Below are 130,672 nucleotides of genomic sequence, written 5' to 3' on the forward strand. Positions count from 1 at the left end.
AGTCGTCTCTGCTTAAGCTGCTGGTTTTTAAATCCATCCTGAAACGTTAGCAGCCACATCAGCAAATCCATCATAACAAAGTCAACTACAACATTCTGACTGATCTGCAATTAATTTCAAATTCCTGTAAAAGTGTGCAGCTTTAGCTGTGTTTCAAATAAACAATACATTCAACATGTATGCAGTGCTCTCGCCAGACTGCAGCTCAGAACAGATCATCTGTTCAACTAGTTTAGCTAATTAGCCTACAAACATCTGTAAACCTTAAAAAAATGAACGAAGACATCATGGATTTCACATGTTCCAGCATCTTGGGAGGATTGGCGCTCGCAACAACCTTCAATAATTCATGAAAACCCTAAATGAGTAAACTGTAATCTTGCCAAGAGGCTCTCATTCTTTAATGCGAACAAGAAGACAAGATGTCTCCAAAAACACGCGACGCTTCCCTTTCACTTGCAGCGAGCCACATTCCCCTCTCTCTGCTAAGTTGTTATGCAACTCTGCAGCTCATGTGCTCGCTCATTCACAATTCATGCTCCCTGCTTGTACACTCACATACCAAAAATCTCTCCATGAGCTTTCTCTCATTTTTCTTCCACACTTCCCATAAAAAAACTGTAATTTTTTTGTCCCACATCATAAAAACGTGTCTATAGCTCCGTGTCTCTCTCTGCTGATGCCTCCTGGTGTGTGTGAAGCTTCATGTCACTTCCAGAGCAGGTCGTGATTTGTTTCACAGAGGAAGTTTTGCATGCTCTATTCAGCATTTTTACTTATCCTTTCCTGAACAGGGAAAGCTGCAAGCGAGCTCGTCTGATATCTGTCAGTTATAAGAAATACTCAAAGATTAATAAACTGTGAGTTAAACAGATTACAGCAATGCAAAAGGTGGGATCTAACACTGCGGAGGTGATTATTTCTAGCGGCAGCAGCTATCTGTTTATAATACTGCTCTGTTGTCACTTTGTGTTCACGTCACCTCGGTCTCCAGCTAAGTGTTGTGCAGAACACAGCAGGTACAATTTGAACGCCATTATCTAGATGTGGGCGCCATGCATGGCAGGACAGATATTGTTATTAATGTCCCCACCCAATGTCAGCATTTCAGACTCTGGCAGTAAACAACCTTAAAAAAAAAAGGAAATAAGTGAAAAACGTTTCGCACAGCGAGAAGCAAATTAACGCACAGTGTGAGCGGTAGCCGGTCGTCCTAATTAGCATGTTTTTTTTACAGCTTCCCTGAAAACAATGCTCGTATTTCATTTCTGTTGCGTAAATCAAACATTTCTGAAGCAGAAAATCCAGAATAATTCAACACCTGGCGAGTCATGCTGGGTCAAAGCTGCTGTTACATAAGGGAGGATTGCGGTCTTTTTAGACACGGTTACAATACTGGGAAAAGGAAGCGCAGAGATCAAGAGATGTTCCTCTGAGAATAGGAGTCATCTTTTGATGTCAGAGTTAAAATGCGTGGGGATAATAATCCACTTTGGGGCCGGGGAGAAAGCTATGCATTTTTTCCAATGCCATTATGATAATATAGGTGCTAGGTGACGGGCAGAGCAGGAGGTAAGAAAAACATGTTGTTTATGCACCGTGGCTGTGCAGCACACCAAAAAGATAACAAAAGTAGTGATTTATCTGCGCGTAGATGAGGGGACGTTTGAGCAGAGGAACATTTCTGATAAGAAAGGGAGAACCATTTAGAGATGATGACTTTGGTAAGTTACCATAATTATTTCTAAGTCAGAATCATGTATAAATAAATCTAAATTGCTCTTTTGCAAAGCCCCTTTTTACTGTTCTTTATACAGAATAGAGTTTCAGAAAGTATTCAAAGATCCCTTCTTCCTTTTTGGAGGATTTGGCTTAAAGCTGGAATGATTTAAATTCATTTTAAAGAGTCTTTTTTTAATCATGGTGTCAATTTACTTAAAAAAAACATTAAATATATATATATATATAAGTTGAGGCAAGGCTGGCAACAATTACAGCTTTGAGCCTTTTTGGGTATAGGCAACAAGGTTTTCCCACCTGGATTTAAGGATTTTCCACAATTCCTTTTTGCAAATCCTCTTAGGCTCAGTCAGATTGAATGGGGACCGTTCGGTCGGTGAGCCATCATTTTTAAGTCCCCTCAGAGAACTGAAGGCTCAAAACATTCATTTTACTATCTTGACATACTGTCTTGAAAACAAATCCTCCATTGCTTCTTCCAAAAATCAATTAAAGGTGTGGTTCCCTGAAGAAGTATTTTTTAAATGTCTGAGTTTTTCATGCAGGCTGAACATGAAAATAGTCTCCTACACCTATCTCCTGCATTCTGATAGAAAATAGACTCTAAACTCTAAGATTTGAAAACCCTCACAGATCTATAGCACACTGTGACTTAGCGTTCATGGACTCTTCCATCTTGACTCACAACGCTACGCTAGGCTGTTGTTGTTTTGCGTCCAGGAAACAGTAGAGAAAGTCTCGGCTAGTTTAAGCTAACTGTTAGCATTAGCAACTTTGCACGGCAGAACTCCTCCAGGCTTGTGTTGTTTGTGGAAATAAAACATCCGCGTTGCAAGTCAGTGGCAGAGTCGTGTTGCAGTTATCCAATCCGAGGCGAGATGTTCAAATACGGGACAAAACCTGCCATCTGAAGCTCAGTTGTTGTGATGTGGGTCACTACTCGTTTCTGGAAATGGTGCATCAGTATGTCAATGTGCTTCGAATTACTTGATTAAACAAGTCGACCACTCCATTAACACAGCCTTTATTATAGATAAATCACTTGTTTAGTGCTAAACTGATTTTTTTATTGACACTGCCACTGCAGAAACATGAGCTTGATCCTGCGTCCTGTTCCTGCTCACCAAACACAACTAGGGCAGGCGGAGACTTAAGGACATGACGCATATGTCGAGTAGTGATGAGTCATTCACGAAGAAATTGGCTCTATGTTCCTGCTCTTATGAGTCAGCAATGAGAGCATCCATCTCAAAGATGCTTAGTTTGTTTTTCTTTATTGAAGCAGTCTGGTGGAATAAATACAAAGATTATAGCATTATGTAGAAGTTAGGGGGCTGATTGGTTGAAAACAATGTGGCATCAGCACAGTTTAGACAAGCACTGTATAGGAAAAAGTCCTCTCCCTCTACACAGAGTCCATGAGCCATTTAGCTTCTTCTTTTATTTGTTTTTATTTTATTTTTTTAATTATGAGCACAACACCGACACACACTGACACAACAAGGTAAACAGAAAAGTAGAATGGCATGTGCTTCTTGTTGGATCATTTGAATATTCTCTGACTGCTCGGCTTTCTATCAGACCGCGTGGAACAGTCAATGAGTGCGTTTACATGCAGCCAGTAACCCTTTTAAAACCCGAATATTCACAATAACCCGGTTCCGCAGGTCCTTGTAAACACTGCCAGAAACCCGGATATGCTCATAACCGGGTTTTTCCCGGTTACTACACCTGGGGTAACCCTTTTCTAACCCGAATGTTTGGTCGTGTAAACGCATATCGTGATATCCCCATCAAAGCGTGTGTTCTGCACATGCTCTGTTCGCAAGGAATCTTGGTCTTTTGAGTAGCGAGGCGTCTTGTATGCGCCAGAACACCGGAAGTAAACAACAAGTTGGGAGCAACATGGCGAGTCGCGGCACAGCACCACACTTTGAGTGACGAGGAAACTAAAGCGCAAACAAACGCGGTCGCTATCTCTTCCGAACTGGGAAAAAAGTTGTTGTTTTCACGGATACCGGAATGAGAAGAACCGGAAATGACGCATGTTGCGTCTGGACGTAGTCCATACGTCCTGACACTACCCCAACGTCCGCATTTAAATCGGGTTATGCAAGTTAGGGGTAACTCTTTCTGTTTATGCTTGTAAACGGGTTATTCTGATCAACTCAGAAACCCGCATACCGACCTTAACCCGATCATAACCCGGATATTGGCTGCATGTAAACGTACTGATTGTTTGCTCTTTCACTTCAGATTAGCAGCTGACTGATGACCACAGGGGGTGGCTTCAGGTTGAGGAGTGTTATTTGTTCCATTTTCAATCATTTTTCTATGTAAACCAAGTTACACTTACCTAGTGAATCGTGATCATTTTTGGAGTGTGTCCGAAACAGAATTATGGGTGTTTTCCAACAGCACGGTTCGGTGTTTCCTCCCGGCATTCTAGCATGCTGACCCAGTCCAGAAACATGATTTCAGCAACTGTCAGCCACTGTTAGGCTAGTGGGTGGAGTCACTATTTGCTTCGTGGCTGCTGCTTTGCTGGCTGCAGCTGCCAGAGACTGAGCAGAAGTTTAAGATCACCACCCTTTTCATGCTGTGCTGTGTTTCTGTGTACCATACAGACCATTGATTAAAGATTGTGAGTGCCGTAGAACCATGAAAATGAGGTCAGCTAGCTGGAGGTGATCTAGAAAAGTAAGGGCCTTTCTACAGACCTTAAACAATAGCAGTCTTATGTCTCAGGTAATTACAATGAAGGTTCAAAACAGCTGTGGTAGAAAAGATGGAGGAGGGCAGGACATGAATCAGTTCTATAAAGTCAATCGGGAAGCAAGCAGAAATGTTTGAAACTTATTAACGAGATGGAAAAAAAACCATAAATCAGAACGCCACAGAACGAATCCCAAACCCAAGCTTAGTCCATGGATCAAAGGAACACTATTGAAACCAGTAGACCTTGGTTGAAGTTATTAGACACAAATCCAGAGATGTCATTTTTGAAGTGAGAAAAATCTGCAGAAATAAAAAAATTATGTTCTTTGAATTCTTTATTTAGATATTTTATTCATTAGCAATCATTTTAAGAGGAATAAGCATCTGCTTTTTCACACACACACACACACACACACACACACACACACACACACACACACACACACACCCTTCTTTCTATCATAGTGAGGACCCTCCATTGAGTTCCATTCATTATATGCCTCACCCATACCTTGACCATAACCAATGCTATTCTATTCCTAACCCTAACCAACACAAAAGTTAATTCACACCATATCTCTAAAACCACGGTTTACAGTATTTTGTCATTGTGTGGACCAGCCAAATGTCTCCACAATGTGAAAATGTCCACACACTACAGGTTAAAAGTTCTAATTTGTCCACATAAACCTATAAATACAAGCACACACACACAGGTTCTGCCCGCGTTAGGACGGTAAATGCATTTATACCAAGCCCCCACAATGCGGGACAGAAATTGAAGCCAATGCGGAAGTGAAATTAATTGCAGTTCCACCCTCATCCACTGGGGGCTGGTGTCAGAAGCGAGCAAATCCTCATTGACTCCCATGTTAAAAATACCAATTTCACAGCAGAAATAAACATGTTTACAGCCTGGTACCAAAACATGTTTTTGGTTTAAATGATCTAGTTTACACTCATGACAACTCTGAGGGGGGTGAATGTTTTGTCACTCTTCTGTTTAAGTGTATTAAAAGCCTAAAATTCTGTATAATTAATGAGCATCAGACCCACGTGACCGCAGAGCTAGCTCCGGGGCAAGGCCTCAGTCTGAGCCTCGGCCTCGCCTGAAAACTGTTCCGTCAGTTTCAGTCTCTCAACTTACACCATTAGTTGTAGCGTTTGTGCGTTCTTTTTGGATATTATTTGTGCAATTGTTGGACAAAATGACTTGCTGTGGTATTAATTGCACTAATAGAGCGTCCAAGGAGTCTCCACTTCATTTTTTTCTGTAAGTAAAATTATATTTATGTATTTTAGGTCACTGCCGAGCTGAGCTTAGATTTTAACATGCACTGTTTAACCATGAAATTTAAATGTAATAGGGTAAAACCCAGTGCATTTAACATAATGCTGCACTTTAGAAAATGGGTTGAAATATAACATAATGGTGGAGCTGGGTTCCGACTATTGGCTTGTGTAGCTCTCAGGAGACCTCTGTTTTCCACCCGGTTCTCCCCTCCCCGCAGCTCGGCGCATCTCTGATCGCCGCGGCTCCTGACTGCTGCGCGGGCTGCCAGCTTGTGGAGCTCTGGGATGGAAACCTTCCCACCCGATTCTCCCCAGCGGCAGCTCTGCGCATCTCAGATCGCAGCAGCGCTTGTCTGCTGCGCGGGCTGCCGGCTCATGGAGATCTCGGGAGACCTCTGTTTTCCACCCGGTTTTAGCGGTCAGCCCCGCTTCTGACTCAGAAGCTCTGGTGTTGTGCACAGTTAACTCCGGTTGTAGCTAGGTTGCTACCTCCGTTAGCTTAGCTCTCACCTCCGTATTAGCTTTGGGTTAGCTTGTAGCTAGTTCGACCGGGTGTCAATTCAATTCAAATTCAAAAATACTTTATCAATCCCAGAGGGAAATTGATTGTCGTCAGTTGATCCCAGCCTTACAGCCCCACCCTCAGCTCCACCTCTCTTCCCTTTTTTGTGTAAATGTCTGGGCTTGACGGAACCAGTGACACGGTCAAAATGGCGGTTGTGGCCACCTCCCATTTATCTTCTAAAATGTGTTATTGGAGTCTATGGAAACCCATTGTCCATATATGTATGTCGATGATTTATACCTAACCCTAAACCTTACCCTCAAGCTTAAAAGAGGGGGTCCTAAATAGAATAAACACACACAAACACACATGTCAGTTGCTTCTCTCTCTTCTATTCACCCCACACATATTCCTTTTACACGTCTCGCAGTGTCCCAGAGCAGCAAAGGCCCTGTTGACTGATCCCCAGGCTGTGACCTTTAAGTCTTCCTGCTTCACTAAATAATGCAAAACATTCAGAGATTGAACCAACGCGTTCCACATGCGAAAAGCGCTAGACTCTGTCTCTTAGCAGACAAATGCATTTCCCTAAGACAGGGCACACTGAAACCCTGTGTACATACTCCAACGGCAGACGCATGAACGCAACACTCCTGAGCTAAGAGCTTTAAGGAGAGGTTGAACTGATAATAAAGATTTGAGAAAATGTCGAGGAGAACCTGTGCTACGTCTCGGGGACATAATATCTTCGGGAAGACTTGGCAGAGAAATTCATGAGACAAATATTTGCACCAAAAGATAAAAGTAAAGAGCCGGGGATTTGATTCCCACACCTCGCTGAGCACTGCTGGTTTGGTATTCATTTCCCAGCAGGATGAAGGCAGAATTTAGTAGACACATAGATTATTCATCTGCAGATCTAGTGTGAGCACTTAAAGCGTTATATCTCAACAACAGACCAGAATGCAAAAAGTGACAAGCTTGGTGACTGAAGGAGAGTGAGGGGTGTTTATGAAGCAACGGCTCTGTCCTAAAATATGACAACCAGAGAACGAAGGTTTTGTCCTCCTCCAACTGCAATCGATAAACACGAACGCTGTCTTTTCTTTCAGACTTGAAGAGGTCAGAGATGCGTTTGGAATTAATACATCTTGAAGGCCTGACGTGATCTCTTCATTTTTATTTTTATTTTTTTGGTCTTTCGTTTTAATCTGTGGATTAAAATGGGCAGGAAAAACAACATCCATCCGATTCCACGGTTGATGTGATCTGGGGATTCTTAAGTGAGTCTGAGTTATAGACCTTAAACATGGATGAATAAGTGATGGAAAATTGCTGAAAATGAAATGAAAAGCCCAGAGTCTAGCTCCCCCCATAACCCCCCACCCCCCGACTCTGCTCCCACTCGTTGTCTCTGCTTCGAACGCAGCAAACCGTTCTCGGTGAGTTACCATAGAGATGATTATTGCTGGCGGTGAATGAAAATGTTTGGCCCACCACCTTGGGGAATGCTCCAACGTGGCACATATGCACGGCAAAGGAGATTCATAAATAAACAGAAGTGCTCGAGAGTGTGGAGAGTTTTATTATTTTTTTCAGGGATCAAGAACTTCGACACCGTTGAGTCCGTCTCTGCATGAATTTAACATTTTATTAATATGGCTTTCGTTCTTAGAGGTGGGGAATACTATTGCTCCCTCCCTCTGGTATTCAAGTTACTTTTTTATTTTTTAACAAGAGTAAACAGATAAAGGGCTTGTCATCAATTTCAACCAAGCGCCCTTGGGTGAGACGACTTAACCTAGGCTGCTCCTCTGGAGCTGCTGAGTGGTCGGCAGTCGGCGACCGCGGCTGTTCTGAGGGGCTCCCAGGCGTGAATGTCTCCAACTGTACTGTGACTGTTAAGCAGGGCATGGCTGCAAAGAACAAGCATGCTTGGCTCCCTTTTTCTAAGGCAAATAGAACTGAAAAGAGAGAAAAACAAATTCTAAAGGTGTGTTGTTTTGAGCTACAGGAGGAGATGAAGGTTGGAACAAACACGGTCCATGTGAATATCAAGGAGATAGGGCAGAAAGAAAAGGTCACCATTGGCTGGTGTTTGACTCAAGTAATATTAAAACCTTGTTCAAATGTAAACAGTTTTCACAAAATATATTTTTCCCTTGTTTCTTTGTTACGTTCATACTGTGTTTGTTTTCTGATTTCGTTTTCTTTAGTACTTCGTTGTGCACTGTGTGATGAGTCTGATCTGCTGTCTTTGTCAGGGTAACTGCTAGATGTTTGTGGTGTCACTTCATTTTATCCGCGAGGAGCAGAGGACAATATCGCCCTCTGTTGCCCGCACCCTCTTTGCTGATCACAGTGTCCCATGAATGGTCCAACTTTTCACTTTTTATTTCTAAATAATGATCAGTCACTCTGAGTTTCACATGCAGCCTAAACGTGAGAATCGTCCTCTAACCACTACAGGGAGCTTAAGTCTCCTCCCTTTCCGGTCGGCTCACAGGTCCCCGGAAGAACGAAAAAATGAATGCAAGTCAACGGGGCTAAAAGCGTTATTTTCTAACCTGCTTTGCCTTACGCCCTGGATCGCACGTCTGCTGTACTGCAATTTAAATGAAAACTAAGGATGTGTGTTTTCGACCACACCAGTCACGTAATTTGAGATTTATTAGCTTGTAAAAGTTCGTAATTAGCACGACTACAAATTAGATATCGGCCTGTTGCATATATGATGTCACCACAGAATCTCCTCCCCCCCTAGCGTAGCTGCTACTTACCACATGGCCAGATTTATGGTGGTTCTTTCCTCCTGGAAGAAGGATTTGAAGTTTGCTGAACTTACAGCCATTTTTGCTCTGATTTTCTCCGTGTCTGCTTTGATGACGTAACTTTCATTTGTAGTCCTGGACTTGTATTCACACAAAACCTAAAATAACGTCTCCCCTCATTCAAAAATAAGCACGTTCTTGGAATCCAAATGTGTCTTTAAAACTCACGGACATCGGATGTGAAATCCATGGCACAGAACAAGCGGATTAGAAAATCACAAGTGCTTTGTCTCTTTTTTTATTTTTTTCATCAAATTAAGAGCAGCCACAGTCACAACGAAGTAAGTTTGAAATTTGCTTCCCAACTTTTAACTCAACTCCCCAGCTGGCTCCTGCCAGAGGCTTGTTTTTAAAAGAAAAACCAAGTCAAGCCGAATATTTTTTTCAAAAAGGAGAAAAAAATAATAAAAATCTAAAGAGCTGAGTGATCAGGATCTAGACCAAGAACATCTGTCTGTGTTCCTGGTACCAGGAAAAAGGAATTGGATAATTAGGCCTTGTGTTTATTTTCTTTTGGCTTTTTTAAAGAAACAATTTGTGTTGTTTTCCTGAAGCATTTTGTATTTTGGGGGAAGGCAAACAGGTGTCCTCTGAGAGAGATGCAATTATTCACCCAGCCCTGAAGTGGTAAAAGTTACACTGAGCTCTAGTTTGTGTATTCAGAGGTAAGTTATCACTGGGTTTGTGTATTTTTTAGTGTTGCACTTTATTTCTTTGTTCCACCTCCAGATCTACTCAGCTCTTTTGAAATGAATGACTTCCAATTGATTGAAATGGAGTTTTGAAGATTATTAACAATATTTATTTCACTTGATGCAAAGAGATTACGTCCAAGTAATCAGCAAGTCCAAGAGGACCAAGGTCAACGTTGATCTCAACCTTCTTTTTACGGTTAATCTCTGGAAATATCCATTGAAATGTTGAAAATTAATTAAATGATGCCCAGTTGTTGAAAAATATTGGCACCTTCATAACATATAACCATAAAAATTGGGTCTAAAATACATGAGAGCGGGTCCAAGTCTTTGAGCGACACTATATGAGACGTTTCCTTCTACAGGAGCCCGTGAGGACAAAATGCATTTGATGATTTGTAAAAAGCAGTTAAAAAACTTTCACCATTCATAAATGTTGTTTTACACATTTACCTCTTCACTCGTTGCCAGTGGTGAAAGGGAGTCTGATGTGCTTGCCACTTTGCTGGAGGTTGCCCTCCCAGGGATTTTTTTAGCCTAACGGCCAACTGTTGCTACGGTCTTACTCTAACACAAAAATACTGCTTGATTTAGGTATGTACTACCCCCTATCACCAGGGAAAATACACATTGTCAATTTGAAGCTCTCATTCATTTGTTATTTTAATACATTTATTGTGGTCTCTTGTGAGTCTTTGTGGGGGGGAAAGCTCTGCTGTGGGGGGTTGGGAAACAGTAGGCATGAGCAGAAGCACTTTTTGGAAATTCTCGCCTGATGTGAACAAAGGAGCAATGGGTAGCACACGAATTTCGTGAGCAATCCGCTTCGCAGCTGGTGTGTGCAGCGCCAGGTACCTCAGCTCAATTTTTTACCTCAGCATATCAGACAAGTGAGATATTCTGGCCACAGGGGAGCGATAGGGGCTGGGTGGCCTTTCATTAACCCTGTAAAGAGTCCCTTTAGCACATACTGGCTCAAGAAAATAATATATGAAAAAGTTGCAAATTGTCCCTTTAAGAAACAAAACTACAACTCTGAGTCAGACCAATAGGCACCCATGCAAAATACACGCTTGATTGTTGTTACGTCCCCGACAGGAGATGTTAAAATGTGAAGGAGGGGGTAACATAAGAAATACGACAGTGGAGTTAAATGGTTTTAATTGTTGAAAAAGGTTCTACAACAAGAGCAAACAGATGGCGAGCATTATAAAGAGAATGCAAAACAAAACAAAAAAACTCAAAAAGGTTAACATTACACCATTTACCAAATATAAAATCACCTGGTTAAAACTTATTAAAAGTTTCACCAAAACAGAAGGTGTTTCAAAATCTACAGAGTTGATAAAAGTTCTAAAACAATCAATTGACATAAAACACCTGGTTAAAACTTATGTTAAAAGTTCTACCAAACAGAAGGTGTTTAAAAAAATAACAGAGTCAATCAAATTGTCACCAAGTTAACCTTCAAAACGAACAACATTAAAAGATCCCTCTGGATCCTCTAAGAGCTTCACCATTTAAAAGCTCATAACTCTGAGCCAAAACCTTAAAGTTAACTCTTCTCAAACAAAGGGGTTGAACCCAAACTGAGGCCTGGAGGACAGCAGAGCCCCTGCACTGCTGCCTCTCAGACATAGACTGTACATACGCTCTCAGACTGCTGAAGGCACAGCCTTTTTATCCAGGTGTTGGGAATCAACAGGATTCAGCTCAGCTGTGCTCCTCAGCAGCCTGGAAGAGAGGAGGGGGAGGGGCGGTGTCAGGCTTGATCACCAGGGCTGGGTGATCTTGGCTCATGCATCCCACTGGCCAGGCTGGCAGTCATAACACTTTAGGTGTGTTCTTGCTGTGCATTATTTCTAATTCCATGTTGTCGTTCTTCTTTAAAACACAGAAACGGTTTTGTTACCTGTTTTTGACGCTACGTTTCGCCGACGGCTGCCGGCTTCTTCAGGCTGAAGCTGATGTCACTTCCTTCTCCGTTTATCTGCGGGCAGCAGAGGACGTTGTCACCCTCTACTGCCCGCTCTCCCCTCTCCGACAATGCAGTCCCATGCGTGGTCCAGCGTGTAAAATAAAAACAGAAGAAAAAGACCAAAAACAAGAAGACAAACACATACAACACGCTTTAAAGACCTGCAGATACCCGACATGGGCAATAAACAAAGGAAAACGACAAACAAAAACAGAAAGCAAAGAACAACCCAAAAAAAGCACCAGAAACCCAGAAAGACAAGAACCAAAACCAGTGATGACCCTACCATACATCAGAGGCATAACGGAAAAAATAAGAGCAACAATGAAAAAACACAACATAAACACACCAACAAAGCCATACACAACAGTTAGAAACAGACTAGTGCACCCAAAAGACAAAATATCAGCTGGACTTAAATGTGGAGTCGTTTACGAAATCCCATGCAAAATATGCAATAAAACACACATGAGAGAAACCGGACGCCAACTCAATACACGAACAATAGAACACAGAAAGGAGTGCGAGAAAGAGGCAAATCGAAAACACACAAGAGCAGCAAAAGAAGAAGCAGAAAGTACAATAAAGAAGTCAGCCGTAACAGATCATTGCTTAAGAGAAAACCATGTAATGGACTGGGACAACACACGGATCATAACCACCGAACAACAAAAATACAAAAGATGGATCAAAGAAGCAATCGAGATAAGGAGACGTGGATGTGGGACCATGAACAGGGACGACGGAGTTTACACGCTGGACCACGCATGGGACTGCATCGTCGGAGAGGGGAGAGCGGGCAGTAGAGGGCGACAACGTGCTCTGCTGCCTGCAGATAAACGGAGAAGGAAGTGACGCGCCACCATCAGCGTCAGCCTGAAGAAGCCGGCAGCCGGCGGCGAAACGTAGCGTCAAAAACAGGTAACAAAACCGTTTCTGTGTTTTAAAAAAGAATGACAACATGTCATAACATGTCATAACACTTGTCTAGGGCTACATCCCACAATGCATTGTAACGTTATGTCACAGTCTATTCTAGCTACTCTTACGCTATTACCCACGAAATTCCATGAAAGAACCATGCTGTGCAAAATTGTTGGACACAAATGAGTTTTAACTGTATATAAATTAGTGTTTTGTCCAGGTAGCCCCATTAAAGTAATGCATTAATTTGACTTGCTATTAGCTTGTGAAACCCATTAGAGCTAATATGTTTCTCCCAACTGAGGCTGTTTAAATAGCTAACCCTAACCGATATCTATACCCTTCCATTCTAATCTATCTGAAGTATCACATAAACACCATGGGGCACACGTTTTCAGTGGAACTGATTTACCAAACAATGAAAATGAGCAGTGAAACTTAATGATACATTTTTATTTGTATCATAAATCTCTAATATTGTGATAAACTTTGCCTCTCTTACGTGAATGTTTTTTAAAAATTCAAGAAAGTGTGCTTGCTGTGTTTGTAAAACACCCCAGCTGTTGTTCCATAGGAGTGTGTATTCCTGTACTCCTTAACGTGGTTACGGGTTTTCAAATGACCACAAAGAAATTCTCACCCTGTGAGTCGAAGACTGTTGAGACACCTGGACCTGTATATATTCTTACTTTTGTTATTGCAAAATAGTAAAAAGGTTTCCGAAGTGGTGAGGTCCGCTTGATCTAATGATTGAATAATTGGTTTCAAGAACTTGAAGAAATCAGTCAGTTTCGTCTCCGGCTTACTTCGGCAGCTTTGGTGTTTATAAGACTCCCAACGGATTTAAGTTCGACAAACATGTTCCCCCTTTTCTTCATTTTGCAGGCATCAAATGTGTAACCTTTAAATCACAAGAGATTCAGTCTTTTTTCCACAGTAGTGATATACCGGCGCTTTCTTCTCCTTGGATTTTTTTTTCCCTCCAGTCTAGCTATAAACCTGTCCATGGAGACTCACCACCATACCTGCACTGGCACTAAATTTAATAAAGCCACAACACAGAGAAAAGCTTAAACTGTGTTAAGTCTAACATTACTGGATCTGTTGTGTTCACCCGGGGTATGATGGATCGGCAGCGGGGGGAGGTACGCCGCAGCACTCTGCAATAAGAGACTAAATGAACTGCCTGAGGAGATCACCGCCTGTCTGATGAGACTCCAGGCTGTTAGCGAGCCATTATGCGGCAAAAATGCAGCATTCCTCAATCTCCTTCTTATCAGGGGTGCAGGTAGAGACCTACCTGTGTGCAGCAAGGAGCTCTGCGATCAATGCATCAATCTGAAGAAGCTTCAGCTTAAGACAGCTCTTACCAGTTAAAGTCTCCCCAGTAATCCCTCGGGTAAGAAAGAGATTAGAACATCTTTATTATCAGTGAGGCACTTTTTTCCCTCTTCTTTTTTTACGAGGGGTCAGCGGCTGAAATGCCCACGCTCACCTGTAACTGTCAGCCAAACAACAAAAGGTCAGTCAATAAACTCCTGGCACAGTCGAACAGGATTTCAACAGAGCTTCATTGGATTCTTTTGATGTTGCTTATATTCCATTCATCTTTTCAAAGCCTAAAGGATGAATGCACTCTCATATGTCTTGCCTTGTCCTATGTTATCATTGATGGGCTCCATTATAAGAAAAAATACCTCCAACTTGTAGCTGCAAACTGGAGTTTAAATGTTTCAGGATTAGATGAGTTTTCATTTTGTTGGTCATCTGAATGGATTTTTGGGTCCACTTTACCACTGAACAATGGAGATGGCTGCAGAGCAGCTTCTTATGCCATTTGAAGGAAATTTAACAAATCTTTCAATTATTTGAAGGTGCATGAAGTACGAATGACATCCTGTGGTCAAATGTGGATACTGCAGACCATGTGCCAAAACAAATGAGTCCTGCCTGAGCAGCTGTTGCCAGTTAGGGATCAGCACTCGAAGATTCAAGCTAAGACAAGTCATAAGTTCATGAGTAGATCAATACATGTCGCTGTAATGTCGAGTTGTTGGTCATTTTAAAAGTAGCTAAAGTTGTTTTTAGAGCTGACTGTTGTTTTCTTGTTCACTGTTAGCATTATTAGGTCAATGTTAGCCTCTTTCTTCACCTGATGTTAGAGAAAAACACAAAGATGCCATGGGCTTCTGTGCTTGTCACAGTTTTGCTGGTTTTTGCCAGCAGTGTTAAATTACAAATACCAGAACAGACTTGGCAACCCTGCGGGCTCAAATTGGCTCTGGAACCAGGAAACGTGGAGGTGGGACAGATTCCATTTTTATCCAAAGTCCTTGAGAAAATTGTGGCCATCCAAGTGTGTGAGCATTTAAACAGTAATGATCTGTTTGAGGAATTTTAGTCTGGTTTTAGATAGTATCAGCACTGAAACTGCGTTAGTGAAAGTTACAAATGATATTCTCATGGCCTCAGATAAGAATCTTGTGTCTGTTCTAGTCTTGTTAGATCTCAGTGCTGCTTTTGACACAGTAGATCACAATGTTCTTTTAGAAAGGCTCTAAGATGTTGTAGGGATGAAAGGAACAGCACTAGGCTGGTTTAAATCCTACCTGTCTGATAGGTATCATTTTGTGAATGTACATGACAAATCTTCTTCATACTCCAGGGTTACTTGTGGAGTACCACAGGGTTCAGTGCTTGGGCCAATTCTTTTTACTATATACATGTCCCCAATTAGTAAAATCATTAGACAGCATGGAATAAACTTCCACTGTTATGCTGACGATACTCCGTTATATCTATCCATTAACCCTGATTAACCCAATCGGTTAGTTAGATTACAGGCTTGTCTTGAAGACATAAAAAATTGGATGACTCAAAACTTTTTGCTTTTAAATCAAGACAAGACAGAAGTTCTCATCTTTGGACCTGAAATTCAGAAAAGGAAATTGCTTAGTCAGTCACCTGACCTGAATGGCATTAAATTAATCTCCGAGAACACAGTAAGGAACCTTGGTGTTATCTTTGACGAGGGCATGTCATTCAAATCCCACGTTAAACAGGTTTGTAGGATTTCCTTTTTCCACCTTTGGGATATTGCAAAAATTAGCAAGTGTTTTTCTCCCATGTTCAGACATAAAGGTGTCCATATGGGCTCTTGGCACCAGGATACCTTAGGCCGCAGCTTGATGATTGACTTTGTTGTTGTTTCATTTGACCTGCGGCCGCATGTCTTGGACACTCGGGTGAAGAGAGGCGCGGAGCTGTCAACTGACCACTACCTGGTGGTGAGTTGGCTCAGATGGTGGGGGAGGATGCCGGTCAGACCAGGCAGGCCCAAAGGTATCGCAAGGGTCTGCTGGGAGCGTCTAGCAGAGTCTCCTGTCAGAAGGAGCTTCAATTCCCACCTCCGACAGAACTTCCAAAATGTTCCGGGGGAGGTGGGGGACATTGAGTCTGAATGGACCCTGTTCCATGCCTCCATTGTTGAGGCGGCCGACCGGAGCTGTGGTCGCAGGATCATCGATGCCTGTCATGGTGGCAATCCCCGAACCCGCTGGTGGACACCGGTGGTTAGGGATGCTGTCAAGCTGAAGAAAGAGTCCTGTCAGGTCTTTTTGGCCTGTGGGACTCCAGAGACAGCTGACGGGTTCCGGCAGTCCAAGCGGAACGCAGCTCAGGTGGTCGCCAAGGCAAAAACCCAGGCATGGGAGGAGTTCGGTGAGACCATGGAGCAAGACTTCCGTATGGCTTCGAGGAGATTCTGGTCCACCATCTGGCGCCTCGGGAGGGAAAGCAGTGCGCTACCAACACTATCTTTAGTGGGAACGGTGTGCTGCTGACCTCTACTCAGGACATTGTGAATTGGTGGACAGAATACTTCGAAGACCTCCTCAATCCCACCGACACATCTTCCAGTGAGGATGCAGAGTCTGGGGACTTTGGGTTGGCCTCTCAAATCTCTGGTGCTGAGGTCACTGAGGTGGTTAAAAAGTTCCTCTGTGGCAAGGCTCCAGGGGTGGATGAGATCCGCCCAGAGTTCCTTAAGGCTCTGGATGTTGTGGGGTTGTGTTGGCTGACGTGGCTCTGCAATATTGAGTGGACATCGGGAGCAGTCCTACTGGACTGGCAGACTGGGGTGGTGGTCCCCTTATTTAAAAAGGGTGACTGCAGGGTTTGTTCCAAATACAGGGGGATCACACTTCTGAGCCTTCCTGGTAAGGTCTATTCAGGGGTTCTGGAGAGGAGGGTCTGTCGGATTGTTGAGCCTCAGATTCTGGAGGAGCAATGTGGTTTTCGTCCGGGCCGTGGAACATTGGACTAGCTCTACACCCTTAGGGGGATCCTGGAGGGTGCGTGGAAATTTGCCCAACCAGTCTACATGTGTTTTGTGGATTTGGAGAAGGTGTTTGACCACGTCCCTCGGGGGGGCCCTGTGGGGGGTACTCCGGGAGTATGGGGTACCAGGCCCTCTGATACGGGCTGTTAGGTCCCTGTATGACCGGTGTCAGAGCTTGGTCCGCATTGCCGGCAGTAAGTTGGGCTCGTTCCCAGTGAGAGTTGGAGCGGTTTGCAGCCGAGCGTGAAGCAGCTGGGATGAGAATCAGCTCCTCTAAATCTGAGACCATGGTCTTGATTTGGAAAAGGGTAGAATGCCTTCTCTGGGTCAGGGATGAGGTCCTGCCCCAAGTGGAGGAGTTTAAGTATCTCGGGGTCTTGTTCACGAGTGAGGGAAAACTGGAGTGTGAGATCGATAGGCGGATTGGTGCTGCATCTGCAGTGATGCGGGCGTTGTACCGGTCTGTTGTGGTGAAGAGAGAGCTGAGTCAGAAGGCAAAGCTTTCGATTTACCAGTCGATCTACGTTTCTACCCTCACCTATGGTCATGAGCTTTGGGTAGTGACCGAAAGAACGAGATCTACAAGCAGCCGAAATGAGTTTTCTCCGAAGAGTGGCTGGGCTCTCCCTTAGAGATAGGGTGAGAAGCTCGGTCATTTGAGAGGGGCTCGGAGTAGACCTGCTGCTTCTCCACATCGAGAGGAGCCAGTTGAGGTGGCTCGGGCATCTGGTCAGGATGACTTCTGGGCGCCTCCCTGGTGAGGTTTTCCGGGCACGACCAACCGGGAGGAGACCTAAAGGTAGACCCAGGACACGGTGGAGGGACCATGTCTCTCACCTGGCCAGGGAACGCCTTGGGATTCCCCCGAAGGACCTGGCCCAAGTGGCTGGGGAGAGGGAAGTCTGGGCCTCTTGCCTTCAGCTACTGCCCCCGCGACCCGACTCTGGACAAGCGGATGAAAATGGATGGATGGATGGATGGATGGATGGATGGATGGTGTTTTCTCCCCAGAAGAAGCTACAATAATGTTCTGCTGAGCTGTGGTAGCCTCATGGAGGGGGCCATCATCTTGAACACTGTTGCTAATCATTTAGTCATTCTCCCTCTCCTGATAATAGCTTTTTGCTTTCCTTGACATTGAATGTGCTACTACTAGTTTACCCGTTTAATTATAGATTCACTAGGATAAATATGATTAAGTTTATCTCTCACCAAGTAGAATATTTACTAAGAAATCACAATGTAACCATAGACACATTGTGTGTGTGTGTGTGTGTGTGTGTGTGTGTGTGTGTGTGTGTGTGTGTGTGTGTGTGTGTGTGTGTGTGTGTGTGTGTGTGTGTGTGTGTGCGCGCGCGTGTGCGTGCGCGCTCTGTCTTCTTGATCCCCAATGAGTCGTGGTTGATGGCTGCTTATACTGAGCTAGGATCCTTTGGAGGTCCTCTGGAGGTTTCTTCCTGTTAAAAGGGAGTGTTCCTCTCCACTGTCACTAAATGCTTGCTTAGTATGAGGATTGCTGTTAAGTCACTGACACTAGTCAATGCAATTTACTGGGTTCCTTATATAGGAAAACTTTTTTCTGATTGGCTTAATGAATTGACCTGTATTGGAATGTTTATTATGTGACGTGCCATGAGACGACTCTTGTCGTGATTTGGCGCTATATAAATGAACTTGAAATGAATTTAATTTAATTGATTGTAAACAAAAACTATGTCCCTCTTCTGCCTTTTTAAAAGGAGAAAAACTGGCAACCCCCAGCCAGCTGAGAAGGAAATGTGTTTCAATGAAACCGTCCTTCCAGCATGACTGAAACATCAGACTATTTTGTTTTCTTAGTTATTACATCTTTAAGAAAATAACACAAACCTTTCAGTTCAATACTATTTCTTGCCTGTTTTAATGCTACCAAACATTCCTCCACAATTTCAATCCATTTCTTTTCAGGAGTAGATGCTTTGCCCACCCAAATAAAGTGCCAGAACACGGACTGGTCTGACATGGCAACCCAACGTGTGAACTCAGATTGCATGGTCATTAAATGTCCACCAATAGAGATGATTATAAACTCAGTTTTGTCCACAAAGTCTTCTTTTTGCTTTGAGTTTAAATCAATGCAGCTTTCACAAAGAAACTTGTAAAATGTGTCTAATGCTTTTCTCTCATTTACCAATGCTTAATCGTGAGTTATAAGCCATTAATAAGCCATTAGAGGGGGTAATTAACCTGGCATTTCCAATGGTTCATTGGTCTGTGCTTTATCTAGAAAATATAAAGGAATTAGGAGAACAAGCAATAAAAGAAACACCAATATGAAAATCCAAAGTAGATTCTGGACTGTGTATCAGCATTGATCTCCTATTTTTATAGCATTTTAAACAAAATGAGGCAGAATCTCCTGACTTGCAAATTGTGAATTTCATGCGTTAGCCATCAACCCCATTTTTCCATCCCAACATAAGCGCAGAGAGCATGCAGGGGCAGAGGCACCGTTCAGATGTAGATGTTAATTTTGTCAGTCCGACCCATTAATTACGTTATTTGTCTAAGATTTGTGCCAGTTGGCATCAACGGGTGCATCTTCAAACATCAGAGGCTTGACTGTGCTGTGTATTGGCACGTATTTGGCACAAGTTGTGGTTCTTATGATGTAGAAGGTTTTGAATCCCATTTTTTACTCTCAGATCTTATCCTCTTTTGGGTCTGTCTGTACCAGTTATTGCTCTAATCATTGAAGGATGCTAGGTTTTGAAGTATCTTTCTGGAGTTTTCTCCTTTCAGAAATTATGTATGATTTGTCAGAAATCCGTAAAAGTGATTTTCTTATCATGTACTGTGATATAATGTGAGCAATACGTCTTTTTTTTTTTTGCTAAGCACGCCCCTGCCCCGCAGAGCTCCGTGCAATAGGAAACTGAGCGCCGACCAGAACTAACCAATGGCATTAGACTACCGCTTAGATGCTTCAAATTTAAGGAATACCTCGGCTGATGCAGAGTTGATGAACTTTTCACGGACAAGTAAGTCTCTAAAATATAAATGTATGAGAACACAACATGACATGAGAATAATACTCGTAAAACAGCGTGTTTTAGCTCCGTTTGTCGGCTACAGAAGCACATTTATAAACAGAAACGTGAAGTCGCCATCTTAAAAAAAACGGAAGGAGTGTGACATGCCACTAGATGGTCCCATTGGATAAGGCAAATACTCTGGAAAGAAGCTTTAAATTGAGAAGAAAAAAAATCACTTTGAGAATATTTTATGATGTTGCAGCAACAAGTGACGTCAGGCATCACTACAGCTAGAATTCATTTGCAAAGAAAAACAATGCTTGTTTATCTAGAGTTAAATAAAATATAGAACATAATTGATAATATCATGATGTAATGAGTTTTTATTTATTTATTTATTTATTTATTTATTTTTCACAAAATGAACCACATTCAACTCTTAAAGCCGTGCCAAAAAATGAAACGTACCATCTAGGGATGCACAATATATTGGCATCAGTATCAGCCGATGTTAGTCATTTTTTAACATATCAGTATCTGTCTGTTAAGTAAAACTGGGCCGATACTAGCAACCGATATTTTTTCCATTGTGTTTCCATTTGTGTATCTGTTTCAGAGGGTAAGGGGTGTGATGATGCGTAATTGTTTAGTCATGTGACAGTGTATATAATAACACACACACACACACACACGAGGACATTCCTCCAGTTTAAGACACATTGTCTTGTTTTTTTTTATGAATCAGACAGAATGAAGAACACCCCTATCCTTTAGCAGAGGAAACCAATAAACAGCTGATTACAAGAAGAACAGAGCAGAATGGAGCTCTGTTCTGAGATCCCTGTGCATCTGCTTCTCTGTCCTCATTTCTACCCTCAATTCCCAAAGCAATCTCAAGTCAGTGGTTCTATTAAAACAATATCGCCTCATGCAAATTGATACTGTCAAGCCCCATGGTTTCATTTCTTGTCCTTACACTGCTTTGCAATGTTTTAATGGAGACTATGTGCCAGCATCGGACTGGATCGATGGTGTCAATAAAACAATTTGACAACGATCGCTCTCACTTTCAGGCTAAAAGGATCCATGTGTGGCGTTGAATGGATGAGCGCTTCAGTTAGGGATGCTGCTGGCTTTCTGACTTGTATTCCTTCCAAACTGGTATTTGGGTTCAGACTGAAGTGTTGCGCTGACAGGCGGCAGTTCGACCCACAGTAACACTTCAATGTTAATGGCCCACAAAACACAGCAGGTTGGTGTCTGCTCGTCCCTGAGCACAGTGTGAACTATTTAGAAACGGAGGGAACACAAAATCTGTCTCACCTCTTAACACAAGATTTATTTTTATTGGTTTCATTAGCAACTCTTCAATTAAATAGATAATTTGCATGCTGAGCACCTTGGCGCTGTTTAACCTGTGCTCAGATATTCATCATAAGGTGTTGCAGCGTGTGCAAGGCCGCTGTTGAGTTCATTAAGGTCAACGTCTGTTTCAAGGAGTTTTTTTAATGTGTTCAACTCTTGAAATTGATTTAGCTGAGGTTTGCACTTGCTTAACGAGCCTGTTGCTGCAGAGTGCTGCACATCCTTTCAAGGTTTTGTGAATAAAGTTAAAGGCTTGATTGATAACACGTGCTATTGGGTTGATCTGGATTGGTTTACACGTTTTCTCTTAAACTGAACAAACCGTAATTTCCGGACTATAGAGCGCGCCTCCATATAAGTCGCACCAACAACAAAAAAAAAGGTTTTCTACACACGCCGCACTCAAATACAAGCCGAGGCGCAGCAGCCACATGCAGGTCTCCGGCGCACAGCGCATGTATGGCCATGACATAAGATAATTAGACAGAAAGACGCTACATTGAGGTTTTTCGTTGTTGTTTTCATTCAACAAAATGAATTTAAACACGGGTGAACGTGCCTGCAAGTTTAGAAAAGAAAACAGCACTGATAGCATTCATATTTCTGGATGGTTATAAAATAAAAACAGAACTGACACGTTATTACCGGTAATTTACGTGCATGTTTAGAAGAAAAGAACAGCGCTGACACAGCATTAATAAGCCCTGGATGATTAGAAAATAAAAGCTGCACACAAAACTTGCCTGGTTAGTAAATAACACACACTTGCCTACCAGAAGAAGTCATTCGCTCGCATCTTCCTCTTGTGCACTAAAGCCATTAAAGTCCTCTTCTTCAGAGTCGGAGTTGAACAGCCGCAGAAGAGCTTCGTCACATACCTTTTCTGTGGCGATGTCAGTGTCGCTGTCCGTGTTGCTGTCATCCTCCCCGGGTGAAGCTGGCTTGAATGAGTTCTTCCCGCTGCCGTCTCCAGCGCCGAACCATGGATTCATTCATGCCAAGCTTACATGCGGCAGCACTGTTTCCCTCCTTTACTGGCAGATCGATGGCCTTCAACTTAAATGCGGCATCATATGAACTCATACATGTAGTTACCATGATGAGGGGGTATGGATTTGAAAAAAATTCTTCGGCGTGCCGGCTGCTTGCATGCGCTAAATTAGCACTTTCTTCGATTTCCACTTTTGACTTCCACCTGTTTCACTTTCTGCTAAAGCGCCCCCTAGTGGCAGGTGAAGGAAAATCTTCAGTGAAGCCACACCTCATTATTAGCCCCATGGTTCAAAGCGTGGGAAAAAAGTAGCGGCTTATAGTCTGGAAATTACGGTATATGAATTGATAGAAAGCTAGGCTGTGAAGGGATTATTGAAGAATTGCAACACTTGCTGTACCTGTGAAGAATAACTGTTTTCACTTCACTGTTCCTGTTGTCTTTTGTCTATGTAATTTGAATTAAATCAAGTAAATTAAAAACATGTAAGGCACATTTGTGCACTGCAAAAAGTTTTAAAAAGCCCAAGTTTAAGACATTTGATCTTCTTTCTAGTCTAAAATTCAAAATAAAGTGAATATTCTTAAATCTGAATGGCCTGTATTTGATATAGCGCCTTCTAGAGTCCTGGAACCCCTCAAGGCGCTTTACAACACAATCAGTCATTCACCCATTCACACACACATTCACACACTGGTGGGGATGAGCTACGATGTAGCCACAGCTGCCCTGAGGCGCACTGACAGAGGCGAGGCTGCCGAGCACTGGCGCCACCGGTCCCTCCGACCACCACCAGCAGGCAACGTGGGTTAAGTGTCTTGCCCAAGGACACAACGACAGCGACAGACTGAGCGGGGCTCGAACCTGCAACCTTCCGATTACGGGGCGAGCACTTAACTCCTGTGCCACCGTCGCTGTTCTTAAATCTGATTCAAATGTTCCTGTTTTGAGTAAAACTATCTGCCAGTAGGTAAGCAAGTGTTGGGCTAGAAATCATAAAATTAGCTAACATTAGATTATTTTGCTAGTTTTAAGTATTCACATGCCACCAAAATACAAATAAGTGAATTACATAAAATCTTTATCATTTGATGACTCAAAAATGACAATATGGTGCAAAAGTCCATTTATTTCATAAAGTCAACTTAAATGGTGAAACTAAAACATGAGATAGACTCATTAAGTGTAAAGCATCTTTCATCAAGCCTCCTTTTTGTTATAGTTGTGGTGATTATGTCTTACAGCTTATGAAAACCTCAGACAATTAGAATACTGTAAACAGGTTCAATGTTCTAGACTCAGCTAATAAACCCAAAAAAACTTGAAAAGGTTCCTGAGCCTTTAGATCGGGGTATTCAATTCTGGGTCTGGAGGACCAAAATCCAGCAGGATTTAGTTTTAACGCCGTTTCACCAGACCTGATTTTAATCAGCAGGTGATCAACAGGCTTCTGCAGAGCCGGATGAGCTGCTGCACAGGTGATTCAGCCACTGAATTGAGTGTGTTGGAGCAGAGAAACCTCTAAAGCGTGCTGGATACTGGCCTCCAGGCACAGAATTGAATACCCCTGCTTTAGATGGTCTCTCAGTCTAAACGTGAATTATTGAAATAAATGAATTTTGCAGCATGCTCTCATTTTTGGAGTTCCCCGTGTACTTTAAATACAACCATACCATAATATACCAATTAATTTCAAACAGCGCATTTCAACACGGCGTGAGAGCTGACCTTACAGAAGGTCATAATGGTGGCGCAGTGGTTAACACTGTTGCCTCGCAGCACGAAGGCTGCAGGTTTGAAACTCGGCTGCGGCCTTTCTGCGTGGAGTTGCGTGTTCTCCCCATGCATGCGTGCGTGGGTTTCCTCCGGGTACTCTGGTTTCCTCCACAGATCACAACATGCCCTATAGGTTATGAATTGTAAGTCGCGTTGGATAAAAGTGTCTGCTAAATGAATAAACATGAACATAATAAAACAGAATACTGCATAAATAATGTACTGCTTCTGTTGACATCACACTGTAATATAAAATATTCATGTTCAATAGAAAAAATCTCTGCAGACCATTGCATACAAAAATGTAGCAAACTGATTTTTAAAGGGAGTTTTCATTGTTGGAGTGCAGCCCAGTACCAAACATTTAGACTGCTGCAGATCCTTGGTCCAGTGCTTCGGAAACCCTGTTGTTGATGGATCCTAACCACTTATCCTTCTGTTGGCTGCAAAAGAATATCAGAGGCTCAAATTATGAGTTGTTTTGTTTCACATTATAATGTCAAATTCACCTGCTGTTAAAAAAAAGGTAGGAGATGGATATTACGTCTGAACTAAGTCACTTACCCACATCCAACACAAAACTCCTTATGCTGCTTTTGCAGGCTGCAGGACCAACAGATGATGGCACTTACTGATGTTAGACTACTTTACTTATTAGTGTACCATCAGGAATACTGATTGTCTTTAAACTGTGTGTTCATTAAAACCTGTCTCATTATTTTCCTCATTACAACATCAAGTTGGTTGGAAAATCCCTTCATTTTATTATTTGAACTCTACACATCACCTGAAATGCACGATCGTGCTTTAAATATAAAGAATAGCTTTTGCTACATGTAGTCTATGCAGTGTAACACGTTTGCATTGGAGTAGTAATAGAAAAAAGTCGGCCACTGGATGTGATTTTGCACTCATTACAAACTACCCTCGTTGTGACAGTAAGAACCACCTCCAGAGCCGACTTAGCATACAAATTGCTGCCCATTTCAAAGGCATGGCTCGAATCTGGACTGCTGCAGCAGGCTGGATTGGCTGCTTCTGTCAATGTTTGTAACAGCTGACCTTTTTTCACTTTACACCATCGTGACTCTCTCTTCTGTGTCCATGGCAACCATAGAAACTACATCCAGCAGCAGGGTAAGTTACCCATGAGGTTTGCTTTCTAGGTGCCTGGGTGATCGACCTCTTCACCAAACCAGAACCGGATCAATGCAGGGAGACAACAATCGACCCATGTTATTTCCAACGGTCATTGCAACTTGCTTTAATTTGTTGAGTTGGATGTCAAAAGACAAAAGCAAGCGTTGAAGCTTGAGTGACAGTAGCTGTTAGATATGTAAATTGTATTTGTGATGATTAATCAGCGACATGAAAAGCAGAACTTTGGTTTTTATTTTGAGTCAAAACAAAAAAGTGAACCCAGCGTGACAACTTCAGAGCCTATAAACTAATAATCTCTCTGTTCCAGTCAGTCACTATGTCAGTTCACTAATGCAGATTAAAAAGTAATTGTTAACAGTGTGTACACAGAATAATCGGCCTTGGCTGACAGCTGCAGAGAAGATAAAGAATAATAATATAAAAGACTGCAGAGATGTCCAGTGCAGAGCATTAAGTGCTTCATTACACTCTTTTGTTCCTTGTGTGTTAATTTAAACAGGTCGTGTGAGGGCAGATCCAGCTGTTACCTTATCTGCTGCTTTCCTTTTCCTTCCACTCGAGCTAATTTCACCCTGTGTACAGTAATAAAGTGGGAATTTAGGTCCTGTTGAACTAGGGTCATCCTGGTGAAAGGTTACCCTGAAACATCGCCTAGAGAGATCACAGCTGTCTCCACGGAGATAAAGGTGCAAAACTGCACCGGAGGAACTAAGACAACCAAAGATAAACAAAGCAAAGAAGCCCAACTAAATCAAACGCTCCCAAACACATTCTGCATGTTTTGATTAAGCAATTATGTTTGAAAATGACAAGCAGGCCCCAGTTGCTTCTGATTTTTTTCACAAAATCACAGAAAGGGGCGTCGCCGCTGAAGCTCAGACAGCGACATATTAAACTGCTCAAAGGACGTTTGAATATGAGCAGTGAAATGTACAGAAAAGACATCAATTAGCAGTTGTGCTGCAGACTGTGAACATTTGATGACATTTGAAGAGCAGCTCTTTTCACAGGTGACTGAGGATGTCGGCGTACGACTTGTCAGAGTGAACAAGCTGTGAACAATTATATAAAAAGGGATCCCTGCAGGACAGAGCCCCTGGCTGATGACACATTTCAGAGTTTAGTGAAGCTAACGCCATGGCTGTTAGCAGATGAGCGCTGTGCTTCAGCAACACATCAGTGAGGATGGCTCCCTTCACTCGGCTCTTTCACTAAAGATCAGTTTAAGGATGGTTTGATGTCGGTCTGTTGTTAAACCTTTTGTAACTAGAACTTGAAACGTTCAGTTCGTAAACATTTGTTTTCAGAAGCTTCGGGCTTCCTGCACAGAGAAAGCTGGAGCGGAGTCTGAATTGTTCCCAGCGTGGCTGGACTCTGTTAGGCTGATGGATTGGGAAGAGGAGGGTCTAATCATCTCTGCATTTTGCAGATGATGTTCTGTTGGTGTCTTCACTGGAACAGTTCACAGCTGATTGTGAAGCAGCCCCTTCAAGGCCGATGCCAAACTGGAGGAATTCAGGTATCTTGGTGTCAGAAGTGATAGATTACAGCTCCAAGTGACAATATGATCCAACCATCTCTGATAAGATCTTGACTCTTGATTGAAAGGACAACTTTTACTCAAGCGCGATTAGTTAACTCTGTTGGGATTCATTTTTCTCAATATTTTCATGTGTGATAATGCCTAGCATGGGCAAGCACCATCAAACATTAGTGATCTTCTCAGTCCCTACACCTCCAGCAGGTCCCTGAGGTCCAGTGATCGAAGCCTACTGGTTGTGCAGCGCACCAGACTAAAGACCAAAGGTGACCCCAGACTCTGGAACTCTCTCCCCCTGAGATCAGTGGGCTCGGTGGTCTCCTTTAAAAAGAAGCTGAAAACTCACCTGTTCGGGCTGGCTTTTGTGTGGCCTTCATCACTACCCTCTCCATTCTGCTCTTTCTACCAACTTCTCCTTTCCCAGGATCCACTGATTTCCCTTTCCTTACATTTTTTGATCACAACTATTTTTGAATCATTCAAAATAAATAAATAAATAAATAAATCGTTTTTATATTTTAGTTTTTATTCTTGTGAAGCGCCTCATGATTTTTATCCTGAGGCGCTTTGTAAAAGAAACATTGTTTATTGTCTCTTTTATTATCATCAGTGCTATTGTCTTTTACCTTATTACTTATGCGATATAAAAACCTCTGCCTTAGGAATAAGGGAAGGAGCAAAGTCATATTGGGGTGCTCAGAGTAGAGCTGGAGTTAACGAGGTGGTTTGGGAATCAGGAATAGGACACTTCCCGCTAGGAGATCCAGACGACTCTGAACCTGCTGGAGATACATACACCGACCAGGCAAAGAAAGTCGACACCTGGATTTAATAAGCAAATAGAGATGCAGTTACAAGCCTCCTATTGGATAATTACTGCATGGGCGATTGTCTTTCAGCTGCAACAATTTATGAGTAAACTAGTTAAGACCAAAATTGGGTTAGGAACTGTACAACGCATTATTCAAAACTGGTCTGATGAGTCCAGATGGACCCTGTTCCAGAGTGATGGTGCATCAGGGTAAGAAGAGAGGCAGATGAAGTGACTACTGTACAAGCCTGTGGGGGCAGTACTATGATCTGGGGTTGCTGCAGTTGGTCAGGTCTAGGTTCAGCAACAGGATGTGCTCCAAGAATGAGGTCAGCTGACTACCTGAATATCCTGAATGAGCAGGTTATTCCATCTTCCCTGATGGCACGGGCATATTTCAAGATGACAATTGGGCTCAAATAGTGAAAGAGTGGTTCAGGGAGCATGAGACGTCATTTTCACACGATTGGCCACCACAGAGTCCAGACCTTAACCCCATTAAGAATCTTTGGGATGCGACGGAGAAGATCTTGTGCTGCGGTTAGACTCTACCATCATCAATGCAAGATCTTGGTGAGAAATGAATGCAACACTGGATGGAAATAAATCTGATGACACTGCACAAGCGTATAGAAACAACACCACAGCAAATGTGTGTTGTGATCAAAGTGATTAATCGCTAATTAAAAGCGGTCCAACATAATATTAAGAATGTGTGACCTTTTTTGGAGAGTGATTTATTTCTTTGGCCAGTGTATGCACCCTCTGGCCTGGAAACGCTGTGTGATCCTTGCTGGAGAAAGGGATGTCTGAGCTTCAACCCTGGATTAGTTACCTGTACCCCCACAACCAGATCTAAAATAAACAACGAAATATCAACGAGACAATCACCAAGTCTTTTAGGCATGTCTGCTCTGGACAAAAGCAGGACTACACCAAAATGCGATTTTTCTGCTTACAGGAAGAAAATATGTGGGTGGCTTCGACAATAAAACACAGAGAAAAGCCATCTTCATCCTGAGTGCTCAGCTAATTCATTCACACACACACAAGGTGCTGGGATGATTCGACACCTTTTGTATTCTCATCTGTGCAAAACCTTCACACCAAAAAGATGAAATAACAATCTGAAGATAGCCGAGCTCGTTGTGTGAAAGTACAGACAACACAGCTGGAAAATGATATATGAGAAGTGTTTCTTATTCAAGTGGACAGCCAGTAAAATGGGTGATGAAACACATCTTACAGCATTACAGAATGAAACTTTGGCATCCAACTTTCAGCTGGTGCCCACGTGGGAAGGAAAAGGAAAACCGCTCTTAGAACGAGTACAACCGAGATCGTATCGGTACCTTTAAGACACTAACGTTTTATTCTTTAATCATGTGCAAGGTACAAGTCGACGGCAGAAATTACAATAGAAATACTGGGTGTGCGCTTTGTCGATGAAATAACCAGAGTTTAATGATTCTGTAGGACGTGTCCACCTTCGGTTTCGGGAGGCCGGTCGTCTTCGAGCACACTTTACAACATCTTCCTCTTCTCAAACTCCTGCAATAACAGACAACAAAGAGAAAGAAAAGGCACAGCGAGAGATGAAGTGAGACAGACGTGAATGATTTATTCATGTAGAATTCACACAGACGTGTTTTGATCCCGTGTATCAGATCTGCTATCGGGGGGTGAGGGAGTTTGTTGAGCAGCTCTGGAGCTTTCTGGCTCTGGGGAGTGTAAATCATGTGGCACATACTTATCAGCGAGCTCCAACATTAAAACAACTCACTTCCTGTGATCGATGGGGGTGATGCATCTGTGAAGAAATGTGTATTCTGATTTATGTGAGGTTATGGGTGCTGCATTTATCTGCACACTCCGAACATGTGACTATAAATGAGAAGGCATTATGCTCGCCATTAAAAAGGATGTTGCTATTTACATATTCAATTTGCAGAATATCACACAAATCGCAGGATGATAGAATACGTCGTTCCCTGAGTTTTCCATTCCGTGGGGGAGAGTAACTTAATGCAAATGTCATTTATCAGGTCTAGAGAACACACAAGCACACGCCGGCCTGTTCCTCTGCGGGTTGTGTATACGTGATGCTCCACTGCCACCTGGAGGAGGAAAACGGTCGGATGAATCTGAAGAGCTTTGTGATGCAGCCTCATCCTCTCATCCTGACTTTCTTCAAGGGCAATGGTAATTTGGATACATTTACAGTAAGTCTGCGGCGTTTAGGCCCGCCCAACTAGAGTTCTGCTTTGACTTGAGTTATAAAGAGGACGGATCGGAGTTTAGGGAGGAAGCTGTAAATTCGGACAAACAAAGAAAGGTTAATGGGATGGAAAGAGTGGCGAGAGGAAAAAAAAGAGAAGGCATTGTTTGGGAACAGGAGCAGGCACTAACTCACGACACACAGCAGGAGGAGTCGCTGTGAGGTAAGACAGCAGGATGGAGATGGACGGCGGAAGAAAATTTGTTTTTGTCAGTCAGATGCTTGACAAGTGGCGAGGATGAGAAGTAAAATAAATAAAGTAGAGGTTGCCACTCAAAAGCGACAAGTGTGGAGGGAAAAAAAGCCTCTGGATGGAGGAGAGTAGAGAAGGCAACATGAAAGAAAAGCAAGACACTTACAAGCTAGCAATGACAACGGCTTTGACACACCTGGGCTCAGGTATACGAGGCTGGCAGGCGTCGTAAACATGGTCTGTGAACCTCCTTGGACTTAGGGATTTATTACACAAACACAACCTAAAGGTTTTGTCTGCACTCAGTCTGGGTAAAATGGAATTAAAGCCACTTTTCACTGAATGTTTCCACAAATTGATCTGGTTGAAATGACCTGAATGACAAGGTTCCCTAAAGGCACCATATGTAAGAATTTGACTGTGAGATAATCACACATCAGTCTCAGTCATGTTGGAAGGATGTTGCATTCAAACAGATTTCCTCCTTGACCGGCTTGGGTTGGTTGTCATTTTTCTCCTTTCAAAATGGATAAAGAGGTATGTTGTCATTGTTTACATTGCGGGGTTGTCAAGTCTGCACTGAGCTAATGCTGCTGCATCTGCATTTGTAAAACACTGCAGCGTTTTGTAAAGAACCTAATCCAGTAACAGGAGCAGCCCACAAGTTATTTATTGTACTCCTAACAAGCCACGGCATCTTTTTGTGTTAGGGCCATGATATACTTGCTGTTTGACAGCGCAAAAGTGTGTTTTAAATGGCTGCCACGCGTTACTTCCGTTGATTTGAAGAGTAATTTGTGCGCTTCCCTTGAAATGACCGTGACGCGTCTGAACGCTGCAATATACGAATAACCAGTAGGTGAAGTCCACAAAATGAGTGAGACACACTCAACACGGTGACTCCGTCTCTGATTTAGAGGTCTTTCATACCATCTTCGACACCGCTGCTCTTTTTCTGTCATGAACTCAAAATCAACCAGTTACTGAGCTCTTCTATTGATGCCATGTTGGTTTTGTACCCACAACCACAATGCTGTCCGGTTTGAGTACTCCAGTGCGCCCCCTCGTGGAACAACCCAGTACTACGTTCAGTACAGTGTTGTGCAGCAGCAAGTATGTGAACAAAGACGTAGTCTGCTGCTTGCGCCAACGTGAGGTCAAACAGCAAGTATATCACGGCCCTTACTTTGATACGGGTAAAGAAGGCTAGAGGCTAACATTGAACTAACAATGCTAATGGTGAATTAAATACTGTAAATGTATTTATCTACAAATTAACGTACCCCTGCTGCACACTGGAAGCAGAAGCGGCGCGGAACGGTAGCGAAACGGCACCGGTCCAAATAGAAGCCATTATAGTCTATGGAGTGTAACAAACCTCCTTATGATTAACTTATATAGATCTGTTACATAAACGCGTGAGGGGAGGGGGGTTGGGGAGGTGAAAGGAAAAAAAAAAGAAAAAAAAAGGGGGGAAAGGGGGAACGGGTCTGTGTATGCATATGTGTATAGTAGGGGTGTCCAATCCCGGTCCTCGAGGGCCGGTATCCAGCAAGTTTTTGTTTTAACCTGCTTCAACACACCTGATTTCAATCAGCAGGTGATTAACAGGCTTCTGCAGAGCCTGATGAGCTGCTGCACAGGTGATTCAACCAGCTAATCAAGCGTGTTGAAGCAGAAAAACCACAAAACCTGCTGGTTACCGGCCCTCCAGGACCAGGATTGGACACCCCTGGTGTACAGCTTTGTGCTTCTTTCTGTGTAACTTGTTTTCTCTCTTTTTTCGGTTCTTGGGTTGAGGTTGTGTCGGCCAGCCAGTCTGGAAACTATACTGTTCAATTTTTTTTTAAGAATCATATGATTGTTTCATTTGTATTAATGTTATTTTTGTTAAAAGGGGCAGATAACATAAGTTTTTCTTCTTTCTGTCCCCTTTTTCATTTTGGCTTTTAGCAATTTAGTTTTGTATTTTTATTTTAATGTCAATAAATGAAAATAAAGTTGAGAAAAAAAACCTGCTGCGATGCAGAAAGGTTCAGAAGCGCCCGAGAAGCAGCAAGCCGCGCCGCTAGATAGGATCGGGTTGTATTTTTTACGCGAGCCACTTCTGGGATGCATCAATCACCGCAGTTAACGTAGGGCTAGATGGAAAATAACACACCGTTTCAGTGTAAAATCCCTAGTCATTTTCAAAATAAAAGTACTGCAGCGATGCAATTTCATATATATGAAGCTTACGTGTGACTTAACAGCTTATTTACTCATAGCTTTGTTCCAGAAGTGCAGCAGTGCGTTGTCATGGCTTTAATCCTGGCAGTGGAGAGGAACATCATCATATATGACATCAAACAGCAATATAAAACGTGATTGATTTCTTTTTGGTTTCATGGCAGATTGAGTAAACAAACCATAACCTTTGAAGTCTCGAGGGATCGTGTGATCTCGGGAGGAGTTTGGCGCAAGTTTCAAGGGATTTTGTGATCTCGTGAGTGAAGCGAGGAGCACGGCTGAGAAGCCGCTTCACATCTAAGACTCTCCTGCTGTGCACTTGAGTGCAGTGATTGTCGCGAGTAAAACTTTCAGCTGCCGTTCCGGGCCGCTTTTGCTTCCAGCGTGCAGTAGGCATTACTGTGCGACTCGTCATCTAGAACCGTCTGGTGCTGAGCCGTAGCAACAGCCATCAAACTCATGGAACAGGAGTGAGAGGGTCACTTGTTTTTTTAAAGGGCTGCAGTAACCATATTTGACCACACTATGTCATTCTTACATTATGCACCTTTAAACTTGTTAAATAAAGCTTTGAGCTGACAACCATGCAAATGTGAGAACCTCTTTATGGTACCTGATGTTGAGGCAGAAATCATGTGTTGACACCCTAGTATTAGCCAGCGAGCCATCCTGCCATCATTTGGATGGCCAGATTTTAAAAACGACAGCCTAAATAACGAGAGGCAGCTTTTAAAATGCAGTTTATCAACAATCTAAAACACTGCTTTGAATCTCTAAGAAGCATAATACTTTTTATTTTGGCTTTCATCTGTCCCAGGAACCCTGATCCAGGCCATTCTAAACCCCCTAAATCAGCCTGGCTATGAAAAGAGCTGTTTACCCCTCCCACTTGGCCAGGGCATGAATATGCTAATTAGCTGCTTGCTGATTGGTTGATTTAAACCAGAAGGCCTCAGACACTGGAGGCCGCAGATTAGAGAGGCAGGGCTCCACATTATAACGTTTTAATAAGAGGTTTCTCAGAAAAGAAGTTTTGCTCTAGCATTTCTAAACTTTCTAATATACACAAGAAGTAGGTCACACACGGCTTTGATTTTTTGGCATGCTACTTTTGACCACCCAAGCTGTCTTTATTCACAAACAAGAAGATGTTGGTTTTATTCTTTGTCTCCTTTAAATTTGATGGCAAGCCGTAATATCTAATCAAGAATTTGCATGTTGTGGGGGTAAAATTAAAATCTGGTTATTGCACAAATCCTTCGGCAAACATGTTAAAGTCTGTACTAGTGGAAATACGCAGATCCACTGTGGGAGTTACCCCAGCACGGATCCCCATTTCAGTCCACTTTGAACGCAGCAGCTGTAGCTGGAACGGGTGGATGAAGACGGGGTAGCGCCAGCTTTACAGACCTGGTTTTAGTTGAAGGAGTCTGACGTTGAACAGAAAAACATCCTCAGTCAAATATTCTGGGCGACAGTAAAGTCCCATCTGCGTTAATAGCTTATTAATGCTAATTACCTTAAATGCTGTTTGTTTATTGGCACATGATGAACACACAGGCTTCCAAACTTTATGGACATCGCCAGTGTCTCTTAGTGTCAACAAACTTCCCTCAACTGTTTCAGCTGATTGTCCCATCTAGTAATAAAACACGTCTGAAAGCAGCTTTCAGACCCAATGGTCTCATCTCAGACATAAAACATGCACGCCCCTCTTAAAATGAAAACAGGAACCAAGTCACAAAATAGGTAAAGCTGTTAAAACTCTTCATCAGATGCGAGAACAATGACTCTGCAGGTGTTACCAGGCTCGATAAATGACAGCTTATTTTATGACTTCATAAGTCTGATGAAGAGCCGTTGTTCTCAAAACGTCACCTGATGCTCCAGCACGTCTAAGGCCCGCAGAGCTGTTTCTGGGCAAACGGTGCCGATTAGTGAGAGTCTGAACAGAAACTTCTGTAACCCCCAAATTCCACTACCTCCGCTCCGGTCCGCCCCCGCCTTCCGCAGCCGCTCGCTTCCGAACTCAATTTTTACTGCTACCCCCTCTACAACGGCTCCGCTCCGGTGCGGAGACCTGAGGTGGGCAAACAGGCACGCGCGGGATTTTCGAGATCTTGCGATACAGTCCGAGCAATAAACGCGGAAGTTAGATCCAAACACCCGTTGTGTGGGAGAAGCATCGGCATGAGCTGTTTAATCTGCCCATCATTTGTGTTGAGAGATCAGCAGTGTTTGGATCAACAAAGTGTGACTACTCTGATAGTAGAAACTGTGTTTATGGCTTACTTTTGTGCATTTAAACTTCAGCCGCCATTGATAGTTGTTAAAAGTTGTTAAACCTGTGCATATGAAACAAAAAGCGCCTTTTGTTTATCGATTTATTGTGAAAAACGGAAGTTGTGCTTGCTCCTTTTCCTGTTGGGCGTTTGTGATTTCTGTCCATTTACTGCGGAGGTGCTCCGGCGTCCGGCGAAAATAGGATCGATTCTATTTTTGCCGGACGCCGGAACAGAGGGCGGCGCACGGCGCCGCACTGCCGGAGCACGGCCGCAGTAGTGGAATTGCTCTGATTGACTACAACGGGACCGATTTTGCTCCGGCGTTCGTGGCGGAGCGGAGCGGAGGTAGTGGAATTTGGGGGTAAGACCAGCTTCAAGTGTCAATTGAAGCTTTGAATAGTTTATGTTGTTAAAAACAAGATCTCATATTTTGAGTTTTTTTTAGTTTCAGAGAACACAAAAATCTGTGAACAGGAAAAGCTTAAAATAAAACAATAAAGAATACAACATAACAGAAATACTTCTTCATTGTGGCAATATTTTATACCGGAATAAAAGACGACAACAACTCATCAAAGGAGACCCAAACTACACACATTCAAGGCAATTATACCAACTGTTATAAAGACAAGAATCGAGAATAGATATTTCATAATAAAACCTTTTATCCAGACATGAAGCATTTTAAGTTACAAATCTGCTAAATAAAACTTCAAAACAGCTCATAAAATAAACATTCAAGAACTTGAGAGCCTAATAAGGATGATCATGCAGGTGAACATTATTTCATCATCTAAAAGAATTTTCATTTTGTGTCGTGATTTAAAAAAGCGAACTTCCCTTCTCCTTTTCCGAGGGGCTACACAAACTTCCTCCAGTCTAATCGAGCTTCACTTCAAACCTCTTACAGCCATGATGGTATTTCTAACTCACTTATGAGACACAAACTCGTTCCAATCTAATCTTTTTTCTCGTACCCCCTTTTTGAACTTTCTGTGTTGATAACAAGCTCTTGCTTTGCATCTCCCAGTGGCCGTGGCTCCTAAGTCCAAAGCTAAGAATATTTTTAATCATCACAGAGTTGCCAGTCAACAGGGATTTAATCACTTCTTGTTTATTAGACTCGTACCTCCCACCTGGACAGAGAATGCGGTGGAGAAAAGGAGGTCATCTTGTTTAACTTGTGTTTATTTCCAATGAAGGTGCAAAACTCAGTTTATACAACATATTAAATGAATCCAGTTTTGATATAGATCATCCAGGTTGGTGGATATAGATGTTGCACCCCTGAACCCAAACAGCTGGGACTGGAGAAGCCCCCCCCCCCCCTTTTTTTAGCCACATCTGAAGCATTATTGTCTACTTGCTTCTCTTACTTGGTTTACAGTGGTCAATGAGACTAAGAGAGATGCATGAATACAACGTTTGGCAAAATGAGCGCCAACACGGCAGGTTTTTCATCATTACACACAATGATTATGAATTAAACTCCGAGAAAAAAAATGTCATGTAAATCTATATCTGTGTGCAGTAGTGCCAGCAGTGGTAATGAAAGCACAGGATGACGAATGGGAGTAATACATGCTTTCACTTTTTATACATCTTGTTAATGACGCCTCCCTTGAGAGGAAGTTAAATAAAGACGCAGCGGCGCCGACTCAGCCGGTGTCACCATGTCATTATTAATTTCTGCACTTCTATTCTGCATTTTTTTTGTAATTGCACAAAAAAAATTCAACTCTGCCAGCAAGAGAAAACAATCTGCTTCCTTGAGCACTTCTTCACATTAGCAACAGCTCTGTGATTAAAGTTAGCACCTCTCAAAAAACTAATGTGCCACTTTGTCACAAATCAGACGAGGCATCAGCGAGCCTTTGGCTATTGGTAAGTGGTGCACCTGTGGTGGTAATGTGGTGCAATTGTGTGTTTTTCACAAAAATGACACGACGTTGGTATAAATGTGTTGTGGAGGTGGTGTCCCTGCTGAAGACATGCTTTCATTGAGATCTTTTAGCTGAAATGTGACTTGTTTTTATCCCGATTGAAGCCTAGCTAAAAGGTGGCTGACCTTCACTGGGGCGACGGTGGCACAGGAGTTAAGTGCTCGCCCCGTAATCGGAAGGTTGCAGGTTCGAGCCCCGCTCAGTCTGTCGCTGTCGTTGTGTCCTTGGGCAAGACACTTAACCCACGTTGCCTGCTGGTGGTGGTCGGAGGGACCGGTGGCGCCAGTGCTCGGCAGCCTCGCCTCTGTCAGTGCGCCCCAGGGCAGCTGTGGCTACGTTGTAGTTCATCCCCACCAGTGTGTGAATGTGTGTGTGAATGGGTGAATGACTGATTGTGTTGTAAAGCGCCTTGGGGGGTTCCAGGACTCTAGAAGGCACTATATCAAATACAGGCCATTTACCATTTCACAGTCCCTGTGATCTGTGCTTCAGCTCAAATGGCCAGAAGCTCCCAGATCTTTGCATCGCTCCAGGTTGCATCTCAGTTGATAATGTTACCAAATGTGAAAGAGACTCCCCATGTTTATTACATTTAAATATCGTTGCCAGCCGTGGTCAGCGGACATTTCACACATCTTTGTTCAGAAGTCAAGCATTGTGGTAAAATTACTATCAAGCTTGGTGGCACGAATGGTGCAATATTCTTGCCTCGCCATGCCACATTCAAAAGACACATCGTGGTGGCAGTTTTACCCCGATATGCTGCCATGGTGTGTCTTTTGAAAGTGGCTATGGTGGTCAAACCCAAGACTCAGGAGGAGCAAATGCAGGTTTTGTGCCAATCTTAGAACACTGGACCAACAATTTTCACCCTTACAAGGATTAGGGAACATGTGAGTTTTCATCAACCCTGTTCCTGGTAGTGTTCGGTAGGTGGTGCTTAGTTTAACGCGTCTTGTTAGGGGCCATTGGGTCCGAGCACAACCAGTGAGAGTTTGATTTGTATTTATGATGGTAGGGAATGGTGGGGTTGAAGATTGAATAACTGTGTTTTTCCTGTTGATGTCTCCAAGCTGGGGCCTCCAACAGCCATTTGGATGGTTTGCAGAGAAATTTGAAGCAGTTGGGGTGAAGATCAGTATAAAGTCAAGTTCCAAAAGTCAAAAGGTGTATACTGCCAGAGGTTGTTTTCTGGCCACTGTTCAAGAGAGGTCTTTCAGACATGTCCCACCAGTAGAGCACCTCAGGGTGGACCTAGGACTTCCTGGAGAGGCTATACATTAGGGTCCCTCTGAATAGGCTGGAAAAGGTAACCGGGAAGAGGGAGGGCCAGGGATCTTTCCTTAACCCTCCCACTGTCCTATTAGGTGACCCTGCCAGGAAAGTTGACCATTGAGCAGGATTGATGGTTTATCCCTTGAGGTCCACGTGGCAGGTGGTGCCCTATGAACCCAGTGATGTAATAAATGGATGGGTGGGTTGGTTGGTGAATGGGTTTGAAGAATGGATGCAATTTTAAATATTTAGATCTAAAGCTGAAAGTTACTTCCATAAAACTACAGTGAATTAGGGTAATCTAGTCATTTGTTTTATCCACCCTCACATAAAGAATACACATGTTCTTCTCTTTATTCTTTTTGTGACACCATGCAGGGATGGGCGTTAGACGATTCACCCCTAAGTGAAGACATTTTTTCCCAGTTTTGTGATTTCAATATTTGAAACTAGAATTCCTAATTCCAAAGCAAGGATCTTGTTTCTTTTAAATGTGACGGCAACAACAGAAGCAGAACCTTGCACTTCCAACTGATACTGAATCAACAGAAGCAATCCTGCAAAGGATCGAACCGATGAGATGCAGCAAAACAACAAGGGGAAACATTTCAGTCCAATAAATTCTGAATTATGTTTTCGCCACGGATAAGACGCTTTTTGCAAAATGCCACTTGGTGACTGAGAAGCTTTAAATTGCCTTTATGCAATGATGAATAGTCAAGCCACAGACGTGACGGGATTGTGGAAGTTTCATGTTAAAGTCTGATGATAGATAAAGACCACAGACAGGAATGAGACACACTCCTAACTTTATATCATCAACAGGTGATGTTTTATAAATGTCAGACAGAACTCCAAGGGGAAGGGTTAAATCTAACTTGTTTTATGGTGCCGACTCCCAGCAACCCCTCGGGAAACAAGACGCAATTCTCACCTTTACTACAGAGAGATTTAGATTTCTATTTAGCAAAATGAGATTATTTACGGTTTTATTTAATTAAGCTTTCACTTTCTGGTCAGGATATGCTGTCTGGCCATTTTGCTCAAACACAAAGGAAAATAATTACCTTATTTTGATCAGTGGTGTAAATTACATTCATGCGTTTTACCAATGTGTGGTAATGGTCAAACACTGATACTCTATTAGGGTTATGGACATGTTGATGGAGCACAGATCATGCATAAACTGCAGAATAACGTGATTAAGTAACAGTCCTAGTTAGAATTAATGACAGGTTTTCTAGCGTGTGGTATTATGTAAGCCATACTGTTACAACAACATGTACATATATTTTTCAAGCTGTAGGTGGTGGAAGCAGAGCTTATTTCAACTATTTTACACATTTTATTAATGTGACCAGCATCACTGGAGTACATTTTCTATAGAAATGTGTATTCATGTAAAATAATCCAGAACGTGTTACCTTTTTCTAGTTGTTAGACCGCTGACGTACCTTCATTTATACAGTGTTTACAACAATCCACAAACAGGAGACAAAAGGCTCACCTTAAACATGGTGCTTCCCAGCTGAGCAGGGGACATGCTGACAACAACTCCGGCTGACTGCAGGGCTGCTATCTTCTCTTTGGCTCCACCTTTTCCACCAGCAATGATGGCACCAGCGTGGCCCATCCTGCGGCCAGGAGGAGCCGTTAGCCCCGCGATGAAGGACACCACGGGCTTTGCATTAGCGCCCTGGATTATAGAAGGGTAAAGAAAAGGGTTACATTTGAGGAAAAATGGATAGAAAAACTCAATTCTCAAGTAAAAGTGCAATTCAGCTGGGTTTAACAGAACAACGCAGCAAGGGGAGAGGGGGGACTGGGCAAAAAACTGAAATCATTTGTTTTGTCCACCTGCATTTTAGTCATTCATTAGACACAAAGCACCTTGTGCTCTGGCATTAGGGAATGTAATGATAACAGGAAAGTCTAACCAGCCATCTCTGTCTAAGCCTGCATTATTAAAACAAGGGGTCAATCAAGCCATTTAATTGCATGGGCGGGTGTGTGACCAGATAGGGGCTCAGGCTCCTGCCATTTTATATCATCTCATTTCTGAAGTGGTAATTAGTCATGCAGCCAGTGATTAGCTCAGTGCTTGTCTATGCTGCTTGCTCATTGATGGATGTTACATTCAGCAGTTAAGATCATCTCCAAGGTGAAGAGAGCTAATATTTCATCTCCAGCAATATCATCATAACTAGCAAAAAAAAAGGGATGACAGCGATGTGTGTGCATACACGGCAGCTAATATTTCATACTTAGGAATAACAACGTAATTGCAGAGGACGTCTGTGTGTGTGTGTGTGTGTGTGTGTGTGTGTGTGTGTGTGTGTGTGTGTGTGTGTGTGTGTGTGTGTGTGTGTGTGTGTGTGTGTGTGTGTGTGTGTGTGTGTGTGTGTGTGTGTGTGTGTGTGTGTGTGTGTGTGTGTGTGTGTGTGTGTAGGCTGTAGCTCATCTGGCAGACAGCGCTCAGAGAGCGAATGTGGCATGTTTAACAGCCACAGCAATGCAGTGAGGTCCTTCAAAGACACTCACTTCTGCGACCATTTCAGCATCAAATTTAAAGATGACACTGGCAGGAGCAAGACGGCAGCCCCTAATGTAAGCTGAAGATGACTCCTGATAATTGAGAGCAGCAGGACATGCATCAGCCAGAGAAGCGTTGAGGGTTTTGGATCAAAACGCACCCGCTAACGAGAACATTAAGACTTGCAGAGTTAGCAGGGAGATGGGAAGAGAGGGGGAATATGATTTTAAAGTGCTCCAAATATGCTACAAGCATCTGTTCCCGCCATTGGAAAAATTGTGAGCAAAGAAAAAATAAAAAAAACAAATTAGCAGAAAACAGCCTACTTAGAAATCAAAGCACGTTGTGAATACACAAACCGCCCTCATGTGAATCCAGCCTTAAATCTACCTCAAGCAAAACAGGTTTAATTACTCTATTAAGTCCTGCCTCTCTTGGCACTAAGAAACAATGCAGAGAGGGAGTGAATTCAGATTATTCACTTCACCCATTTTCTTTATTGTCTCTCTCTCTGTTAGCGATGCAGATTTATTACCTTTATTATGGGGCCAAAAGGAGAGTTTCACTGTCTGCGTGCTAACATGACAGGAGGAGTGCTTTATTCCATCTCCCAAAACTAACCTGCTTCATGGTGAGAATTCATATTCATGAACATGCATATGAGGAGGAGGTAGGGGTAATGGACACCTAGCTGGACAACCGGTCTAGATCCAGACATCAACCCTTGTTCAGTTTGATTTCAACACAAACAATCAGCAGCTGTGTTGTTTTATCATCTCTACTTAAATCTGTTAGCTTTGAAACTTAAACCAACTGTAGCAGTGGGTCAGACTAGCCGTGTTCCTTTGTAGCCTCAGTAGGCCCGACATTGGACTGAAGTTGACCATTTTAGGTCTGGCCAATCACAGCGTTCTATCTCTGTAGAAAGGTGTCAGGCGGGTTTAGCACCAGAGCTGCGACAGAGAAAAACTACAAAGATGGCGTCGGCTCAGGCATCAACTTTGGACAATTGAGATTTGGACTTTTTCCTTTGAGACATGAGCAGATAGAGGCACTTCAGTCGCTTATTTCAATAAAGGATGTATTTGGATCACTATTTTTCCACATTTCTACCTCAGTTCCTTTTCAGCTGACGCTCCTCTAGCGAGTAAAAAGGAAACGAAGCACAAAATTGGGCATATTTACAAACTGCTGAGCAAATCGGAGGTTTTGCCTTTCCTTCATTTACAGCAGAATTATTAATGAGGCAGCAAGATTGACCACGGTGCTGACACAGAGCTGTGGAGATGCCTCTGCCTATGTGAGACTAGAGTCTCAGTGGCATGAATTCAAATGTGTTCTAACGAAGAAAAGTTTAGTTTGATTCAAACTGAAAACAATACGTTCTGACATCTTTGCACGGTGCTGGACTCTAATAAATAAGTCTAAGTGCACCGTTTTTATGAACTATTTCCTACACAGCTGACTTCCAATGGGGAATCTGCAGCTCACTCCCTGCAAGGCATTTTCACGCTTGTGTTTCATTTGAACCCTCCCTCAGTGTCAACACTCTGGGTGACTGGGTGGTGTGTGTGTGTGTGTGTGTGTGTGTGTGTGTGTGTGTGTGTGTGTGCGTGGGAGGGAGGGAGGGGTGTTTGTACTTTATTTGTTCAGAGAGAGAAGTCATTCTCCTGAGACGCCAGCAGGAGATTTGCATGCATTAGAGCAGCCGAGAGCGAGTCAAATCCATTTCTCAGCTCAAGAGCGTGATTTATCTGCGCGCGCGCGCGCACACACACACACACACACACACACACACACACATGCAGAAGAATTAATGTGGTAAAAGTAATCTGCAAGACAAGAAACGCCAAGTTCAGGCCTGGTGTAGTTAAAGATGTCAATAGCAAGTGGCTCAGATCAGATCCACCGTTCATCACTGTTGATGATTTCGTCACCATGACCTGCAGATCACACTTTTATCCCATCTGCCACCTTTTACCTCCATTACACAAATCACAGAAAAAAGAAGAGAGAACGCCCGAGGCCGTGATCAAAGAAACAAAAAGCAAGCTCACAGTTTCGCCATGTTCTCACTGTGTGAAGATCTGAGAGCTGACAGATTTCAAGGAGGTTAACGTCTAAAGTGCTAATTCAGAAACCACACATTTTTTATACAAACACTCACGCAAGCTGTCATAAATGCATGCAGGAGACATTATCACCAGGCGAGCAAGAAGAAACAAACGCTGTCAGTTTGTCTTTTGCTTACAGAGTTGTGCTCTTTCAAAAATTCAGCGGCGTTCTCCTCGGCGTTCCCTCCGATCTCTCCAATAAGAATGATGCCCTCTGTCTTGGGATCCTGCAGGAACACCTCCAGACAGTCTATGAAGTTTGTTCCATTAAATGGATCCCCACCGATACCTTGCAGGAGAAAAGACAAACCACGTTTTCACTCAAGGACTATCAGGGGATGGTTGATTTGAATATCTGAGAAAGATTGATAGTAAAATAAGAAGCAGGTGAAGAAAACTTTATGTCAGTAAACTCTGACAAGTAAAACAATTATTCGGAATGATTTCACTTAATGTTAATTAAGAATTGTCAAGATTTTGACCTCATTTGCAAACTGATTTTTCTCGTAAAATACAAAAACACAGTAGTCTAATTAGCATACAGCCATCTGTTTGCAATTCCCACAGTCGGTGTTGTGCATGAACGTATTTAAATGAGTGTTCATGATTGGTGTTCATATTTTCTAAGAACTATGAACTTAACTTGGCTGTTTAATGCTGGATGGACTTGAAGTGAGTGTAGCTCAAAATGGCAGCAGTGAGAGTTAGCTTTGATTGTTATTGAAGCCTTGTAGGACTAGGCTTGGGCGGTATTAAGGCGATGTAAAAAAATAGCAACGGTGTCAGTTCCAATACCGTTCTGAAAAAATAACCGAGCACGTAGAAGACCAGGATTAAAAATATATAACTAAATAAATAATAAAAACAAGTCATTTCATGTATAAAAAAGGTGTGTAGTTGAATTTTGTTTTATTTAAATTGTTTAAAATGTTTTATCCAAATGTTAAAGACGTTCCATAAAGTTTATGAGCGTGATGTCATCAGGTAACCGCGCCGAGAGGAAACTGGGAGCTCGTGCACCAGCTTTGTGTCTAAAAAGAACAACTTCTGCAGTTGGGAATATTTCGGCTTTGAAGCAAACTTAAAAAGACCGATGAGGTCATTTGTGTAAACAAAAGATGATCGCGAAAGATGCAGGCTCTGTCGGCACAGCAGACGAGCGAGCTGGAGCTGAAATAGCAGCCTTCTGTTTGGAGCCTGGTGTTAAATAAGAACAACACTTCTCTGGTGGAAATATGCATCCAAGTGGTGCGGCTTGCCCCAAAGTACCCGCATGTCTGTGCCATAAGCTCTTCAAAGCGGGTTTTCAGCCGTCGGTCTGATAATCTGGAACTGATAAGGGAATTGGATCGATAGACTGAATCGACAATGCCATTGATATTGATAAAAACGTATCAATTTCCACCCCTAGGAGGAGCAAATTATCGGTTCTTTTTGTTTTATAATCGTTGAAAACCTAGATCGTAACTGTGACTAAACTCTGACTGATCGTGCAGCCCCAACTGTAACTATAACTGCCTTCTGAAAACAGAGAAGTCATGGTTTCATCGTTAGAACTGGTCTGCCTGCACCCTGCTGGAGATTCTCAGCATGTGAGCCTGCTTTACGTTTCTTCTGCCTATTTGTGGAAAATCTACTGCAGTACTGCAGGTGTCAAATATCAGTTTTTATTTAACTTTCATTTATTCTTTATTAATTTATATTATTACTGTATTTTTATATAATTACATGATAATAACATAGTCATTGCTTTGTATGACAGGACAAACAAATGCTAGTTTTTCTTATCTGGCCCATACTTACATGAATGGCCTGTATTTGATATAGCGCCTTCTAGAGTCCTGGAACCCCCCAAGGCGCTTTACAACACAATCAGTCATTCACCCATTCACACACACATTCACACACTGGTGTTGATGAGCTACAATGTAGCCACAGCTGCCCTGGGGCGCACTGACAGAGGCGAGGCTGCCGAGCACTGGCGCCACCGGTCCCTCCGACCACCACCAGCAGGCAACGTGGGTTAAGTGTCTTGCCCAAGGACACAACGACAGACTGAGCGGGGCTCGAACCTGCAACCTTCCGATTACGGGGCGAGCACTTAACTCCTGTGCCACCGTCGCCCACCAAACCAACCAAAACCATATGCAGGAACACACACACACACACTTTTTTTTATTCTACCGTAGCTGATAATAAGTTTAGTCCAGTATTAGCAGGTTAACATCATTTGAATTTCCGTTAGTTTCAATCAAATGTGAAAAGGGGAAAATTGGTTTAGAAATATATTTTCAGCAGACCAGATTCAAGACATTTTTTCAGTCTTCTCCAGCTTAAAACATCTAGCTCAGCAGCAGATCCTCAACTTAGCGTGCCTCTTGTTTGGGGCTCCGGGCGGGTAGCTCACAAAACAACAAGCTGCAGGAAGCAGTAGAGCTCCACTGAGCTTAGAGAACGTTCTGAGACATTTTATCACAAATACATAAAGCTAAAGTGAACTGAGGCCTATAAAACATCTCTACTTTACTTTGACTTTCACCAACAACCTTTATCTCAGCACGGTACTTCAAAGATATTTTTTATTCTCCACATTCAAGAAACTGGACTCTCTTTATAACATGAGGGTGCTTTTCAAGAATCATTCACATCATCTAGATGGGGAGGGCTAACTTTGACAAAACACTGTTTTAGCAGCGCAAAAACTAGGGATGTAATAATAGAGCTGAGGAATATAATCAAATAGCCGATGCATCGGGATGCAGACATAAACGATTCTGCATCGTGGAAGAGTACTGCCATAATCGATTATAGTGGAATGTAGTTTTGTTTTTTTAACGGCGGCACCAGCGCAGCATCCACAACTGTCAGAGTGAGCGTCCTCCACATTTACCAAGTGGTTCCACCTTAATGTGGTACTGCAGGTCTGAGCGCTAGAGTTGTAACCTGAGACCGAACCGGATCAGCCTGACCGGTTCTGTTGGATTTGGGCTGTAAATTATGTTAATTTAGTGGGTTGTTACACTGTGCGCTCCACTCGCTCGCACAGCAACTGAGAGAGAGAGAGAGAGAGAGAGAGAGAGAGAGAGAGAGAGAGAGAGAGAGAGAGAGAGAGAGAGAGAGAGAGAGAGAGAGAGAGAGAGAGAGAGAGACTTTTGACTTTTAAATGATTTATTTTTCTTTACAGATCAACAATCAGTGTTAATGACTGAAACTTGGTTTCCACTAATAAAACCAGGGCAACTGATAAACCAGTTTAGAAGTTGATCTTTAGGGAGCCCTGTCCATCCAGCAGACAGAGCACCTGCCCGATCCCCCACACCGCTCTAAACCAGTCCAGGTTCCCAGTAAGTTCGTAAAAAGCGTGTTCGATCTTTAAGCGAGCTTCCACCAGGCCCTTCAGACTCCTCTCAGCATCAGTCCAGCTCTGTCCCAGCATCTGGTTTTTCCTGGTTTTTCAGATGTCTAGTTTCGCACATGCAAATAAAAAGTTAATTAACAGTATTGTCCGTTTTTTTCTGACACTGTACTTGGGCCCGAAAACGAATAAGTGCAGGGTAAAAGTCTCCCCCAGAGCACTAACCCACCGTTCTAAAACCTTAAACATCCCTGATAACCTAGAACATGCTACCACTAGGTGCTCTAGGGTCTCGGTTTGGTTACAGAAAGGACGTCCCTCCCCGGTGCTTGGATCAAAGCGGGCTCTGTGTCAGTTCGTAGCTAAAGCTCCATGTATGATCCTCCACTGGAGGTCTGCCATCCTTTTTTCCACTGGAGACTTATACAAACTCCTCCAGCTCCCCCCAGGGGCATTGTCCGCAGCAAACACCTGAGTCCACCTCGACTCCTTGACTCCTAACAAGGAGCGCCTATTGATAACCTTCACACAAGTTTGATAGAGCTGTTTCTTCCCACAAGACTGGAAAGAGCCCAACACTGGAGTGTTCGGGTTCAGCAGTAATCCACTCTCCTCCTGCCATCCCTCACCAGCGGCTTTAACCTCCAGAGACGGAAAAACATACTCACTGTCATCATCCCATTGGTCAGATAGAGTACAAGTCTCAATGAAGGCTCTCTGCGACACAGACAAGGACCTCCGTACCTCCTCCACCACTCTCTCCATCACTCTGGTGGACCTCACATCCAACCGCTCACCAAGGGTTCCAGCCGGGATCTTCAGTAAGTGACCAAACTTTACAATCCCAGCACTGGTGAACTTCACTTTCAACGCAGATGAACTTAAAATGCCAGCTTGAGAGAAGAAGTCATTGTCAAACAAGGGTTCTTGTAGAGAGAGAGAGAGAGAGAGAGAGAGAGAGAGAGAGAGAGAGAGAGAGAGAGAGAGAGAGAGATAGAGATAGAGAGAGAGAGAGAGAGATAGAGATAGAGATAGAGAGAGAGAGAGAGAGATAGAGAGAGATAGAGATAGATAGAGAGAGAGAGAGAGAGAGACACGCATTATTATTTTCTTAATTTAATTATTATTTCTCCTGGAAGTGCTCAGTCAGACCGAGTGCTGCGATGCGGTCTCGGGGAGGGGTCAATGACGGCGGCTGCAGCGTGATCGTCTGTCTCTTTTATTTAGGGACACGGAGAAGTTAAAAGGAGAGCGAAATAGAAGATAGAAGTTCTCTTTTCCACTTTATTCTTTTGTTTCATGATGATAAACTGATGTTAAATTCAGCTGAACGAGAAACTGGGAGGAAGCTTTGGTTCATTTTAAGTTACAGGAGATCTGTCTCCTATCTGCTCCTCCAGAGACAGCATGGGCATGAGGGTCACATGGTGAGGGTCCCACAGGACAGGTTAGTGGAAAGGTTTGTAGTTAGCTGGTTAGTGAAGGAGATCCACCAGCTGGGTAATTTAATCCTAATCCAGCCCACAGCCTTCTGCTGGGGTTATTATCAGAAAGAATAAAACACACATCTTAAATATTATTAGAAGTGTAGAATTTGTTTTATGTTTTATTATTTTCTGCATCAAACAGAACTTGATTCATTGTCCAGCATTTCAGAAACGAACCACTGAGTTCAAATAAAATAAACTAAGTCAAACATTTCATTTGGTGTTATTTCTGACACCCTTCAACTGGGGCATAAATATTGGACTCTAAAGCTGCTCAGAGACATTAAACACTCATATATGAACCCATTATGTATTTTATTATTACATTATGTGTCCTGTAGGTTTTCAGTACTTTTTTAGATTTTGTGAGTTTTTGCCAAGCGTGTTTTTCTCAGCCTGAGGCGTGGTGTTGAACCAGGAAACAGATTGTTTTGCTTTGTTAAATCTTCTTAAGTGTTTAAAATGTTTTGTCCTAACCTGTTGTGAATGGAGAGCTTTTGAGGGATGGCAGGTTGTGTCAATTAAGTTTTTGATAATAAAAAATAAAAAGCAATTATCTGACATCTTCTATTTATCGATGAAAACAAATCAATATGAAATAATCGTGATGCATCGGGATATCGAATCGAATTGAATCGTTGACCCAATAATTGTAATCGAATCGGGAGACAAGTGAAGATTCACACCTCTATGTAATAATACCTGCAAAACGCGTATGTCAAAACGGCGGCTGTTTTATTTACATGTGTAGGTTAATCCAGAATAAATGTAGGCTAAAAATCTGTATAATGTTAAATGATTCGGAAAAGGGTAGAATGCCTTCTCCGGGTCAGGGATGAGGTCCTGCCCCAAGTGGAGGACTTTAAGTATCTCGGGGTCTTGTTCACGAGTGAGGGAAAACTGGAGCGTGAGATTGATAGGCGATTGGTGCTGCATCTGCAGTGATGTGGGCGTTGTACCGGTCTGTCGTGGTGAAGAGAGAGCTGAGTCAGAAGGCGAAGCTCTCGATTTACCGGTCGGATCTACGTTCCTACCCTCACCTATGGTCATGAGCTTTGGGTACGAGATTGCGGATACAAGCGGCTGAAATGAGTTTTCTCCGCAGAGTGGCTGGGCTCTCCCTTAGAGATAGGGTGAGAAGCTCGGACATCTGGGAGGGTCTCCGAGTAGATTTGCTGCCCCTCCACATCAAGAGGAGCCAGTTGAGGTGGCTCGGGCATCTGGTCAGGACGCCTTCCTGGTGAGGTTTTCTGGGCACGTCCATTCGGGAGGAGACCTAAAGGTAGACCCAGGACACGGTGAAGGGACCATGTCTCTCACCTGGCCAGGGAACACCTTGGGATTCCCCCTGGAGGACCTGGCCCAAGTGGCTGGGGAGAGGGAAGTCTGGGCCTCTCGCCTTAGGCTACTGCCCCCGCTCCCCGACTCCGGATAAGCGGATGAAAATGGATGGATGGATGTTAAATCTCCGTTATTGTGGATAGAAAAAAAAACGAATGAAGCACAATGAGGAAAAACGTTTAAAAAAGGAAAGAATAATCACAGAAATCACTTTGCATTAATTGTGATTTTATTTAACGCTCTGTGAGGTTTTAAAAATGAAGAAGCTGCTGAACAGAATGTGTGAACATGGTCCTTTTTGCACTGGAGACAAATCTGCTTCAGTACAGCCTTTGCTCTGCCCTCAGCCGAAGCTAACGCCCCCTCCTTTCTACAATATGCTGGGCAGTTGGTGTCAGAAGGTGGAGCTCTCAGCTGCCACTTACACCCCCATCAACTTTGCTCCACGCTCACCTTCCCACCTCTCTGATCTTCTCCACATCCAAGTACGTTTGAAGTATTATCTTTAGTGCTCTCCACGTCAGCGACACGGTGCTCCGGTTCAAATTACAAAGACTAAACAGAAAGGCTCGTCTCTCAAAAAGTAGCACCCAGAAAAGGGGATTATACCACTACCCATAATACACTGCTACCCAATGGCCGCCAACTATTATCACTTATAAGAAAACATGCTGGGCTTTCATAAATTACATCTACAGTAAATTATGAATAATGATGCTAATAAAATAACAAAAATCATATTAATCTGGATTCCTTTTCATATAAAGTTGTTCCAGATAAAAAAATCCGAATTATTTAACACACATTTTGTCAGCTCCTAAAGGAAATTATTACCGACAGCCTTCTGTCTCAACCACTGACATTTATTGTATCTATGAACGGTGACTAAACATGAAACGAAACACCTTGGATCATTTTTCTAGAAATACTTCCAGACTTCTAAATAACACGTATGCAAAATCTTCTACATTCTGGAGTAAATTTTGAATATTTAAGTCAAATGAATAAAACACAAGAAAGAGAGGAACTAAGTGACAGACCTAAATGAAAGACAAACGAATGTAACATTCTGCTAATGGCAGCTCTCAGTAGCCCATGGAGTCATATAAATTTATGCTAAAAGCTTTAAAGATACACTTTAATCATACTTTTTATCATTTGCAGTTGTCTCTAGTAGGAATGAATACCTTATAATTTATTATCTGGGGAAAAATAGCTCTTATGCTCCTGTTTGAGGCGTGGAAGTGAGCCAGAAAGTGGCAGCAGACGGTCAGCTTTGGAGCCTTATTTCCTAATATTTGAACATCTCTCCTCTGATTGGATAACAGCAACATTACTCCACTCCTTTTCTGTTTGCTTTGCAATAGGGCTGGGGGTAAACGATTATTTTTAAAATGATTATTCTGACGATTATTTTATCGAATAGTCGACTATTCTAATGACTATTTAGAAAATTAATCTAATGATTATTTTTCTATTGCACAATTAACAAAAACCAGAAAATCTCAAATAAATTCCTCAAAAAAATTGATAAATTCTTACTGTAAGAGAATAAACACTACAGGCCTTCCATGCTTTTATTGTGTTGCAGTTGGTTATGTTCTGGTGACATGTAGAACTTGGGAGTGCAGGCTGCTGCCTGAGAGGTGGTAGAAGACGGAGTGTCTCCATGCAGCTTTGTTTTGGTCACTTATGTGCGTGAGGCGAGTGGTCTTACGGGTTAAACCAAACTCAGGTGATATTTTACACTAAACCGAAAACCCACAACACTCTAAATGTAATAAAAAGGGAGATCTAAACCACAAAAAAGATGAACTCTAAACCAAAACGTAACAGCTTATCCCAACGCAAGAAGCTGTTAGCGAAGATGCTAACAGTAGCTTTACCAACGTTAAGTTCAAGTTACCAAGTTTAAATAAACCAAAAATACCCAGCAGCAAACAGACCAGCACGGAGGAGAGACTGCTACCACCAAAACAGCTCTCCTAATGTCTGAAAGAAGCTCCTTAATGAAGGGAGAAGCGCTCCCGGTGATTTTCTACATCTGCGATAGACACGAAGCAGCGCGTCTGACCCCGGAAGTTGTTGTCCGTTGCCGGGAGACGAAGGGGCAAAACAGGAAAATAATCTAGTAGTGGACGGACATTGTTCCGGGTCTTCGGTATTTGGCGGAGATGTTAGTGAAGGCGGAGAAGAGGGCGAACTACAGGAAAAACAGGCAGATTCCTCCTCTATTTACAAACTCCTGGGGATGCAACAAGTGGGCGCGGTGCGTCGACTTCCAGATCTGACGTCGACAAATTTTTAGAATCGAGCCGTCGACTTCGTCGAGGCTTCGCTACAGCCCTACTTTGCAACATTGATGTTTTATCTTTACAAACGAGACAAGCCTGGAGTAGTTCTGCTGTGTGGTGGAGTTGCTAATGCTAACAGTTAGCTTCTACTAGTCGAGACGTTCTCTGCTGTTTCCTGGACGCTAAACCAGTATTTCCCAACCCTGCTCCTCAGGGAACACTGTCCTGCATGACTTCCATGTTGCCCTTTCAAACACCAGTGTCTCCCTGCTGCCACACACCCGACTTAAATGAATGAGTGATTAACAGGCATCTGCAGCACTTGACGTCCTCCTGAGGAGGTGAAGTAAATCAGGTGTGCTGAAGCAGAGACATGGAGAACATGCAGGTCAGTGTGCCCTGAGGAGCAGGGTTGGGAAACAGCGCTAAACCAACAACAGCCTTCCCTGTCGTGAGTCAAGGTGGGCGAGTCCATGAATGCACAGTGGCGGTGTGACGTAGACCTGTCAGCGTTTTCTAAACCGAGCGTTTTTTCTGCCTAATTTCTATCTGAAGCAAATGCAGGAAACGGGTAGGAGGCTGTTTTCATGTTCAGCCTTTATGTTAAATTCAGAGTGCATGATCATTTTTTTAAATAAAAAGTAAAAGAAGGTTTCTTGGTGAACTTGCTCTTTAAAAGAACTGATGGATGTTGGATTGTACATCTATTGAAAACATAGGTGGCTTACCCACGCAGAGCGACTGGCCCAGGCCAACTTGTGTGGTTTGGTGGACCGCTTCATACGTCAAGGTCCCCGATCTAGAAACAATGCCTGGAAGGTAGGTTTAAAAAAAAACTTGTTGGTACAGGCACAAGACACACAAACACACACCGCTGAAACAATTTCATCAATAAAATCACTAAAACAGCGTAGCTGCCTGTTTCTGTCCCACTTTCACTGAATCACAAGACAGATGAGAGTTATAACAGAGCTCTGTAACAGCTGCTCTCTGGAAATAAAGGCAGTCGATTTATAAAGACATTCTGTAAAGGTTCACCAGCAGGACACGGTGCTCATCAAGCTGTCAACAGAAAGAGGTTGCTTCAAGGATTTAGGCACAAATCACAGAAAAGTTTTTGACTGGGTTGAATGGCATTTCTTATCTTAAAAAAGAAGCTTTCATGAGCTTCAATTAGCTCAGCACGGATGTGGGAGGGACTAATTCTGCTGTCAAGCTGTTGTTAAGTGTTATCGAGCTGTGCTACGGCGACAGGGATGTTTTCACCATGCTGACACTCACTTATAGTTTATTACCACCCAGGCATTAATGCACCACAGATGCTCAACTGATTTCTGCCTTTTCACTCTGACGGTGTGCAGGCTAGGCAGGTGTAACAGTTTGTAACAACTGCCCAAAGAAAATTCAACACTTTTCTATTTTAAGAATTGGTGCAGACTGAGCATGAAATCAGTGACGGTCCTTTGGTTACAGATACAATCTATTTTTTGTTTTTTAAATAAACCCCTAAAGATGAGGGTGTGTTTTATTTAAGAGCGAGTAATGCATCACACACACACACACACACACACACACACACACGAGACATCTCACCAATTCTTCCTTTTTTGTGAATGTGCCCGGGCATAATGCCGATCTTGCATTCTCCAGGCTGAAAAAGACACAAACTGGTCTTTAAAATGACACAAAAACGAAACAACTAAATGTTCTCAATCACCAGAAATATAACACTTGAATTTCAACCCTGAATTGACCTTCACATTTTTTCTTCACTTAACACAAACTATAAATCTCTACAAACTGTTGCAAAAACCAACCACTGCAAAACAATCATAAAAAGAAATAATTTAATAAAAAACTTTGTGTCTTCATAAAGGAGAGACGCTGTCAGAAACTAAATGATAAATAAACCCACCCACCCAAGAATCTCTGCTTTATTTGGTATGATGTCATCATACCCTGTCATTTTCATTACCATGTCATTACCCTGTCACTGACCCCTCACACTGCCGCCCTTCTCGTCCACAGCCTCGTCACCTCCCGTATCGACTATTGCAATTCACTTCTTTATGGTCTCCCCAACAAACTCCTTCATAAACTGCAACTGGTCCAGAATTCAGCAGCCCGTATTATCACCAGAACCCCTTCCTTTCACCACATCACCCCGGTTCTCCAGCAGCTTCACTGGCTCCCAGTTAAATTCAGGTCCATCTTCAAAATTCTCCTCCATACCTTCAAAGCAATCCACAACCTCTCTCCTCCATATATCTCAGATCTTATAAGTATTCACACCCCATCCCGTTCACTCAGATCTTCTTCTTCCATCCATCTTGCGGTTCCTTCTGCCCGTCTCGCTACCATGGGGAGCAGAGCTTTCAGCCGCTCTGCTCCTCGTCTCTGGAACTCACTTCCCCCAGACATCAGGAACATCGACAGTTTTACCCTTTTCAAAACCAAACTCGGTACACATATGTTTAAATCTGCCTACGACCTCTGATTTTATTGAACTGTTTCTCTCTTTGTTTTTTTTTCTTGTTTGGGTTTTATTATTGTTTTATTGTATTTTATTAAGTGTTTTCTGTCAAGTGACCTTGGGTGTTCTGAAAGGCACTTTTAAACAAAATGTATTATTATTATTATTTTCAGAGTACAGTTTAAGTTATTGACTTTTGTATTTAAAGCACTCAACGACCTGGCACCTCCCTATCTCTCTGACCTGCTCACTCCATATGTACCCACGTGCACGTTGAGGTCGGCTGACCTTTTGCTGCTGTGTACGCCGCGGATGCGATGCAAATCGCGGGGTGAACGAGCATTTGTACATGCGGCCCCAAAGCTGTGGAACTCGTTGCCCATTGGAGTTCGGCAGGCTCCATCACTGGCGGTTTTTAAATCTCGTTTAAGGACCCACTTTTACGATTCGGCTTTTAGACAGTGACTCGTTTTAGTGTTTAATTGTGTCATTGTTTTAATGTGTTCTCAGTATTCATCATGTTTTATCTGCTTTTGATCGGTATTTTTATCTTCTCTTTTAGTTCCTTAAGCCCCCTTCAGACAGGCCATGAAAAATGGAAATGTTCAGGACTCTGTCCGTAAGACCTTTGTGTCTGAATACAAACATCCGGATAACGTTTTCTGTAATTTAACCGGACGACGCCCCTAGTAACAGGTCCGGACTTGTTACGGACAAGGTGGCTGTATCAGACTGGTGAGATCGAGTTCCGGACAGGGAGGAGGGGGAGGAGGAGGGGACCGGGGGACGCTGTGCACACCCAGATAGCCCGCTGCTGTAGCATGCGGCAAACCACGGCAGCTCGCCTCCTACGGTACCGTCTAGACGCGCGACGGAGCGCATCACACCGCTTCAGTGATTCCTTTAACCATTGAGCTTCATCATCCAGGTCTCTTATGCGTCTTCGTGTGCGCAGAAATATGCTTAACATAAGTCCGATCCCCCCGCCCCTCAGACATCTGGAACTTTTCTCTGCTGTGTGAACGCAGCCGAAAGGACAAGTTCCGGTACAAAAGTGGTGTGTCTGAAAACACAGTTCCGGTTAAAAACCGGATTGAATTGTCCACACATATTCCAGAATGTCAGTCTGAAAAGGGCTTTAGAATGGTCGCGTTTTGTTTCAGCCTGTGCAGCACTTCGGGTAGCTCCCATGCTGCATTTTAAATGTGCTATATAAATAAACTATGGTATGATATGATGTATTAAATTAAAATAAATGTTTCTGCATCAATGAAAACATAACTATATTCAGATCTCCAACACAAAAAACAAAGGGGTGGGTGTGTGTGTGTGTGTGTGTGTGTGTGTGTGTGTGTGTGTGTGTGTGTGTGTGTGTGTGTGTGTGTGCTCACGTTGATGACTCCTGGGCAGTTGGGGCCTACGAGGCGAGTGGCGCTTTGGCGCAGGAGCTTGTGTTTCACTCTCACCATGTCCTGCTGGGGGATGCCCTCAGTGATGCACACCGCCAGCGGCACCTCTGCTTCGATGGCCTCGATGATGGCTGCAGCCGCAAACGGTGGAGGGACATAAATCACTGTGGCATCTGCCCCTGTGCCCTCCTTTGCCTGAAACAACGGACAAAGGTGCCGGTGGTGCACAGAAAATGGAACGTCTGAAGTTGTGAAATAGTGCCACCTAATGTTACTTTCAAAAATAAAGATTAACAGGGGCTGGGAATCTTACTCAACTTTTGAATTCTTAAAGCGTGAAAGATTTAAGCCACACGAACCTCCTTGACTGAGTTGAAGACGGGCAGGCCAAGGTGCGTCTGACCCCCCTTCCCAGGAGAAACACCTCCAACTAACTTGGAGCCATAATCAAGAGACTGCTGACTGTGAAATGTTCCCTATATGAGAGGAGAGAACAGGAATCAATGTGAATAATGAAACAGGACAGAGCCACTTCTATCAGTGCAAACAGATTTCAGCGTATATATGTGTCCATCCTGGGGGTTTCTGGGTGAAGTGGGATGAAGCTACCAGCAAATGTGTTTAACCAGAGGGAATCGAAACGTCCTTCACAAATACATAATGATGTCATATTACTTTAATCTTCTTGCAGGGCATCTGAAAAGCAGAAAAGGGTTTAGATAATCCTGAGTGGCAATTCCTGTAAAATACTTCGAGAACGAGTTTTCACACCCTGTCACTTCCACGTGTGTCTCAGAAGAAGTCAGTGTTGCTTTAGCTGAGAAGGTTTACTGGCAGCACAGAGGAAGTAACCCCTTAAGTTTGTAGAAGCAAAGTTTAAGTTCAGTGCTAGGACTCATTAGCCAAAGATCATCAATGTCGGGGTCAAGCGAGTACCAGAAAAGAAATAAGGACGGTTTTAGGTAGTAAAAACATGCCGGAGATTCATTCTCTGATCACTCGTGCACCAAACTCACAAAACTGATTTTCTGCAGCTCGAATCCAATCAAACAAAAAGGAACATTTTAGGTAAACTGCAGCTACGTCAAGTAGGAGACAATACAAATAAATGGCCGCATACATAAAAAATAAGTTATTCACCCATTAGGTTATATTAGGAGCTGCATTCATAAGAAACTCCTTCATGCTGCTCACTTTGCTGTTTTTACCACTCATTATTTCCACAAACGTTGGGTGAAAAATGGCGGGCTTATCAAGCCAGAAGGACACGGCGGTGTGCACTCAGCAGCGCTTGTTCCATTTCTCATCTTCCTTTCATTACCCAGAGTGTTCACTGGAACTATTTTTAACAGCCTTCTATTTAAGGCTCGAGAAACAAATGTGCAAAAGGACAGAGGTGGGGTACGAACACGTTTCTGGCTTGTTGAACACACCGAGATTTTCATCTTTATTTCCGGTTTTAAAGGTCTTCTTAGCGTTTTCATGTGTAAAAATAACATGAAGGATCGACAATCCGTCAGAGTTTTACTCGACTCGTGAACATAGAGATTATGACAAAGGTCGCCACCGGAGGCTAAAAGCCTAAAACCGAGGAGGAAACATTCGTTTTCTAGAGTTTTAGACAACTCAACTATTACAATGTGACTGTGAGGATGGTTCTGTAGTTACGGCCACTTCTGCTTATGGCTAAGCCACACTGGTGACCAGGTACAAAGTTAAATCCACTTAGGATTTAGACACAAGTATACTTTTCTTACAAATATTTACAGTACTTAACAGAAATTCAGCTCTCCAAATTCTTCTTAAGACTGTAGCGGAAATCCACATTTTATGTCCTCAAGTTAACTTTGTTTGGAACTTTGTTGGGCTGGTGCCTATCTCCAGCGGTCAACGGGCAATCAGGCGGGCCGGGGTACACCCTGGACAGAGAGCCGGTCCATCGCAGGGCAACACAGAGACACACAGGACAAACAATCATGCACACACACACACACACACACACACACACACACACCTAAGGACAATTTGGACAGACCAATCAACCTAACAGTCATGTTTTTGGACGGTGGGAGGAAGCTGAGTACCCGGAGAGAACCCACGCATGCACAGGGAGAACATGCAAACTCCATGCAGAAAGATCCCAGGCCGGGAAGCGAACCAAGGACCTTCTTGCTGCAAGGCAACAGCTCTAACCACTGCTCCACTGTGCAGCCCTCTGGGTGATGCCCCAATTAACTAATATAAGATCATAAACAAGCTAAATCTATGCCACATTTGAAATATAGATATAAATCTAAATTTATTGCTACAAGACTGTAAAGGTGTTTCTACTTCATCTGCTAATGTTTCCTCTGCCTCTTAATCTTGTTTTTCTGTGGAAAGAAGCAACAACTGAATCAGCATCAAGTATCACTTCAAAAAGGAATTGCTGAGCCTGCTAGTGACTTCTATTATCTCATGTAGTAGAATAAGCTCTGTCCAAAAACTCGCACTTCCACACTTGCGTCCTTCAATTTTTCCTTCCCATCCAGTGGGTCTTTGGGTAGTGACCGAATGAACGAGATCGCGGATACAAACGGCCGAAATGAGTTTTCTCTGCAGAGTGGCTGGGATCTCCCTTAGAGATAGAGTGAGAAAGTTCAGTCATCCGGGAGGGGCTCGGAGTAGATTCACTGCTCCTCCATATCAAGAAGAGTCAGTTGAGATGGCTCAGGCAACTGGTCAGGATGCCTCCTGGATGCCTCCCTGGTGAGATTTTCCAGGCAAGTCCAAAATGGAAGAGGCCTAAAGGGAGACCCAGGACATGCTGGAGAGACTATGTCTCTCACCTGGCCAGGGAACGCCTTGGGATTCCCCCGGAAGAGCTGGTCCAAGTGGATGGGGAGAGGGAAGTCTGGGCCTCTCGACTTAGGCTACTGCCCCCGCGACCCCCTGGCCTTTTATTGTGGGCAGTCTAAGGTACACCTGGTCACTACTCATGATGTCAGATCAGCATCTTTATCTCAGCAAAGCACAGGTGCTCACTTTCACACATTTAGACTGATTTGTGAACAATGTTTGAGAGAAATGGTAATATTGTGTATCTGGAATGAATTTTAGATCTTTAAGTCCATCTAATGAAAAATGGGAGCAAAAACAAAAGTGTTGCATTTATATTTTTGTTCAGTGTAGATGGGATTCCTCCTGGACTCCTCCTTGGTGAGGTTTTCAGGGCACATCCAACTGGGAGAAGACTTAAAGGGAGACCCAGGACATGCTGGAGGTTAGGGCTGCAACTAACAACTATTTTAATAGTTGGCTAGTCACTGACTATTTAAACGATTAGTCGACTAGTCGGATAATTATTAAATTTTTCTTAAATTTAGCATGAGATTGCTTTAAGTGTGTGAAAAATGATAATAAACACAAGAAAGATGGGTACTTCAATGGAAAATGCATATTTTATTGAACTTTGCTGCTGATAGGCCAATTCATACTAAAAGTAAATAAAAAGGCCCTGTCTAACACCAATTAGGCACAGTGCTCAGTCAGTATAGACATAAATGCATGAATAAAATTAAAATACTTTTGTCAGGCACAGTCAGGCATAACTTAAAATCTCTGTTTTAAAAGCAAAAAATCGTTTGAAAAATGTACAACGTACACCCAAAACAAAACTTATTAGTTTTCGTGTTATTTAAATCTTACCGAGGTGAGTCAGACTCTGTTTCATTCAACTGTCCGATGTGCTTTTTTTAAGTGTTAGTGCATCTTCAAGGTGCTGCCGTGATACACAAGGACTGCTTTGCAAATAATGCAGGTAAAATTTTTATTCGCCGAATCCAGGCTAAAATGCTCCAAAACTTTAGATGTTTTGGTACGCGTAGCTGCTGTGTTGGACGCCTTCATTTCTGTTGGTTTATGCTCAGCAGAGAAGCTATTGCGCATGTGCGACTCTCGGCAGAGATTGTAATGAAGTGAAATAACTCACTCGGTCGGAAAAAAACACGTCTGGCGACAACATCGACAATGACAGTCATTGTTGACTATTTCTATTGTCGATATTTGTCGACAACGTCGACAAATCGTTGCAGCCCTACTGCAGGGTACCCCCCCCCCCCCCCCCCCCCCAATCAGGCTGCTGCCCCTGCAACCCAACCTCGTATAAGCGGAGGAGAATGGATGGATGGACATGAGAGTAATTCAATAACTTGTTTTATTATGTCAAGTAGCAAACTAGTACAAACAGTGACCGGCAATCCCATTTAGGAAGTCACAGAGGTACAACGCAGTAGCGCGGGTTGATGACCAATTCCTCACTGTCCCAATTCTACAGTTTTTTGCTGACCTGTTTACTATGCACTCGAAGCCTGACATGCACTTCCACCAAGTGCACGCACGCACGCACGCACGCACAGATATGTTCAGCTCAGAGGTGAAAACGTCAATGGGATAAAAAAAAACATGTGTGACAATATTCACACTCTCCTAGGAAGCTTAGTAAGAAAGAAAATGACAGAAAAAAGGGTGGAGGGAGTTTTTGAGGCAGTAGGGGAAACCAGAGTTTCACAATAGGATTACAGTAAGATAAACTGATGTGAAGTAAGATTATAGTTGAGCCGTCAATACAAACCTGCTTTCCTGTGAAACCCTGGCAGATGACCTTGGTGTTCTTATTGATGTAGAGGTTCTTTCTTGTTCCAGTATAACAGTGTCTGACTCCACTGTGCTGCACTGAGAGGATTGAAAAGGAAAGGGAAAGCAACCGGATGTTAGATAAACACACAGGTTAAGTTTCAGACTCAAATCATTCTATTTCCATTTGTCGGAAACATTCTTTGTGCTGCATAAAGAAACAATAAGCTGCTACAAAAGATTTTCTGAAATTTCTACAAAATGTGAATTCCTGCTAAGTTCCCAGAAACACCAACTCTCATTATTTTTACAGTGATTATTAAAATGTTACCAGTTTTCTTTGAGGACAGTATTCTCTGTCTACTCAAATGCTCTGTAGTGTTTTGGCAGCAGATTCTTGTACAGTTGCTGAACAACACTATCAGCTTTTTCCAGACCTGACTGCCTTTTAAAATCTATAAAACAAAAAATGCAACTATGAATTAATAATGCAATATGAACATATTGAATTTATTGCTTTTGTTAAAGGTCAAAATATCAGACATTCATGTACAGCACACACATTCACTCTAGTTTTGCTCAGAATAACAGCTGCTTCTAACTTGATTTAGGATGAAGGTCACATTTTCGAATTCCACGCTGAGCCGTATTAAATCAGAAAAATTAAATAACTTGTGATAACTAATTAGATCACGGAGTGTGTAAAACTAGCCCAAAACAGCATTCAACAGACATAAAAACTAATGAGCCACATGCTTCAAACTAAAAATCAAAACATAAGTATTCACTGACTTGAGTGCACACAAATAAAGTACAGTCCAAGAAAAGCATGCCTTGATTGCTTGTTGATCATTATGTCAATCAACAGAAACGTAATCAACAAAACAAAAGAAAATAATTTAATTGCACCAGCTGATTATTGAGCAAAAGATCCAAACAATTTGCTGTTTACAGCTTTTGAAATGTCAAGTTGAGCTCTGGGAGTGCGTGGTTTCCTTTGCCTCCCCTCGCTTTCTGACATTTTGCTAACTAATTCACTGACCAATGTTGAAAAGATTTTTGCTGGAGCCTCAAAGTTTACTTTCAGAAGCCAATGTGACCACCAAAACAGTCACCACTTTTGCAGATTGCAACTCCTTGAACAGCACGTCACCCCAAATCAACTTTTTTTGCTGATAAACTATATAAATGAGTGTCTAATCGTGCTGTAGACACGCATAGACAATAATATGTCCCTTTACTGCATTTTAATTCAATTTTAAATCTTCTGCCTAAAGCTGTCAGTGTTACACCCTCTTCAGGTAAAAACTCTGCACTGCGTTTGAATTTAAATCTGCCATCGCTATCGGGTAAGAGGTGCACAGCATTTGTTGCATTTTTCAAACAGGAAGTGGGAGTGGAGTGAGACTCTGGTAGGAGGTGAATTGCTCTTTAAGAAAGCACTTTAAAACAAATACAAACAACAACGGAAGCTAATGTCACTATGATTAAAAGAAAATTCACTTAATACAGACTACAGATTAAATTACAGAATGTTTAAATGAAAAACTGCATGTTTAATGTCCAAATCAAAACAAGCAGAAATAAGATTGGCCACAAATATTTTAAAGCCAAACGGCATTTAATTTGAAATGATTGGCATTTTTACAAGCAAATATGTTAAATCGCGCAACAAATAAAAGTCAATACTCGATGACTGAGAAACCTTATGCAGGATCACCGAACAGAAAAATGTTGTTCTAATTCAAGCAATGAGACAAAGTAACATATTAGATGAGTAATGAACGAACTAATATTACAGCCCCTGCTGCAGCTCTTGAGACTGCACTTTGATCCTCATTCTGTGTTTTACTGACACCTGCAATTACTCAGTGTAAAGTTCAATCCCTCCACGTGAATAGGGAAGTATACTACAAAACAGGAGGTGTTTGTTAATAAAAACAAATCGTAACCTATGCAGAATTATTCAGCGAAAAGCGTTTTCAAATTCGGATCCATCAAAAACATTTTCCTGCAGAGTGGATGTTTTTCTTGTGCTAAATCATTAACTCTGACAAAGTTGACCCCTTCACAGCTATTAACAGACGCTTTAAAGTCCAGATAAATTATCAAAGGGGAAGTAGATTGTTTGTGGGACCTTCCTGAAAACTTAGCCTGCTAACTTGATCGCTAATAGTCAATGAGCTTACGATTATCATCATTTCATACAGCGCCGACAAATGTAGCTAGCTAGCATGGGAGCCAAGTGGCAGTAGTTTACTCTGTGGAAGGCTGTATGAGTCTTTATCAATAATGACCAGCTAAGAACCAAAAAATGTTCATATTTTACTGAGACTATGCTTGAACTGTTCATGACAATAAAATAGCAAAATGTTAAAATACTTACAAAGCAGCTTGGCAAATAACCTGCTGTGAGACATCTTCGGTCATTCACCAATGACACAAGCGGTTGGGGGCCTACAGTGGGAAGTTAGCTAACTTAAAATTTGCCTGAACAATTTAGAGATTCGATTAAACTTCAAAAAATATCGGTCAGTTGGAAAATTAGATGGGTCCCTTCCTTTTTGGAATTTTATTGCGTAAGAAACAGATAGCAGACAGACACCGACGTTTATTTTGTTACTTGTTTCTTTTGAGGCAGGCGCTGCAGCAAGTGTCTTCAGGATACAATGCACTCTGGGTAATGAAGTCCTTCACAAATCTAGTGAACAGAACAAGTGCCAGCACTAGATGGCGTCTGTATCTCATGAGGTAAAGGGATAGAAGTTGCAAATATATTTGAATATATGCATAAAAACATATTTTACACACATTACACATTTATCAGCAACTTCTGGAAAATGAAATAAAACTGACATTTTATGTCGATTTATTTTCTGTGGCAATGTTGCTGTTTCTTGAAACAACTCACACAATTAAAACATTACCATTTCACAAAATAAAATTTTTATAACAAATTCCACACTAACCAAATGTTAAGGTTATTGTAGTTACAGTCACCCATGTAAACTTGCGTTAAAACATTGTGTTGGACTTTTTAATAGCTATAAAAATCATCAGAAAAAACTTCAGAGATAGACAAAGCCCTTGTGTAAATAGAAAAAAAATTTGTTTAAAGCTGTTTAAAATTTGACAGCAGCAGAATATTAAGAAAATATGTTGTATTATAATTAAAATCTGACTTACTTTTTATTACTATAATTAAATTATTTAGGAACATGTTTCTTCAGTGGAACGTTTCCTGTTGAGACTTAAACTAGTGCACATGCATTACTGGTTAGATATGCACTAAACTGTATGATATCTCAATAATAATAATAATAATAATTATTATTATTATTATTATTATTATTATTATTATTATTATTATTATTATTATTATTGTAATAATAGTAATAATCCTATTAAATTATTTATGAACTACTTACTGGGTCAGAATTATTTGCTTCTTCTGATTCTTGATGCTCATGCTTGTCTGCCTTTGTCAGTTCATCATCTGCTGTTAGTGTTTCTACATTCTGCATAAATAACATAACCCTTGGTTATCTAATTTTCTTTAGTTCTTTCTCGGTTTAAATGTTTTGCAGCAAACATACAAATTGTTCTGTGTGACTTTTTAAAAAACTAATCAACAGGTTTTCATTGACAGGAAGGTTATGTAAACACAGTGGTGTCCCTTTTTAAAATGAACCTCTCAAAGACCTTCCTGTCTAATTCAAGTTGTCCAATCAGGAGCCACCAACTCTTCCGACGCTGATTGGTTGTGTGAAATCATCACGTGACATCTTTACGTGTATTCACAGAAAACAACTGCGCTCCGCTTCGTCAGCTTGCACCATCTTGCACGTAGACATGTGTGTGGTTTTACGTACCGCGCGTCTACGCTGGTAAAAGAGCGCAGTGACATAAACGAACCCCAGGAACTACCCAAGTCAAACAACAAAACCCAGTCTCTGGTGAGCGACTCAAGATGGTTTTAGAAACTATTGCTAAGATTATAAAAGTTCAACTTCCAGCCTACCTCAAGAGACTACCACTTCCGGAGACGATCGGGGGGTTCGCGAGGTTAACAGGTAATTAAGTTAACCACGGCTGTGTGGCTTGTGAACTCATCGGATACAGCTCTCACAAAGAATCGATCTTCTAACTTCATCTGTCTGGAAAATTTAAAGTTCTTCAGGGCGTCGTTTTAGCGTTTCACGAAGAAAAGCTGAAGAAGGGCTGGTTGCATTATCAGACTTAAATCTACACAAGCTACCTTGCTGCTTTGCTTCAGAGCTAGCATGAAACACGTTTTCCCTTTTTCCAGAACAATGAATAAGAGAGTTTAACCCAATATGACATTCTTCTGGTTGTTGTAGGTCACACACACACACACACACACGCACGCACGCACACACACACACGCACACGCACTATGGGACTTTCCCTTCAACTTGAAAGGTCTCTAAACAAACAATTACTAATGCATTATCTTCTAAACTATAAACTCTGCCAAAAAAAGCATAAATGTGTCTAAATAATTTGAGAGTGAACTGCATTTGAATTGTTGTAATGCCACACTTTGCATTTATATTGATAACATTAAAATGGCAATAGTAAAATTCTGATTCCTGCTAATTATTTTTGAAGTGGATGCTTTGGGATCCTTCCTGGTAGTAGCTGGTGTGAACTGAGTGACATTGAGCAGTCCCCTGGTGAAATAAAACAGGATACTATTATTGCAGGTCAGACCTGATCTTGTCCTCAACATCTGCAACTTCTCAAATTTGCATACAGACATAAATAACCTAGAATCAGCCTGTTATCAGCATTGAAATGATCAATATTTACAACCCAAAGTTTTTACCATGTCTTGCATCATCACTATGCAAAGGATGTCAGGGTTGATTGGTTGCTGATACTTTCATTAGGGGAAGTTATGTGGCCAAACTGACCTAGTTGATGCAACATTTGAACATATTTAATGTCAGATTGTGTTCCACATACAGGAAAACTAATGTGTTTTTTTTTCCTAATATAAATACATAGTTTTCCACTTATACTAAGTGGAAATGCATTCCAGTTGCATGATCAGCATCTAGTCTTTTTGCTGATGTGAGTGTTTCTTTTCCGTAGTGTCAGAGTGGCTCCGGTTGCTGCCTCTCCTTGGTATCCTGGCCTTGTTGGGTTATCTGACCATCCGTCCATTCCTGCCTAAGAAGAAGAAACAAAAAGACAGCCTGATTAATCTAAAGATCCAGAAAGAGAACCCTAAAGTGATGAATGAGATCGACATAGAGGACCTGAACAGTGCAAATGTGTGTTACTGTCGCTGTTGGCGCTCCAAAACTGTAAGTTAAATTTGACGTTTGAATCTGTGTGTCTTAGTTATTGGAGATGCTCCAATCCAGTCGAGTCATGAAATCGGGCCCAATCATGTGATTTTCAAATGATTGGAAGCGGGTGGAAAAGATCGGATTTAACCAGCATAAAACGTGACATTTTAAAGCCACGCTTTGCAACCTTTTCATATTTTTTAATAATTTTCTTGAGCCAATATGTGCTAAATGACACTTTAAAGGGTTAATGAAGTCACTCAGATCCCTACCATCATCAGTGGCCAGAATAAGGCATTTGCAACTTCAGTGCGGTGGGCTGATACCTGTTTGACTTTAAAAAAAATGTACTGACATACCTGGCGCTGCAGTCTGCTTCCAGCACCTTTCGTGCATGTTTTAGATCATGAACACAGCTGATTTGTTTGATTTAGTGATGAATCGCTCCTGTAGACACTAATGAAGGCTGGGAGACATTTCAGCAGTTAGATTAAGGTGGAATATGGAACATTTTAATAAAAAGCTAGATTTTAAATAAATAATACCTCCACGGGGTGTTTAGGAGTGTGCAGAGTGAATGTACAGTTTCTCCTGTATAAGTTATATTTAAAAAAATAAATAATTGCATTTTAATGACACTGGGTTTATGTTTACATCTATCAGCCACTAGATGGCACCATTGCTCTAAAAACTCCACTCTGCAAGTGGAGGCTGGGACTGTGTAAAGTGGTGGACTTGGCAAGTCAAGCAGCTGATTCTGAGCCCAGAAGATGTTCTAATAGTAAATACTGTTGTAAAATAAACTTATTAGTAGACATTAATAATAATAATAATAATAATGCATTGAACTTATATAGCGATTTTCTAGATACCCAAAGACGCTTTCACACACTCGCACACTGCTAGTGATGGTAAGCTACTTGTAGCCACAGCCGCCCTGGGGAGGTCTGACAGAGGCGAGGCTGCCATTTGGCGCCGTCGGCCCCTCTGACCACCACTAACACAGGCAAGTTGGGTGAAGTGTCTTGCCCAAGGACACAACAGCAGGATACCCCTGGCGGGAGCTGGAATCGAACCCATGACCCTCCGATCATGAGGCAACCCGCTCTACCACCTGAGCTACTGCTGCCCCAAATTAGACCTTATTCTGTACGATTTGTCACTGGACGTTGGGCTGGCTGGTCACGTAACGTGTCAGCAGTGACCCAACACCCCGACGGCTGGAAAATGTTTTCTGCTGTTGCAGCTACCACCTCTAAACACTAGATGTCGCCAGGGCGTCCGTGTTCCACATATTCAACCTTTAACGTACAGCAAGGAAATAAGTTTCATTTTTGGTTTGACTACAGAGAATTAACAACGGACAGTAGGGGGTGCTTAAAGCAAGCAAAACTGCCAAGTGTGCCTTTAAATTTGTCCTTGGAGAATTTCGAGCGAAAATACAATGATTTAGTTTTACTTTAACAACTTCCTCTACATTAATATTCTTTGTTTCTAAGTCAACAACAAAATCATAACATTCCACAACTAATGGCTTAACATGTAGCTGTTGGTTAGCAGGCTAACACAGAGCTAACGCATCGCCTTTGGAGAGCGAAGGCGTCTGCAGTTTGGACGTACTTTAAACCGGACAGCGGAGGCAGTGGAACCGCAACTTGAGATGCATGCATACTGGGCATCACGGTGGAAAAGACGGCGCCTCATAAACAAACATCTTCCTCTTTCAGCGTCTCCCTTCAAGTGTCGCCACAGCGAATCATCTTTCTCCATTAAATCCTAGTTCACTGTGGCAGCTCTGGGAAGAACAAGGAGCCAGGCAGCTGACACTGAAAGATACTTTAATAAACAAAGAGAAATTGCTGTTGGAGAGCAAAATGTTAGTTTTCATAGTCTGCTGTAGCCGTGGTAGTTACAGGTGTTGGGCCGAGGTAAGCGAGCGTGCCGGCCATGGCGCCGCGTGCCTGCCCCATCACAGAAACGCCCATCCAGATGCAGCCACATGTTGAAAACGTAAACGATTTGAAATATGGCAGACAAGGCTATGGGTTTTAAAATGTTGGTAATATTAACATGTTTCTCATCCATGTACTTCCTGAATGAGTGATTTTTTTTTAATCTCAGATCAACTAAGGAAATAGCATAAATACAGAAAGAAAGAAAAAGAAAACTTCAAGGAAAACATGGATGTGTTCTCCTTTTTCCTTTAATGCATTGCTGAAGTATTGGATTGGGACTCTATCGGCAGATACTCAAAATCAAATGACTCAAACTCGGATCAGGAGCAAAAAGCCGTGATCGGAACATCCCTATTAGTTATGAACCACACAAGACATTGGGAATATATACGTCTACACTCTGTTTTTAAATCTGTTCACATTTTTAGATGTTTTGGGGTTCTTTGCAGCTTGCTCATCAGCTAACATGAATTTTTTCCCTCTCTTTAGTTTCCCGTTTGTGACAAGTCGCACTTAAAGCACAACGAACTAACCGGAGACAACGTGGGACCACTCATACTCAAGAAGAAGATGGTTTAGTCGACCGCTGACAGTTTATTTCTGACTAATTCAGTTATTTCTTTGTGCTATTTGGTGTCATATGTTTATTGTTAATATAAATAACACAACCCACGGTCTGAGAGTGTCATAGCTGAGTTGCGGTTTGGAGATTTGTTGGGTTTTTTTGTTTGTTTTTACGTCCCTTTGTTCTGTAGCATCATCAAAATCAAATATATTTTATTAATATTATCATTTAATTATTATCATCCTGAACTTGAAGTGTCCTTCTCCCGGGATGGAACAGCAGCCGACAGGTGATACGATATTGAGCAGACATCATGGCTCTTTGGTTAATCTGTGGGTTTAGAAGTACTGTTTGACCCAGCTTGACCCAGTTGGGTAAATGTGACCGTTGCCACTAATTAGAGAGCCTTGATGATGCTACAGTTCTTTCATTCACTTTTCAACACAACGGCCTTGAGAATGTATGAGTCAAATGCAAAAGGAAGGTGGACCACGTAAAGGAGACGACCTCAGAGATAAATGAAATCACTGTTGTCACTTCTAACGAGCTGCATTCATTTGAAGGAGACATTTTATTCCCAGAAATACTAATTAAATGTGGACCTAACATTTTGTCTTTGCTTTGGAGGACTAGTGTAATGTTTTTTTTTCTAGATTAATCACGCTTTAGTTCATCTTTGTGCCAAATTTGAACCCACACACATTTGACCCACACTTGTATAGCGCCTTTCAGAGTCTGAGGACTCCAAAGCGCTTTACACTACAGTGTATCATTCATATGTTCACACACTGGTGGCGATGAGCTACATTGTAGCCACAGCTGCCCTGGAGCGCACTGACCGAGGCGAGGCTGCCGAGCACGGGTGCCACCACCAGCGGGTGAAGCGGGTAAAGTGTCTTGTTCTCTGTCTGGGATCGAACCTGCAACCTTCCGATTACTGGACAACCCGCTCTACCTCCTGCGCTACTGCTGTCCCTTAATAGTGTGTAATATTCTCTTATGTGAGGCTACATTTCAAACCACCAAAGCTCACAAACCTCGTGGGGCTTCGAAGATTTCCACAACATATTTTTTTTATTCGCTTAATTTTTCTTCAAGGACTTTATAACTGATCAGTAATATTCCAATTAAAGATCTGTTTTTTATTGTCCGACCTGCATTTTCCAGATGTTTTTGAATGTTGTCTGACTCTTTGTTAGATTGTGGCTTGAATTTAGTCATACTAAATGTTAAATAAATAAATTCAGGTTGGAGTTGCTTAAGCAGACTTCTGCCTTTGTTAAAGGTGTGGATCACTGATAGACCTTTGTTTTTATTTATTATTTCTGATTATAATCAGTCACTCTGCATTTTTCATGCAAGCTGAACATGAAAATAATCTCCTACACCTATCTCCTACATTAGCTTCTGATGGAAAATAGACGATGAAACTAGGACAGGATTAGAAAATCCTGACACACTGTCACTGAACGTTCATGGACTCACCCATCTTGACTCGTCACGGGGAAGGCTGTTGGTTAAGCCAGGAAACAGCAGAGAACGTGTCAAGAAGAAGCTAACCGTTAGCATTAGCCACTCAACCACACAGCTGAACTTCAGGATGAAGTTATTTGTGGAGATAAAACATCTACACTCACCTAAAGGATTATCAGGAACAGCATACTAATAGGGTGTTTGACCCCCTTTCGCCTTCAGAACGGCCTTAATTCTACGTGGCATTGATTCAACAAGGTGCTGAAAGCGTTCTTTAGAAATGTTGGCCATGTTGATAGGATAGCATCTTGCAGTTAATGGAGATTTGTGGGATGCACATCCAGGGCACCAAGCTCCCGTTCCACCACATCGCAAAGATGCTCTATCTGGTTGAGATCTGGTGACTGTGGGGGCCGTAGTAGTACAGTGAACTCGTCATGTTCAAGAAACCAATTTGAAATGATTCAAGCTTTATGACATGATGCATTATCATGCTGGAATTAGCCATCAGAGGATGGGTACATGGTGGTCATGAAGGGATGGACGTGGTCAGAAACAATGCTAAGGTAGCCCGTGGCATTTAAACCTTGCACAGTTGGCACTAAGAGGCCTAAAGTGTGCAAAGAAAACATCCCCCACACCATTACACCACCACCACCAGCCTGCACAGTGGTAACAAGGCATGATGGATCGTGTTCTCATTCTGTTTACGCCAAATTCTGACTCTACCATTTGAATGTCTCAACAGAAATCGAGACTCGTCAGACCAGTCAACATTTTTCCAGTCTTCAACTGTCCAATGTTGGTGAGCTGGTACAAATTGTACCCTCTTTTTCCTGTTTGTAGTGGAGATGAGTTGAACCCGGTGGGGTCTTCTGCTGTTGTAGCCCATCCGCCTCAAGGTTGAGCGTGTTTTGGCTTCACAAATGCTTTGCTGCATTCCTCGGTTGTAACGAGTGGTTACTTCAGTCAAAGTTGCTCTTCTATCAGCTTGAGTCAGTCGGCCCATTCTCCTCTGACCTCTAGCATCAACAAGGCATTTTCGCCCACAGGACTGCCGCATACGGGATGTTTTTCCCTTTTCACACCATTCTTTGTAAACCCTAGAAATGGTTGTGGGTGAAAATCCCAGTAACTGAGCAGATTGTAAAATACTCAGACCGGCCCGTCTGGCACCAACAACCATGCCACGCTCAAAATTGCTTAAATCATCTTTCTTTCCCATTCTGACATTCATTTTGGAGTTCAGGAGATTGTCTAGACCAGGACCACACCCCTAAATGCATTGAAGCAGCTGCCATGTGATTGGTTGATTAGATAATTCCAAGGGTGTCAGTTTGTTGTCAGAATTGCTGGGGACAATAACCATACACTTGAGTGGGGTTTAAAAATTGCTGGGGACAATAAAGTAGGCTAGCACAGGGGTCGGCGGCTCTGGAGCCGCATGCAGCTCTTCCATCCATCTGATGCGGCTCTCTGTGTTTGTAAAATAATGAATGGATATTTAAATAAAATGCTTTATATTTTACTGCATTAATTTTACATCTGTATGCCAATTCTAAATGTAAAGATTGTCTGCGTAAACCTGAACAGGTCCAACCCGGTCTTACTGTGAGACCGGGTTGACGCGTCACGCTTGTGCGTAATCATAGGCGCTTTATGAGCTGAAGAGGATGTGAGATTCTGGGATTCTCCTCAGACGGCTCCTGGATGTGTCGCCACATTGGAGACAGGAACAAGCGCTATTCAGCCAAAGTTTCATCATCAGGGAACATTTTCTAAGTGACAAGTCTCTCTGAGAGACCGGGTTTGGAAAACACTCGCTTCAGTGGGAGGAACCTTCCCGCATGCGCTCTGCGTGGCTCTGGGGTTAATCAAGTTTAATTGTTTCTCTTTGCAACAATCTTCACAAGAAGGCAAAACAGTTAAACGGCAGGTTACAGATATTTCCATTTGACTGTTTATTTTGACAGATGAACTCAAGGATGTTGCTTGGTTTGAAAGAATTACCCCGACGCACACTGATGCGCATGGATGAGCTGACATTTTAATCGTTAACGCACATCGCGGAGGTAAAATATTCCCATCAGAACATCAGAGCTTTATACTGGTTAAGCGTGGCTCGGAGCGCCCATGGTGGACAGTGAGCTGAAGATCTGAGGGGTTCGCAGCGCAGAACCACGGTGCATGCGATGATTTCCTCCCACTAAAACAGTCTGGAAACCCGGTCTCTCTGAGGGATGTGTCACTTGGAAAAATGTTCTTTTTATGAAATTATGAAACTTTGGCTGAACAGCGCTTGTTCCCTTCTCTAATATGGAGACGCATGACGCGTAGAGACATTTGATCACGCACAAAGTTTATGTGGAGCAGAAGCGGTCGGACCACGGCAGGTGCAATGTTCCTAGCCTACATGAAGTGAAACTGTTTAATTGTAACATTAATATGTTACTGGACACGCTGGTCTGGTTGGTTAGACCAGTGTTTGAAGTGGAAAACACACACACACACACACACACACCAATTAAAATAATGCTGATAGCATGGACTAGAAGATGGTTTACGTATTTAATTGATGATCAGGCTGATGTAAAATGTAATCTCCATCCACATCCAGACACAATCATCCTCTATTCTGTCTCTATTTGCTCTGCTCTTGTCTGGGCTGACGTAGCTGATGGTGCGCGCGGCGCGCCTAACTAGCAGCTGATGCACATTTTACGCATTTGGAGAGGTTGGCTGGATGCTGTGCGTTTACTGGAAGATGGTCCACTTAACGCACGGGTGTAGACTACATATTAATGACAAATGAATGAAAATTAAATTGTGAGTTTTTACTTCATATTTTATAAATAAAAAATGACGAGGGAACACATTCATGACATCTTTTTTAACTAAATTTTCTAGCGCGACCTGCCTGCTTCACTTAAGTCACTGCTTATTAAGGTCCGTCCAGAATTACCGTGGGAAACGGGTAATAATGGCTCTTTGATGGGAACAGGTTGCCGACCCCTGGTATAAGATCTGAGCTGGTAAAACAAAAATCCTCATCAGCAGGCGTTTTTGAAAGTGGGGGGGACACAGCTGCCAATCACAAATTTTGCCGGGGACATGTCCCCGGCGTCCCCGGTTAAAATGACGCCTATGGATAATTCCACTATGGAGAAGTTGAACAGGTGTTCCTAATAATCCTTGAGGCGAGTGTGTGTCGCAGAGCAAACAGTCAGTGGCAAAGTTACTTGCTGTTAGCCAGTCAGAGACGAGATTTCCAAGTATCACAAAATAATACATACTCTACACACACACACATATGTGTGTGTAGAGAGAGAGAGATCTATATGCACTATAGATTTATGTATGTGTGCACATTTTTCTGTTTAGCAGTTTGATCAGTGAGCTTTTTAATGTACCTGATTAACTATGAAGTGACTAAAGAAGAGAAAAACAAATACAACACCATTTGTTGTGTCATAAGGGTATAACGTGGTCACATCTCACTTTGGTATTTCATGACTCAGGTACATCCAGACATTGCTGCTTATTAAAATAGGATGTCAGCACAAATATAACTTTGTAAACATGCTAGATTGGACCAAAACATGTCTCGATATTATTTCGATGTTGAACCTTGTGATCATAAATATTTTTGGTTTCCTCATTGAGAATTTAGGGCAGCTGATGGATTTGCAGCACAAATAAGACATGATCTTATCATTAGTAAAAGTCTTGACTCCATTTACCAGGAGCACCTTAACAAATGTGTGTCTAGATATTTAAGCATGAAGCAAAATTAAGAAATAGACATTCAGCTCAAAGAAATTTGGAATTAAAGTGGCTAGTGTCAGATATTACACTATCATTAACCCTTTGGTGCATAATGGTCACTACAGTGGACAGGTACTCAAAATTGTTATTTGTTTTTGCTATTAAGCACAGCTGTTGAAGACTTTATTGCATTTGAGCCGCTCCATTTGGACTTCAGTAAGTCAAGCCAACATATTTCATGTTCAGAATGCACGCTGTCCACTGAGGTGGACATGTAATAAATTATTTGTAAATTATAAAATTTAACAAAAGATATTTGTTGAAATTTGTTTCATTCACACCTAAAGACGAATGAAAAAAATTGTTAAAAAAAATCATGGTTGAAGATTTCATAATTCATGCATCAAAGGGTTAAAAGAAAAGGACAACTTTTGTTATTTTGAATTTTTATTTGAAAAAAAAACCCTAATGCTGTAAAGTCATCATACATAATCTCTAATACTTCATTTCAAAATAATGTAAACAAATCAAAGAAAGTTTCACTGCATATATTTCTGTAGTTAAAAACCTAATGTGTCAAAATCATATTTGAGGGATGCTGTGGACAAGATAGCGAGACTGTAAGCCTTGTAGTATATGCTGTAGTTCGTTCAGTAATGATAAAGCAGCTTCTGAGTTGTTTCTCCTGAGGTCTGTAAACTACAAATAATTCATGTAGACACATACAGCTAATACACAAGATTAAAAATTATGCAAAAACATAAATGAGCACTGCACACAAGTGAAAGTCAATCATCTATAATACTAATATTTGTCAAATTACAACAAAAGATTTAGTACATTCAGTCACGCACAAAAAAACATTGTTGATCTTTTAATCTAAGTACTTTGTGTTCCCTACATAGTCACAAAAAAGGAAAAATATTAAATAAGATAAATATTCAGCCTTTGTAAAAATGTAAACCATTCAGAAGTCTCACACTAGTACATGATATTGGATCAAATGTTCTTTTTTTTACCCCAAGCCAAACACAATCGTATAAAGTTCATTTGTTTAGAGCAGGGGAAACCACACATCTAATGGCCCTTTTCTACTAAAATCTGCTTAAGGAAGCTGGAATCGGCTCTGCGCTGTTCCAAGGTTTTCCTGCTAGTAGCAGTAACGCTGTTGCTGCTGTGGTTTTTAGAACACTCGTTAACTTCGTCAACAGCACCGAAATGTCACCTGAAATTAAAACGAGGACTGAACATAGGGACAGACTAGAGCTGGGCAATTAATCAAAAATTTTTGTCATTGAAATTTCTGACTCTTATCGAGAGAATTTTCCCCATGTAATTAAATCTGAGAACAAAAAATGAAAAGATGTGTGTAGGTTGGCAACATTGAAGCTGTACCACCTTGAGTCACGTAAAAAATGTGACTCAATGTGATACATGTGACAGCCCCATCTAGTGGACAACTTTTGCTTCTGCGCATACCTTTAATTATATTCCGTTTATCGTTATCGAGGTGAAATCCTCACTATATCCATCCATCCATTTTCTGAACCCGCTTGTCCATGTAGGGTCACGGGGGTGGGGGTGGGGGGTGGGGGGGCTGGTGCCACTGTGCAGCCTGCTCAATATGTCATGATATTGATTTCAGGCCATATCTCCCAGTTCAAGGACAGTATTGTTTTTAATCACATATATTTCACCTACATCACTTTTGGAACCCTGGGGGCTGCCCCACTAAAACAAACCATTTCTCAGTTGTAATAGAAAACCACCCTTACTGTATAGAGTAGAGCTGCACCACACTGAGTGGGCTCTAGTGGAAAAGGGCCAAGAGCGGGCGGTGTTGGTGTACACATGCCATGCTGAACTCTCAACGCCATAAGAGCTGACTTCAGAGTGCACCGCGCCTAAAAAAAAATTAAAGGCAGCAACTCAGACTTCAGCACGACACTGCAGAATGACAAGCTACTCATACGATACCGTGGACATTTGTGATGGCTTTGTGGATTTAGATAAAGAGCTACAGCTTGGGGGCCACAATATGTGGCCGGGTCCGGCCCACGGGCCGTCTGTTGCATAGCCCTTTTTAAGAGCTTTCAGCCTGAAAACTTCCCTAGACCATAAATACGTGTTAAATCAGATATGAAGAGCTGACAGGGAGCCACTCAGTGGCTAAATGACTCAGGTTTGAGGAGTTTTATTAAACCGATGTTGATGTCAGAGCGTGCTTTCAAACGTGACTGGAGTTTCAGTGTCATCTTCACCTCCTGCTGCGGTGCCTAAGGAGACAAAAAGAGGACAATTAGAGACAACAAATCCTTTAATGACAATCTAAACTAAAGCTAAGCAAAGGACAAGCATGTAAAAATAAACCAGTCTGAAATTTTCTATAACAAGCTATAAAAATAAATACATTGCATCTGAAGTGATGCAAATCCTTGTTTGTGTGAACAAAGCTATCACAAAGATAGGGAAAGATGTTCACCACTGGAGCGCGACTACAAAGCAAGGTTGTGCAGGGGTGCTGAGCTGAGATGATTGTGAATAACAAAATGTACGTACCCAAGAAAAATGTTGATAAATTGGGTTTGACTCGATCACCACAGGCCGTGTTCATTGGTTTGTGCAGCAGACGAGGTCCACAGAGCCCAATGATGAGAGCTCCCATGGGTGCCGTGAGAAGGATGGAAAGCACAGCCACAGTAAGCACGTCCATACCGTACTCCTGTAGCTGCTCGTCGTCCCTCATCCTCGCCATGTCTAAAGCCGTGGGACCTATTGCTGCCTGAAAAAGGACAAACACAGGGATCTTCAATAAAAACCTTGAATTAGCATGAGAGGGAGTCTGAAACTTGAAGGTTCCATGTCATGCTATTTTAAACCTTGAGAGCAAGGGCAGGCATAATATATGATAAAATATTACAGCTGGCACGACTGGGATGTCATTTATGGACCATTCCCATCTGTACCGGGTCGGCCCGGGCCGGGTAGCGTAGGTTGTTTACATATCTGGGTGGCCTGGTATTTTTCCGGGCCAACCAAGGCTCATTCTCAGCCCTCTTCTCGAGGGGGTCTGCTTCAGGCCGACCAGGGCCAACACACCCACTGCTGACAGCAAATTCACACCTTCCATTAGAGCAAGCCTCTGATTGGTGGGTAGAATCAGCCCACATGGGCTTAAGGCAAGGATGTGTGGAATCAACCGGGCCAGGCTGGGGCCGACTGGGGCTACCCGGCCCGGGCCGACCCGGTACAGATGGGAATGGCCCATTACTGTACTGACTGTGGTAGTCCGGTTGTAACGGTGTCTGCCAGCTGGCTCTGTTTTGCCATCTGCTGACGTAGGTTCGACTCCCGGAGAGGACGGCAGTTTTTATTTAGCAAGCTGAAGCAGATTTCATGTTTTCATATTTTAGTTTTATTTATTATTTTATGCAAAATACTTTGTGTGTCTAAAGATCTTTGAACTCGGTCATTTTAAGCAGCACTTTAACTGGTCGACTCTGCTCACCTCACATGGACTCACACTGGCTAAATAAACAAGGAAAGCAAAAAAAATTAAAAATTCACTGATTAGTCCTTATATTTTAAACTATTTACCAATAAAGTATTGAATACATACTGGCAGGTGTAGCTAAAAAAGATTTTTCAAAGTTACTACTGAAGCGGGATTTGAACCTGCGTGTCAACCAAGTACTCTTACCACTCGACTACCAAGTCTGTTATGACACTTATCGCCTATGCCATCCTGAACTGGCCAGGGAGACGAGTCACAGACCATAGACTAATGGGCCATTCCCATCTGTACCGGGTCGGCCTGGGCCGGGCAGCCCCAGTCGGCCCCAGCCTGGCCCGGTTGATTCCACACATCCTTGTCTTAAGCCCATGTGGGCTGATTCTACCCACCAATCAGAGGCTTGCTCTAATGGAAGGTGTGAATTTGCTGTCAGCAGTGGGTGTGTTGGCCCTGGTCGGCCTGAAGCAGACCCCCTCGAGAAGAGGGCTGAGAATGAGCCTTGGTTGGCCCGGAAAAATGCCAGGCCACCCAGATATGCAAACAACCTACGCTACCCGGCCCGGGCCGACCCGGTACAGATGGGAATGGCCCATACGGCTTCTGGGGGAGGAGCAGGACCTGATGTTGAGAACAGGAAGATGGAGTGACGTACAGCTTACACATCAGGCCTTTTCAGGAATTTCTAAATAAAATGCAATAATAGATGCTAAAAGCTCCCAAACATGGATTTTCCACGATATAGTAATTCAGTGTGTGAAGTTGATCAGACACTTTTATGTAAAAATGGTGGGAAAAAAATCCTTCGAATGGGTTGTTTCTGTAGGTGCATCCCTCCAGGTTGTGTTGAGTTAGCTCACTGTTCACTTCACATTTTTATTCTTTGATTTTAATTTGCATTTTAATTTTATGTTTAAATCAGTAATTTGCAAGGCATGCTCACAGCAGGATACAGTTAGCTCACAGGGAACAGCATCTGGTTTGGATCAGCATATGTAACAACTGTATCATGCAAAAAAGTTAGATGTAAAAATTAGGGCAGCGTGAAATAATCATAATTAGGCTGCATATTGTGATAAATGCACATATTTCCTCCTTTTTTAATTTATTCATCACATTTTTAAAGTTACAAATTTGGAAAACAAATGAGCTCAAAACATTTTTCCATGCCTCTTTACAACATTCTAACATAGCATATATGTAAATATGTTGTGGAGATAAAAAAATGTTTTAAAAGTTAATTCAGTGGTTCTCGCGCTTTTGTCTATAAACCGCCACTAATAACAACTTTCGGACCGAAAACAACCATTAGACCTTCCAGTTGTCGGTCTCACCGAAACAACTTCCAGGCCTTCCCTGGGTCCTCCATTCATTGCACACTCGCATATTTAGCAATAGAACACCGCTGGTGTGAGAGGTTCTCCGCCCAATAATATCAGAGAAGGAGAAACAGCCAGCTGGTACCGCTTCAACTTTAGGACCAACTATCAAGAGTCCCAAAAAGAAAAACACCATTTGAAGTCACGGACAACAAAAAGCGTTTGGACCAAGAAAGGGGCGACTGGTGTTTAGCACTATCTTGTTTCCTCTGGCATCGTGGGTTTCCAGTTAAGACAGAAGACTCTAGAGCCCCCTTCAGACAGGCCATGAAAAACTGAAATGTTCCGGAATCTGTCCGTAAGACCTTTCTGTCTGAATACAAACATCCGGATAATGTGTTCCGGAATTTATCCGGACGAAGCCCCTAGTAACAGGTCCGGACTTGTTACGGACAGGGTGGCTGATTCAGACTGGTGAGGTAAAGTTCCGGACAAGAGGGAGGGGGAGGAGGAGGGGACCGGGGGACGCTGTGCGCACCCAGATAGCCCGCTGCTGTAGCATGCGGCGAACCACGGCAGCTCGCCTCCTACGGTACCGCCTAGACGCGCGACGGAGCGCTTCACACCGCTTCAGTGATTCCTTTAATCATTGAGCTTCATCATCCAGGTCTCTTATGCGTCTTCGTGTGCGCAGAATTATGCTTAAGCGCCTCGTGATTCTTATCTTGAGAGGCGCTATAGAAATTATATTTTCTTCTTCTTCTTCTTCTTAACATAAGTCCGATCCCCCCCCACCCCCACCCCCCCACTCCCCGCCGCCGTCAGACATCTGGAACTTTTCCCTGCTGTGTGAACGCAGCCGAAAGGACAAGTTCCGGTACAAAAGTGGTGTGTCTGAAAACACAGTTCCGGTTAAAAACCGGATTGAATTGTCCGCAAATGTTCCAGAATGTCTGTCTGAAAAGGGCTTAATGGTAGCTGAGGGGAGGGGTGAGTGTTCTGTGGCTGTGTTTGCATTTAAAACCTAGCTTGTTTGCAGATTCACAATAACAGCTTTAACAGCACAGTGTGCGTTAGCATCGAAGCAGCTATCATCTAACTTTGTTTTGAACAACAAGGTGGAACATCTGATTGCTACGATCACTCCCCTCCATTCAAGATCTGTACACCTCTAGGACATTGAGGCGTGCAGGTCGGATAATAGCTGACTCGTCTCACCCTGGACACGGTCTCTTCGACTCGCTCCTATCTGGCAGAAGGCTCAGATCCATTCGGACCAGAACCTCTCGCCACAAAAACAGTTTCTTCCCCTCTGCAGTTGGACTTCTGAATGAACATCCTAGGGCAGCCCGCTCAAGTTGATTGGTCCCAGTCACGTGACCCGATGCTGTGTTTGAACCATTCAACAAATACTCAGATTAATACCTACACGGAGTAGATAGCTGCTTCTCTAATTCTTGCCACTTTTTACATTAATAATTTTATCACGAGTGTTTTATTAGTTCTTATATTTGCTTATCTCTTAATTTATTTTTTTTCTATCTTACCTTCTGCACCAAAATACCGCAGCAATAATGTTGTGACTTGGCACACATGTGGCAATAAAAACTTCTGATTCTGATTCTAAAAATATCATTGGAACAAATGAAAGTGTCTGCACTTTGAGATTAGCGTGAAGGATGTGAATTGGTGGTCCAGTGGTAGGATTCTCACCTGCCATGTGGGAGGCCGAGTTCGATTCCCGGTAAAAGCCGTCATTGTTGGACAACAGCAAATGCAGAGATTTGAGGCCACGGTAGCTTAGGAAGTACAGCGAAGTGTGCGGTAATCAGAGGGTTGTGGGTCGATCTCGGCTCCCGGAAGAGAATTCTGCTGTTGTGTCCTTGGGCAAGACACTTAAACCACCTTGATTGCTGGTGGTGGTCGGCAACCTCACCTGTCAGTATCCCTCAGGGCAGCTGTGGCTACACTGTAGCTCATGACCACCAGCGTGTGAATGTGTGTGTGTATGATACAAATCACCATAACACATGTCTACCGCGGGTTTGACACCGGCAGCCCAAAACTTCTTTAAAGAGCAAGTCACCCCCAAATCAACTTTTTTTTGCTGATAAACTAAATAAACGAGTGTCTAATCGTGCTGCAGACACGTGTCGTCAATAATTTGACACTTTAGTGCATCTTAGTTAAAATTTAAATATTCTGCTTAAAACTGTCAGTGTTGTGCCGTTGTCAGGTCAAAACTCTGCACTGTATTTGAATTTAAAACTGCCACCGCTATTGGCTAAGAAGTACATTATGATGTCACAATGCTGTCGTGAACCTGTGTGTGTGTGTATTTGTTAGCGGCTCCGCCCTCTCGGTCTGCTAGGCAACATCATTTGTTGCATTTTTCAGACATGAAGTGGGAGTGGAGTTAGACTCTGGTAGGGGGTGACTTGCTCTTTAAACAATTCCAGGAGTGCAAGTTTCCTAAAACACATCCCAGCACTGACACACCTGCACTGTTGCTTTGGGCATCCATGCAAGAGCTATGAAGACTTTTTCCCTCACGTTGAAGCCAGCGCGCAGCACGCACACAAGCGTGAAGAGGATCCTGACCAGTAGCGCAATGAGGAGAGAGGCTATGCCCAGACCTGGAAGCACACGAGGACAAGAGTCGGACTGGGTTACACTGACACTAGCTTTATCAGCATGCAGGGAAAATATACGTGCACCCAGTGAAGAATCTGAAATACCATCTTTTATCTCTAGCGTGAATCCGATTTTTTATTTTTTTACAAGCTTGTTGCGCAAATATAAAAGCAAACTGAAGAAGAGCCAACAGAGATGGTACGTTCAGTATTTACAGGACAGACCAGAACATGTCACGTCTCTTTTGTTTATGCAAATATATGTACATACATTCACCCTGTCACATTTGAATGATGCACAATGATGGCACTGTTACGGTGAAGGCTTTGTGTGGTTGTATTACCAACTGTACATCCCTCCAGCTTGGACACTCGAATCTCAGCCCCTATCAGTCCAAACAGGAGAGGCTGAAACACGTCCCACACCCAGCTCACCACTTCCTCCACACGCGCCTTCACACACACACAAAATAAAACTCAGTCTGGCTGCTTCAGGTCCTGCCACAATGATAAGGCACTTCTCGTACAGCGCTGTAGACTACCGAGTGGCAACAAGCACTTTGCTGTACAGTAAGTAAGTACATTTTGTTTATTTAGCACTGATCACAGATATAGAATCACAAAGAGCTTCACAAAGATCAAAACTAAATAAAACATCAAGTCATAAAAACAGAAATAGATTAACATCAGAAAAAATAAAGTCATAAAATTATAACATTTCGTAAAGGTAGCTTTAATTAATGTGTCTTTTAACTGATTAACTGATTTGATATACTAATGAGGCAAAATAGCAAATGGAAAGTGGAACGGCATACTTTGTGGGTTGGGCATCATTTGATTTTGAACGATTCCGATTCCAATTCCAATTCCTAGTTTCGATTCCAGTTCCTATCGATTCCCGATTCCGATTCTTTCAAGACATGACATGTTTTAAATGAGCCAGCTAACCACAGGTCCTACTTGATGATATAATCTTAACTTCAACATGAATTTTAACTCTATGAACAACAACATCACCTTCATTTAGACTAAAACGTGTTTTGGAGAAAAAAGAAAAAGACTTGCAGCACAACCAGTGTGTTTGTTTCTGACCACAACCAGTCTGGAAGCAGCCTCTGGGATGAGAGGCTAAATGTCTCCAACATGTCCAGAAACGTCCAGCTGTTTTCAGCTAAAACTCTCAGGATGATCACGTCCAGGATGGCTGAGAACTACACCTCCATGCTGCAGCAGCGATCAGTCAGAACAGGAAGTGAAACTTAAACGTAGCTGCTGTCAGTAACAACCTAACAGATTTGAAACATTAAAACTCTAAACAGAAACAGTTCAGAAAGGAAATTAAAATGTTCACAACTTTGTGTGTGATTTATTATTATTATTATTATTATTATTATTATTTATTGTGGCAGAAGCTGGTGTGGTCCACCACAGAGAAGCTTCTCTAGCATGATGACTTTAATTATTCTACAGGTTATTGTTCAGCCTTCTGACGCTCACGCTCACACGCGCACACACACACACACACGCGCACACACACACACACACACGCGAGTGTTGGTGAGCGGCTGCGTCTGACTGCTGATGCTCCGTGTGTGTTTTTATTTCTGCAGTGAGACAAACTCACCTCACACCGTCCAGAGTTTGTTCTTTAAAGCTCCTACTAAATCCACCGTGTTGACGTATTTTAACAAGTTTCCTCTACGCAGCAGGAGTCCAAGTTTACATCAAGGAGGAAAAGCTCGGCAGACGCGTTTGTTTATATTTGGCCACTACGCGCCGGGTGGGGGGGTGGGGGGGGGGGGGAGGATGGACGGTGCGGCACATAGACAGCTGGTGTGATCAGCTCTGAAAAGTGTTGATCACAATTTGCAGATCACGTTTATTTTTCACGGAGATCGGCCGCGGATTCCTCTTCCGGTCGGCATTCTAGGAATCGAAACTAGGAATCGAAATAAAAACTTTGAACGATTCCGGGAAAAACTAACAGTTGGAACCGGTTCTAACCGATGCTCGATGCCCAACCCTATAATGTGTATTGACAGTATTACCTTTTCTGGTCCCCAGCCCATGCCAGCCAGGAACGCCAACACCAAGGTGCAAAGCCCCCCAGAGCCTGGGAAGCCTGCAACACCACTGCCAAACACGGCAAAGATGGACAGACCCAACACCAAGAAGGAACGCTTCATCACGACGTGTTTCTACCAGAAAGACAAGAGAAACATTTCAAAACGATTAAATTGTAATAAAACTGAATGCTGTAGGCAGAAGTAGGTTGCTAAGAAAAGACTGGGAGTCATTTACATATAAATAAACAGCATAAGGTCGGAATAATTGTACATCAATGTGTTTTAGCTCTGTTGGCCGGGTAGAGGTGTGTGTTCACAAACGAGGGTTCTATCCTGCCATAAACAAGGATTTAAATACCAACATCACTTGTTTTTAAATACATTAGAAGTGATCTCTGGTATAAATTCATGTCTTGTGGGTCGATCTCTGTGGGGAAAAAGCTCTGGCGCTCCTGTTTCAGGAACTAGAAGTGAGACAGAACAGAGGGGAACAGAAGACAACAGGTTTTGGAGTCTTATTTCCTGATACTTGGACATCTCGCCTCTGATTGGCTAACAGCAATTTGACTCTACCACTGACTCCTTTTGTTTTATTTCCTCCTGTGTTGTGGAGTTGCTAATGCTAACGGTTAGTTTCTGGTAGCTGCGCAGTGGCGCAGTGGTTAGAGCTGCTGCCTTGCAGCAAGAAGGTCCTGGGTTCACTTCCCGTCCTGGGATCTTTCTGCGTGGAGTTTGCATGTTCTCCCTGTGCATGCGTGGGTTCTCTCCGGGTACTCCGGCTTCCTCCCACAGTCCAAAAACATGACTGTTAGGTAGATTGGTCTGTCCAAATTGTCCTTAGGTGTGTGTGTGTGTGTGTGTGTGTGTGTGTGTGTGTTTGCTGAAAATGGATGGATGGTTTCTGATAGACGACTCCACGTTTTTCAACGTAGCGTGCATCTGACTGGATTTTCTAATATCAGGGTATCTGCAGGTTTAAGGCAGCCAAATTTAAGACTTTTTAAGACCTTTTTTAAGGCCACTTTGACCAAATTTAAGCTATTTTTTTTTATTTCATTTAAGCTATAATTTCCAGCTATTGCCTGGAACCGGTGCTAGCCACGTCGCAAACGTGGGATTAGCCATCCAGTCACCATTAAACTTGCACTTCCCCATGGTGCAAGCTCCCACTAGCTTAACCAGCTAATGTGCTCATCTAAAAATAGCCCCCTTTCACAACCAACTGAATGTGTACGGTTCCGCTTACGCCAACATCGTACACAAAAACGCTGAACACCAACTACAAATTCACGAAAATTTTATAGAAATAAAAATATCTTGTTTATTGGGTCTTTGGCCATTTAAGACCTTTGGAAACTGCATTTAAGGATTATTTGTCATTTTTAAGGATTTTTAAGGCCTTATATTTGGAAAAGCAAATTTAAGACTTTTTAAGACTTTTTAAGGACCCGCGGATACCCTGAATATGAGTGTTTGCTCATCTACTTTTATATTGGTGGCTAACGCAGGAAGTAGGTGCAGAAGTTTAGGCAGCGTAATAGACTCAGAGTGGCCCATCATATTTCAAGAACAAGTAAAAACAGTTTTTCTGTGAGCTCGGCCATTAAGGTGCGATACATTTCTCAACCTCTGGTGCCATCGGAGAAAAAAATAATCCTGATTTAAGCTTTGATGGGACTGTGGGTGGAGGCAAGGTTGGATGCAAATATTTTGGGACCATGCAGGACTGACAGGAACAGACTGTGGGAGCAGAATAAACAAAAATAGTCCCACATCGGCTCTAGTAAGATGCTCAGCTTATTCCTTTTATACTAGATGATTTCAAACCGGTTCTGCTTAGCTGCACTCTGTCCACTGAACCTATTTATGCAGCGTGAGCTTTTCACCACACCGACGTGTGAAGATAAGTTACTGCAAATGACAATGCACAAAACATACATGCCAAAACCTCTGTACTGTTGGACCCTTCATTCAAGACGAACATGAGGTGTTTCCATCAGGATAAATCATTGTTCAACTCGTTTACGATGCTATTCTGTTTCACATAAAAGCTGTGATGATAAGTAGCGTAAAAATGAACATACCATAAATAAAGTCTAACTAGAAGGAGTGCTGCAAGTGATTACAAACCTGGTCGACACTAGGAAAGTACTGGATGAGGAAGCCAAGGAGGATCCCAGCAGCTGTCCCTCCTGCCACCTCCAGAACACCTCGCAGCAGGTTATACCAGGTGGAGCCTGGAAGGAAAAGTTGGGCCAGTAAATTAGGATGTAAAATACAACAAATTCAGGATGTCATTGGATAATTTCACTCGCGTTAAAAGATAATAATGACTTTCAATAAAAGGGTTAGACTCATTATTATAGTGCTGACAGAAGATAGACACAATGCACACGTATACTTGTGTACATACACCCTCTGCTGGGCTACTGACAATACACAAACTGCATCTTGAGACTAAACAACAGATGCAAAAGAGAATGACTAAACACAGTAAACACCTAAAGACAAGGGGACTTACATTTGAGGACTACAAGGTCACATTTTGGACTAAGAAGTCATGTGGTTTGAGATGAAGTTTAAGAAGCTTTGCATGTGCAAATAGAGAACACCTTCCAACAGAGGTAGAGGCTTCAGGTTAGGGCTGGGCAATAACTTGAAAACGTATCGTTGGAGATTTCTGACTCACACCGATTTCATTTTTCCATTGTCGATAAATTCAGTAATGCCAGAACTATTATTCATGTTTTCAATGATCATGTTTTATGCTTTTATTACAATTAAAGATTGTTTCCTTTACCATGTTTTATGCTCAATGATTTTATCATTTATATACTTAAACAGTTGCTGTATTGTAAAATTCCCTCATGAGTTTTTAAGGGTGTTAAAATCTGACTTAATGTGACCCAAGGACGACCTGAGAAGATCCGCTGTTCTATCAACTGCTGACTCATCGTGTGATAAGACACTGAAAGTTCTTGGTGTAATAATGAATGCTCTTTGTTTTAAACTTGCAACAATTTAGGACTGAGAGCTGTGTTTTCCCCCTCCCTTCAGAATCGGCTCTCAGGCATGTAACTAGGGAGCTCCCGATTTGTAATAAATATAGGTGCTCGGATTTCAGAGGTCAGAATGGTTTGAGGAAGCGTCAGCTCAGTGGAGACTGGGTTGGTGTGACTTTATTCCATTCTCCTCGAGCTTAAACAGAATTCTGACTTTTGTGTCTCTTTCCTGTGTGTTATGTGGTGTCTTAGGTGCTTAAACCTGACAAGTAATAAAAAGAAAAGATGTGTGTAGGTTGGCAACGTTCATGTGACTCAAGATGTAACACCTTGAGTCACATGACATCTCGACTCTACGTAATAGGGAGCCAAAGTCGCGCCCATCTATTTCCGGACCACGGGTCCCTGGAAGAATGAAAAAGTGAATGCAAGTCAAAACGTTATTTTCCAATTCTGCTTGTTATGTGCCATGGATTTCACATATGATGTCTGCGAATTTTAATGAAGCATTTTGACACAAAGAACGCGCTTATTTTCGAACAGGGGGAAACGCTACTTTAGGTTTTGTGTGAAAATAAGTCCAGGACTACAAATGGGCTTCACAAAAGTGACGTCATCGAACCAGACATGGAGAAAAACAGGGAAAACGGCTGTAAGTTCAGCGAACTTTAAATCCTTCCCTCGGGAGGAAAGAACCACCATACACCTGGCCATGTGGTAAGTAGCGGCTACGCTAGGGGGAAGGAGATCCTGTGGTGATGTCATATATGCGACGTGCTAATGTCTGGTTTGTAGTCATGCGCTAATTATGAACTTTTACAAGTTGATAAATCTCAAAGTACGTGACTGGCGTTGTCAAAACACCCATCATTACCTTTCATTTAAATTGCTGTGCAACATATGTGCGATCCAGGGTGTAAGGCAAAGCGGATTAGAAAATATCTCTTTTAGCCCCGCTGACTTGCATTCATGTTTTCGTTCTTCCAGGTACCCATGAGCCGACCGGAAAGGGATCCCCATGGACGTAATTTTTGGGGGGACAGGGGGGACATGCCCCCCCCCCCCCACTTTTCCCAAAGTCAAGTTTTGACCCCTGCACTTTTTACCATCCAAAAACAATATTACGCTATATTAAACAGACACTGGTTGAGCTCTAGGACCAAGCAGAAAGCAACCATTTGTGTTGAAGCCTGTTTCCCATTAGAACATACTGTAAAGATCTCCCCCCCCCACTTCTAAAGTGAAAATTACGTCCATGAGGATCCCTATGCATGTGACAGCCCCATCTACTGGATGACTTTTGCTTTGTGCATCGTCCATTTATCGTTTTCGAAGTGAACTCCTCAATATACCATGATATTGATTTTAGGCCACATCGCCCAGCTCTATTTCAGGTATGACCCCTCTCTTATGTTTTTTTTGGGGGGTGGGGTCGTAGAGGTAGCAGCTCTAGCAGAAAGCCCCAAACCATTCTCTCCAAGGCAACCTCCACCAGTTCCAATAGTGGGACCCCAAGACATTTCCTGGCCAGTGTGGAGACGATCCTTCCAGCTTCTCCTGGGTCGACCCTATTAACCCCCCCAACACACACACACGCACACACACATACACACATGCTACCTGTAGCAAAGGCCATGCCCAAGCATGTGGTGAACCCTGTGATGGCAAGAATATCATCAAAGCTCCCAGCAGCCATCAGCAGGGTGGGAATGCCCTTCTCTACACCGTATCCATCCTTCTGCAGCTGTAGCATGGAGGGAACCACCACCGCTGGACTCACAGCACCCAGCACAAAGCTGACACCATCAGAGGATGGAGGGTCACTCATTAACAGCTTTAATCGGAAAAGAGAATTCTGAAGCGTTAAATTTACCCAAGTATGAAGCTCCACACCCAGGGCAAGCCCATGAGGAAGTGAGAGATCACAGCTGCAGTGCAGGCTTCCATCAAGCAGGGTCCGGCCGCCACACGGACACACACGGATTTGAGTTTCCTCAAAGCCTGAAAGGAAAAACAGAATTTAATGATGTGTTACTTTCAACAACAAGTCTTTCAAAAGCTGTGAAATTTATAAGCACAGAAGTTCAGTGGCACCAGTGAATGAGATGAATAACTGAGAATCAAAATAACTTGATGACTTTTCTAATGGAAAACTGAATTATAGCCAAAAATTCCTCCTTACTTTCAGTAAACTCTTACTGGAATCTTTATTTTCCTTTGGAAAATTTGGAAATTTAATATCTGCTCCTAAAGCAACACTTTTCTTTAGCAATTTTAAAAGAATCATAAAAATCTGCAGTTTGCTTGAGAATCTAACAACAAGGGACTTTTTGTGTAGCCATACCTTGGGATCTAACCCCAGACCCGCTCTGGCCAGGATTACCGCCAGAGCGATGTTCCTCAGTGATGCGGACCATCTGAAGTTAATGTACACCCCATCAGTCACAACTGGAATATTCCTCAGCAGGAATCCCATCAGCAGCATACCTGCAAGCCAACAGAGGGTGGGAGAGAGGAAAAACGATCCTTTTATACACTGAAGCCATGTTTATACTACGAGGATGTGGTATAAACAGAACAAGACGAATGCTCATCTGTTGCTCCTAACTTTTGTTCTTAACCATTTACATCGCAAATTAAAGACCATTAAGTTTAACGGCTGAGTAGTAACCACAGACTAATCGTTCTGTGTATTTACTAAAGAGATGAAAGCCGATATATGTACCAAGGAGTGGTGGGAATGGTGGAAGCTTCGGCAGCCGGATGAAAGCAACCAGTTTGCCACCAATCAGAGCACAGAGGAAGAGAACCGTGATTCCAAACAGGTTCCCTCCTGGGAGACATTCTTCTTCTGTGACGGACCAAATAACCCCAAAGAGCACAGCTGCCAGAAGAACTGAGGAGAAAGGAGGAGACATGTGATCTTCTAATGTTACAAACAGAAACGCACAGAATGAAACGTGTAGTGATTTTAACCTTGTGAAACTTTTAAAACAAACATCCAAGAGAGAACACTAGAAAGCCCAAAGGTGGATTAATCCCTTACCTTTGGTAATGAAGGAGGCGAGAAGGCCTCTTGGTGGACACGGGCAAAATCTTCGAAGCAGCGGGCAGCAGACCACCGGAGGGTCTGTGTTAGTGCCAGCGTCCACCACGGGGTTACGAGGAATGAAATAGGTGGTCTCCTCCGTCACATTTGGAGTGGAGCAGCGCCGTACCACTACCTGGATCTGGTTCACATTTAGGTGCTTTAAAGGAAGAATTGGGATGTGGGCATAATGTCAGTGACGTGTGTCCTTCATCTATAACACCAAACATATCAGTGATGATAATGTTCACATATCCAGATCGGAAACCAGTCACTTGAGCTTCAGACTTTCTCTTAAGCCGTTACCTCGACATGGTTGCCAGCAGGCAGGGTGATTCTGTCGAGTAGAGGGCTTGGCGCTGGACTGGGTGCTGGACTAGGGGCTGGACTCGGTCCTGGGCTTGGATCTGGCTCTGCAGGTTTCTGCTGGGTGTCCTCCATCGTGAAACCTACAGTATTTCTGATCTTCTCTCTTTTCTAATGCCGGGCATCAAGCTGAACATCGAGTCTGACAATTGATTGTTTACTTCACGTCCACACATCCAGCTCTCCTCGGTGCGTTTCATGCTTTTCCAAGATCTAGACTGAAAAACAGTGGTGATGGTGTTTTAGCAGATGAAGCTGCAGGCCTTCAGAACAAACTAAACCTGCTCACAGCTGGCGGGATTTTACAGTTCCCTAAAAAACAATTTTACTCTAGCTTTGAACAAGTAGAGCCATGCCACTTTCTATTCGTTTGACTGGGTTTACTTTATGATTTTATCTTTCGGATTCCTTTTATGATCCATCTTTGATGTCCCTAACTGCTGTGTCTTGGTAATTGTATTATTACTTTCTGCTGTGCAGCACTTTGTTGTTTTTAAATTACTTCATAAATAGTGACACTGACATACTACAACAAACTCCACAGGCTTTGGGTAACAGATGAGGTACCTGCCATTCAAATCAAACTAGCTCCCAATTATAAAACTACATTTACCCAGTCCTCCAAATTATCCAGCTTCCCCTAGAAAACTAACTAACACGGTTATTACTGAATGTTATAAATAATTGCCGTTGCGAACCTTTAACTGCCAATAGTTTACAAATAAGTACAAGCGGAACAAACATTACCACAATGTTTTGATAGCCGCTAAGCTAGAGCAACAGAAGAAGAAGAAGAAAAGATCTTTTCTATAGCATCTCTCAAGATAAAAATAACGAGGCGCTTCACAAAAACGAAAAATGGAAAAATGGAAAAAAGAATTTGGAAAACGGTTAAAAATATATTTTAAATGAGCAAAAATAGACAACTGTGATTTAAAAATGTAAAGAAAGAGAGAGAGTGAACAGGAAAGAGGGAAATCAGTGGATCCTGAGGAAGGTGGAATAGGTGGGGAGAGCAGAATTAAGAGAGAGGTGAAGAAGGTCATACAAAAGCCAGCTTGAACAAGTGAGTCTTCAGCTGCTTTTTAAAGGAGACCACTGAGTCCACTGATCTCAGGCTCAGGGGGAGAGAGGTCCAGAGTCTGGGGGCCACAGCAGCAGATGATCTGTCACCTTTGGTCTTTAGCCTGGTGCTGCACAACCAGTAGGCTTTGATCACTGGACCTCAGGGACCTGCTGGGGGTGTAGGGACTAAAAAGATCACCAATGTAAGATGGTGCTTGTCCATGTAAGGCCCTATAGACCAGAACCAGGACCTTGAAATGAACCCTGAAGTTGACTGGCAGCCAGTGAAGCTGGAGGAGAAGCGGGGTGATGTGGGTGTGTTTGGAGGACTTGGTCAGAAGCCGAGCACAGGCGTTCTGAACCACCTGTAGACGGTTCAGGGAGGTTCTGCTCAGACACGTGAAAAGAGAGTTACAGTAGTCTAAGCGTGAGGAGATGAAGGTGTGGAGAACTGTCTCAAGTTCAGAGCGGGACAGAATGGGACTCAGCTTAGCAACGTTCCTGAGATGGAAGAAGGAAGAGCCAACAAGAGAACTGACATGAGAATCCAGGGTGAGCGCTGTGTCAAAGGTCACACCAAGATTCCTGACAGAAGGTTTGGTGTGAAAAGCAAGCTGACCAAGAGAGTCTCTGACCATGGGAACCAGCTTGTCTGGGGCACAGATGAGGATCTCAGTCTTATCTTCATTCAGCTGTGGAAAGCTCCCAGCCATCCAGGTTTTGATAGAGTCTAAGCAGGTGTGTAACAGCTGCAGCTTAGACATCTCATGGGGCTTAAAGGAGATGTACAGTTGGATGTCATCTGCATAAAGATGGTAGGAGATTCCTTTGAAGGAGCTCAGGATGTGCTGAAGAGGAAGCAGATAGAGGAGGAAGAGCAGATGCCCCAGCACAGAACCTTGTGGGACACCATGGGTAAGAGAGGTGGTGGAGGACCTAAACTTGGAGACGGCCACAGAAAAGGAGCGCTCAGAGAGATAAGAGGAGAACCACTCCAGAGCAGTTCCTTATAGGCCGACCCAGTCTCTCAGCCTCTCCAGTAGCAGGTGATGGTCAACAGTGTCAAAGGCTGCAGTCAGGTCCAGCAGGACCAGAACAGAACAGTCCCCTGCATCACTGTGAGTCAGAAGGTCATTAGAGACACCAAGAGCTGTTTCAGTAGAATGAGCTCTATGAAAACCTGACTGTAAGCAATCGTAGATGTTATGTTCATCAAGAGCAGCTGTAAGTTGTTTAGCCACAACCTTTTCCAAGATCTTGGAGATGAACGGAAGTTTAGAGATGGTCTGAAGCTGCAATGGAGAGAGGGGTCGAGACTCGGTTTTTTAAGACGCGGGTGGATTACAGCGTTCTTAAAGTAAGCAGGGACCTGAGCAGAAACCAGAGAAGCATTAATTATGGAGAGCACGCTGGGACCTATGGACTAGGAGACGCTGGCTAATCCAATTGTGAACAAATCGCTCTAATCAACGCTTATAGCTCCACCATATGGCACACCTAGCTAGCGTTAGCTCAAGTAGGTTAGTCGTCCAGTTAACTAGCTACCTAGTTAGTGACAGGTTGTTCTGTGGGACCGTAGAAGCAGCGTTTAGTGAAAACTGCGGACACGTCTTAACGTGGTTTAAGCTAACCCAGAGCTTCCCGCCTTCCCCTTTAAGTCCACATTCTCCTCCTCGGTGACACTGATTTAGCCACAAACAAAGCAATGCGTCTGGCACGAATATTTTAATAAGCTAACTGTCTTGGAGGAAAACGGTCATGTCACGTGACTAACATGGACAGAGTCGGGTTCATTTAACAGGGTCCACGCTGCAGGGCGACCTTTCCTCTTCCTCTAAGTTTTAAAAACACCGTAGCTGCGTACGGAGACTTCCCAACTCCACCCGCTATGACTCTTTTAAGATACGTTATATTAAATTTAATTTACTGAATAAAAGCTGCTCACCTCATGCTGTCATCTCGAGCATCGATTCCAGCCTAGAGACGGTGTGTGTGTGTGTGTGTGTGTGTGTGTGTGTGTGTGTGTGTGCGTAAATCTGGTAAAAACACCAGCTGGATAGGAGTGAGGCGGATTAGTGACAGGACAGGAGGCGATCCTCTCCTGAGAGGTGCATGTCAGTGTGAAGAACAGACACTAATAATGGTATTTACTGTATTTTATTCCAGCCTGTTGGAAAAAAATGCTCAAACATTTGTTTTATTCACCCTGATTACTATTTATGCTCTGTAAACTAACTTGTGTCATTAACCTGCTAACATTCTGTTATATTGTTGTTGTTTTTTTGCCATCCATTCAATCTCTTCCGCTTATCCGGAGTCAGGTAGCTGGGACAGCAGCCTAAGCAGGGAGGTCCAGACTTCTCTCTCCCCAGCCACTTGAGTCAGCTCCTCCGGGGGAATTTCAAGGTGGTCCCTGACCAGACAGGAAAAAGTCCTTCAAGCATGTCCTGGGTCTCCTCCTGGTTGGACGTGCCGTAAAATCACACCAGGAAGGTGTCCAGGATACCAGGTTACCAGATGCCCGAGCCACCTCAACTGGCTCCTCTCGATGTGGAGGAGCAGCGGATCTACTCCGAGCCCCTCCCAGATGACCAACCTTCTCACCCTATCTAAGGGAGAGCCCAGCCAGCCCACAAAGAAAACTAAATTCAGCTGCTTGTATCCACGATCTCATCCTTTCACCTACCTAAAGAAAGAGACCATAGGTGAGGGTAGGAACGTAGATCGACCAGTAAATTGAGAGCTTCGCCTTCCGGCTCAGCTCTCTTCACCACAACAGACCGGCACAACGCCCGCATCACTGTAGACGCAGCACCAATCCACCTGTCGATCCCGCGGTCCAGCTTTCCTTCATTCGAGGACCCCGAGATACTTAAACTCCTCCACATGGGGCAGGACTTCATCCCTGACCCGAAAAAGACATTCTACCCTTTTCCAACTCAAGAATCTTTTATGCACAAACTTGAATTCTGATCAATAGCCAATTCATCTAACATATAATGTTACATTGTATCTAAAAAGAATAATAAAAAACAATCTTCTACATTCCAGTGTCTACTTTACACATAAATACAATATTTAAGCATCTACACACCTTGACATGCAGTTCCTAATTAATGACTGGGTGTTTTGTTACTTTTCTTCATCACTCCACAGTGAAATGAATGGACACACTGCTTTATGTAAATTTATTATTACATTTGTTCATTAAAAAAATTCTTCATATTTTATTTTCTACTAAATGTACAACTCCAGATCTATTAAAAGTTATTTTTGTGTGGAGGACCAAATACAGCACATTTAATTAGAAAAAAATATGAAACTTTACTACTAAATATTGAACAATTATGAATGAAATTTGAATGACCTTACAGAATGATAAATTACAGATTTTTATGATTTTTTTGTCGTTGTTTGTTTTAATAAGAATGGGAGTTTCTTCACAGGCTCCATCCTCCATCAATGATGTGCTCTGTTCCAGTCACATAGGCTGATTGTAGAGGACAGGACAAAGACATAATCAAAACTTTATCTGCTTTAGAAGATTGGAAAAAATCACTTCTGTATACATTGCCCCACATCATTAACACATCTAAAGGTATTCACCTCATCTGAGGCCAGGTACACACACAGGTGTGCAACCTCTTCAGCTGTGCACATTCTGCCAGTTTTTTGTCTTGCCATAAAATCCTTGAAAGCCTGAAAATAAATCATAGTTGTGAAATTCACTCCATTTAAACACCCAGTTAACAACATTTGCTTTTGTGAAGTAAAATATCAAATAATAAACAACATATTGCTATCAGATTAGGACTAATCAAATATTAACAAGTGCTGGATCTACAGTACCTGTTCTGGGTCAGGCTGTGCCTGGATTCTACCCCTCAGTGATGGAGTATCAACTGTTCCTGAGGACAAATAAAATATTTCACCTTAATCAAAAGACTGGGTAAAACATTTACTTTGAACTTTGATCATGAAGATAAGATCAAGTGTAACCAAACACTAGATAGACATAAGGTTGTTCGACACCCACAGAAAGTGCACTTAAAGTGGGAGTTCATATCTTTTGGAGTTCTGTTGCACAATTTGAACAACTGATATCTTACCTGCTATAGACAACGCTTTGATTGACCTCAGTTTGTAGATGTTTAATTGTGCTAGGATTGACAAGCTAATGGCTAGTCTTGGTGGGACCATGAGTTAGGGAATCACGGCTGTCAACTCCAGTCTCAAAACCTTTATAAAAGCTCTTGAACACACACTTTATAACTATTTACACTGCAGTACAGTTAACATTCCACAGAATTTGATAGTTATTTCCAGCAGAAATTAGCAAGAGCTAGTCATAAGTAACCCTTTCAGTTTGGTAACACAAGCAAACCCAGCCAATAAATGTCATTAACAGTTAAATTCACTTTCACATAGCTTTGCTCCAATGATTTGTTTATATCTTTTGAAAGATAAGATATGCATTTGCATCTGGCTTGAAAAAGTACATAAAAATGTACAATGGTGCCAATATTCAATTATTAGAGGCCTAATAAATTCATATCTGAAAACTAAAGATGTTTTTCAGATGTAGCTAATTTATAGCCTAGAAAATCTAGACCAACCACTGAAGTAGCTTAAGATTTCAGCTGGTCTAGGCATAGGGTTGCCACCTTTCAGACATGAAAATAAGGGACGCCCACCACGGCTTCTCTGGGCCATGATCTGTACAAGGTCTGTACACGTCCAGTATCGACGTTGCTGCTTTGTGACGTCTGTTACAGTACCATGTACAAAACAAGAGTAAAGAAATGACACTTGCAGCAGTCCAAACAAGTTACATGGGGCTATCAGAGTTCATAGATCTATAAAAGTCCATGACAAGCTCGGACATCATCATCATCAAAAAAAAAAATAAATAAATACTGAATCACACTCAAAAGTCCACGTGGTTATAGGGTAGTCGGGGTATTGAAGCTAAACACCAGCTGTATCGATGACATCCTGCTACGCTTTGAAGAGTGTCACCTGATTGGGCGAAAACAGTCACATGGCCCGTCCCATGTGATTGTTACATGTCCTGGGGCGTCATTTGGTATTCTAGGATGTCCAACGAAGGTCCTACCTTTCTCGCCTGTGATTGGCTGGAAGGTCTCTCCTATGATTGGCTATGGTCGGCTAGGGCAGCAGTAGCTCAACAGGTTGAGCAGGTTGTCCAGTAATCGGAAGGTTGCAGGTTTAATCCTGGCTCCGGACAGAGAATTCTGCTGTTGTGTCCTTGGGCAAGATACTTTACCCACCTTGCCTGCTGGTGGTGGTCGGAGGGACCGGTGGCGCCTGTTCTTGGCAGCCTCGCCTCTGTCAGTGCGCCCCAGGGCAGCTGTGGCTACATTGTAGCTCATCACCACCAGTGTGCGAATGGATGAATGATACATTGTAGTGAAAAGCACTTTGGAGTCCTTACTCTGAGAGGCATTATACAAGTGCGGGTCATTTATCATTTATTTCATGTGAGAGGAAACTGTTTTCCCTTACTGCAGGTTTTTATGTTTACAGCCAGATCTTGGAGTTTTTTTTTTTTTTGTGAAGAAAATGTGAACTCATCACTATAATAGACATCCCTTCCTGTTTAGCAACAAACCAGTTTCCGTTTCTTTCATAAAAGAACCTGAAAAATGTCAAATGTGAACTATTCTACTTTAATAGGTTAAGGTTGTTTACAAGTTAGAGCACATTTCTCATCATCAGATTAAATGTGTATCATTAAAGGGACATTATGGAAGTTAGACAGCCAAAACATGTATAGAAATAATAAATGTCTTCTTCATACATTTTCCTGCAATGCCCTGGTCCTGTAGAATGAGCCCTGGCATTTTTACTGTGATTGCCTGTTTTTCTGTAAAATCACAGAAAAAGAGAGATGCTCGGGTCGAGCAGGCTGCTTCATGCGCGTTCACGCTCAGGCATCGCCCGTAGCATTTGCTATCAGTAGCTTTAGCAGCAGAGAGAGAGAGGCAGTGCTAACTCAGCGACTTTGTCGCTGTTCCTAACACCTAGTGACAAAGCTAGCTACAGTTCTGAGGACCCTTAGCTACTTTCTTCTAGATATTTCCTGCAAATTAGCAATAAAATAGCCGTTTTCGCTCCGAACCGTTCTTTGGTTTGACGTTTCAGCTGTCATTAAGGATATAAATGTTACAGATACAAAGAACATCATTGGCGCTTTAGCTCACCTAGTAAGATGTCTGACTCTCATGCAGAAGACCTGGGTTCGATTCTGGGTGTGAACATAATTTGTTATTTGGAGTTTCTTTTTTTACATTAATGATAATTTTTTTACAGTAATAAGATGCCCAAATTTTTGTTTGAGACTCACCGAACGGCATTGAATTCACGGATAAAAAAGATGTGGGTTCAACTTTCATTTTGGAACAATTTTTCAAGCAAGGGAAGGGAATGATCTGAGCATGCAGGAGGACTGACCCATCTTATACCTTTGTCGGCTGTGCTGAAGAGAAAGGTACAGAACCAAATTATTTAATTAATTAGCTGCGTGTTCTCCTGTCCTCTGTCCTCCGGGCCACAAACACACACACACACACACACACACACACACACACACACACACACACACACTGCACGTTCAGCCGGCCGACGAGAAAGTGCAGCTTCAGAGACAGGAGCACATTATTTTAATTAATTTGGTGTGTTCTTCTGTCCTCTGGGCAACACACACGGGACTGTCTCAGCTGTTATTTTCGTTAAGGAGTGTGCACGTACAGCATGCGCGCCTCGTGCACGAGCCTACTATTGAAGCTGCTGTTACGCTTTTGGCCTGAGGGGGCAATCGCGAGCATAAAAATTCAAAAGTCCGTAAAGTCCCTTTAATCAAAAATTTAATTAAAGCTGATTATGATTTAGACCTATTTTTCACCAGTTTTCATTATTCTAGTAAAGAAACAGACCTGATACACACAGCTGGGCAGAATAGGGCAGTTTTATTCAATTTCATACCCAGGTAAGGCACACGTGTTTATCCTATGTACTCTAATGCTTGTGACCCAAGAGATATATAGTCAGTCCAACTGTTTGATAAATGCAACAAGATTAGAAATTCACATTTTACGTTATTCAGTTTTTTTATGAAACACAAAACAAATAAACAAAATAAAATGTTCTGAAAAACAGGACAGAATGATTATTATAGTGCTAAGTTCACATTTTCTTAACAAAATTCCCCAAAACAGCTGTCTGCTGGTGGCAGAAGGACAGTCCGCACTTAGCGAGTCAACCGGCTTACTGCTAAATGAAATAACCAATCGTAGTAGAGCCTTTCTAGCCAATCAGAGGCGAGAAAGGCAGAATCTTCCTTGGACATCCTAGAAATCTAAATGACACCTACTGGAGTGCATTCATAAATGATAAATGACCTGCACTTGTATAGTGCCTCTCAGAGTAAGGACTCCAAAGTGCTTTACACTACAGTGTATCGTTCATCCATTCACACACTGATGGTGATGAGCTACGATGTAGCAACAGCTGCCCTGGGGCGCACTGACAAGAGGCGAGGCTGCCGAGCACAGGCGCCACTGGTCCCTCCCAACACCACCAGCAGGCAACGTGGGTTAAGTGTCTTGCCCAAGGACACAACAGCAGAATTCTCTGTCCGGAGCCAGGATCGAACCTGCAACCTTCCGATTACTGGGCAACCCGCTCAACCTGTTGAGCTACTGCTGCCCTCATGGGCAGTACTTCAATTAACTGTGTGCTGTACAAAGCAGTTCTCAAAAAGCAAATACAGGGTTTCCCAGCTAATACGGGACAGGTGGCAACCCTATCAATTATATCATCAGCAGGTTTTCATTGGCTCGAACAGTTATAGGTCCAGCCAATCACAGAGCTCTATGGTTGTGGAGAGCACCAGAGCCACGACAGAGAAAAACTACATAGATGACACTGGCTCAGGAGCCACACTTATTCAAAACGGCTTTGCATCAATGACAATTTAGATGTTGGCATTTCTTTAAGACATGAGCACAGTAGAAGTACTTCAATGTTTCTAAAAAGGGATGTATTTGCTGCTGCAGCTTCTTCTTCGATGGTGTATGGCAGACTGCTCCGTTGACTGAGCTCTGTAGCGATGAATATGTCACATATGGGGCAGCAGTAGCTCAGGTGGTAGAGCGGGTTGCCTCATGATCGGAGGGTCATGGGTTCGATTCCAGCTCCCGCCAGGGGTATCCTGCTGCTGTGTCCTTGGGCAAGACACTTCACCCAACTTGCCTGTGTTAGTGGTGGTCAGAGGGGCCGACGGCACCAAATGGCAGCCTCGTCTCTGTCAGACCTCCCCAGGGCGGCTGTGGCTACAAGTAGCTTACCATCACTAGCAGTGTGTGAATGTGAGTGTGTGAAAGCGTCTTTGGGTGTCTAGAAAAGTGCTATATAAGTTCAATGCATTATTATTATTATTATTAAGTTTATGTATTTAGCAGACGCTTTTGTCCAAAGCGACTTACAAGTTATAATCGGCATGTTGCCCTTGAGGCTAAAAGGGCATTAGCCACGTTTACATGCGCCAAATTTCTCCTATCCCATTCAAATCATGGTTGATTGAAAATCCTGAATCTCTGTTTACACGGACACCAACTGAAGTGATCTGATCATGCCGTGAGTTTATATGCACCAAGTATTAAATCAGATTAAATAGGGTGAGCATGCGCAATTTTCTTTCCCGGGATTTTTTTTTTGTCATGAAAGGAAACGAAAAATGTAAAAACAGAAAAACCAATTCTTCCTGCTTTCCATATTCATTTAATCTATTTAATATTTTTATTTTGTTCATAGAAGTAACATTTTCTTCTGTGAATAACTGCAGGTTTATGCTTTGCTGCATTTTATTATTAACAATATTAAAATAAGGGAGGGTTATTCTCGAATCTGCCTCTAGATCAGCTGGTCCGCAGGTCTGACGTAACGGCTGGGCTGCGAGGAGCAGGGGTGGGGGTTCAGACTCACGTTTTATTACTGAGCTCTGTTGTGGCTTATTATTAATAAAATGTGGCAATCAGCTGAAACGGTTGAGAAAATTTGGTTCAAACTAAATAACAGGAGATGTTCAGAAAGTTTGGAAGCATGTGTTCATCATGTGTTACTGCATCTCATCTGCGTTAATGTGCTTTTACACAGATAGTCGGCCAGAATATTTAACAGAGGATGTTTTTCTACTCAACATCAGCCTCCTTAAAACCAGGTCTGTTTAACCGCTGTTACCCTGTCTTCTTTACGAGCATGTCTACAACCACCTGCTGCAGAAACAGCTGCTGCGTTCACAGAAACGGGGATTCGTGCTGCAAACCCCAAATGAATCTGGCTGCGCATTTCCAGTACAGACGTGAACACGTTTGTTGAATGATTTGTGCAATAATCAGGTTTTTATTTCACTTCCACAAAATGCAAGTTCTGGATTAGATATTACTGAAAAGGGGACGGCTTGCCACCATATTTAAAAGCCGGCGCTCGTGAATTAGGCCCTCATTTATTTAAGTCAGGTAGTCTAAGTGAGGATGGGGAGCGCATGCACAGTGGGCATTATTTTACTCCGACAATCCGAATGGCTGTGTACATGCATGTACCGGTATATCAGAGTGATGATGGACAAAACCACTTCTCTCAATCGAATTGAAATTTCATTCCGATCGGGCCGAATCGGATCAGAACATTCCGATTGACATGTTTACATGCAAAATTTTTGATCTGATGGGGCGTTCAATCCGATTAATTTGGCACATGGAAACGTGGCTATTGTTTGTTTCTCTGATTGGTCTTAGCGCTGTCCAATTGTGCACGGAGACCGTTTGAAAGACAACCGTAGATTCCGCCCTATGACTGACAATGTTGGGAGTAACGCGGTACAAAAGTAATTAACTACTGTAATGCATTGCTTTTTGCTGTAATGTGGTAATGTAAGGCATTACAGGGAAAGAAAATGGTAATATTTACTCGGTACAATTGTCAGTAACGCTGTAATTACAATGCATTTTTAAACCCAGAATCAAGATGTGGGTTTCCTAAAAATTCAAATTGCGGGAAGCCTGAAAAAAGATCCAGTATCTACATATATGACGTCATTTATGGACTCAGCTTTGCGAGCATTCTCTGTGCAGAGAGGACGCAGCGGTAATGGCTCAAATACTCCAGCTGCGTCCTGCGCGCGGCCGCTGCCATGTTCACAAAACCGCTCCACCAAAACAAAGTAATTCGTTTGTGATCGTTTATATCCGCCCATATTCTCTGGTACTTCCTGTACTTTTCAGCTGAGTTCATAATCTGTGCGCCGGTTTCAACTCATTGCTGCTGGAGCGCAGCGCAAAGCTTTTTTATTTAATTATTTTTTTGCATTCGTTAGATCCCTTTGGCTGATTAGTTAGAAAGTAGGAAATCTAGGAAACAGTTTTTCTGGAAGACGGAGAAAACATGCAGCATGCAGGAAGGTTAGAGAGAGAAAATGCAGAAAATGATTCAAATAAAATCAAGAAAACAAAACAAAGTGCTTGAAAAGAAAAAAGTAGGTAGATGTATCCCCAATACACATTTTTACCAGTGAAAAGCAATAATATATAAGCATTTAATATTTATACATGTGATAGAATCAGATCACCCCAGAAGTCAGTCCCACATCCAGGGCCGTATCAAGGCATTTGGGGACCAAGGCAAATATGGGCTTGGAGCCCCCACCACCTCTCTCCCTGCTCAGTTAATATAAGATGGCAGCGTGCTGAGAGTACAGATTGTTGTTGCTTTCATTTAATAAACAATCCTTCTAAAGCACTGTTATTATATCTGACTGTTTTAACAGCAATCCTAGCTCAGACACCGCATCACCTTCCACATATATGTCATGAGCTCACTGAGCGTCAGATTACCAGATTCATATTGAAGTTGTTTTGGTAAAAGGTACTTCGAGTAATGCAACAGTAGTGTAATGCCTTACATTTTAAAATCAGTAATATTGTAATGTAATTAATTACTTTAAAATGAGGGTAACAAGTAATAAATAATGCATTACAGTTTTGAAGTAACTTGCCCAACACTGATGACTGAGCTCTGTCTATGGGTCATGTATTTACATTTGGAATAGCTTACAAGGCTAGCTAATTTAGCTAGCGTTTTAGTTTCAGTCTGGTTGATGTATCCACGTAAAGATTGAGCAACTTATGTACTGATCTCCAAACTGAGGCCTACTTACAACAGTTAGATCTCCATTATTTCTTTAAAAGACCAAATATTTAATGTGCAAAAGACCTGCTAATTTTCTAAAATAACATATCACTTGATTCTAAGTAAGTTATTATTCTCCACTGAAAAGACTTACCAGGGCAAACGCAATTGCAGCGTATTCCTTTCTCAATGAAATCAGCAGCTATAGATTTGGTGAGCCCAATCACAGCCGCCTTCGAGGTACTATAAACACACCGGTTCACAACACCTGTGTCCAGGAAGCACGTTAGTCACCACAGAGGTACGCACTCAAATGTAAAGCCATTATCTGAGATAAGAAGCTTATAACAAACGGTCCTTCAGTCTTTTTCATTCTGAGGGTTGTACAAGTATTCAGCTGAATCCCGAGAGGAAGATTATTTACCCTTTATGCTTGAAGCAACAGATGCCATGTTAATAATGTTTCCTGACTTCTTTGCCAACATCTGAAGAAACAAAACAAACCTGGTGACATATAAACAGAAAATAATCTAACATGCTTAGGTTTTCATTTTTTAGATAGCTAATTACAGGGTATCTGCAGGTTTAAGGCAGCCACATTTAAGACTTTTTAAGACCTTTTTTAAGGCCCCTTTGACCAAATTTAAGCTATTTTTAAAATTAAATTGAAGCTATAATTTCCAGCTATTGTCTGGAACCGGTGCTAACCACGTCGCGAATGTAGGATTAGCCATCCAGTTACCATTAAACTTGCACTTCCTCATGGCGCAAGCTCCCACTAGTTTAACCAGCTAATGTGCTCATCTAAAAATAGCCCCCTTTCACAATCAACTGAATGTGTACGGTTCCGCTTACGCCAACATCGTACACAAAAAATGCTGAAGACCAACTAGAAATTCACGAAAATTTTAATAAAAGAATCTTGTTTATTGGGTCTTTGAAAATTTAAGACCTTTGGAAACTGTATTTAAGTATTATTTGTAATTTTTAAGGATTTTTAAGGCCTTAAATTTGGAAAAGCTAATTTAAGACTTTTTAAGGACCTGCGGATACCCTGAATTATTCACAAATGCACTTTGGTATGAGCTAAAATTCTCCAAGCAGACTGTTCGCTAAGTTTGCAGCTAAAGCGGGATTAGTAGCAGTCACAGCACATCATGTCACAGGCTCTGGGTAATAACAGCTAATCCTAGCAGACAAAGGCTGAGAACACTATGAGCAGATGCATCTCAGTTTTATTAAGAAAGAATTTCTTGTGATAAAATGAAGAAAGGTCACCTTAGGCAGAAAAGCCTTGCACATGAGATACATGCTCTTCACATTCACATCCATGGTGAAGTCCCAGTCAGCCTCCTCACAGTCCAGGATGGTACCATGGTGCACAAACCTGTGTTCAAAATGTAAACTTAGAAAACAACAGAAACTGACTCGCTCAATTCCAAAAACATCCGATTAGATTCGAGTCAGGACATTCAGCTCATCTGTTAAATACTTTTTATAAAGATAACATGATAAAATACATTTTTATAACGAAGAACCACAGCTTTTCTCTTAGACTGTAGGGAAAAGTGCAGTCTGTCTCACACAATATCGCTATTCCGTGAAGATGACAATGACTCTCTGATAACGAGATTGGGAAAAGGTCAGGAGCAGATTGAACCGTATGATGCAGGGATTTAGGCAGTAGATAGATAAAGATGTTCCTCATGTTTGAGGAACAAATAACTTAGATTTCTTTCTTGCTTGTGATTAAATAAAATTACATTCAAATACCCTGCAACGTTGAACAGCACATCAACATGCTCATGTTCTTTGGCCAGAGCTTCCACTTGGTCCTTTTTAGTCACATCCACCACTTTGGTCCTGATTCCTGGTCACAAAAACACATTAAGTCAGTGTTGGGAGAAGTACTTAAGATGTACTAAGTAAAAGTACAGCTCAAAAGTTCTCAAAGCTGCTAGTCTCAAAAGTTTTTGCACACTCTGTAAAAGTGTAAAAATACAAAACTTCCAGGTTTTAAGTCAAAATAAAACAAACATTTGTGGTAGATGTGGGCTATTAAGCTTTGAAGAGTTAAACTGGATGTTTAGAGTTTAAAAATCCAAAGTTGTAATCTAACGTTCTTTTTTTTAGGCAATTTCCTCATTTGCTGGCTCACACGTTGTACTGCCTAATTTTCCCCTTCAGACCAAATAAAAGTTCGACAGAGCTTAAAAGCAGAACATCACAGGTTTTACTCTCATTATCAGCTGCACCAATAAATAAATAAATAAAATAGCAACAAATAAAATAAAACATAGCAGAGCCTATTTTCTTAGAAAAGTGTATATTCACTCCTAACACTACAAAAAATAAACATGTCAATGATTTAGGAAGGCTTTAGAATACAACACAGTTTATACAAATTTAAAGAACTTGACAGAAGAGTCCCTCAAAGAATTTGGACTGCACTACCTGTGTTTCCCAGCAGGTGGCAGCAGCAGACCAACACAATGCTAAGCCATACCTTCAATGCCATCCAACTCCTTCAGCTTCTCTCCATTTATGTCTGTTGCTGTGACCCGAGCTCCTTCTTTTGCAAACGCCTGCAATTTACAAACATGAATGATTTACTTCAAGGTTCAAAGTCTGCAATCTTTCTTCTAGCAAAGAACGAGTAATCTGCATTAAAACTCCGTCATCACAGCTAAGCTTCAGACAGCAGGTTAGGGAGTCTTATTTCCTGATATTTGGACATCTCACCTCGGATTGGATAACAGCAACCCAACGCTACCACTGACTTGCAACGTGGATGTTTATCTCCACAAATAACAAAAGCCTGGAAGGCCTTCTGCCCAGTGGTGGTTTTACCATTAGACGTAGGTCGGCGGCTGCCTTGGGCCCCCTTATGTTGAGGGGCCCCCTAGTCCTGATCTCCGTCACCCCTCTGTTAATGCCACAATGGACCATTCCTTTCAGACTCGATGCACAAACAGGAAGTGATTGGTAGTCATTCCACTCCAATCCAGTTGGTGGCAGTAATCACAAGACCACAAATAAGAAGAAGAGAAAGCAGAAGAAGAAGAGAGGCGGGAGCATTCGTAACAAACTAGAAGCGGTAGTCAAAACATTAAGCATGTAATGGAGTTATCCTAGTGGCTCCAATAAGAGGAAGAAGCAGCTTGCTTCAAAAAAAGAGTTTATCTTCACGTCCGAAAGTGACGTCGTTTTTCTACGTAAACATCAAAAGGAAGCAGAAAGACTGTGGAATTTTTTTAAAGGAAAGAAAACAAAGATCAAAATGGAAAATAGAAAAAAAATAACAAAGCAAAAGCACTGGAGCACTGACAGGAAGAAGAAAGCAGAGTAAATATAGAAAGACTCAGAGAGGGAAAGACAGGAAAAAAGAGGACTAATAAAAAGAAAAAATAACTCATGTCAGAAGAGGGGAGAGTTTTGCAAATCCAGTTAAAGGTAAGTAGGGCTGCTCGATTATGGCAAAAACAAGAATCATGATTATTGTGACTGAAATTGAGATCACGATTATTTAGGACGATTTTTCGATTTATGTTGATTTTATTTGTTTTTATTCAGTCATAAAATTGCTCAGGGCACAATCAGGACAAAAATAAATAAGAAACACGATGATCACTAATAACTCCTGATTCCCAGTATAAAAGGACCAATATACTTATAGCTCATAGTCTATGACCCAAGGGCTATAGAACTTGGTTTAACTCATGTAAGTCTAACCAGTACAGACCCAAATACCAATATCTTGCAAATACTGACAGCAAGAATTATACAGTGGCATTTATAACAAATACATGCAAATAAATTGATGTTCACAAAATGTTGCATAACATTTATTGAAGTCATGTCAAGGTGCTGTAGGTGACTGCACTAGCACCGTATCCTCAGGGAGATTAGTTATTATTTATCAGCGTGAGGAACTTATTTCTACCTTATTTATAAACTATTTATTTACGGGTCCATCAGTTAATGTAATAACTGTCCCAACCACAGCTGCACCCCCCACCCCCCGACCCGGTCTCACAGCAATCAGGGGCAAGCTGCACCTGTGTTTAGCGAGCCGCACGCGCACATTTAGCTGTTTTTAGCGGCTCAGGAATCCGCAGGTACGGTGTGTGTCACACACTCTGGTTACTCCAACAGAGCCAACTCTGAGAGCCGTTTCTTTAGTGACTGACACATCACTACATCATTCCCTTTCCTAATGTCCTGAAGAACGGTCCGGAGCGCAGACGGAGTGTTTAGCTAACCTGCAGGAAATGCCAACGACAGTTATCCAGAAAGTAGCTAAGGGTTACCAGAGATGTTTCTGAGGTGTTCGCTAGGTACTTTTAAGATTTAAAAAGTCAAGAAGGGGGTCTGAAAAGCTGTTAGAAATAGCATCAAAGTCGCTAAGTTGGCAACACTGTGGGAGGAGCAAATAATCGGCTTGTTTTGTTTGTATAATTGTTCAAAACTCAGATCGTAATTGTGATTAAAATTTGATTAATTGTGCAGCCCTAAAGGTAAGATTGTCAAAAATGTTGTGTAAGGGGGCCCCATGTCTGTGTTCGCCCTGGGCCCCCAAATAGGTAAATCCGCCACTGCTTCTGCCAGGTAGAGGTATTGCTAATGCTAACGTTTAGCTCAGACTAGCCAAGACGTTCGCTGCTGATTGCCAAACATTAAAACAACAGCCTTCCCCGTCATGAGTCAAGATCGGTGAGTTCTTGACTGTTAATTCTCAGTGTGACATAGGGTTTTCAAATTCTAGAGCTTCACCCTCTATTTTCTATCAAAACATTTAGAAAATGGTTTTTCAGTCAACCACAACTTTAAAGCTGAAATCTGAAGTTTTTCTCCAATGGTACCATCTAGAGGCAGAAAAAATGTATCGCATCACAAGCTCCTCTCCCTACTCCCGTGATAACAGCGGAAGCGATGCCTCTTGTTTGTGAACGTCTACCTCCAGCTGGCCAACAGAGTTCAAACACATTGTTTTACAAATAATATTCTCACAATGTGCTGTTTATGCTTTATGTATGTTAAAGACCGTCCATAAGAAATGTGTCCAACTCTGCAGGACTCTAATGCTCACGCATGCTCTGTGATTGACATCTGTACGTTAGCAGATGTCTAACGCTATTGGCTAATGCTGAGAAGCACTCAATTCTAATTGCTTGGGGCTTTGCGTGATTAGCAAAAAAGATAGACTTCTTGATTATTACTTTTATGCATTTTTATAAAATCATACATAATTCTTGAAACGGGGAAAACTCTGGATTGCTGCTTTAAAATACTTCCCCATGCAACAGGAGAATCCAAGCCTTTTGAAACATGGATCACTCAAAGAATGTCCTGCAGTGACAGTATCGCTTAAGAAGTAACAAAACACTTGAGTCTTTAGTGAATTTGTGTCTAGCCTGGGTTTGGCAACAAATCTATTTCTCTTCAAGTGGCTTCTTGGAGCATCATTTACAGCCCATGAGCACTAAAGCAGCCAAAGTGAAACTGTTTTTGTTTCTGGAGTGCTATAATTTAGACAGAAAAGCTCACTATTGGCAAAATTTCTGAACAGTTTTGTTCATAATATCTCAGTCTGCATGCAACAGTGTGCACATGTAATCTACAATAATATGCATTAGCAGAAAGGATTGAATTAAAGCTGTTTACTATTGCTGCAGCACGTCCAATCCCCTGCGCAGCAGCAGATAACACAATCACTTTTCCGTCCAGTCGGCCCATAGTGCACCTTTCACTGAGACAAACAAAAGAGAGAAGGTTGATCAGAAATAGGTTAATTTTAACTATATGTTCACTTTCTTTATCAACACAGCCTTCCCAAAAATCTAATTCACTCTTTATATTGGTCACTGATTACAAAGTAATACATCAAGACATTAACAGGTTTTTGTTATAGTTTCCAGGGGCGTGTCCAGGGAGTGGCCTGGGGTAGCAAATGCCACCCTTGGAATCTGATTGGCCACCCCAGGTGCCACCACACTAATTTACCTTTAAATAGGCTTTTCATTGTCCACAAAAGGCTTGGGGGTAAAACAAAAAAAGCATAACCATTGGTGCCACCGATGCACAAAGTTGTGCCTCACCTGGGCCACCCCATTTTAAAAGATCTGGACATGCCACTGATAGTTTCTTCCCCACAACAACAAAAAAAGTGGTTGAAACATTCCAGTGTTTTTTTAGCAGTTAGTTAAAAACTAACTTCTCGGTAAATACATATATAGCTAAATATAAAATGTGAGGATATTACACAAAACTCTTACTAGTGTGTCAATTCAGACTGCCATACAGAAGATGCTTACCAAAATAAAAGCGGGACCAAGATATTCTCTAAAAGACATATCAGGGTTCGTTTCGATTGTGAGTCCATTAAACCAGATAATGTTTATAGAAGTTTATGTTTGTGTTTTCTCTCAACGTCGATAAATAATACATGGTTGACCTTGTGACTAGTCCCTATAGCTAAGTGAAGTACTTACTGAATACATCTGGGAAATAAAATAGTACTAAAGAGAAAATCTCAAAAATCCACAAAGCATGTGGATTTATTCATTTGTAAGTTATTACTGCCTTATTAACATTATATCTGTACCATTATTATCCTCAATTATACTAGAACTCTGGTGCTCAAATTATTTTAAAAAATGCAAAGAAAACACCTTTTTAGGGTTGTTTCCTTGGTAAAAGACTTGTATAGATACACTAAGATCTACAAAGGGATCCTGAAATGTTATATAGGGATCTCTTAACACTTCATGATGCATGTTAGCTTAAAGGGGCATTATGGAAGTTTGACAGCCAAAACATGTGTAGAAATAATAAATGTCTTCTTCATACATTCTCCTGCAATGCCCTGGTCCTGTAGAATGAGCCCTGGCATTTTTACTGTGATTGCCTATTTTTCTTTAAAATCACAGAAAAAGAGAGATGCTCGGGTCGAGCAGGCTGCTTCATGCGCGTTCACGCTCAGGCATAGGCCTTTGAATCGTTCTTTGAACGCTGTTTCAGCTGTCATCAAGGATATAAATGTTACAGATACAGAAGACGCCACTGGCGATTTAGCTCGCCTAGTAAGATTTCAGACATATGTGCAGAAGACCCGGGTTTGATTCTGAATGTTAACATGGTTGTTTTAGAGTTTCTTTTTTACATTAATGATATATTTTTTTTACAGTAAGATGTCCAGATTTTTATTTGAGACTCGGCGAACAGCATTCAATTCACAGATAAAAAAGATGTGGGTTCAACTTTCATTTTGGAACAATTTTTCAAGCAAGGGAAGGGAATCATCTGAGCATGCAGTTCTGACCCAACTTAAACCTTTGTCAGCTGTGCTGAAGAGAAATGTACAGAACCAAATTATTTAATTAATTAGCTGTGTGTTCTCCTGTCCTCTGTCCTCCGGGCCACCCACCCACACACACACACGTGACTGTCTCAGCTGTTATTTTCGTTAAGGAGTGTGCACGTACAGCATTCGCACCTCGTGCACGAGCCTACTATTGAAGCTGCCGTTACGCTTTTGGCCTGAGGGGGCAATCGCGAGCATAAAAATTCTAAACTCCGTAGAGTCCCTTTAATATTTTGTTTAGATTTGAATAAATAGATTAGGCTATATAGGCTATATAAAAGGTAAAATGGCCAAAGCCATTGCAGTATTATATAGCGTAAAGTTTGTACTAAATAGTGAAGGATTGTTATTACTATACAATGCACTGATTCTGCCATACTTAAATTATTGTGTAGAAATCTGGGGAACTGCATATAGAACGTATACACAACCTTTGTTTGTTTTGCAGAAAAGAGCAATGAGAATTATAGACAACACTCATAGTACAGCTCCATCTAACCCATTATTTATAAAATATAAAGTAATTAAATTTCATGATTTGGTCAACTGGAGAATATTGCATATAATGTATAAAGCAAATAAAAGTACATTGCCAAAGAATATTCAGCATATATTTGAAAAGACAGATAGCAGTTATTCGTTGAAGGGATTTGAAATCTTCAAAAAACCTAGATTTAGAACAAGAATGAAGGAAATGAGCATATCTGTGAATGGTGTGAAGTTGTGGAATTGCCTGGACAGAGAATGGAAAGAGTCAAGAACTCTAAAAGTGTTCAGTCTACACATTAAATCACGTGTGTTGAGTGGATATGACAACGGACAATTGATGTGGACGTAATAATTAACAAATGTGAACAGTTACGGGACTGAAAGAACTGGTGAGGGACTGCACAAATATAAATTGATATTTAAGTTTAAAAAGGGGGCAGAAATGATAAGATTTTTCTTCTATCTGCTCCCTTTCATTCAAATATATATTGTGTTTTCATGAATATTGTTTACTATCTGTTGTGTTATTTTTTATTGAATGAAATAAAGATAATAAAAAAAACTTCATTTGCTTATATTCAACTCTAAATATGACGTTTTATTATTATAAATGTGGTAAAAAACCTGAGCTTTACAATCAGGCTGTGTGGTGGCACAGTTGGAAACAGAAAGACGGCCACAGGTTCAAATCGCAGCTTTTCTGCATGGAGTTACCATGTTTTCATGTATGAGTGGGTTAATGCAGGTAGTCTAGTTTGCTGGTGAAGGTTCTTAGTCATCCAGGTCATGGTGAACCAAAGGGGTTTGAATAAAGGCCACTGGACTTCTTTAGTTCATTGAAGACGTTTCGCTTCTCATCCGAGGAGCTTCGTAAATCCTGACTGGAATGTGGGAGGATCAAGTTTATAAACTGCAGCTGTCTATTGTTGCTTAATATGTAGAAACTACCTATGAATCCCCCCCCCCCCCCCTGAGTCCTGAGCCTCTATTATTGGGAATTAGATTCGGAACTGCATTTGCTGGAAAAAATGAAACCTGAAACCACCTCCTCTATTTAATGTAGGTGTTCCCCAGACAATAGAGGCTCATCTGGGTGTTGGGAGGAGGGGTAGTTATAGGTAGTTTCTGCTTGTTACGCAACAATAGCCAGCTACGCTTAACCCGCTCATATTCCAGTCAGAATTATCAAAGCTCATTGGCTGAGAAGCTAAATGTCTTCAAAAAACCAAAGAAGTCCAGTTGCCTTCATTCCAACCCCCTTTGTACATACAGAGAAATAAGCAGTAAATACATTGGTTGAATGGGTTGTTATCTGCAACCCATTTGTTTAATATACTATTTAATATACTATTTCATGTTTAGAGTAGACTGATGCAGCTTTTTTCTAATATAATAAGCAATAGCTGAGAGCGTGCCATCGTAAGCCTAAAATAAATGTATAATATAAAAAAGTTGTTTTATTTAAAAGCTGACTTTTAAATGTGACTCTCCTCTAATACCAAATCACAGCTATCACTCACAACTCAAGAAGTGTTTTCAGTTTCAGTAAAAGTGAAAGATTTATAGTTGAGACGTTTTTGGCGACCTACTGTCTGCCTTACGTGTAAAACAGTAACAGTTCAGCAGTGCTGCGAGAGCAGTGGTGCATTATATGATTCAAATTAGAGAAAATAACATTATTATCCGAAAGCTCATGAGACTAATTTCCTTTATAACTGAACATCTGTCTCTGTAATTACTTTTAAACAAACTACGTCACGCTTTGTTGCAGTTCATTTGTGATTCATCAAACTCTGAGAACTTTTTAATATCAATAAGTATTTGAAAGGTTTGGCAGTCACGTGGTTGAAAAATCATGCTGCAACCATCGGCTGCAACAGGCAACTCTGGTGTATATATTTTTTTGGATTGTGCGCATTTAGCTGCAAAACTACTCAAACACAATTACTTTGTTTCAGACACAAACCTTAAAGCTCAGCTTGTAGACGGTCAGAAAGTGTTCAACAGTCTTCAGTGTCAAACTGTTTGATTAAAAGTGGAAAAAGAGAAAGTTACGTTACATAAAACGAGTCTGGAAACTCACCACTCTGTCCTGCTGACGCCGAGCAGAGGCAGGCACGTGACGTTGTCCTAGTCTCGTGATTGGTTAGAGACCCGGAAAAGAAAAATTGATCCGTTAAAGAAACAGTCCACAAAAAATAAACAAATGTTTATAATTTCTGCCCCATTCTAAATATTAGAATAATTAAATCAAGTCTTTTTTGGTTTTGTTTACATCATTTAAAAAAATAAGTCTTGTCTATAAAGCTGTAGCTCAGTTTACAATAACCCTATCAATTACAGACTCATTTTGAAAATTGTCCGACACTGTTTAGGTTAAAGCCTTAAATAATTACTAATAATTGTTTTGATGCATGTCTTCATTGTTGAGTCACATGCAAAGATTAACCTTTGAGCCCTGTTGTTCACAGACCTAGTTATGACTTGTGGTTAAAGGTCTGAAAAGTCAAAGACAGACTGTGTTCATGTGTGTTTGGTATAAATGAGGAGCAGCCAGGGGACAGAAAGTCTAAAAGAAAAAAGTGGACGTAATAGAGATTTATTTTCACATTGTGTAATTGTTTTATTCTGCTGAAGTGTCCATGTTTTATTAAAAGAGCTGGTAATAAAAATGTGTCATTAAAACAACACTGGCAACGTTCTATGCAAAAGCAATTAAATGTTTTAGTATTTTTATTTCTATTTTTTCCCAAGGATTTTATGTGTGTTGAAAGACAAAGAGGAACCTGCTGATGACAAGATTGAGCAAAAATTGAGTACTCGTGTGATTTTATTCATCCACTTTATTAGTGAATACAATATACATAATCGTGAAACTGTTATTTACTCAGTCTATGTCTGTACCAACTAAAGTTATTTTTGCTGCATCCCAACAGGTCCCTCTAGTCATATGTCATAAATAAACATTTTTTGTCAGGCTACAGAAAGTTCAGCTGTCGAAGGAGGTACAGGAGGAGAGGCTGAAGGCTCACTGGTGAGTTTGAAAGAAAAAAGATATTGTTGCATGAGGGTGAGTATTATGACAAATATAAATATAAATAAGGTCTATTGACCACACATTCCCAAAACAAGAGTAGATTTTTGATCATCGACACCCTCTACCATCAAGCCATTTGTGTCACATGGCTGGAGGTGGGGTTTCATTGAATCCAAGTTGCTAAATTGAAGGAATGGCTCACAAAATAACTTATAATACATAAAAAGTGACATCTCAATAGCGCCAACTGTATTATTTGATCATAAATGTAGCTTATCTTTGCCCTAGAACGTGTAATAAAACATGACGGAAGTCCTTTAAGAAATTGTTGAGCAGAATTTCTCTGGAATATTTGCCTTCAGATAGAAGGAGAATACAAGTTGAGCTCATTTGATATACAAGAACACCATCAGAGATTTTATTTTAACCAGATAAAAGAGTAAGGCCGTACTTTTATACTCAGTATTACATATCTCCTGCACCTACATGTCACTAAATCTATTTCTTTCTCCCATCTCCTCATTGGTGTTTCACCAGCGTTTCCCTCTTTCCTGTTCATTTTCTCTCTCTCCCTTTCCTTACTTTTTTTAATTCACAATTTTTTTTCTCATTTCAAACATATTTCTAATCATTTTTTTGAAATCTTTTTTATACTGGGATTTTTATCTTGAGAGGCGCTTTATCAAAGATCATTTTCTTTCTTTCTTTCTTTCTTTCTTTCTTTCTTTCTTTCTTTCTTTCTTTCTTTCTTTCTTTCTTTCTTTCTTTCTTTCTTTCTTTCTTTCTTTCTTTCTTTCAACAATCCTTCAAGTATGTGATAGTCACTATACCAACACTTAAACCTGAAACTCTCACTCAGTAGGATGAGAGGTTTCAAGCGAATACCATAACTTGGACGACTGAGGAAATCCACTATGTCTCTTCTTGAGACAAATTCCGTCACATATCACCAGTTTTACGTAAAAATGGACAATGAGTGTGAGAGGTTAGTGATCGCTGAGTGAGTGATATTATTATATTGTATGTGCTTTTTTTATTTGTTTTTTATTTACCAGAAATGCCTCGTCAATCCTCTTCAGTCAGTGAAAAGGAACACATTTCAATTGAAATGTCCTTCTCTTGCTTTTCAACAGCCTCTGCAGAAATAAAAGAAACAACAAACACCAAAAAGCTGTGGAAATGGGTCCCATTTCCTAAAACCTTTTGAGAAATAGTGCATGCAGTGCTAATACTAATTTGAAAACCAAGAACCTCTGGGCAGTTAGAGTCTGATGACAGATTCATGGTGTGGTTTGACTAATCGAGGCCACGACAAGGACATCTAAGCCTTTGTAGAGTTTATTTAGATCAACCTTTGTGTTTCCTATGGAATGTGAGACTGAATGTGAAGCTGAGCTTTCAGAAATCAATACAGTAGCATAAAAACTGCATTAAATGGAACTTGTTGCAGACCTGTAATGGTCTATTGATTCAACCGAGCCAGAGGATAAATATAAATAACTTCCCTCCTTGGGGGTGCATCTGCATTAAAGTCAAGGTGATCTGTCAAGACATTGTTCAAGACGGACACAATTTGTCTAAACGTATTGACTGAACACGTGTTAGGACACTACAGAACGTAAACACTGGTGTAATTTGTCTTTCTCTCTGGAAAAATCATCATTAAACACCTGCAGACAACTGGGCAGTTTGATCAGATTCACCTCTTCCTGATATAAAAATACGTGTGGAAAAGGCTTCAAATACATTTTGGACTTACTGAATAGTTTACACCAAATCTAAATCTAAATTGCATCCATCCACAAAAAGGTGACACTGAAAAAAAAAGGAATCGCGATGATGTGCAAATTTTGTTGTTTCATTTAATATTGTCTTAATTGCAAAGCGCTTGTTGTATGCTCTTTCTTTGGATTTCGGGTTTTCTGCAGTTTGGTGGTTTAACCCCACAATCCAACCCTTTATAGCTGAGTGTCAAGCGAGGAAGCATTAGATCCCATCTTTGGTATGACCCGACCAGGGATTTGAACCCCGATCTGCTAGTCCCAGGGCAGACGCTCACACCGCTAGGCCACTGAGAAGGTCTTTATTCCTACAGTCTCACCTTGTACATGTATGTAAATGTGCGTGTGTGTGGATAAGGTTTTGTATTTGAGTTCCTGTGATGGATTGGCTTTCTGCCTGCTTTTATCAAGCCTAGAAATCTAGACAAACAGTGGCAGTAGCAAAAGATATATCTTTGTAGGTTGGTCTAGCCTTGCTCCTTTGTAGCCTCAGCAGGTCTACCCTTGGCTCAGCTAAGTCTAGATTGGGCCAGTCAAAGCGCTTGGGTGGGCTTAGCAGCAGAACTGTGATGGAGCAAAGCAAAAGAGATGGATTTGCTCAGGAAAGGTGCTCATTTGAATCGTCTTTGGCACCAATTTCGGAAAATTTAGACTTGGGCTTTTCTTTCAGACAGGAGCAGATGCAGGTACATCTTTTTCAATTTCTTCAATGGTGTACTGTGTATGGCAGAGGGCCCTGGTATACAGGTGAAACTCAAAATATTAGAATTCACACAAAGGGAATTTCATGCATCAAACTGTATCAATAAACCAAAGACACAGAAAAATGTTTTTCTTCCAACTCAAATTTGCAGTTCCAAACATTTTCTTTGAACATCCTGCCTTAAGACAAATCTTAAAAATCATATTTTTATTATTATATAACATTTAGTCACTCATTCATGTTCTAAGCCCACCTATCCTAGTAGTAACACAGGTAGCTGGTGCACGTCTGCAGTCATCAGGCAAAAGACGGGAAACACCATGGAAACAAAAGTGCAGCCAGCTGCGCCACCATGCAGCTCCTTGTATAACACCATGAATTGTGGTTTTATAAATGTCATGGATTTTATCAATATGTTTATCAATAACCCATTTCCTGTAGTCGAAGAGAAAAAAAGGAGACAATGAACAGACAAGTCAAACAGTTATCGCTGTGGCACAATGCACGAGGCAAAATGCCCCGAACATCTGGTCACAGAGTTTATTTATACCAAGAGATAAGAAAGGAATGAACGTGAGATCCTATGAGAGAGAGAGAGAGAGAGAGAGAGAGAGAGAGAGAGAGAGAGAGAGAGAGAGAGAGAGAGAGAGAGAGAGAGGCTTGTATGGGCGTGTCTGAATAAGTGGGCATGCAAAGAGGCATAGAACAGTGGTTCCCAACCTTTTTCCCAAGGGACCCGTTTTTTACCAGTAAAATTTTGGACGACCCCCTCCCATTCTCTCTTCCAGTACAAACAGTATTAAGAAATGATAAAACTGTTCAAGCACATTTTAATATGCTTTGATTCAATAGATAACAGTAGTAGTAGGCTCCAGTACAGAACAAAGTCATTAACAAAACCAAACAGAGCATAATGTGCTTGACAGTTTGTATTACTTTTCTGAACACATTGTTTCTTGTAAACACTGATAAATCAATCATTCCTTTCAATAAACGTTTGACACAAAAAATACACTGAGCAAAATGTACTTAAATGTGTATATTACTGTTTATACTAGATTATTTACTGTAAAGTCTGTGATTAATCAACCAGTCCTATCTTTAATGAACTTTTGACACTTGAAAATAAAACAGTGAGCTGAGTAAAATGTTCTTAAAAGTGTGTTACTCTTTCTGTACTAATTATTTCCTGTCTTAATATCAGTAAACTTTTCACTCATGAAAAAAAAAATGTGAGCAAAATGTAGGCTATGAACAAGTATTAAATGAAGTTTTAACCCTTTAAAGTGGAGAGGTCCTGGCGACCCACTGAGAGGCTTTAGCGCCCCCTTGTGGGGGTCGGGACCCCCAGGTTAGGAACCACTGGCATAGAGCAATACATATTACATTCAGTTGATTGAGTCAATGATCAAGAATTAATAAACATAAAATTTCCATAACATTCCCTCCTGTTTATCCGAATAGGATAACCAAACAAAAGAAAGCAACAGACAAGACAAAACCAAATAAGGAAAATAAAAAATAAGTAAAATAATAAGGCAATTTATCCACTTCCAGAACTTGTCATCATCATCTATGACAGAGAATTCTGCTGTTGTTTCCTTGGGCAAGACACTTAACCCCCCTTGCCTGCTGGTGGTGGTCGGAGGGACTGGTGGCACCAGTGCTCGGCAGCCTCGCCTCTGTCAGTGCGCCCCTGGGCAGCTGTGGCTACATCGTAGCTCATCACCACCAGTGTGTGAATGAGTGTGTGAATGGATGAATGATACACTGTAGTGTAAAGCGCTTTGGAGTCCTTACTCTGAGAGGTGCTATACAAGTGCGGATCATTTATCATATGAAAGCTACATCAATCACGACTGAAGGAATAGGGAAGGGTAAACCCAGGAAGGGTGATCACCTCAGTAGTCATGAGGACCAATAGGGTACAAATCAAGCAACTCAAGACAAAAATGATAAGCATCAAAACAAGAAAAATAATAAGTAAAGTAATAAACACTGCAATCAGATATGAAAGGTTCAGAATCAACACAATGAGGTGGGAACACAGCATGAGGTGCTGCATGTGTTCGTCGTTCATGGATCGTAATCTCAATCCTGTTAACTTCGTCCAAAGAATCATTCCATATAAAGTTCAATACAAAAATCAGCAAAATAAGAACAAATACGGGAATAAACACGATAAGGCAAAACACAACTGACAATAATATCTTACAGCAGTTCACAGAGAAAGAAAATAGAATCAGCTAAATCAACACAATTATAACCTTAAGAAAAGCTATTTCATACATATTGAAATGAATTTACTGTGATGCACAATTCTACAATTTATGGCAGCTCCTGTAAGGAGATTGGGAAGGATTGCAAAACCACATAATACACAGAAAACATCAACACAGTGTAATGAAACATCAGGTGAATTAAGTTTAAAGTTTGAAGTTGCAGACGAGTCTTCCTGTGAATGAGGAAAAATGAACGTGTAATATTAATTTACGCAGCTCTAACTATGGCAGAGATGAGGCAAACCAGGCGTTCTTCATGAAAGGGCTTGTCCGTGGATTGAGAGTCCCGGTTGGAGAATAGGTTAGAAAGTCAGAGTCCTCTTCCGTTGATCAGGATGGTTTCAGTCTTACGTTGAGGAGTACCTTGAAGTCCAGGTCTGGAACGTAATAATGTAGTTCGGAACATGAAGCGCACAGTTCACTCAATTAAAATTGCATGGGGCTCTCTGGGACGAGGACAGGCATAGCAAATAAAATGACGTATTGACTACATCCTATCACAGTACAGGGTAAAACATTTATGGATTTCTGGGAAATCGAACATAATCCAAAAAAGGGGGGGAAATCTGGATTTCTAGTTTAAATCATACATTTGTTTGTGTTACGATCACAGCCACAGTCGATTCAGCTCCTTCTATTAGTTTGTGTTTAAGTATGTTTATCTTTATGTTTATGTATTTAGCAGACGCTTTTGTCCAAAGCGACTTACAAGTGATAATCAGCATGTTGCCCTTGAGGCTAACAACAACAATAACAACAACAACTTGACATCAATCATGGAGAGGAGGGAACAAGGAGTGGACGGTAGAGAGGGGGGACGGGTGCAGGGAGGGTGCTAGTTTAGAAGATGCTCTCTGAAGAGCAGGGTCTTCAGGAGTTTCTTGAAAATAGAAAAGGAAGCCCCTGTTCTGGTAGTGCTTGGTAGGTCATTCCACATTTGTGGAACGATGCATCACAAGAGTCTGGATTGTCCTGAGCGTGGTGTAGGCACTGCTAGCCGACAGTCCTGTGATGACCTGAGCGGCCGGGCCGAGACGTAAGCCTTTGCAAGAGGATTCACGTAGAAGGGAGCCGTACCATCTCGGACTTTGTATGCTAGTGTTAGCAATTTGAATTTGATGCGTGCTGCTAGCGGTAGCCAGTGGAGCTCAATGAACAGAGGGGTGACGTGTGCTCTTTTTGGCTGACTGAAGACCAGACGCGCCGCTGCGTTCTGGACCATTTGAAGAGGTCTCACAGTACAGGCTGGAAGACCAGTTAGAAGGGCGTTGCAGTAATCGAGGCGGGAGATGACAGTAGATTGCACCAGGAGCTGGGTGGCATGTTGTGTTAGGTATGGTCTGATCTTTCATATGTTATACAGCACAAAGCAGCATGAACGAGCAACAGAGGCAACATGATCTTTAAAGGTCAGGTGTTCATCAATCACACCACCCAGATTTCGAACTGCCTTTCAAGGAGCCAGAGATAGGAAGTCATTTTGGATTGAGATATTGTGCTGCATGGATGGTATTGCTGGGATGAGAAGTAGATCAGTTTTAGAGAGGTTGAGTTGGAGATGGTGGGATTTCATCCATTTTGATATGTCAGAGAGACAATTTGATATTCGTGCAGAGAAAGTGTGGTCGTCCGGTGGAAATGACAGATAGAGCTGGGTGTCATCTGCATAGCAGTGGTAGGAGAAGCCATGTGATCGAGCGATCTCACCCAGTGAGGTGGTGTATATGGCAAAGAGAAGAGGTCCTAGTACAGAGCCCTGGGGGACTCCTGTGGCAAGATGGTGCACGGTAGAGGATTGTCCAAGCCAAGATACACTGAATGATCGTCCTGTGAGGTACGATTCAAACCAGGCGTGTGCTTTCTCTGTGATGCCCATGCTTGAGAGTGTGGACAAAAGGAAGCCATGGTTGACAGTGCCCGGCCGGGCTTCGGTCCAACGACTGTGTAATTACCCCAGACACGGGCCGGGCGCCTTTATTTTTAATCGAATTCATAAAAAAAAATAAATAAAATTGAAACACTTAAACGCAGCAGCGCCTGCCTGCTTCTCACGCACCGGCACCCGTTAGCTCAGTTAAGGTCTGTGTGGTTTATAAATGCGCCTATATAAACAAATTCTCCAACTGCTGATTGAAACATGTGCCCCTATTCTAATATGCCATTTTATGTCCACTTTGATATGTCAGAAACCATTTGTTTATTCTCATGAAAACGGCAGCATTCTGTTTTTCTGTGAATAAATTCGCTCTGCGGTTAAAAAAATACAGCATTCATTGCGGGTTTTTTTTCTAACTGGAGAGCGCATTTTCAGAGCAGATTAAATTTACAAACACATCCAATTGATATAGTGTTCATAAATTTAATCTGCCGCTCAAAAAATACGCTCTGTTAGAAAAACAAGCTGCATGAATGCTGTTTTTCTTTCTTTTCTTTTTCTTTTTGTTTTCTTCTGCAGAACGCTTCTCACAGATAATTAGAATGCTGAGCATTCTATCACGCTAAAACATCATGAAAGGTTAAAAAAAAAAGTCGGGCTCGGGCTCGGGTCGGGGCAGAGAATCCTGAAACCCTTTTCGGACCGGGTCGGGCTGGGGCTCCACCCCCTTGGGCCGGGCCGGACACGGGCTCAGATTTTAGGCCCGTGCAGGGCTCTATCTCATGCTACCTGAACCACCCTTTCACAGTGTGAGCCCGATGAATCCTGGCATTGTCATCTTGGAATATTCTCGTTCCATCAGGGAAGATGGAATAACCTGGTCATTGAATATATTCAGGTAGTCAGCTGACCTCATTCTTGGAGCACTTCCTGTTGCTGAACCTAGATCTTACCAACTGCAGCAACCCCAGATCATAGTACTGCCCCCGCAGGCTTGTAGAGTAGACACTAGGCATGATGGGTGTATCACTTCATCTGCCTCTCTTCCTACCCTGATGCACCATCACTCTGGAACAGGGTCCATCTGGACTCATCAGACCAGTTTTGAATAATGCCCCCACAGACTTAAATTTTAGTCTCTTTTACAATCTCCTTAGTTTTTTCTGCTTGATGCACACCAATGATTTGACCCTTCTCAAACAGACTAGCATCTTTTCAACAACCAACATGTGTCTTTCCACATGACTGATTAAGAAATGAGAAGCAACTCAATGACTACGTTTACATGCAGCTAATATCCGGGTTATGATCGGGTTAAGGTCGGTATTCGGGTTTCTGAGTTGATCAGAATAACCCGTTTACACGCATAAATAGGAAGAGTTACCTCTAACTTGCATAACCCGATTTAAATGCGGACGTTGGGGTAGCGTCACGACGTATGGACTTCGTCCAGACGCAATATGCGTCATTTCCGGTTCTTCTTGTTCCGGTATCCGTGAAAACAACATGTTTCCCAGTTCGGAAGAGATAGCGACCGCGTTTCTTTGCGCTTTAGTTTCCTCGTCACTCCAAATGTGTGGTGCTGTGCCGCGACTCGCCATTTTGCTCCCAACTTGTTGTTTACTTCCGGTGTTCTGGCGCATAGAAGACGTCTCGCTACTCAAAAGACCAAGATTCCTTGCAAACAGAGCATGCGCAGAACACACGCTTTGATGGGGATATCCTGGTATGCGTTTACACGACCAAACATTCGGGTTAGAAAAGGGTTACCCCAGGTGTAGTAACCGGGTTTTTAAAAACCCGGTTATGAGCATATCCGGGTTTTTGGCGGTGTTTACAAGGACCTGAGGAACCGGGTTATTGTGAATATTCGGGTTTTAAAAGGGTTACTGGCTGCATGTAAACTCACTGATTGCACCAACTGGGGTTAAATAACTTGTTGCATCTGAAAGATAATAACTCATGCATTAATTATTCAATAGTTACATATTTTCTCAGTTAAATCCAGATGGAGACTTATTTTTGGCAGGGCAGTGTATTTCATTACATTCGTGGAGCTGCCATTGTAAAAACAATTATGATGATTCAAACCTATTGGGGCATCTAGCTGCAGGAATGTTAAAGTCTTCTTCCTCTTATCACAACACGCCATGTGGTTCATATTTACAGCAGAGCATTGTGCTCTTGGCCATAAGTAATGGCCATCAGTCTTATACCAGATGGTTTTACTGAGTCGGAGTGCTCAGATTGTAGACTGGAGAAGCGCCTCCGGCTCAAAAAAGATGCCACAAGTGAAGGGCTGATAGCTGTCAAACCTGTTGGATAAATGTGCTCTTCAATCATGGATGTGTAGAAAAACTGGGGGTAATAATTTTTTCTCTTACCTGACTGATGCTTATTTTCAGCCATGCACAGACATCACAACACGCATACACTGATTTGTTTTATCACAGCTGAAGCATATCTCTTGGAAGAAGAAAAGCATGTGCTGCTGTGGAACAAGACTTAAAACAGAGCTTTACACGCTTCACATCATTTAGTGAACATAAGCCGATTTCACATTTTGACTTCAATGGAGGTATTCTGACAATGGCTGTATTCCGTTTAGAGCAAGTTTTGCCTCTGAGATGTTATTTTTGCATGCACAGCAGCACAAATGGAATGCAGCTCATTATTCTGGGACAGCAGTAGCTCAGGAGGTAAAGCAGGTTGCCCAGTAATCAAAAGGTTGCAGGGTTGATCCCGGCTCTGACCAGAGAATGCTGCTTTTGTGTCCTTGGGCAAGACACTTAGCCTTGCCTTGACCGCTAGTGGTGATCGGACCCAGGGCCGGAGTGGGACACATTTTCAGCCCTGGAGTTTCAGACCCCAGACCGGCCCACTTAATGAATTGTTATTAAAATCATGTTAGAACTTTATATGTATAGTCTACAAAAGCACACTACTCGGTAAAGCCTTGGAATTCAGTGCAAGAAAGAGTTGCTTTACAATGTAGGTTTATTTGAACATCAGTGCACATCTCCAACATTGTTCTTTACAACACATTCTCTAACAATATAACAATCTACCTTCTGTTCAAACAGCTGTTCTGAGATTTTCAAATCTTTAAAATGAAATGACTCAGCACTCCCTTTCACACTTTTTCCAGTTTCCCTAGACTCACCTGCACACAATTAAAATAATCATCTGGAAAGCTTTAGCAAATTTGATATGGAAAACACATTTTTTGTAACCAATTAAAATATTTTCTATGGCAAAATATGCAGGCTTATTTCATTTTACTTTCATTCTAATAGCGATCTGTTGTGGGCTTTGTGCATTTACTAATAAAAATACAACAGATCACTACTATTATTTGGACATTAAAATTATTATAATGAAACTGATGTTTGCGCATGAGTTGGCTCACCTTCTATCCCAACAGGAGCAATACCCTCACTGCTGGCTCTTCTTCTGACACTACATTGTGTGAAAATGGTCACAATTCAGCATTCATTTTCCTTTTTTACACGCTTTCTGATCAATGCTGATTCATCTAGCATTTTAGAACACTTTCATATAGAGCCAGGATAGTTTTCATCATATAAATTTTAATAATATTCAGTTCACTGACTCAATAAGTAATCCTACCTGTACATGCCTGCTCTGGAATGGTGGGTTTCTGCCTGGTGCTTATTAGGCCTACTGGATCTTGTGGGCTACAAGACAGTTTGGTGGCATCAGTCACATCATACTGTTAATTATATTACATAACGTTATGTCATGACGCCATATAATTCATTATTGATGCTTAATTAACTTGAATGGTGATTTGCAGCCGGTAAAGTTTAACATCTTGACTTGCCTTACCCGTTTTATCTTCATTTGAAGTTAAAGACCGCGAGCTTGTTTGAGAAAAAAGGTGCTCATTTTTGCACATTTAGCTGCATCTGTTTCCAGCGCTTTCCTCTTTTTAATTCTTGCCTTCTCCGCGCCACCCTTGCTCTTTCTACTTTCCATCTTTCCGTCAACGGTCACGTGGTGCGCACAGGCGCATACGGGGGAAAAAAACGAGCTGCAGCCTGCAGGTAGACACAGCCGGGAGGAGCGTATGAGATCAGCCCGGCGGCCTCAGTGCCATGACTGAACACCGGCACCAAAAAATAAAAATAAAATGATAAAAAACAAAAACGAGAGCACCGGCCCATGCGGCCCAAACATTGCGCGGCCCACTGGGAATTCTCCAGACCCTCCCGATTAGCCACTCCGGGCCTGATCGGACCGACAGCGCCAGTGTTTGGCAGGCCTCGCCTCTGTCGGTGCACCCCAGGGCAGCTGTAGCTCATCGCCACCAGCGTGTGAATGTGTGTGTGTGAATGGGACTGATTGTGTTGAGAAGCGCCTTGGGGGGTTGTAGAACCCTAAAGCCTGAGTCATGCTTCTCCATCAGCTCCAAAAGGGAGAGACACGCTTGCACAGACGGAGATCTTTTCCCCTCATACTTCTCTGTCTCCTGAGGAGTGTTGCAAAGCAATTCCCCGCCAGGACAACAGAGGGTGCAGGGCTGTTCTGTGGTATCCTGTCATGTATCTGGTCCAAGATAGAGTGTTTATATTGTGTTTTTTTTTTTTGTATATAAGAGACTTTTTAACACAGACAAATTTGTCTCTCATTCTCCTCCACCTCTTCATGCGCTCGCCACCTCTAAACACACCTTTCATGTCATTCCCGTCCACGAATAAAACACTTGCTGTGTGTCTTTTCACTCCTCCAGTCCTGGGGGAATTAAATGTTCATATTTTTAGAGTTTTTCCGCGAGGTATTCTTCAAGCTTCTCCGTGTCAGTCGCTAGTTATCCTCGGCTCTCTTTATGTTTTTGAGGGCGCGATGGCGGCGGTGTAGACGACAGCGGTGCCCTGACCGATCACAAGCTTGCGTTCTCCATCTCGATGGACGGATGTTTAGAAACGAGAGCTCGACTCCGTCCGCCCTTGCGAGTACTCTTCAGCAGGCCTGCAAGGACGGATAATGGCGTTGCGTGTCTCCGCACTGACACAGACGCAGAAGCATGACTCAGGCTTAAGAAGGTGCTATGAAAATACAGGTCATTTACGATTATTTAAATATTTAAAAGTTCTTTAAACTAACGCCACTCACAGCAAGATTGTACACTGCAAAAACTGATTTTTAAGAATGTGAAAAAGCCAAATTTTTGGAAACTTTATCTCATTTTTTGTCAAAGAAGAAAATCAATTATTCTCTAAAAAATAGATTTAAATAATGTAAATATAATCTATATTTTCTTATTTTGAGTGAAATAAAAGCTGCTTGGCTAGAAATCTTAAAACTAGCAAAATGATCTAATCTTGGGCTTTTTAGCAAGTTTTAATATTTCCATGCACGCTTTCTGCTCCACAGGTAACAACATTTACCGTTATGTTTTTTAACTAGCAACAGTATTGTTGAAAACTAAGCTAAAATGTATGTACTGCCCCTTAGTGCCAGGAAAATACACTTCAATGTCTTAAGCTTGTTGTAACACATCTATAGCTGATTTCATTTTCAAATAAACCTTTATTGTGACATGTGACTGACAGGAAAATGCATTTTGCATCCACGATTATTCAAGAGAAGCTGATGTCTCTCCAAAGTGATAACACGGAGAAAGGGACACCAGAGCATAATAACATGTGATAATGGATTGCACACCTTGTCCCAGAAGTGCCCAGAGAAGCAATGACACAATAGAACTTGTTAGGTTTGTGGACTTGAATAGGTCAGAGCTATTCTTGAAAGGCCCTGGGATGAAACATCTTAATTAACACGACTTTAAATGGTCTTAATTGTGATTTGCTGTGATAGGATCCCCTTCAGTCATAACAAACTGCACTCACACGGCCAACCAAAGATCATTCAGTGAAACAGCAATAATAGAAAAAAGCTGGTGAATGAATCAGGTTGCAGCAGAGAAAAAAGGTTAAGCAGCAAAGTAATTCAGCATTTATTCATCAGGGTGCGTAAAAGGCAGAGAAATCAAGAAGCTCATTTTTTTTTAAGGATTGCACCGAAAGATTTTTCTAAGATGTGACAATGCCTTGATTAGCCCTGCCGTCTGACTTTTACATAGTAATGGATGTTCAAAAAGAATGGTCACACCAACCTTAATAATATTAGCTGGAATTAATTATTGCAGTTTACTCAGGAATCATCAAAATATTAGCACCAAATATACAATATTTTACCACCGCTTGCCATTGGAATGAAAGCTTTTAGGGTCAGCCATGTCTTTTAGGATTTGCATTAATCATTTTAACAGGATCAACACCCCAAGGCCCCTTCACAGTGATTGAAGATCCGACTACAGCTAAAAAAAATCTGTGGAAAGTCTTTGCAATGTCTTCAGGCACACATGATAGGTCAGTGACGATTGCATTGTGCTGGTTTGGTGTGATGGGATGGTTAGTGTTGGATCGTCATGGGAACGTACTGTACAGAGATGAAGAAGAGCATCTTGGGGAACCCAACAGGAGATTTTTTAAACACAGCAGCAACATGACTGCAATTAAGGAATGACTTAACCATTTACAAACAGATTATTAGAGGAGAACAAAGGCAGGGGCATTTAAAACAAAAGAAAACCGTGTGAGCATGAATATGAATTTGGTTTTAAAGAATCTCAGTTTGCACAAAACAGCTGAAAACTAAAGCAGCCGTGTAATTACCAGTATGATAATAGTAGAAGACTGAAAACCCTCCAAGTTCAGCATGAAAGTGTAGAAACGGGAACTGCTGAGATGAGCCTCAGTGCTTCATGGTGTCGTGCTGCTTTAGTTTGAAGCCCAAAGGAACAAAAAGATTGATGGCTGCCTTTCATGACCAGTAGAACAAAATGTAAGACGGTGTCCTGCTCCATTATTCAGAGCTAAGGAGCCTTCGAGCGCCACCAGTGGCTTTTCACGACTCCTAAGAAATGGTGATCGATGTGGCGTTTGTTGTCTTGGATTTTGTATTTGAGATTTTATCCAGCATAATCTGATATTCACGTGGAGCAGTGTATCATGGAAACATTAATCTAAGAATTAGAAAATTTCCATCTCAGACGTTTAGATTGAGGCTGCCTGAGATGCGTGGTGTCAGACTAGTTCCCGAGGCGAACTGAATGTGATTCTATCTGCATAGTTCTGCTTGACGAATGAATAAAATTTTAAAAAACGTTTTTAGAAAGCTCTCCTTGTTAAATAACAAGGGTAATGAGCCCTCCTGAGATCTACTTCCATCCACAGAGTTTCAGGTGTCTCTTAGTTTGGTGAAGAGCCTCACTTTTCCCGTCTCATTTTCATGCTTCTGACTAACAGCTGCAACTGAGGGCAGCGACTGAATGAATAATAATTGCAGCAGAGCTCACGCACTTCTCGTATTCGGTTAGATTTTTAGATTCCCAGCCACCATCTCATCCACAACCAACTCATGCATCTGCCTTGAAACATCGCTGTCTATCTTCAAACACTTGAAAAATAAACTCGGGTAAACCCAGGGCTTCATTTAGCCTCATCCAACACCTCACCGCCCTCATTTCTTCTCATCTTCCCCTCCTTGAGCCCTGTCACACCATCCACCCTCTGTCTGACCTCCACCTGCTGTGTCAAGCACTAATGTGTGCCCCGGGTTCTTCTAATAATGAAGATGACAACGAGAGAAAGTAGCTTTGCTTTGTCTGGAAAAGTGAAACTGATAAGGTCAGGAAGGCCAAGTGAGTCTGCCTGGCAACCACGTGAACACGAGAGGAGATAAATTTAGTTTGAGGATAGCATCTCGGTGCAAAACGTAAACGAGTCAACTGAATGGGGACAGACTATTTTGACTAATTGTTATAAACTGAGTTAGACAAGAAAAAAAGCAACACTATTAAAAAATCTTTTAGTAAAACCATAAATGATAAAATATCTTGAATTAATTGGAGGAATAAACAGACAATTTTTCAGTTCAATCTGTTTTAATCACATTCTGCAGCAATTACCACAGATCTTGTTAGCACTTGGCATGTGAGTTGGGAAAGATTCTCAGCAAATTATGTCGGTGTTTGTGTAACTGACCGAGATGTAGCCATTTTATGTTAGCTTGTGTCAATTGGATTTGGTCAACTAAAAAAATTGACTCCAGAAGTTAAGCAGTTGCACGTCTGAGTTATTTCTTCCTTCATTTAACCAGGTGAAAAACTGGTGAGATATCCAACAAGAAAACAGTGTTTCACATGGTCACATGTCATAGTGGAAGCATTATGTTGGACAATAAAAACAATAGAATTAAAACGTTTAAAATTTAACAAATTAGCAGGAACCGATGATTGAAGCAGCTACATTTGCGCTACATTTTCTTCATTTAAAAGGGATTTATATTCTCCTGAAAACATCAGTTCTAAAATCTGCAAGTATGCGAAGAGTAATGTAGAATGATCCACACCAGTGACAAAATACAACGCACTGGATTCTGTTTTTTCTGTTGTTTTCAGGTGCACTTAAATAGAACAAATCTGTTTCACCTAACAAGGGTAAAAAGGTTGAAAGGATGGAGGGTTTTCTTGCTTCCAGAGAAAAACAATTTATTCCTTTGACAAAAAAAAAAATACTTTGCTTCAGTTTCAGCTTCTTGACAAAGTTTTCTATGTGTACTTGAAATGAAAAGTTCTGATTCTTTATGATACTCAAATGTTTATATGATGCAACCATTTCACTTGGAACCCAAAAAAATCTTAGAAAGGTAGAGTATGATTTTCTTACCATTTGAGATTAACTTGATACTTTTGTATTTACTAATATTTAGTACCACTTTTAAGTGGATTAAATGAGATTACTACCAAAAAAGCTGCCTATGAAAATTCCTGAGTTTGAACAACGGTGGTGGCTAAAGAGTAAATAAAAGTGTCATCTGCATACAAATGAAGAGCAGCATTTAATACCTGACCACATACACTATTTATGTGAAAGGTGAAAAGGTAATGTCCAAGTATAGAGCCTTGGGGTACACCTTTCAAGAAAGAGAATGAGCCATTGAGAGGAACAAATCCTCTTCTAGTTGATAAATAATACAGAAACCAGTTAGCTGCAGTCAGACAGGTCAACATTACAAAATCTGACCTAAGATTATGTGATTCAGAGTCAAAAGCCTTCGATGATTAACTTCAGGTTTAAATCCTTCCACTTGTTCACCATTTATTTTGCTAAAGTGCAAAAAAATCTGGTACCAAACACAGGCTAAACTGAGCCAGTCACAGTGGGTGGCCACAGACTAGCAAATGACATAGTTTTTTGTCACGATTATATTCATGGCAAGAGATTTGTCTAGGTTGGCTGAAAAAAGCACAGTGTGGTCCCGGATTTAAAGATAGGATGAAAAGCTTGGTCCTCTGGGAGGGGCTCGGAGTAGATCTGCTGCTCCTTCAAATCAAGAGGAGCCAGTTAAGATGGCTTGGGCATCTGGTTGTAATTTGTATTTTGTAATTTGAATTGTTTTTATTTTTGATTTATTCAATATATTTACCTTCAACTGAACCATGTTCAGCGCTTTGGGCTTCCTGACAGGGTTGCGGAAGGCGCTTTATAAATAAAGCTTTGATTGATTGATTGATTGATTGATTGATTGGTTAAGATGCCTCCTGGATGCCTCCCTGAGGTTTTCTGGGGAAGTCCAATCAGGAGGAGACCTAAAGGAAGACCCAGGACACGCTGGAGGAACTATGTTTCTCGGCCTTGGGATCCGCCCCTTGGGAAGTCTGGATCGCACTGCCTAGGCTGCTGCACCCACAACCCAACCCCACATCAGCAAATTACAGTGGATGGATGGATGGTGAAGAATTTGCTGCAGAGAGACATTTCCTCCTGTAATTAGAGACAAAGTGAAATTAAAATTTTGTTTGTGCAGTTCTGCTAAGAAGAAGGAATCTGCAAGCCGCATTTAAACGCTCTCTTCACGTGACACTTAGAGCTCAGATCCAAAAACACTCCTGCTCACACAGAAGTAAAGGAATATGTTTGACAACCACTGCTGACAAATGTCTCCTACTGTTAAATCTAACATCAAAAGTTCAGAAAATTATATTTTTTGATAAATGCAGCTTTGTTATTGTTCACTAATTAGTTTTCTCTTGGACATTAAACTGGTCTTTTTGATCTTCTAAGTTTGCAAAAGCTTTTTTAAAATCACCACAACCAAACACATATTTGTAGTGGGATTCTCCGAAAGGAGTTCACACATCTTCAAGCAGTTGATTTAGACCATTAGTTTGTCAGAAGAATATCGACCCCTGCCATGAAATGCACCCCTCAGTGAAGTTTATTATTGCACCACACTGAACTACCCCCTTTAGGCAATAATGCAAGTCTGAGGCACATTTACATACATTATTCAATTGTTCAGATCTAGATATTTTATTATATCATTTAAATAATATACTTTGTAATGATGATGAAACTGAATTATAGATCAAAGTGTTGGGATAGAAAGGGGTATCTCATGGGATTGGCAGCAGAAAACAGAGCTTGGGTCATCCAAATGCAAATAGTGGTGACTTGATAAAGCAGGAAAATGTGGCAAATTATAAAACTGAACCTGATAAAAATGAAATTGGGGACTTGTCAGACTAAATAGGGTAATCAGCATTTACAGAAGATAAAGTCAGAGTATCTTTAGCAGCCTCACTGTTGAGATTGGTTGGTGGGTCAGAAATTCAAACAACCTGTTGCATTGTGTGGATAAAATCTATTTCTGTAGCTGTGCACGTTGGTTGTTTTGTGTAACCTTAACCCAAACGATCAGCACTTCTTCTGGTTGGAATGCAGTTTTTATCCAAACACCTGTGCTTGCCTGACAAGACAAGTCAACTTGTCAGCTGTGAAAAAGATCTATAGCAGGCCACATCCGTATCCACACATCACATGACCTTAACTCCTTAACACAAACTAGCATCTAATTAGGATTAGGACCATTCTCACAAATCGCACATGTCTTGTGCCGTAGGTGTCTATTATACCATTGTTTAAAGTGTTGTTCTTGTGAAGCACCTCACGGTTTTTATCTTTAGAGGTGATATATAAAAGACCATTTTCTTTTCTTTCTTTCTTTCTTTCTTTCTTTCTTTCTTTCTTTCTTTCTTTCTTTCTTTCTTTCTTTCTCTTTCCTGCCCTCTAGTGGAGGATCTACAGCTGGCAAGGGCTAATTTAGTTTTTCTGTTACTGTTTTTAAGGTTTATTATTAGACAATAAAGTGCTTGACGCTCAGCGTTAAGGGGCTGGATTGGAGGGGGTGGTGTGTGTGTGTGTGTGTGTGTGGGGGGGGGGGGGGTTAAACCGCCAAATAGTTCCCGAGCGCAGCCACTGCTGCAGCCCACTGCTCCCCACGGGGATGGGTCAAATGCAGAGACGTAACTTCACCAGAGTGTGATGAGGATTAATGGGACTTTCACAGTTTAGGACAAAGAGACTCGGTAGCAGAGTAAAATATTATATTTAGAGACTAGTTTTGACTGATGGCTTACTTTGTGTCATCTGTATCACTTTTTAGAAGAGGTAAACAGTTTCATACAGTAGAACACATTAGTTTCAAAGTCTTTCTCTGCAAAAGTGGAATGCAGCCCTTGCTGAGATCCTTCTGTCCTCATTGCTTCTCCAAATCCTAATCTCTGCTGTGAAATAGGCTGGCTCTCCACTCCCACCCTTTCCTGGTTAAGCCAGTAGCTTTGTTGAATTTTGAACACTTGCTTGACCATTTATGGCTGTTTAAAACTGAACCTGCTTCATTGATATTGTTCTGTTTGGAACCACTGTGTTTATGAGGGACTTGATGCTTGACCTCTAAATTTCTCTTATCTGTGATGTGTTCATTTGAATGTTGTTTGAAATTGTGCGTGCCTAGTCCTTATTTAAACGTGCACCCGAATAAAGCGCAGATAAGATTAGGGACTGAATTTCATGCAAGAATACACACAGCTGTATCTGTTCTAACAATCCTCTCATGGTTCATAATTCACTTACCAAACAGATAAATTATGTGGTTAGTTGTGCGTGATAATAACTGTGAAGCTGGCACAGAGAAATAGGAGGTGGGTTAAACTCAACAATATTTTTAAAACAATAACATGAAATTTTATTTTTCATCGAGGAATTATTATAGATGTATCTCTCACCCATTCTTTGTTTTACATCCCTAAATTTAAAATAGGTCCTGATGCTCTTCAAAAGCCTGTAAATGGTCGCTCTGTCTAAGCTGAATTGCTGTATTAAATTAACTTTTGCGTCATGTTCTAATTTTTCAATTTTCATCTGCAGATTT

General features: G+C 41.9%; 4 protein-coding genes across 6 annotated transcripts; 1 reads left to right on the top strand and 3 right to left on the bottom strand.

The window, feature by feature from the left end:
- Window positions 1-28,738: 28,738 nt before the first annotated feature.
- Window positions 28,739-62,018, bottom strand: suclg1 (succinate-CoA ligase GDP/ADP-forming subunit alph). The gene is made up of 9 exons (XM_015943647.3): window positions 61,891-62,018; window positions 59,503-59,603; window positions 55,250-55,366; window positions 54,873-55,085; window positions 52,602-52,659; window positions 51,737-51,820; window positions 42,669-42,820; window positions 39,392-39,580; window positions 28,739-29,232 (listed from the first exon to the last, which is right to left on the bottom strand). The coding sequence occupies exons 1-9, from the start codon at window positions 61,922-61,924 to the stop codon at window positions 29,206-29,208; spliced, it is 975 nt and encodes a 324-aa protein (XP_015799133.1). The 5' UTR covers window positions 61,925-62,018; the 3' UTR covers window positions 28,739-29,205.
- A 1,357-nt stretch (window positions 62,019-63,375) lies between these two features.
- cisd2 (CDGSH iron sulfur domain 2) lies at window positions 63,376-68,643 on the top strand. Its single transcript, XM_070552590.1, has 3 exons — window positions 63,376-63,577; window positions 64,623-64,837; window positions 67,267-68,643. The coding sequence occupies exons 1-3, from the start codon at window positions 63,475-63,477 to the stop codon at window positions 67,354-67,356; spliced, it is 408 nt and encodes a 135-aa protein (XP_070408691.1). The 5' UTR covers window positions 63,376-63,474; the 3' UTR covers window positions 67,357-68,643.
- A 6,115-nt stretch (window positions 68,644-74,758) lies between these two features.
- si:dkey-162b23.4 (sodium/hydrogen exchanger 9B2) lies at window positions 74,759-91,661 on the bottom strand. Its single transcript, XM_015943649.3, has 13 exons — window positions 91,576-91,661; window positions 88,506-88,783; window positions 88,158-88,359; window positions 87,837-88,007; window positions 87,456-87,598; window positions 86,985-87,112; window positions 86,732-86,907; window positions 84,240-84,346; window positions 82,092-82,241; window positions 80,388-80,496; window positions 79,910-80,046; window positions 75,140-75,362; window positions 74,759-74,856 (listed from the first exon to the last, which is right to left on the bottom strand). Exons 2-13 carry the CDS (start codon window positions 88,638-88,640, stop codon window positions 74,795-74,797), a joined length of 1,743 nt encoding a protein of 580 aa, XP_015799135.1. The 5' UTR covers window positions 88,641-88,783; window positions 91,576-91,661; the 3' UTR covers window positions 74,759-74,794.
- A 1,143-nt stretch (window positions 91,662-92,804) lies between these two features.
- On the bottom strand, window positions 92,805-110,860 carry bdh2 (3-hydroxybutyrate dehydrogenase, type 2). 3 transcript variants are annotated; one of them, XM_015943656.3, is made up of 10 exons: window positions 110,774-110,860; window positions 106,503-106,587; window positions 103,345-103,423; window positions 102,612-102,708; window positions 102,117-102,225; window positions 101,263-101,323; window positions 100,993-101,106; window positions 93,480-93,538; window positions 93,237-93,329; window positions 92,805-93,120 (listed from the first exon to the last, which is right to left on the bottom strand). In XM_015943656.3, exons 2-10 carry the CDS (start codon window positions 106,572-106,574, stop codon window positions 93,112-93,114), a joined length of 693 nt encoding a protein of 230 aa, XP_015799142.1. In that variant the 5' UTR covers window positions 106,575-106,587; window positions 110,774-110,860; the 3' UTR covers window positions 92,805-93,111. The 3 variants fall into 3 exon arrangements, with proteins under 3 accessions (XP_015799142.1, XP_054600776.1, XP_015799141.1); XM_054744801.1 differs by having other exon boundaries at window positions 92,805-93,126; window positions 93,239-93,329; window positions 110,657-110,814; XM_015943655.1 differs by having other exon boundaries at window positions 110,657-110,814.
- Window positions 110,861-130,672: the final 19,812 nt, after the last annotated feature.

Source organism: Nothobranchius furzeri, chromosome 6 (genome assembly GCF_043380555.1).
Source record: "Nothobranchius furzeri strain GRZ-AD chromosome 6, NfurGRZ-RIMD1, whole genome shotgun sequence".
NCBI classification, from domain to species: domain Eukaryota; kingdom Metazoa; phylum Chordata; class Actinopteri; order Cyprinodontiformes; family Nothobranchiidae; genus Nothobranchius; species Nothobranchius furzeri.

Excerpts from the sequence above, each read along its gene's own strand:
- suclg1 (XM_015943647.3), bottom strand. The coding sequence starts at position 61,924 with ATGTCTCACAGCAGGTTATTTGCCAAGCTGCTTT. Across the intron at positions 39,581-42,668 it reads TTTTGAAAGAGCACAACTCT|GGCGCTAATGCAAAGCCCGT; the intron begins GTAAGCAAAAGA and ends TCTATAATCCAG. Across the intron at positions 29,233-39,391 it reads TGGGAAGCACCATGTTTAAG|GAGTTTGAGAAGAGGAAGAT; the intron begins GTGAGCCTTTTG and ends CTGTTATTGCAG.
- cisd2 (XM_070552590.1), top strand. The coding sequence starts at position 63,475 with ATGGTTTTAGAAACTATTGCTAAGATTATAAAAGTTCAACTTCCAGCC. Across the intron at positions 63,578-64,622 it reads GGGGTTCGCGAGGTTAACAG|TGTCAGAGTGGCTCCGGTTG; the intron begins GTAATTAAGTTA and ends TCTTTTCCGTAG. Across the intron at positions 64,838-67,266 it reads GCTGTTGGCGCTCCAAAACT|TTTCCCGTTTGTGACAAGTC; the intron begins GTAAGTTAAATT and ends CCCTCTCTTTAG.
- si:dkey-162b23.4 (XM_015943649.3), bottom strand. The coding sequence starts at position 88,640 with ATGGAGGACACCCAGCAGAAACCTGCAGAGCCAGATCCAAGCCCAGGA. Across the intron at positions 80,497-82,091 it reads TGGGCTGGGGACCAGAAAAG|GCGCGTGTGGAGGAAGTGGT; the intron begins GTAATACTGTCA and ends GTGTGTGTGAAG. Across the intron at positions 74,857-75,139 it reads TTTATCAACATTTTTCTTGG|GCACCGCAGCAGGAGGTGAA; the intron begins GTACGTACATTT and ends TTGTCTCCTTAG.
- bdh2 (XM_054744801.1), bottom strand. The coding sequence starts at position 106,574 with ATGGGCCGACTGGACGGAAAAGTGATTGTGTTATCTGCTGCTGCGCAG. Across the intron at positions 102,226-102,611 it reads GTGCTGTTCAACGTTGCAGG|GTTTGTGCACCATGGTACCA; the intron begins GTATTTGAATGT and ends TTTTGAACACAG. Across the intron at positions 93,127-93,238 it reads TGTGTACCTGGCCTCAGATG|AATCAGCCTATGTGACTGGA; the intron begins AGGTGAATACCT and ends CCTGTCCTCTAC.